The 136,995-nt window shown below is 37.3% G+C and overlaps 4 protein-coding genes across 6 annotated transcripts in view; 1 reads left to right on the top strand and 3 right to left on the bottom strand.

The window, feature by feature from the left end:
- Positions 1-16,298: 16,298 nt before the first annotated feature.
- Positions 16,299-53,613, top strand: SMAD9 (SMAD family member 9). The gene is made up of 7 exons (XM_026708879.2): positions 16,299-16,528; positions 38,928-39,503; positions 41,550-41,804; positions 42,858-42,968; positions 46,233-46,454; positions 47,349-47,605; positions 51,111-53,613. The coding sequence occupies exons 2-7, from the start codon at positions 39,092-39,094 to the stop codon at positions 51,252-51,254; spliced, it is 1,401 nt and encodes a 466-aa protein (XP_026564664.1). The 5' UTR covers positions 16,299-16,528; positions 38,928-39,091; the 3' UTR covers positions 51,255-53,613.
- On the bottom strand, positions 35,311-62,717 carry RFXAP (regulatory factor X associated protein). Of its 3 annotated transcripts, none has more exons than XM_087937253.1 (3): positions 61,976-62,715; positions 59,214-59,321; positions 35,311-36,196 (listed from the first exon to the last, which is right to left on the bottom strand). In XM_087937253.1, exons 1-3 carry the CDS (start codon positions 62,528-62,530, stop codon positions 36,143-36,145), a joined length of 717 nt encoding a protein of 238 aa, XP_087793379.1. In that variant the 5' UTR covers positions 62,531-62,715; the 3' UTR covers positions 35,311-36,142. The 3 variants fall into 3 exon arrangements, with proteins under 3 accessions (XP_087793379.1, XP_087793380.1, XP_026564686.1); XM_087937254.1 differs by lacking the exon at positions 35,311-36,196 and adding an exon at positions 54,564-55,434; XM_026708901.2 differs by lacking the exon at positions 35,311-36,196 and adding an exon at positions 56,975-58,223 and having other exon boundaries at positions 61,976-62,717.
- Positions 62,718-71,448: 8,731 nt separating this feature from the next.
- On the bottom strand, positions 71,449-71,970 carry SERTM1 (serine rich and transmembrane domain containing 1). Its single transcript, XM_026708931.2, has one exon. The coding sequence runs from the start codon at positions 71,865-71,867 to the stop codon at positions 71,544-71,546; it is 324 nt and encodes a 107-aa protein (XP_026564716.1). The 5' UTR covers positions 71,868-71,970; the 3' UTR covers positions 71,449-71,543.
- A 55,295-nt stretch (positions 71,971-127,265) lies between these two features.
- CCNA1 (cyclin A1) overlaps positions 127,266-136,995 on the bottom strand; it is a 13,955-nt gene continuing 4,225 nt past the window's right edge. Inside the window, exons 3-9 of the mRNA XM_087937893.1 lie at positions 135,375-135,606; positions 135,142-135,257; positions 132,330-132,553; positions 130,587-130,791; positions 129,470-129,583; positions 128,423-128,556; positions 127,266-127,510 (exon numbers count right to left, since the gene is read on the bottom strand). Coding sequence (XP_087794019.1) covers positions 127,459-127,510; positions 128,423-128,556; positions 129,470-129,583; positions 130,587-130,791; positions 132,330-132,553; positions 135,142-135,257; positions 135,375-135,606 — 1,077 coding nt within the window. The 3' untranslated portion in view covers positions 127,266-127,458. The remainder of the gene's footprint in view (positions 127,511-128,422; positions 128,557-129,469; positions 129,584-130,586; positions 130,792-132,329; positions 132,554-135,141; positions 135,258-135,374; positions 135,607-136,995) is intronic.

Raw genomic sequence — 136,995 nt, 5'->3', positions numbered from 1 at the left:
AATATGCAAAATGCCTAACTTGCCAATTGTCTGGAATACTACTATTGATTGTATCAAGATATACAGCAGAAATGTACTTTTTATTTTGATTCGTCTCACAACCAGACAGATGTTTAGATTGGATTGAGAATTCTCATCCACTCATTGAATCCTTCCCAAGGATCTGGAAAATGTTGATGTTTTATGGTGTTAAAGCTATCATTGCAGGATGTAAGCTGCAACGTAAAGCTGATTTTTGCAATTGATGATGGTGATTTTGTCACTTTTATCCCACCATTATTACTGGAGAATGTACCTAATATTCCTTCCTCCTCCTATTTTCCCCACAACAATGGGAGTGACTGATCCAAAATCACCTAACTGGCTTTCATGCTTATGGTGGGATTAGAACACACACTCCTGGTTTCTAGACCAGCACCTTAGCCACTGCTTCTTTAGACCAAGTTAAAGATTTGCCTAACATTTGCCAAACATTTGCCTAACATTTGTGCTTAGTAGCAAGGATATTCATTTGGGGACTTTGTTCTAACTCAGCATAACTTTTATGAAATAAAAAAATATTTTAAGAGGAATCATAGTATCACTTCAATGGAGCATATTATATATATTCAACATATACATTTGTAGCAGTATGCTTGCTATGATGATATCATGAATAACTAGTAAAAGAAATCAGTGTGATCTTGCTTGCTAAGTAATTGGTAAGAGGATTGGTTAAATCTTACCAAACCACATGCATAATATTATAGATCAAACACTAGGTGGTGCTAATGGATTTGAATAATTATTTCCAGTACTATTTGATGTCAATTTGGAGAGATCTGCTAGAGTCAAGCTGGGAGAAGAAATACCCTAAGTATGATAGTCAGCAGAACTACATGGATCAGAAAATAAGCATTATTTAGAAACTTTAACTTTTCTTCCTAATTGAAACACTTATAGAAATATAAACATGCATTTCACATTACTTAAATTTTAAGCATCATCATTGTGATTTAATAAGTGTAACTCTTTAGGTCAACAGTGCAATCTTGCATAATTCTCCATTAAGTGCCATTGAGCAAAGCTTCCTAGGATATATAATTGCAGCCTCTGAATAACAAACAGGCATTAAGATAATGAACAGTTTGCATCAAATTATAATATTTGCATAGGTTCATAGATAAAGCTTCAAAATTAAAAAATTTTTAATGTTGGTTCATCTACATTAATGTACTGAATATTTAGCTATTTAAACTGTTACCTCTATTATCATAGAAGCAATATTCCAGTTTGCTGCAAGTTTACAAATATAATTTTGTCATTTTATCATTCATTGCAACTAATATCAGTATAATCCAATAATATTGTTTTAAATCTATTTATCTTAGCAATTCTCCAAAGTAGAGAGAGGGACAGGAGCATTTATAATCAAATGTTTATGCAAAATCTTCAGCCAATGGGTAAATTTGATTAGAAGAGCTCACTTACACAAAATGAAATTGAACTGAATTAAATATTACAACATTAGTTATTTTCTATGTACCTAAATTTATATGCATAACCAAAAAAGGCAAGATGTACTGTTTCTTAAACAGATTTAAGATCCTCTAGCATCCTCTAAATAATACTCTGTACAACTTTACTGAATGGTTAGAGAATTAGTGACTACAACAGACCTCTTTCAATGCCTGCAGTCTATATATATAAGGAATTTTCATGAACAGCAGTGATTATGAACTGGGGTGCTTCTTTGGGCATATAGATCAATGATATATGATCAATGTCTGGAATACTCTACCCGACTCTGTAGTTTCTTCCCCAAACCCCAAAAACTTTAACCTTAGACTGTCTACTATTGACCTCACCCCTTTCCTAAGAGGTCTCTAGGGGGCGTGCATAAGCGCACCAACGTGCCTACCATCCCTGTCCTATTGTTTCTTTTATTTTTCTTTTATTTTTCTTATATGTACCCATTTCATGTATTCATAACTATGTATACACTTATACTTATTATCTTGTAAACAATTGACAAATAAAATAAAAATAAATAAATATAGTATCTTAGATTAGCATTGGGGTTACTAATTCTGGTTTGCAATAAGTCACAGATAGGTTTTTCAGTACTTAACAATAAAAACATGAAATTAAACACAATACTGAAACCAGAAACATAATTTGGATAACGCCATGGCTGAACTTTTAGAAGATAATACTGGATTCAAATAATTCATTACCCATTAACTTCATTGAGTGGCTTTAGATCATTCCTATATATAGGATTTCTGTAATAAATTATCCCACCTATGAAGAAAAATGAGACAGAAATGAGTGAATTGAATCATTCTCCCCAACTCTAATCTAAATGCCTATATTAAGAATATATAGCACAGTTCTGTAATGACTGAATAAATATGGAATGTGGTAATCTCCCATTCCTAGGTACTGTATATAAGCAAACAATATTTTTATTATAAAATGAATTAGTTCACCTTTTCCCCCAAATTCTTTCTTTTCCAATTTAGTGTAAACCAGAAGCTTTAGACAATTCCTATTAGTGCCATCTCGGTTTCTGTGTTTCTCATTTGATCAACATAGTTTATCTTTTAGCTGGAGCTGCTGAGTATTGTGACCTTTTATGATAAATAATCTAATAGTCCCTGACTAGAATCTCATATTTCCTGTTTAAAAGTTCATTAAAAAGAGTTTTCTTTTTAAAGCACAAGAACAGTAATGAAAGGGATGAATCTATTATCTTCAGATGTTATAATTCATTGCCTTTCTACAGTTAGTTCCCAAAGTTTAAAGTTTAAAGACAGGACAAGGAATAAGAGGATAGTTTTATGCTAAAGGTCTGCAAATTCAGTTCTGGTCTAAATCCATGTTATATTAAAAGCTAATATTTTATTGTTACCTCCAGATTTTAGGATATATCAAAATAAATGCTGTAAGTTTAAAATACCTCTGTTTTAAATTATAACTATAACCATCTATTGAAGCATTGTAGTGCACATTTGGTGACTGCCTTGGACACTGCCTTGGACAGCCACCATTCAGTTACAACAGTGATGAAAAAGTAACCGCGACCAATGCCTGCATTTACAAACTTCGTAGCATCTGCCTCAGTCACATGTTTGCATTACAGTCAGTTTGTACATGTCCTATGCCTGACCTATTCCAACCTCCATTGAGAAGAGAGATTGTCTAAACCAGCAACATTCTCCTGATCTGCTTTTCTCCAGCGTGTTGATTGGAGAATCTACAGATGGGTTGACACATGCCTTTCTGCCCCGAGACTGAGTCCTTAATCTTTTGCCACACCCCTTGTCAACTGTCACTTACCCCAGTACACAACTCAGGCTTGCCCTAAGAGGTTGTGGCAAAAGATTGGTTCACATTCTTTGGTCAGAATCACTGTAAAGTCAAATTTGAGAGTTTTTCCACTATCAGGTTTGATTCGCAGCGCTGTTAAAGCACTACAAAGGCTATTTTTTTCTTGGCTTCTCTTCATTGTTTTCTGTAGCCATGGTTAGCCGCCAGTCTCACTGCTTTGAAGGGTGTAATTTCCCACGTGAGGGCAGCCCGCCGTTCACCTGAGGTGCCGCTAGCCCAGGTGCTGCTGTTTGAAGCGCCGCAGCCACTTCTCAGCTGTTTTTCTGGCTTTTTATCTCCAATCTTGCGGCTTAGAGGTTCTTCACGATCTGCTAATTTTACTGTCCCAAGCTGACTGCCAGCCATCTCAGGCACCCTCAGCTGTCAGAATTGCAAGATAACTCCAGACAGCTTAGAGAGAAGCGTGGCTATAGGGATTGTGTGCTGGCTTGCCACCACTGAGCCCACTGCAACTTAGCCCCAATTTAAAAAGGGAGCAACTGCCATTCAAGCAGGCAGTAGCCTTTTTTCCCCTTTGAAGGCAAAACAGCTCCTGGGCTAAATAAGCTGTCAAAATGGCTGCACAGTTTCTGTCGGCTGACAGCATGGTAGGACAAGAAGCCTCTTCATCTGCTCCCAACAGGAAGACCAATTCCAAAAGAGGCAGATCAGCCAGCCAGGATGCAGCTGACAAGATTATAGCCAAGGCTATCTACTCTAGAAAACCTTCTAGAGCTGAGGAAAGGATGCTGATAGAAGAATGAAGGCTCTGGAGAAACAAATTTCCAGAGTGCAAAAGAAGGCTCAGCAGGAAAGTATTTCATCTCCTGTCTTAACAGATACTGTTGCTCCACTATCACCCCCAGCCAGCTTTGCAGGCTGGTGTTGCAGTTCCTTTGAACTGGTCTCCAGAGGGCGATAGGGAGTTGTTTTCTGTTTTTCCAACTGAAAATTTACAGGAGACAGAGCGGTTCCCCTTTGACTGCCTGGCAACAGGGACAGAACCTCCTGGCAAGGATAGGGCTTTTACTCCTAAGGCAACCTTCACACCCACAGTGGCGGGGATCTGCCCTGTAGATAGGCAGGGGCCTGGTTTATCTGGGGAACTCAAATTTCTCATTTCACAAGCTATCTCTCAGGGTGTAGCCAATACACTACATCTTGGGAGCCGTGCTACTTCTGTTACCTCTGAGCCCCCTCCTCAACTGTCTTATCACTGTATGTATCATAGAGAGGCTGGGTGGGCACATGGGGCTACATCTCCCGCCCATTCCTTCAGAAGCAGGGCGTCTGTATTAGAGGAACCTGACCAGATAGAAAAAGGCTTCTTGGACGATAACCTTGATCTTGTACCTGATCCTCCCCTTTTCACTGGACTCTTTCTTCCAGCACTTTTTAAGTCCCTCCTCCATAAGGCCAGGGCCACGGCCCCTTCCTCGTTTCTCCCTCAGCTGTCTCTGGGGACATTGCTAAGGTTACGAAGGCCAAGGACAGGAAGGCGGAATTAAATTTCTGCCAGATACACTTAGCTAACACCTGGGCAGTTAAGGCAGCCACTGCCGTGACCTTTTTTGTTAGAACCTCCTTACTTTGTCTCAAGGAGTTGCAGATGAGGGTTCTCCCAGAGGAGACACGCATTCACCAAGATATTAATAAGCTGATGGCAGCAGCCGATTTTTCAGCCAACTTCTCTTTTCATGCTACCCATTTTGCCTCTAACATCACCTCCTGCTAACTTTTATGGCTTCGCCAATGGCAGGCAATTGCCAAGACTAAATGGAGATTGGCTTCTGCCCCCTACAAGGTCATCTATCTTTGGTGAGGCCTTGAATCCATTCCTAATGGAGAACAAGGATAAGCATAAGGTCTTGTCTTCCGTCACTAGGAGGGCTTCACCCTATGGACATCAGTTTCTCTTTCATCCACTGGACATGGGTATCGAGCATCCCCAATTCCAACGTCCCTTCCCTCCCAGATCCGCCCGTCAGAACAGGTCTTCCTTTAGGGATAGATACAGACAACAACAACCTCAGGCCAAGAATCCCTTTCGTGGAGTGGGGGGGATGTCCCTTTCACCGCTTCAAGTGACTGCCAGAGCTCATCCCTCATTGGCAGGTGCCTAAATCTATTTGCCCACCAGTGGGAGAAAATAACAACAGATTTGTGGGTTCTGAATACTCTAAGATTTGACTTAACTCTGGAATTTCTCTCCATTCCTCCGAGGCATTTCATCCATTGCTCCACCTCCAAGAACTCCATCAAGAGGGATCTCATGGACAAGGCAATTCAACACCTCTTGGAGATCCAGGCCATCGAGCCAGTCCCAGAAGATCAATGGGGGCACGGATTTTACTTGATTGTTTTCCTCGATCCGAAGTCCTTGGGAGCGTGGAGACCAATTCTGGACCTCAAAAGGTTAAAGGTCCATTTGATGTACAGGAGGCTCAAAATGCACTCTCTGCAGTCAATCTTGGATGGTATCAGGATGGGCGACCTCCTGTCTTCCATCAACTTGATGGAAGCATACCTCCACATCTGCAACCATCCCCGGCACCGACGGTACCTCAGGTTTTGTTACTCGAGTCATCATTTCCAGTACAGAGCCCTGCCATTTGGCCTGGCCTCAGCCCCCAGGTCCTTCACAAAGATCCTGGCAGCACTGGCCACGCACAGAACCATCCCGGTGCAACCTGGACAATATCTTCATCCAATAGTCCTCGCCCCAGCTTCATTTTAAAGCCATGATAGAGGGACAACACTTACTAATCTTGACAGACAATGTGGCCACAAAAGCGCATATCAACCGCCGGGGGTCACCAATTTGAGGTCTCTCATGCGTGAGGTGGACCAACTATTTCTCTGAGCAGAGGCTCACCTGAGTTCCATCAAGGCGGAGCATATCGGGGGTGGCAAATGTGCAGGCAGACTTTCTCTGCTGGAGCACAGTGGACCACTCTGAGTGGCGGCTGCACCTGGACATTTTCCAGGAACTGTGCAAGAGGTTCAGCCCCCCCAGTCCTGGACTTATTCGCCACCCCAACAAACTTGAAACTGCCCAGATACTTCACGAGGTTTCCTACTGCAGGAGCAGAGGGAGTCAACACCCTTCCGCTGCCCATGGCCCAAGGGCCTGTTGTATGCATTCCCTCCTCTCCCCATCATACCGTGAGTGGTCAGAAAACTTCTCATGGGACAGGCTCAACGCACCCCATTGGCCCAGATGGCTATGGTATGCAGATCTCATCAGTCTCTCTGTATCCCGGTCTTGGAGAATCCTTCGAGACAGGACCTCTCCAAGCCAGGGGATCTTGATCCACCCAGAGTCTCAACTGACCACTTAGCACTTGAGAGGCAGCTCCTGGCGAAGGACAACTTTTCAAGAAGGGTAATAAATGATACAGGCTACCAGGAGGCCATTCACCAACAGAATTTACAATTTGACTTGGAATTTGACTTTACAATTCTGCAGTTGGTGTGCTAAGTCAGGTCTAGACCCCACATCCATTTCCATCCCTCAGATCCTTGACTTTTTGCAAGAGGGTCTAGACAAGGTGTTAGCCCCTAACACTATCCGAAGACAGGTAGCGGCCTTGTCTTTAGTATTGACTTATGGGGACTTGGACATCTGGTTGTGCACTCCCTTTTTAAAGGGAGCGGGGCTTAATTTGAAGCCACCTGTTGTTCACAGGTATCCAACCTGGGACTTATCTAAGGTTTACACACCCTTACCTTATCACCTTTTGAGCCTCTCAGATCTACGAGTCTGCGTCTTTTGTCTTTCAAGGTCACCTTTTTAGTCGCCATCATATTGGCCAAGCGAATCTCAGAATTGGCTGCTCTCTCCGTAAGAGAGGAACTCTGTACCTTCCATGCAGACAGGGTGGTTCTATGTCTGGACCCCTCCATCTCCAAGATCAACTCCTGGTTCCACCGGTCGAGGAGATAGTGTTGCCAAACTTCTATCCAGGTCCTTCCCATCTGCTGGAACAGAGATGGCACACATTAGACATAAGGTGTAACATTAGACATGGGTGACACAGGCCTCAATTGAAGAGATCTGCAGGGCGGCAACATGGTCTTCACCATCTCCCTTTGTGCACCACTATAAATTGGACACTTTTGCCTCATTGGAGGCTGCCTTTGGGAGGTGGATGTTTCAGTGAGTGCATGTAGCTAGGAGGACTCAGGACCACAATCCCTGCCCATAGGGACACCAGGCTTTGGTATGTCCCATCCGTGGATTCTCCAATCGACATGCTGGAGAAAGAGTGTTGTCTTACCTGAACACTTCTTCTCAGCACGGTGATGGAGAATCCACTCCCTCCCTGGGAGGCAGTCAGGTCCTTCATCCAGCACAGGAACAGCAGAAGAGTCAACACCACCAAAGAGTCCTTCAGCTGACCACACCTTCATCATGAACTGGGAAAGTGACAGTTGACAAGGCACATGGCAAAAGATTAAGGACTCAGTCTCCAGGCAGAAAGGCATGTGTCAACCCATCTGGGATTCTCCATCGCCATGCTGAGAGAAGCCTTTAGGTAAGACAACACTCTTTCTCCACTACACATCCCTAAAACATCCAAACCACAAATAAATCAGTTTTATGACCTTAATTAGTTGATTAGAATGGCACATAGTTACTGTCTGAGATTGACAAGATCCTTAGCAGTTTCACACTAAAGCCTCCCAGGAGATAATGCAAACACTTGGTGTTAACACCTTCCTTTCTATGTGTCTTTCCCCCACGTGTGACTGTCTTTTGATCCCTCTTAATTAAGGTAAACACAAACATTAATTCCTTTCTAGTTATTCCACAAAAATGCACATACATGCTGAGTTAATTAAGGCTATCAGATTGACTACTGATGAAGATAGAGTAGGGTTTTTTTTTGCTGCCATCTAGTTGTTAGCTAGATTTATTGTTTTCCCTATATTATGATAAACCATTACTTTAAGTGTGATTCACCACATGACACATAATTTTCTGAATATATTTTGTACTAAGCTTTAATTCATGGCTTGTAAGCCACAACTGGGCTTAAAATAACTAGGACTAACAGATCTGGCTTGCAAAACTCCTTACAATCATTAGATGGCACTACAGAGATAGTCTTCTATATCTCATTGCTACCATCTAGTCCACGTACATTTGCAGCCTCTATATAGTGCCCTTATGTTAACTATATTACAGTTTCGTACAATGTATTCATGCACTCCCCTCAATTCTTCTGTCAATATCAGCTCCTGTCAAGTTGTAGAGAATTCAAACATTTAGAAAACCTCATTTTTAAGAACTAGTGAAAATCGTTCAAGCAAGAAGTTCAGAGGCTGAGAAAAATAGTTTAACAGGCTTCGAGTCTTTTGGCACTTTGTGAGGCTGATCTCATTTGGTTTCCAAAGGAGTCTCTAGGAAACTCAGAAAATAGAGCAGAACGTTTATTCTTTTGGACTAAATGAACAGCCTAAATCAGAAAGTGCTACAGTGATGCATTGAAGAGAATCGCTTGAGAGGACTCACTGACTGTAATTGAAAATAAAGCAAACATAATTTTCTTTTTAAAGCTGTTCTGATTAGCTCATTTACATTGATTATCTTGTTTTGTAAAGGCGCCTAGATTTCAAGCATTACAAATTGCAATGATTTGAAAGTGGTGACCCAAGTGCCTATGTGAATAATTAAACTATCCATCATATGTATTTTCCTTCTGTTTTTAAGCTACTGTATATCCAATAGGCCATTGACCTATGAGGTTTCAACTGAAACTATGTATTTATTACGCTTTTAGCACACTCTACAAGAAGGAGCAGCCTCACAATAAGACTGATTATTAGGCTGAGGCATTTAAGAAAACTTTATGGCTGAATGATTCAGCATCTCCATAGTTATAATTTGGTAAGTTGAATCAAAATAGTCTATCATAGGATAATCAACTTCTATTTATATATGAATCTCATCCCACTTTTTCTTGTCATTGGTAATAGTTAGGCCTAATTGAAACAGATTGCACTGGCTAAGAATTATTAGCCCTGATAAAGGACTCAGATAAACACTAAGAAATATTTAACAGAAATTAAAAAATAGTGACAGTTCTATAGTATATAAGTGGACGTTTTGATAAATTACCAACAAGCCATGTGTCAGGAAAATTGAAGTGAATGCTGGATAAATTCAACAAAGAAATTTATATATATATATTTGGAGAAGAACTAGACATAGTTGATCACCTTGGCCAATGGATCTCAATGGAAAGTGATACAATAAAGGAAATTGAATGGTCTGTTAAATGTGATTGGCAGACAATTGGCAAGCTAAGTGTAACTTTCAAGAACAATCTCTCCCTGTGTCTGAAGAGAAGAGTTTTCGATCAGTGTGTGCTACCTGCTCTAAATATGCCAATGAAACATGGACACTAACTTCACAATCGATACAAAAGCTACGAGTGACGCAAAAAGTCATGGAAAGATACATGCTTGGCATTACAAGACAAGATAGAAAGATCTGCATATGGATTAGAGAACAAAGGAAAGTATACAATATCATCAAGAAAGTAAAAGAATTGAAATGGACACGGGCAGGTCACATAGCAAGAAGAACTGATGGCAGGTGAACCAAAGCAGTCATAGAATGGATCACACTTGATAAAAAGCATCCACAAAAGCAAGATGGATCAATGACATCAGCAAGTATTGTAGGCCCAATTGGCAAAAGGAAGCTCAGGACCATACTGGTTGGAAACATGCAGAAGAGGCCTTCATCCTGCAGTAGATAGACAATGGCAATGATGATGATGATGATTGGATTCCTTTACTGAAGTAGATTTCCAGAACTGGATTGGTTCTGGGACCAATATTCCTGTGTATATTGATGCCAAAACTAGATCTCCAAGAATCACTTTCTTTATAGAACCCAGAAATATAGACTAAAAACTTCAGAGGAGCTCTGATTAGAAAACAAGCATTAACTTACAACTTTTATTAAGCTATAGCAGGGGTGTTAAACTCATGTCATCAGTGGCATTATGTGATGTATCAGGACTTTTTTCCCCTTCACTAAACCAAGTGTGGGCATGGCCAGCATGTGATGCATCCAGCCCATGAGCCAGGATTTGTAACATGCTGACAAACCACACTCAATCTGTAGTGGTTAACTTGGGTACCCCAAGTTTCATTTTAGGCCCAGTACTCTTCAACATCTTCATAAATGATTTAGATGAGGGAATAGAAGGGGAATTCAACAAATTTGCAGACAACACTAAACTGGCAGGAATACCAATATCCCAGAAGATACCCTCAAGATCCAGATTGATCTCCACAGACTTGAACATAGGGCACTATCTAACAAAATATAGAAAATATAATTCAATGTAGAAAAAATAAGATTTTACAAGTGTAAATAGGTAGAGATTAGGTGAAATCTGGTTCAATAGCAGCAACTGTGGGAGAGATCTTGGGAGTCCTAGTGGACAATCACTTAAATATGAGCTAGCAGTGTGCTGCAGCAGTCAAAAAAGCCAATGCAATTCAATATTGCATTAACAGAGGGATAGAATTAAGACCACCTGAAGTATTAGTACCACTTTGTAAAGCCTCCGTAGGATACACTTAGAACACTGCATCCAGTTTTGATCACCATATTATAAAAATATATTGAGACTCTGGAAAGAGCACAAAATAGAGCAACAAAGGTGATTAGGGGACTGGAGGCTATCATGGTTGCAGGAATTGGGTATGTCTAGTCTGCTGAAAAGAAGAACTATGGGTGACATGGGAGCAGTGTTCCAATATTTGAGGGGCTGCCACAAAAAAGAGGGGGGGTGTCAAACTATTTTCCATAGTAACAGAAGGCAAGACATGAAACAATGGGTAGAAACTAATCAAGGAGAGAAGCACCTTAGAACTAAGGAGAAATTTCCCATTGGTGAGAACAATTAATCAGTGGAACAGCTTGCCTTCCAAAGTTGTGGGTGCTTCATCACTGGATGCTCTTAAGAAGCCACTTGTCTGGAATGGTATAGGGTCTCCTTCTTGAGCAGGGCATTAGACTAGAAGACCTCCAAGGTCCCTTCCAACTCTTATTCTGTTAAGATAAGCAAGAAAAGCCTGCAAGAGCTAACTTTGTGACATTCTCCCCACCACCACACACACACACACACACACTATGGTGACATTTACCAGATCTCTCTAGAAGAACATTTATTTCCATTAAGATACACAAGATACATTTTGAAAGACGTCAAAAATGACTCACAGCTTTAGAATTTACAAACACAGCAGCACAAATGATTTAAATCTACTATTGTTAAACTTTAAAAGAATGTATGAGACATATGGTATCACTATTTTGAGAAGCAACTATTCATCAATGCAGTCTGAATGAAAATCTGGTTCACTAAACACAATCTACCTAAAAATTACCCAGGTCACATTAAAATGAGCAAGAGTTAACAAAGATGCTGCTGTAGTTTTGTATAACTGTATTATTTGCATATTAATAATATCAATTTGCTTAATTTTCCATCTTCCCGATTTGTACCATACTATGAACTACTAATCAAACAGATCTGGTCTGTATAACTGGTATGAAAACAAACCAAGTTTAATACCAGTGAGGCAGGCTATGTGAATACAGATTTGTAATCGATCCAACTTAAGCATATTGCTATAAAACTAGCCCATATAACCCATCCGCAAACATCCCATGTCTGAATTCTCCGTTCCCACAATGCCCCCCTCCAAGTGTTCAGACCATGATTTCATCTTGATTTGCCAAAGATCAAACGTGTGACTGTTCATATACTAAGTGTGTGCTGGCCTTTCAATAATGCTTCTACTATCAGTATGGTTTATATGTTCCTGTTTCAGGATGATGAAAAGACAGGATTCTGTGGTTGTGACCTGAAATGCTTGTGACATGTTGTGTTTCTGTCCAAAACAATTTGGCATACTGTGTATTTGCAGCAAATGTAAATTGTGGTTATCCTTGAAGAAAAACAATATCAAAGGAGAGAAGCAAAGCGTGGCCACAGTTCAGCTGATGAGAGAGGGTAGGATTTATCAGATCAAAGAAAGAATGCTCCATAACAGAAATCAACAAAGAAAACAATTCTCCATAAGGAAGTGAATCAGACAATAAAGCATACTATGATAGATGAGAGTAATAGCCAGAAGCAAGAAACCTAGAATGTTATATCATAAACTACCCAGAGTCTCTCTTTGAAGCTGGGTGGTTCAGAAATATGAAAAATAAATAAAAATTTTCAAGCACTTGAACCTAAGACTTTTCAAAAAGGAAAATGTAAAGGTTTCTTCTATCCAGTTGTGTCCAATTCTAGGGAGTGGTGCTCATGTCAGTTTCTTAGCTAAGGAACTTTCCCAGTGAAGTGGTACCTATTTATTTACTTGCATTTATATGCTTTCAAACTGCTTGGTGGGCAGGAGCTGGGGTAAGTAACAAGTCACCCTGATGCACAGCCTTGAGTCTTGATTCAATCTCTTTAACCACTGACCATCGTGCCTGCTTAAGAGTTATCAAATCCACTATTATTTCTTGTTATCTATACATAAAAGGCATTATATGCATCATGATATCAATATAGATATGATATGAATTATATATTACAGTATATCTCAATTACATCATAGTGCAACTAAAACAAATTACACAATTTGCATTATTTGTATTTGCATCAAGGTACACCAAATATTTTTTTAAATAGTTTTTATTGAAGAGTTCAACAGATTTAAAAATAGTACAAATGTTGAATTAAAGAATGTAAGAAAGTAATAAGTGAAAAGGAAATACATAAAAATATAAAAAGGAATAAAAAGATTCTAAAGCAGCTTCCAATCTTTTTGACAATGGTTATAGATTTATTTTATCCTTTCTCTAAGATTACATCATATCTTTCTTCCATAAGCTCTTTTTAATTTTCAAACCCATAAATCATATGTTCACTTTTTAGCAAAAAGTCCATAATACCGTAGGATTCCAGTCACAAATAAATGTAGTTATTGATTCTTCTCTAACCAAACAAGTTAATTTTGCTATCTCTGCTGATTCTGTCATTTTCACCAACCTGTACCAAATGTCTATAGATTTGGATAAATAACACTGCAAAAACAGATACAATTGTATTGCTAAGGCCCTCTGTATTTATTATATTTCTTCTCTTATCCTTCCTTTCATGGAAAAGGATCAGAAAAGGCAAACGCATTACAAATAAACAATTAGCTTTCAAAATGGTATTAACAGGAGATACTTGTTTTGTAGGACCATGGCCTCAGTTAATTAGGTGATGTACTATTGTCATAGCATTGTATCTTACAAGTACTAGTAAAAATGTGTTTGGCCAAAGCATGATGAGTTGTCAGGAGGACACTAAACTTCAACTTGTGGTACTTGATAGTCAAATTCTTGAAATTATTATCTTGCTATTATTATTAACTTGCTATTATAGAATATATAAAAATATTGGAATAAAAATCAGACAGAATTAATGGCTCATAGATTTCACAAGCTCAGAATATAGTAAGAACTTAAGTTCATAATTCAGGAAGTAATTCAGTAAATATGATTTATTAGTATAATAAATAGACCTGCTAATAATGGAGGTCCTGGTAGAATAATTCCCATGATTGGAATATAGCAATCAAATTTTCAGTTTGAGCTATTCAGCTGCATTTTGTTAAGAATCTATCTTCATATCCTACTAACTTTAACACAAAAATGCTCCACTAACTGTTTTTGGTAGCTTTGTCCATTTAGGACTCCAGTTTTAAACTAGCATACAAAAGTCTTGCCATATGAATCATTTCTCAACTTGTTAATACTGGTGACAATGTGAACACATGTTGCCCAGTGTTTGGAGCTTTGGTCATTCTCACTCTTTTTGATATCATTAACTATTATAGGTTCACTTGTTCTCAACAATAAGTTATAGACGTAGTTCTTGTTTAGCTACTACAAGTGGAATCAGCAGCTCAGTTATTAAGCAAAGTGGCTGCTAAGTGAAACTGTGACAAGCAGTTATAATCTTTCTTCAACTTTCCTTTGCTTCATTAAGCAGTGAAGATCATAAATGTGAGGAACATTTCTTTTTTATCAAAGTCTGGATTTGGCAACATTATGTTTAGAAAAATAACGAGAGCTGGATGACATAAAAATTAAGTATAAATAAGGACTGGTTTGACAATCACACTGAAGAAATGCTCATCAATGATATTGCATGAAACCAGAATGAAATATCAAAAGGGGTGCTAACAAAATCCAATCCAGACTCTTACTTACATTTTGTATTAATGATTTAGGGGAAGAGGTACAGGACATTCTTATCAAATGTGCAAATGTTGCAAAATTGGATAAGATACCTAATATTCTAACAGAGTAAAGTGAAACACTAAATGATCTTGATAGATCAGAATAATTAATGAAAAACAGCAGCATGAAATTTAGAGATCAGTGCAAATTTACAGATATAAGATGGATTTTACTGGAAGGTCATTTCAGTCATCTGGTTGATTGCACTTGGATGAGTCAGCAGTGAGATGCAAAAAAAGTGGGGGGGGGGTGCCACACAAATAACTGCAAATGACAAAGCAAATGGCTTGACTGCATCATTTTGCTTTGTTTGTGTCCCACTTCAGGCATTGTCTCTATTTTTTTAACACAAATAGGGTTAGGAAAAGTAGTAAGTCAGGCAATTAGAAATTAAGCTCAGGAAGAGTGTCTATGGAGAGGGACACATTTAAATTTGGCAACATTAAAGGAGTTGAATTTTACAGTGATGGGATTCAACTTTTTTTTACTACCAGTTCTGTGGGCATGGCTTGGTGGGCGTGCAGGGGAAGGATACTGTAAAATCTCCAGAGGTGGTATTTGCTGGTTCTCCAAACTACTCAAAATTTCCGCTACTGGTCCTCCAGAACTGGTCAGAACCTGCTGAATACCACCTCTGATTTGAAATCAGTTTCCAGATACCTATAGAAGAAAAGTGAGGACCTGTTCCTTTTATTCCAGAGCACAGGAGTTGCAATAATGGATTTAAATTAGGCAGATTCTGAGTACTATTGTAATTCGTCATAGTAACACCAATTTGACAGCAAAATCAATTATAGTACTTGGGGAGGAGGATTCCTCACACTGCACATGTTCAAGCAAAAGTTAAACAGGTGTTTGTGGAAATGCTTCCATTGGATTCCTATATACACCAGGAGGCTGCATTCGATGCACAAATTTGAGAAAGCATCCTAACCTACCCACTGCTCCAGCTGGGCGACTGAAAGGATGTTTAGGCTGATTAACAGTGTCCAAGGATGAGTCTCAATACACCAAATTTCCAATACACGCGCACAAAACAAAGCAAAACAAACCAACCCCAAACCGCTTTAAGCGTTTCTGAATCCCATTTCGAAACGAGGCGCTCGAAATGGGATTCAACCTAGTCTTTAAAGGCCAAGAGTCAGAAGGGAAAAGAATGACGTGAGGACTGGTATTTCCTTGAAATTCTTGAGCTGAGCAGGAAAAACGATACTCGTTTGCCCGCCCGAACCACTATCTCACGCCTGCGTCCCCTTAGAGGGTTTTCCAGGTAGAATTCGACAAGTGCTCCTTGCCCAACCCCGTCCAAGCCTACGGGGTCTTACTTGCCGGCTGCCTATCCACCCATTCATGGCCCTCGTTTAGCTTGCAGTACAAACAACCCTCACAAAATAAAGTCGTTCTCCTCTCTAGTCTTTGGGGTCAGGCAAAGAAACTCCCGCCGTCCTCACTCCCCCTTCCTTTGCTGCCGCCTCCGCCTCCTAGGACAGAGGGGTCTTCAGAGGTGCACGCCCGCGCGCTCCCGAGGCAGCCAGACTCCGTCAGTCATTCAGACCGCCAAGCCACTCAGAAGGGATTCCTGGCTGAGTTCCAGGTCGGCGCACTAATACAAGCTGCTAGGCTCCCGCCTGACTGACGCCTCGCTCGCTCGCTCGCTCCCTGGCTGGCTGGCTGGCTGGCTGCTGCTCTCGCTCTGGCCTCTGCCGCCGCCGAGTTCCTGCAGCCGCGTCCCTTCGCACGTTAGAAGGAGGGGGAAGTGTGAGCCACTCGCTCGAAAGAAGTTGGCGCAGTCCCGGAAAGGCGACGGCTGGGCATCCGGCGGGAAGGGCAGGCGGCTGAAGCGTTCCAACCTACGGGCAGGTACCAAGCTTTTGTTTGAACTCATTTATATATATATATATATATGCTGATTTATTTTCCTCGGGCAAGAAATGTCAGTTCCTGCTCCGAGACTTTTGCCTTGTCTCTGGCCGGGCTGCCCAGTTTGGGTTTTCTGTACCTCAGGGTAGCAAACTTCAGCCCGCTTCTCTCGCTCCGCTCTATGTTTACGTTGCCTGCACTGCAGGCGTCAATTTCCTCGACCAGCAGCTACGCGGTGCCCAGCCCTGCCCTTCGGAGGACAAGGCTCTCTTAAGCCTGAACCAAGCTCTCGAGGGCACTTTGGCAGCCGACAGTTTCCTTTTGGCTGCTCTCATGTCCGGCTGTTTTCATTCCCCCTCCCCCCCACCCCCCAACAAGATCTTCGGCTATGATAGGTGTCTGTGAGCCCGCGCGCGCACACACAAGTTTATTTTAGGAAATACTCTTAACGCTGCTAGCCTGTGACACTGTATGAAGTCTGCATGTTTTATCTGAGAAGGAAACCTTTTCACAGAAGGGGCTTTACTTTAGAGTAACCTGTGTGAAACTCCTGCTGCTAGACGAGGCTGGCGGAATCCTCAAAAAAAAAAACACACGAAAGAAAAGGGGAGCTCCAAGCAATTGAGGTTCATAAAAGTAGAATAATAGAATTGACCGTGTTTAACTTGCTCTTATTCTTAATGGTCGATATTTTTTTTCGAAATGTTTCCCTCATAAGAGAGAGCTTGCCCTTCTTTCGGTGTTCTTAGAAACGCGCCACATCCATGCAGAAAGGAAGGAATGGGGAGGGGGGGGGAAGGATTGATATAGGAGACAAACTGACGCCAGTATTGTGATCGGAAGGAGGGGCTCATCGCGAAACGTTTTTTATGGCTAGTTAAACCGCTGTCAAGCGCTCTTCAGCCTCTATTTTGATTTCTTTCTCTGCTTTCTAAATTAAGACAGAAAGCTGGAAAATAATTCCGTAGGCTGCTCTTCAACTTCTAGAGGTTACCTGTCTATAAAATCGGGTCATGAGGGAGAAAAATTATATTTAAAAACAAACGTCAGGAATCGTGAGTCACCATAAAATAAATGCTGATTTCTTTTATAATAATATTAATAGGGCTAGAAGACCTTTTTCAGTTTGCTGTTAAAGACTTTGGGTAGGGTACTAAGGTCCAGAATTTGTCAGTGTCTGTTATAAATGACATCATCTGAACCAAAGTTTAACATCTTAGTTGTAATAATTGTTTCTAAGCCAAAATCTGGGAATGGACAGAAGGGAGATAAGGATTTGTCTGAAAAACAGAAAAATATATTTTTAATTCTTAATAAAAACCACCAGAGCATCTCCATTTCATCTAAATTTAAAATGCTAAAAATTAAGAAACGTGGAGGAAACTCAGGCATGATTCTGGTTTAAAGGGGCCACGGGCTTTGCATTGACAGTGAAAACAGTAGTAGACTGAGAAACGCTCCTACAATTGGCTCCTCAAAATTCTGGTTAAAAGGCAAACTATATTCTACAAAATTGAAATTATGGGAGTTTGTCATTGACACCCATGACTGGATGAAACCACAGAATTTCTTTGATTTTTGGAAGACTTAGTAACAAGTAAATTCTTAAGCTCTACAGAGTTTCAGGGTTTTTTCCGCAAAACATTTGGGCATTTCCGCATTTTATGATATCTGAAATGTTAGTCTTTATTTTAAAAAATTACTTGAACTGTTAAAGAAGTTCTATGACTAAAAAACATTTATGAGTACAGAAACAATATATGAGTCTATATCGAGTTGACATTTACATTCTGAATTAGACAAACTACATTCTCAGATGAGAGAACAAATTAGAAACTTGTAATTCTCTCTCACTGAGTGAATTATCTTATGGCCCAGAGACATAGGAAATTATATACAGGTTCTTGAAATGTAGCCAAGTTTGCAGTTGTCCAGGAAGGCCCCTGCAGATAAGGAAAATATTTGCTATTTTGTAAGTAAGAATTATGAAAATAAGTGATTCAAAAGAGAGTTTTAAAGTTTAAAGGATATAGTGGAGCAATAATTTAGACATTAAACTTTTTAGAGAAGTGGAAAACAATGATTACAGTTCAAATGAATTGTAATTTAATCCATCCAGATTCATAAATTGCTGTGGGAACTCTTAAATACTATAATGTCATTTATATTTGACTTTTAAAATGGAATTGGTTTAAGTCAAATGACTGAATAAATCAACAATAGTAGTACCTGTATATAAATATTGCATAAACCATTGAGAGAATATATCTAAAAGCAATTTCAGATACCAACTAATCTCATTCCTATTTAATCTGTGACTTTGTGTACAACCCATGTCTTAATCATTTGGCATGATGATATTCTGTATTACCACTGCAACATAGTCTATTTCACCATCATTAAAAACATTTCAAAGCAGCAGCAATACATCCATTCTTTGTTGGGTTAAATATATTGCATGATCATAAAACTGATACTAGTTTGAGTAATAGGACATTGCAGTTTGCAAGGTTTCTCACAAACTAAAGCATTACAAAGGATTCTTATCTTTATAGTTGAAATCTATCAAATCTAGTGTAAAGAAAACTTCATTTTCCAATTGGGAGCAGGAGACCTTAATTCTAAAATGAATATATGCCAATAGGAATTTAAACTACTCAGTGGCTGGTTCACAAATAGAGTGAGGTGACTTATGTGATTTATTTGGCTTTATATGTTGTATGAACCAGCCACTGTGGTTTATGCTTGCTCATGATATGAACCAACTTGTTCAATATTATTATTTTGTTCAATAAAACCATTACAACGGTACTGGCTCTCAGCTATGTGTGATCATATTGTGCTTTTAGCCTAACCACTTTCTACTGGAAAACCAGAGTTCTGTAAATAAAACATAATGACATGGAAATATTGTGAAAAATTACTATCTTGCTGCAGTGTGGTAAATTTTTAAAACTTTTACTGCACTGTAGGCATTGGGTGTAGAGTGCTATAACAAATGTGAAATAGTATTAATAAATAAATAATAATTGGATGCAAAACCAAGAAAATGGATGACTATTCATTATCCATTACATCCCCATAATGTTGATAGATTATACACTGCTCAAAAAAAATAAAGGGAACACAAAAATAAGACATCCTAGATCTGAATGAATGAAATATTCTTATGAAATACTTTGTTCATTACATAGTTGAATGTGCTGACAACAAAATCACGCAAAAATTATCAATGGAAATCAAATTTAGCAACCTATGGAGGTCTGGATTTGGAGTTACACTCAAAATTAAAGTGGAAAAAAACACTACAGGCTGATCCAACTTTGATGTAATGCCTTAAAACAAGTCAAAATGAGGCTCAGTAGTGTGTGTGGCCTCCACATGCCTGTATGACCTCCCTACAATGCCTGGGCATGCTCCTGATGAGGTGGCGGATAGTCTCCTGAGGGATCTCCTTCCACACCTGGACTAAAGCATCCCCCAACTCTTGGATGGTCTGATGGATGGAGCGAGACATGATGTCCCAGATGTGCTCAATTGGATTCAGGTCTGGGGAACGGGTGGGCCAGTCCATAGCATCAATGCCTTCGTCTTGCAGGAACTGCTGACACACTCCAGCCATATGAGGTCTAGCATTGTCTTGCATTAGGAGGAACCCAGGGCCAACCACACCAGCAAATGGTCTCACAAGGGATCTGGGGATCTCATCTCGGTACCTAATGGCAGTCCGGCTACCTCTGGTGAGCACATGGAGGGCTGTACAGCCCCCTAAAGAAATGCCACCCCACACCATTACTGACCCACTGCCAAACTGGTCATGCTGGAGGATGTTGCAGGCAGCAGAATGTTCTCCATGGCATCTCCAGACCCTGTCACGTCTGTCACATGTGCTCAGTGTGAACCTGCTTTCATCTGTGAAGAGCACAGGGCGCCAGTGGCGAATTTGCCAATCTTGGTGTTCTCTGGCAAATGCTAAATGTCCTGCATGGTGTTGGGCTGTAAGCACAACCCCCACCTGTGGATGTCGGGGCCTCATACCACCCTCATGGAGTCTGTTTCTGACCATTTGAGCAGCCACATTCACATTTGTGGCCCCGCATTTTGCAGGGCTCTGGCAGTGTTCCTCCTGTCCCTCTTTGCACAAAGGCAGAGGTAGCGGTTCTGATGGTGGGTTGTTGCCCTCCTACGGCCTCTTCCACTTCTCCTGATGTACTGGCCTGTCTCCTGGTAGCACCTCCATGCTCTGGACACTACGCTGACAGACACAGCAAACCTTCTTGCCACAGCTTGCATTGATGTGCCATCCTTGATGAGCTGCACTACCTGAGCCACTTGTGTGGGTTGTAGACTCCATCTCATGCTACCACTAGAGTGAAAGCACCACCATCATTCAAAAGTGACCAAACCATCAGCCAGAAAGCATAGGATATTGAGAAGTAGTCTGTGGTCACCACCTGCAGAACCACTCCTTTATTGGGGAAGTCTTGCTAACTGCCTCTGCTTTCCACCTGTTATCTATTCCATTAGAATTGCATGTGAAATTGATAGTCAATCAGTGTTGCTACCTAAATGGACAGTTTGATTTCATAGAAGTGTGACTCACTTGGAATTACATTGTGTTATTTAAGTGTTCTCTTTATTTTTTTTGAGCAGTGTACTTTCCCTTCAGAAATGGAAGCAGAAGTTTAATTCAGGACAAATAATCTGTTGAAGAGAAATATGCATGGGTTTTGGTTGAGTATATAAAAGACAGCCAAGAACAAGCATTGATGCAATTAAAAGTTGGAACTTCTCGAATGTACAAGAAGCAAAATGTAAATATCAAAATAATATAATGAAAACACAAACAGAATACTGGCAAGGAAAACATTTCATGGTCATTTTTTTTCAAAAAAAGATTGCGGGGAAAGTGGGTAAAGATGAAACCTTGAAGTGATTTAGAACTGGAACATTAAAGCATTAAAAAAGAAACTGAAGGCTGGGCACAAGGGCAAGTTATTCAAATGAATACAATTAAAGCCGGAATTGAAAAATTATCAAATGGTTCACAATATGACAAAATTAGTGACCAGAGAAATGCTGTGGATATAATTTAATTGGATTTAAGTAAGGCATTTGATAAAGTAAACCACAACCTACTACTTGATAAGATAGAAAAATGTGGGTTAGACAGCATCATCACCAGATGGATTTGTAGTCTTTAATGCAATTACATCTACATGGAGGGAAATAGGCAGTGGGGTACCCCAAGGCTCTGTCTTAGGCCAGTACTCTTCAATATCTTCATCAATGATTTAGACAAGGGGATAGAAGGGAAACATCAAATTTGCAGATGACTGCAAGCTGTCAGGAATAGCCAACACTAGGTTCAAGATAAAGAAGGATTTCTACAGACTTGAACAATTGGACTTATCTAACAAAATAAAACTCAGTGTTGAGAAAAGTAAGGTCCTACATTTAGGCAAGAAAAACCAAATGCAACCAAATATAGAAAAGGTGGTATCGGGCTGAATAGTAGTAACTGCTAGAGGGATCTTGGAGTCCTAGTGAACAATCACTTAAATATGAGCCAGCAGTGTGCTGCGGCTATCAAAAAAGCCAACACAATCCTAGGCTGCATTGACAGAGGGATAGAATTAAGATCACATAAAGTTTTAGTATCACTTTATAATGGCTTGGTAAGATCACTTGCAATATTGTATCCAGTTTTGGTCACCAATAAAAAAGACATTCAGCTTCTAGAAAGAATGCAGAGAAGAGCAATAAAAATGATCAGGGGACTGGAAGCTAAACCATATTGAAGAATGGTTACAGAAATTGGGTATGTCTAGTTTAATAAAAAGAATGGCTGGGGGTGACATGATAGCAGTCTAAGGGGCTGCTATCTAAGGGGCTGTCACAAAGAAGAGGGATCAACTTATTCTCCAATGCACCTGAAGGGTGGACATGAAGCAGTGGATTGAAACTAATCAAGGAGAGAACCAACTTAGAACTGGGGAGAAATTTCCTGAAAGTTAGAAAAATTAATCAGTGGAACGACTTGCCTCAAGAAGTTGTGGGTGCTCCAGCATTGGAGGTTTTTAAGAAGAGATTGGACAATAATTTGTCTGAAATGGTATAGGGTTTCCTGTCTAAGTAGGGGGTTGGACTAGAAGACCTCCAAGGTCACTTCCAACTTCTTGGTATTCTATTGTTACTCTATTGTTATCATTATTCTGATTCAGAGTGCAGATTGTGCAAAGAAATAGAAGAAACAATAGATCATATACTCAGATCATGCAAGAAGATCGTAAAAACAGATTGTAAACAATGACATAACACAATTGCTAAATTGTTTCACTGGAAGATCTGTCAAAACATGCCAGTAATGAAAAATTGGTGAGGACATATAGTTGAAAAAGTTGTAAAATGAATAGGTTAAAATATTGTAGGAATTTTGAATACAAACTAATAAAGACTTGGCTCATAACACAACAGGTTTAATTATGGTTGAAAAGTACAAACCGGATTTATGTGGCAATACCAGGAGATAGTGAACTAGAAGACAACACTTGGAGAAGATTACAGAGTGTCAAGATCTGAAAATCAAAGTTGAAAGATTATGGCATAAAACAGATGCAATGGTTCCAAGGTTTATTAGCATAATGGGTATCATACCAAATTTTTTTGGGATAGCCCTTACAAAATCTGTGCATTGATAAAATATTCTTCTGTCAATTGCAAAGGGCCACACTGAATCCACACTTATACTACATCAATATATTACAGAATCCTAATTACTTGGAAATACTTGATGCATATAAATGCCAACACCAAGCCTAAGCATATTATCTGTTGTGAACAGGTGGTGGTGGTGATCATGACAATAATAATATCCCTCAGTGAAGAGTATTGACATAGTTTTGGGGCTTGTGTGCTCTGGGAAAGATGAGAGGTATACCAGTCATATAGGACAGGTTTCATCTGACAACCCAGACAGTATATCTCTCATAAACAATATGGTGAGATGTAATTTACAGAAACCCATAAAGGATCAGCCATCACCTAGGTAAACAAGGAGCATGCTAGGTATTGGAGTTCCTGGGCATTTGGTGACAAATAGACTACAGAGCTCCAGACTGTTGGCTGAGCCACCAGAGCCACCAGCAGCAAGACTTCTGAAAAAAACGTTGATCTTTTATAAATAAGCCAAGATTGAAAAAGAATGATGATTCAATATACAAATCAAGTCCAACAAAAAGAGGATATCTGAAAAAAAATGTTCTAGTTCTGGAAAGAAGAACATCCAGAATCAGAAATAATAGAACAGTAGTTAGTAAATCAACATGAATTTATAATATAAAATAAAATATTCACAGAAGCAGAATTGAAGAATTGCAAAATCTACCCAAGACAAAGAAACCTGAGCCTTGTCAGAAGTAATTCAGATGTAAAAGCAAACTAGGAGGAATCAACAAAAGAGAAAGGCAAGCATAGTTATTGAGTCGATTTTGTTCTTAACCTGGCACCATCTCCTCTGCCTTCTCCTCAGAATGAAGAAAAATCTCTAACTAAAACAGAATAATTGAAATAAACTATTTAGAATAGCACAAAAACAAAGAATATGGTTGCCTGCATTCTTATAAAGAATCAGCTAGCACCAGTATTAAAATATGCCAATACTGATTATGGCTGCTGATCTACATATTGAACTGAGAAACTTTAATATCAGTCTTTCAAAGATACTCACTCTCCCCACTACTCTTTGTCATTACACTAATTCATTTGCCACCAATACTGAACAAGTCAGGCAATGGCTATCAAATATCAAAAACAAATGCCAGGCTATCCGACCTTCTTTACATGGACTATCTGAACCTGTATGGAAAAACACCATCTGAAATAGAATTGCTGATCAATAATGTCAAAAACGCCACCCTTACCATCAATCAGGAAAAAGTAAGAACTGAAGATGCCCTATGGAAATAACATTAAGAGTCTGGATGGAGAGGATTGCTACAAACACCTGGGGCATCCTTCAAGCTGACAACATCAGGTACACTGATATGAAAAATAAAGTTAGAAATGAGTATGTCATGAGAGTGAAGAAGATCTTAAAAGTCCAAATTCAGTGGAGGAAATATAATCTAGGCAATTAACACCTGTGCAATTCCAGTCATTAAATACATAGCTGGAATATTGGATTGGACCTAAGAAGAACTAAAAGCCTTGGATGACCAGAAAAATAATGAAAATGAACCATATCCTTCATCAATGAAGCAATGTTGCCAGACTCTACTTACGAAAGCTTTGGAAGAATTATTGGAAAGACAGTGAAGAAGATGCACTGAAATATACCAGGAAGACTTACTGAGTACTAGAGAGACCAGACTGGCCTACAGGAAAGACCAAATGAAATACATTACGTGGCCAGTACATTAAAAAAAAATAGGCAAAGCAGACAATAACAAGACTAAGATGTAAGAGCAATGATTCAATGTCTAAAAGCAAGAAAGTTAAAGTAAGAGACAGAGGGGCTATTTCTAGCTATACAGGATAAAAACAAATGCATACAAAGGCAAAGTTGAGAAGAAAGCAGCAGAAAAAAATGGTGTCTCTTCAAGGAAGCTGAACCAGCAAACCACCTAGTTAGCTGCTGCAAGATCACACATACTGACAACAAATAAAGGTGTGACATTGTAGCAACTATGGTACATTGGATTATCTGCAGGAAATAATATTTGTCTACAAGCATGAACTGATGGAATCACAAGCTAAACAAAGTAATAGAAAATGAAGAACCTAAAGTTATCTGGGACTTTAGAATTCAAATATACAAGCACCTGCCACATAATACCCCAAACTCTATTATTGAGTTTGACAAAATGTCTGGATAATGGATGTTGCAATGGATGTTACAATGCAAAGACCTGCAAATAGAAGTAGAATGGCTGTGGCAAAAATAGCAAAGATGGTACCAATAGTAATAGGTTCCTTGGATGCAATTCCAAAACATGGAGAAAACCAGTTGAACACTATCGGCATTGACATTTCACTATGTTAGTTGCAAAAGGCAGTTTTACTTTGAACATCTTAGACTCTGTGACAGAACCTTTAATATTATTAAACAACAATAGATGCCTATCCCAGGTCCTTGGGAAGGACTTAATAGGTAGACAAAAATGCTAAATCCAGTCTAAACATTGGCTGACTTCAATACAACCAACCATAATAATGGGTTGGGCTTCTTAAGACTGAAATAAATGAGTCACAGCTTTGCTTTAAGGAAGATAATTCTTACGTCTGAATATAGATTTCCTCGTACAATTTCCTCCAGATATATTGGTCTTGAGGTCCCAGGATTACCATCAGATATGGTGGCCGAGAATGCTGGAAAATCATGCACTGTTTTAAGAATGTCAACATGGAAACATGGTCATTCGTTGAAATAAAAATGAAACTGAAGACTGGTAGTTTGTTTTGTAGCAGGCCAATTCTTCATTTCATGTTATTTTAATCAAAATAATATATTAATATCTTAAAATATATAATAATTTTAAAAGTCAAGTAAGAACCAGTCTATCGGACAGAGAATATTTGTCCAGCTAGTCTAATACATCTATACTGGTTAGCAGGTTGTTTTGTGATTGCTTGGAAGTGCTGATTATTAAACATAAAAATTCCTACATGCCAACTACATGTTTTGTCTTTGTAGCCTACTTTCTACTCTGTTACCCATATCATTCTCAAAGTATAAAGTAGCCAGTTGAAAAGATCGAGCTGAAAAGTTTCTGATCTTAAGGCACAAAGAAACCAAGCTATTGACATTTTATCTTTCTTTTTCAGTTAATGTTTTTTCTAAAAGAAAAAGCAGAGCAATCAAAATACAAAATATGGCTTATATTATATATATATATATATATATATATATATATATATATATATATATATATATATATATATATATATATATATATATATATATGTACAATTGTGAGTTTCTCCAATGAGTCTGATTCAAATAGTAATATTTAGTTTTGGATAGAAATAGTTGTGTAATTCATTTATTTGGTCTAGGTGGAGATAAAGGATTATAATGCAAGAAAACATTGCGTTCATAGCAAGCTTAAATTATTTCTAGTTTAAATTATTTCTAGTATTATTTTGTGATTTAATCTCTTTTTTAAGTGGCAGGATTGTATTGTATTAAAATATTCAAAGCCACTCTCCTTAAAATATAGCATTTTTCATAGGGCAATGACCCCACTCCTTGTTTACATTGGTGTGTATGTTTACATTGGTGTATCTATGTACCTTTTTCTCATAATGCCATTGAGCATAGAACAGTGGGTGGGGATGCAGCCTGTTTGATGCAATGCAGTACTGAGGAAAAAAGTCTATTATAAATTCTGCAGAGAGAAGACAGTATTTTTCAGGAGTTCCATTTGTGCCAAAACATTTCTTCAGTATATGATAACAGTATATGATAACAGAAATTCCACCATTGCAAATAAGCCAGAATTTGTGAATTACATTTTTCATGCACATTTTTAAAAGCACCCTACAATTTTATTCCTACTTTTCACTGAAATCAATGAAGTCTATACATGTAAAACATTTCAGATCTACACTAAAAGCCTTAATCAAGAGGACCAAGAATCAACACCATGCAGCTTTTTAGTTTACAGCATTTTCAAATGGAGAAGGTAACCCACTATGTTTCTTGGCAGGATAACGATGCTCAGGGGAGCTTTGAAAGCAGTTTGTAATACAATATTGGAAGACCATTGTTGAACTTTTTAAAAGCTCCCTGGGAAACCAGAATTCACATGAGCTTCCTTCTAAAAAGCTTTTTGGGTACATTGCCTAAATATATTTGATTCTCCTAGATGATTGCTAGTAAATAAGTATTCAGATGGTCGACAGCAGGGGTATCAAGCTGGTGGCCCACAAGCCAGATGTGTCATGCTTAGGCCATGCCCACCCCAGCTTACGAAGGGGAAAAACATCATGATAGTCACATGTTGGCAACGTGACACTGCACGTTTGACACCAGTGGTCTACAGCATTCAGGCATATACTTTTTCTAGGTTAAATTTAATATTTGTCTACTAATATTTTTTAATACTTCTATTTACAATAAAAACAGAAAGGATGTATGTTATCCACAAGAAGCAGGTAAGAGAGGACATTGAATATGAGGATTTTGTTCACTCACTCACCATAAGAAATCTCCAACACATGGAAGTTTTTTCTGCTCTGACATATAGTTATACTAAAGTTGCTTATGTTTCATCCTTGCCAATTATTACACTGACAACTAGGAATGCCAGTTTTTTAACAACTCTACAGTAACTGAAACAGAAGAGGCAATTGGGGGCTCTAGGACATCATTTACCAATATGGATAACTTCTCTAATTGTAGATTTCAAACTCCAGAATTTTCCACCAGCATGATGACCATTACTGAAAATTCTGGAGATGAAATCCATACATCTGGAAATTGCCTAAGTTGCAAATCATTGCTTAGAGCCGCACTTAATTCTTACATTCAGGTGACTCCAGGACCCTATTCCAAAATTTTTACTATTTTGATATGGTATGTAATGAAAATTCTAATGTAAATCTTTACATAATTTAACTAAAAAAATAAACTCCATCAAATCCCCATTAATGTCCCATTAGTATCCAGAAAAAAATACTTATATGTATTGACATAGTACTATCATGACATAGTACTATCAACTTGGTATCAATGACTTGCTCAAAGCAGTGGCCTCCAACCTTTTGGGCACCAGGGACTGGTTCCATGGAAAAAGTTTTTTCCACAGACCAGAGGGGACCAGTTGCTGGCATGTCGCGAACCAGTGCCGATCCATGGACTTGGGATTTGGGTCCTCTGCTTTAAAGGCAGGCCATTATCAACAAAACAAATGTTGGTGTGGCACACTTGAGAACAAGCGAATTTATTTCCTAGATGAGTGTTCTAAAAGGAATAAGGCCTTTACAGTTATTTATAATTTGTAACTATTTATTGTTAGGATTAAATCTAATAAATACAAGTGAGCTAATACAATTATAATAGGAACTAATTGTGTAAGTAAGTCTAATATTTAATAATTAAAATTTTCTCAGGTACCTATTTTCCTTAATTATCTGGAGGAATGTGAGTATATGCTTTCTTTGAAACATTCGTTCATTTTATAACACCGGCTCTTTGAAAAAAGCTAATCCTTATTTTTGTTTTGTTTTAGTCTGGTTTTGTTAGCTTTTAGATATAAATAATTCTTATGCAAACCAGAACTGAAGTCAAAGAAGCCAGTATTATGAAATGAAGGAATGGGAATAGTTCCACGGAGGTAGGCATCATCCTGTAAAGTTCAATTCCTTAAATTTGGTTTTCCTGGGGACCAATCAGTTGAGGCAGTTTTATTTTTAGTATTTCTCTGTTATCACAACTGGAATATAGTGTTTAAATTCAGTATTAATTTTAAATGTTCAACAAAACACACAAAAAAGATGTAATTGCTAATTAATTGTGTTCCTAGGTCTCAAAACATTAAAAAGACTACACTTCAGAATTAATTGAAGTTTCCCTGCAGGGCTTCTAAGAAGCACATAAAAAGATAACAGACTGAAAGTGACCAGAATGCAAATCTCATTGCAGAATACTATTACAGAGAATATTCTCTCTTAGACTTTGCTGGTAGAACTCAGCACACATGTTTATTTGTTTTGTTTTACTGGAAGTATGATGTCTGGGGCTCTCTCTACTCTTCTACTGGTATGATTGCATTTAGTCTAGAAATCCTTCCTGAGGAGCATGCATTGCAACTCTTTTGTTTACTAGCTGGATTTCCTATCCCCTTATTTTTTGCTACAGGACTTGTGCTTTTGAATGGACTGTCATAAAGCCTATTATATTAAAATGTTGAGTTAAATGCAACTGTTTGTAATAATGAACACACACACACACACACACTATTTTGTTACATTCATGAAACAGCTTTAGCAGTTCATTGGCTCAAGAAAGGAGAATACCTTTCACCATTTTACCATTCTATGCGTAGAAAGGAAGTGACCTAAGCATTTCAGAGACAAAATGCATTGTCAATAACTTTCAACATAAAACCACATGTCCATTATCTTTTTAAAAACAAGAAGGGAATATTAAGATGTATACCAAATTCAGTTGGATCACCAACTTTAGTGGAGAGATAAGCAAATAGTGACACTCCAGATGTTGCTAATTATAACTTCCAGAATATTTCATTGTTGGACACGATGAGGGGAACTGATAATTTATATATATATAAGTGAAATTTATATATATATATAAGTGAAATAAGTGAAACTTATGCATCATCACGAAATCTCCAGAGCCATAAAGCCTGCAAACTTGAAATTTGGTACGTATGTTCCTCTTGGCTTCTAGGTGCTCACTAAGAAAGGATTTCTCTAAATGACCATCAGAACATTAATATTTCATATATTATTATTAACATTTTATAGCTCTGATGCTAAGGTGTTCTACTCCCCCTCGTCACCTGAAAAGAAGTCTGTTCCAAATGCAAAACACAAGCAGAGGAGAGGAGTTTCAGTTTCACTTTTAATTTCACAGCACCAAGCAGCTTTAGTACAGAACATGAGCTAAGCCATGCCCAGGGCAGCTCCTTGCTATCTCCTTCTTGCTCATACAGCAAATACTGTTTCACTTTCCAAACAGCCCTTAACTCTCTCACACACTGACAGGACATTAGCTAGATACTGATGGATGCTGGTAGGCAGAGGCACAATTCCCCTCCACCCATTTTCCTCCCCCCAAATTAAGCGAAGCAGTTTCTTAGCGAAGCAGGGGTATCAAGCTAGTAATTATATATCTGAACACCATCTTGAACACCAGTGTATCTCGCTATTGAGCACAATGTAAAATAGCTCTAGGAATGTTTTTCCAATTCTGTCTGCATGGAAGCTTTCTGAAATATTTAGGCACAGATTTAGAAAGATGAGTAACATGGTTAAAAAGCATTTGTTATATTGGGGTGGCTTTGTCTCAGAATTAGAAAGCAGGCAATACAGATCTAATTTAGTTATGTTTTGAATTTCTTTGTGGTGCGGTGCGGTGCTTGTAATAGAATTACAGAAAGATTGCCAGTGTGACCACAGGCATTATTCTTTTTCAGTTTTTGAAATAATGTAAACTGTCATCCTTTAGAATAAATATATAATAGAACTGCCACTGAGGAAGACTTTTTTTTATCTTCTAAGTACATAAGGGTTCAGTGTGACTTCTGTCTAGACAATTCTCTCTTGAGTCTTTAGATTGATTTTGGCACTTTCAGTAACACTAAAACCGATGACATAATCCAGAAGCCTTTTTAAATATTGGTATCAAGACCCTATATTGCACAGTTGCAAATCAAATGAAAAAAATGAACAAAAGAGTATACAATAAAGCAAAAAAAAAAAAACCTTCTCTGGGCCTTAACAAAGGACTGAAGATTTTTAAAAATTATATTATGTTGCAAGCAGCATCTAGACTGTATCTGTTATTAAATCCAGTTGTGTGCACTCTTTGGCAACACATTAATCATCAAAGCCATTGATGGTTGCTGCTACACTTACTCTTATCTTTCCTGCTTGGTTTCATCACATATTTTTGTGTGTGTCATTATTATCTTTATAGTTCGATAGCTATAGGCAAACAGAAATTAAATGCAGGTATGTACACTGATATCCACATAGGGAAAACAGCAGATTGGCAGAGAAGAGATGAATGTTGATAGAGTATTGAGGAAAAAGTTTCAAAATTATTCAACTGCTTTATCTCTCTTCCTTTGTGACTGGGTTTTTTTATACCAGTTGGCAAAAGACAGGTTTTTCATTTCCATATTGGCATAAAAATTTGCATTTTTTGTTGCTAGAGTAGCTACCTCAATGGCCATTGTAAAAAATCAAGGTTCACTAAAGATAACCAATCAGTAATGCCTCTTCAAAAACCTACCAAAATATATGCATGTTTCAGAATAAAATATTTGTGCTTATAAATATTTATTTGGTATTGGTTCCAATATTTTTCTAATTGACATATTTCTCATAGTCCTGAGATTTTGCTCCTAAGAATGATACCTGAAGATTTGACAATCCAGAGCATGCAGAAGTTCCCTTTTAAGCCAAAAAGAACAAAGATTTTTTTCTATTAATGCCTCTTTTAGTTTTATCTCTCGTGCTTCTTTCTTGCCTTATGCAACCCAAAATAACATTTATTTACAAATATTAAGTGGCAATTTAAAATCATGAGATTTATTATGGAATAAGATAAATAAATGAAAGCCCATTTTATGAGGTTACAGAAGCATTGTGATCTATTGATAATGTTTGTAGGTGACTTTGCATACGCATATTTAAGGTAGAAATGAATATGCCCTCAGTATATAGACCTGTTATCTATGGATGATTTACATATAGTATGTTATATTTTTCCTAATATTCCTTCCGGAAAAAGTCATTCTTTAAATATGTCATTGTGAATGAGATATCAGCAGTATAGAATATATTTTTATATACATAAAGAATGAAAATACATGGGAAGAAGGTGGAGCCTCCTCACTGATGGACCATAGATCGTGACTCTCTGCGGCTATGGTCCATGCTCTTTCATTGGAGAGCCCCAATCATTACGATTAGGGGCTGAAGCTGCCTTGGAGGGGTGGCGGAGTAAGGGGAAGCCCCAAGCCAGGTTGAGGAGAACCGCATCTCCCCCCCTGGGCTTGGTCTTTTCCCCCCCGAAGATGACTGCAGAGGTGGTTTAAAATGGCCACCTCGAAGAGGAGGACTCAGCTGGATTAAGCTTTGTGCAGGAGGGAAGAAAGAGGTGGATAACATCTGAACCGGGACAACTGGGCAATACAACTAAGCAAAAGTACCCTGGGATTAGGGTAACATGGAACTTTTAAGAAAAGAAAAGTGAGCGGCAAAATTACAAAGGGACAGGAAAAAAAAATATATTTTTGACAGCTAAGCGGGGCTTCGAACTGGGAAAGGAAGAAGCTGGAACTGAAGATTTAACTAAATTGGACTAAAATATTTTGGCAATAAACAGGCATAAAATAAAGCTGGGCTTAAGATTGTCAAAAAATAATAATAATAAAGTTTACAAATTGGAGACTGGACTGTGCTGGAATATTGAGGTTCGAAAAACCCTAAATAAAAAAATTGGGGAAAAAGGTGACGACTTTGTATAATGAAGAGTGCCACTTTTTGACAAAAGCTTAAGCTCAAACAAAAGGGAAAGCATCCTGTTTCTGAATGAACTTGTGTGGATACAACATTAAAGAAATATTGAAACAAAGTAAGAATCTTAGAAAGTGAAAGCAGAACCAGAATAAAGGAAAAAAGCAAGGAAAGACTGCTTGTGGGATTGATTGATGTTTTTGGTATAGACCCTGGGCTGGAATAACTGAGAACTTTAGCAAAGAAGGAAAGTAAAAGTGGTGGGGTGTTTTTTTGTGTGTGGACTTTAACGATTATAAAATATAAGAGCGTGTAATGATGATATCTCTTTGGGAATTAAAAATGGAACTTAAAAATATGAGAGAATTACTACAGGAAAGAGGCGAATCACTTTGTTCTGTGTTAGAAAAAATGGAAATGGCGATTGAAGAACAAGAAGAAAGAACTTCAGAGGAGGAGGAGTCGATTCAAGGAGAAGACATTTTAAATAGACAATTAACGCAAAGAACACTACAAAGAAGTGGGGAAAGAAGGAAGGTTAAAAAGTTGAGATTTAAGAAGGCAATCAAAAAGGGGAATACCTATGAAGTCGGGAAAGGCAGAAAGACCCAGCAGAAAAGGGGAAAGGAAGATATTAAGAAAGAGAGGGATATAAACTGGAATGAGAAAAGATATGGGGAAAAGAGGGGGAGGAGAAGCAGTAAGAAACAGGTGCATGAAATAAAGAAATACGGAAATAGTAAAATGTTGAAAATAATTTTTTTTTCAGAGATAATGGTTGATGAATTAAAAAGGGGATTCTGCAGGGTGACAAGGGGTAATAAGAATACTTCTGCAATTAAAAATATTTAGAAAATAAGGTAATATAGATACTGATAACTTTCATTAAAAATCAAGGGGGGGAAATATGCTGCAGAATCCAAATGAAAAGACATAATGATTATTATTGTAACTTCTTAAAAATAATGGTTTATTGGGAATCAAGATGAGGGAATAAAAGTATATTCTAATCATTGAGATGTCACACTCAAAACAGTAAAAGGGGGGAAACCTGTACTTGTTTTTGTTTTGTTTTTAGTGTTAAAATTTGTACTAATCTAGAATTTATAAAAAAAATGTCCAAACATGCAAAGGTAGAGTTTCAAAAATGCAGATGTAGAAGGGCCAAACAAAACAAACAAACAAACTTTCCAAAGATAGCAACCACAAACTATAAAAATGTAAATCTAATTTTATGGATTACCCAGAGCCCCGCTCTGAGGGAGGGAGATGGTTAAGAAATACAAAAAATAAACAAACAAACATCTTGAATAGTTGATGATCTGTTGAGTAAAATCTTAGGTTTCAAAGTGTGTGCAGATTTCCCCCCAGAGATAATGGCTTGAGAGATTAGAACATTTTAGCTTCCTAATAAGACCTAGTTATGACCCAGCATAATTTCATATAATTATGCGAATTTGAGACCAATAAAAGCCAGCTTCATAATAGTAGAGGCTAATTGTTGTCTTGTTTAGTGGTGTGATACCTTCATTCCTGATGTAATTTACCTGTCCAACAAATCAGAAAATAACCTAGCAATTGAATCCACTTAATGAATGTGAGGGAGGATGAAATGATTATGTATGTTATTAGAATAATGGTATTATATAAATAATATCATTGTGTTGACCATCATAATGAAATTACAGTTCAGTGTCTAGGTTAACATAATCTCCTAAGAAGTGCAGAAGCTCTTCAAGAGCTTTGGAAAGCAGCAAAGGTAGCAAGCACAAGAAAAACAATTACCGTGTGGGCTATAAGATATTGAACATCATAACCATTCCAGAAATGATGGTTGTAAAGAAAAGAAGAAGAAAAACAAGGACACATAGCAATAGGAGGGGTTTTGCACGAGGTAGACAATGTTCTGGTAAGTGTCTAGTTAAGTAAGTTGGATGAATGGGCTTGGAAGTTCTACTTCCCTGGTCTGCAATATTATCATTATTTATAATGGTTATCCCAGCCCTTGTTTTCACATGCAAGGGATTGAGTCTGGATGAGTACAGAAAAAATCAGTACAACAGAGAGTTTAATTCTGAGTGACTAGTAAGTGACGGTATAAAACTCCTGAAACTTGGCCTCCAAAGGCCAGACTCGCTCCTAAGGGTATAAAGGCTAGATCCTTTATACCTGTTTAGGAGTTCAGGTTGCCATAATGGTTTTTTTTTCCTGATTGACTGCTTCCTGCAAATATTCTCTGTAACAGAGTAACAAAGTTGGAAGGGACCTTGGAGTTTTTCTAATGATAATCCAACTCCCTGCTCAAGCAGGAAATCTTCTTACCCATATAGAATATGGTGGCTGCTACTTTTTATTTTTTTGACATTCCTCATAGTTTTGTAAGGTGATTCAGTTAAACTCAAATCTCTCTACTTCCCTTATTGGATAATTGGATCATTCCACATGGTGACTTCATATTTAATACTGTGTGTTACAACCTATGTTTCTTCATAAATCCTGAACCAGTATATACAGTACCAACTTTCAGGCATACAACCTGTACTTCAGTGCTTTATATGCTTATCAAAATGACTTATCAAAATAGCTCCTTAATCAGAATACTAGCATTCCTTAAGCATGGTTATAAATGCAAATTTAGCCTACATACCTAACAACTGTGTGTCTAATATAGATGATACATCAGACATATAAATCTGTAAGTCTCGGGGTACAGATAACTGACTGTGTGTTGTACGTATCAGTGAATCAGATTTCTTTTTATCCGTGTAATAAACAATATTCTGTATCATGGTGGTATTTGAATTCCAAAGCACGATGAAGCAAAATGATTTATTTTTCATTAGCAATAGTTTGTTAATTTTTCATTTCTGATTGCCAAAATTTAATTCCCACTGGTGCTCTTATGTAGATGGTACACTTTGTTTGCTCATTGTAATTGCACATTGCATCCTGGATGATAAAGATCATTTTTATAATAGAGTTAAGACCTCATTTCAATGCCAGTAGTTTCTCCAGAATTTAATGATCCAGAATTCAATGATCTCCAGAATTTTTGAAGCACTGAACCATTCTACATTACATTTAATAGATATTTCGCTATTTATATTACATAAGAAATGCAGGTTTGGTCATTTCAAAATAGAATAGCAAATCCACAGGGATATAAGATAGACTACCAAATTGTATTATGTTACTTAAAAAAATTAATACTACCCAAATCTTACTTTTTTTTCTGACCATACCACCACATGTTTTCCTTTTCATTTATTATTTGTTACCATGGGATGCCAACTTCCTTCCAAACAGCTCATAATAATTTTAAAGAAGCAGTTTTATTTTAACACGGTATCTTTTTCCAACCTTGTAGCTCCAGGATGTGTTGGAACTGAAACTCTTCAGCACTTACAGATTGTAGCAGTTGCCAACTTCTAGGTTGTAGAGAACTCTGCTGTAAAACTGAAAAAGAAAGGGACTCTATTTATCCTTTTCGGTATATTTCTGAACCAAACAGATTTATATCTGGGAATGTCAGATCAAAATCAGCAATGCATAGATTTTTACACTGTTAACATTTAGTATAAGAGATCTTTCTCCAGGAAATTGATTTTGACATTTCTGAGGTTTTTAATTGTGGTTATGGTTTAGATTAGAAAGGGGCAGCATAAAATCCACCCAGCCACCACTAAGGAGATGATGATTATGATGATGATGATGATCAAAACAATGCTTAATGTACTGAACAATAATAAAAAGGGGCTTTATAATAAAAGAAATAAAAGGATGGCTCCTAATGATTGTACTTGCAATCTAAAAACAACTGAAGCCCCATATTTATCCATTTAAAATATTATCCAACTTTTTAAAATTAAGAAATGCAATTATCTTCGATTCCAACAGTATATAGTATATTTATGATATGCTTAGTTATGTTTGCATTAATGCCTATATATTACATTTGTCATCTGTATCTCCTGTTTCAACAATACAGGCAGTTCTCAACTTACAATCATAACTGAGCCCAACATTTCTGTTCCTAAGTGAGACATTTGTTAAGTTAGTTTTGCCCCATTTTATGACTTTTCTTGCCCCAGTTGTTAAGCGAATCACTGCAGTTGTTAAGCTAGTAACACAGTTGTTAAGTGAACCTGGCTTCCCCATTGATTTTGCTTGTCAGAAGGTTGCAAAAAGTGATTGCATGATCCCGGTCAATGCAGCAGTCATAAATATGAGTCAGTTGCCCAGCTTTTGAATTTTGATCATATAACTACAGGGATGCTGCAGTGGTCATAAGTGTGAAAAATGGCCATAACTAACTTGTTTCAGCTTTGTTGTAACTTTGAACGGTCACAAAATGAACTGTTGTAAGTCAAGGACTTACCTGTATTACAAATTTTACAAATGTCATACCTGGATCTGCAGAGAGGTTATTGGAACTGAAGCCAAGAGATTTTTTTCAGTCTAGACTTTAACAATTCTTGAAAATGGGAAATGGAAAGATGAAGCTACAGGACAGTACTCGCAAACAGAAATGTGGAAGTTACTTTATTTTATTAGGAAGCTTAGAGTAAAATGTTAAGTCATTGTGTTGCTTCCTTTAAATAAGAAATCTAAGAACTAACCTCTGTCTTTTTTTTTTCACTGATAATATAATTTTTAGCTTATTTTATCAATACATGGCACATTCTGCAATCAATTTTCCCTTTGTTGTTTCTGCTAATTGTGCCTTTTATCCAAGAACTCATTTGTGCCTTTATTGTTATAGGTTACAGATTCTACATATCAGTAGATTATGTTTGTTTTCTCTTCAAATCTTCCTGTTGAACATATTTCCAAAGCTGGAAATACATACATTTTAGCATTCCCCATCCCCATCCCCTTTAATCTGGGACGAAGGATGGGAAGGTAGGGATTTGCAAATAAATTCATACTGTTCTCTGCATAGAACAACTGGCTCTGGATGGTTCATGAGCAATTAGAAACGAACATGTTTGGTTTGCATGTGAACAACAAGGCTGCTTTGGTCCAGAAGCACATCAATTGTTCTAGGCAGGAAAGGCTGTTTTACAAAAGAAGAACAAGAAAAATTAAGGAGGGATTTCTTCAGTAGTGGGCTGCAAATGGTTTAACAACCAGTTCGCGTCTAAGGCACTTGCATGCAGCACTGAAAATGGAACATTTAGAAGCTCAGCAACGGAAAGTAGAACAGTGAGTGGGGTGGGAATCAGCTGTGCTGCATGATTGAGATGAGGTAGAAAGCAGGAAATAAAGGACAGGATAGGGCAGAGGTGGGTGGGCGAAGCCAGCTGATTGTTGGAACTACTGGTTTGCTTGAACCGGTTCAAAGCACAAGCAGTCCACCACTGGAATTTTTCAGTGATGACAGCTGAGGGGGGAGCAAGGCAAGGCACCAAGCATTAGGAAGATTTGGAGATCTGCAGGTCCGTGGAACATTTTGTTCTGGGAGTTGCCGAGAGCATCCAGAAATAAGCATACATGCTATGTAAAGGAAGCAATAGCAATATTGGGTATCTTTTTTTCCGAGAACGGGAAGAAAGGGAGCAATTTGCACCAGCCTTGCAGGACCTAACCCATAATATCACTCTGGGATTCATGTGGGCTTTTATTTTGGCTGAACTATAGATGATCTCAGTTATTTCTTTCTTCCTGCTTTTTTCTTTGTGTTTTGATTTTTTATCTGAGATTTCATCATTCGACTTAATGTAGACATCCACTCCAATGGACTCCAATAGCCTATTTTTGTTTTACTGTTAGTCACATTGTGCTGGCATTCTGGAAAATGTTATGCATCCTCCACAAAGTCTCATATCTTAAGGAGTGAAAAATGGTGTCCTCTGCAAACATGTGAAAATAGTATTTACAGAAAATTTTGCTAAGTTTTCTTTATTTAGTATTTCCCAGGTAAGAAATACCTCAGGAAAAAGGAGTTGTTCAACTTTATTGACAAATGATTCCTAACTTTTTTTGGAAAAAAAAACATGTTTTGTAATAAGATGCACATTTATAATTTATTGTAATTTATATAATGGACACATATGCAATCTTATATAGCAACTTTGATAATACTATTAATTTTTGACAATCTGTGATATTGCTTAGAAATTGAAGTGACAAACTGTAAAAAAAAAAAAGCAAATAGAAATATGACAATAATTCCCTTCTGTTATAGAATTGTTCTCTACCTGAAGATACTGGGATTAAATATATCCAGCAAAACCCAGAGTATGTGGACAAAAGGCTGATTTTGAAGGAGAATCTCTTCAAGTAGTAAGATTCTTCATTAAAGAAAAAGAAATTGAATAATTGAATTTATACCAGTATTCTCGGATTCTTATGCACTCCAGCACCCCTATAAGTTCTCTGTTCTCCTTCACCAGCCCAGCTGTAAAGAGGCTATTGGGCTGGAAGCAAGGAGATGAAGAGGAAAAATGGGCAGAAAAAGCTGTTGACTCCTTGGTAAAGAAGCTGAAGAAAAAAAAAGGTGCCATGGAGGAACTGGAGAGGGCCCTTAGCTGTCCTGGGCAGCCCAGTAAGTGTGTGACAATCCCACGCTCTTTGGATGGAAGGCTGCAAGTATCTCATCGCAAAGGTTTGCCGCATGTCATTTATTGCAGAGTGTGGCGCTGGCCTGATCTACAGTCTCATCATGAGTTAAAACCTCTGGAATGCTGTGAATTCCCATTTGGCTCAAAGCAGAAAGAAGTCTGCATTAATCCTTACCATTATCGAAGAGTGGAAACCCCAGGTAAGTCAATCGTCTAAATGTTTAATGAAGGATAGCACTGCATTGATCGCATATTTCATAATTATTCTATCTGCAAAAAAAAGAAAGCTGCCTACAAGCTGTGATTGAAAAAAGTAGCTAGCTCAAAGTAGGTCAAAGAGATCAGATGCAAACATTTAGTTAAGTCATTGGAAGATCAAAATCCTGAGAAGAAAACATAAGGAGAATTCTGATGCTACGCTTATTAATCTATTGGATGGAATGACTGAAAATAGTGCAGCAATAATAGAAATATATTAATATATTAATAATAAAATTATATTAATAAAATTAGTGGCTCTTAGATGATGAATTCTTTACATTTAATCAGGTAGTTTTAAAAAGTATTTTAAATTTGTAGATTTTTAATGGTATAAACATAAGAATTTGTTCAACAAATGCACGTTAGCCTAGGTAAATTCTACCATCATGTTCAATCTGATTGTTTAGTTATGTAACTTGGTCTGTTAATAACTGCAGAAAAAACAATTACTACCAACCTGCCTTCAATTGAGAACCTGTATACTGCACGAGTCAAAAAGAGGGCTGTGAAATTATTCACAGACCCCTCACATCCCGGACATAAACTGTTTCAACTCCTACCCTCAAAATGACACTATAGAGCACTTCCCACACCAGAACAATTAGACACAAGGACAGTTTTTCCCCAAATGCCATCACTCTGCTAAACAAATAATTCCCTCAACACTGTCCAATTATTTACAAAGTCTGCACTACTATTTACTATTAATCTTCTCATCACTCCTTATCATCCATCCACTTCCACTTGTGACTGTATGGCTGTAACTTTGTCGCTTGTATCCTTATGATTTATATTGACTGTTTCCTAGTATGATTTGATTGTTTATTGTACTCTACAACTATTAAGTGATGTACCTTATGATTCTTAACTCTTGACGAATGTATCTTTTCTTTTATGTACACTGAGAGCACCAAGACAAATATGTGTCCAATCACACTTGGCCAGTAAAGAATTCTATATTCTACATATTCTAACTTCTGTATCAGTTATAAAGCAAAACAAAACTTTATGTGCTTTTTAAAAGCTATTATACTATACTTGACTATAGGTGAAAAAGCTTTTCATTTGCTTTTTTAAAAAAATATTTTAATTATGGATACCTGGCATGTAACTTTCCGTATATCTTGTTCTTGTCCAAGGTGCTGAAGTTGTAGAGTTCTTTTAGCTTCTTACTTTGAACTGCACTAAATGTTATTTATACAGGAAATATAAATAATATTGCTGCTGCATACATTTTCATTGGAAATTACTAAGAAAGAACTCTGTATTAGATAAGAGTAGTAGCTAAGCACTGTTTGGTACTTAGCTTTTGTGTGATTTCAAGTCATTTTTGGTTTCAGATGACAGATTAGACCCTGCAGATTCCCTTAAGTCTTTACCTTGTGAAGAACATCTTAAACATATAATATCACTGCAGGTCAAATGTGTATCTTATAAAATACAGAAGGAAAGGAAGGAACCTATAATATAGCTTTGCTGCAATCCTACAAGGGCAGGAGGAAGGATAACATATGACTCTCTGGTTGGTGACAGATTGTTTTGCTAGCTACCCAAAAACACCTTGAATTTTGCTCTGCAGTGGCATGGCACCATGAAGTATCTTCTGAACCATTGTATATTAACAGATTCTCTTTTAACTAACTTAGCAATAGAATTTTGTACTTGCTGCAGTTTTTAGCTTTAAAGCCTTAAAGCTGTGTCACAAATCTCTAGACTTGAAGTTCCAAATAATTAGTATTTCTGTTTACATGCTTGTGATCAAGCAGCTCAGAAATAATCTAAAGTAGATTATATTGTATAATGTGACAAATGTGCCAGATCTTGGAAAATACATAGTTCGTAACTTTAGAAAAGCTATAGTTTTGAGCTAAAGCATCATATGTAATGTCTGTTTGAAAATTCTATGGATGGGTAATGAGATACTTCTGCCTAAGACTCTAAATAACTTTTATTTTCAAAGCATCTGTTTTGTTCTTTTGCTGTAGTGTTACCTCCTGTATTGGTTCCAAGACATAGTGAATTCAACCCACATCTTAGCCTCCTTGCCAAATTCCGGAACACATCTCTTCACAGTGAACCACTGATGCCTCACAATGCAACTTACCCTGATTCTTTCCAGCAGCCTCCCTGCACCCCTTTCCCAGCATCCCCCAATATGTACTCTCAGTCACCAAGCAGTATGAGCTACCCAGACTCCCCAGGAAATTCTTCTGCACCGGGAAGTCCTTATGAGCTCACAGGTATTCAAAATACTATTCCTGAACACTAGATGAGTGGTGCTGAGTCTACAGTAATTTCTTTTTAGGAATCAGAGTTTTGAATCTTTTTTTTTTCTTTTTAAGACCCTGTTACCCCTTAATTCAGGGTAGAATTGAGGTGACTGAATGGAGCTGAGTGTTTCCTGGCTGGCTGGCCTTCCTGATGCCTATGTGGAGTTGGCAGCGGATAATTTTCTCTTTGCACACTGAGAGAGAAACAAAATATCTGCTATTACCTAGGACTGAACTCTCAACTTTCTGGCTGGGAGGCGAATGTCTTTCATGCACTAGGCCACCATGCCACTCTAGAGCTTTGCAAAATAAAATAAAATAAATTGGCTTTCAATGGTACCTCATTTTTACAAGTTCAAGCAATTTTGCTAATAACAGCTGTATTACTCTGAGAATTTGATTTGAAGAGTGGCTTATTTATTAATTGATTTATTGGTTTATTGATTTTACAGTTTTTATAATTCAACAAGCTCTAAAGACTGTGTAGAGGTTGCAACACATTATAAAAGCAACAATAGAAAAAAGATATGAAAACCAGCAGCAATAAGAAATAATTCTAGTTAAAATTACTAAAGTACTCAATAGGGAGTACTCAAGGTTTTAAACTAGGAACAAGGAAACCTAGTTATTTTAGCCACAGAAACTCCCTGATTGACTTCGAGCCACTTACTCAGCCCAATTTATTTCAAAAGATTTTGTGTTTGTGTGTGTGTGTGTTGTGTTATGCAAAAATAGTATGTATGCAATCCTAATTTATCCCAATTGTGATAAATTGAATAGATATATTCAGATAGTCAACAAAAACATTAATACAGAGTTCCAAGTATTCTTGGAAGTTGAAACAGAGAATCTGGACTCTTTGTGGTTTATGTGTGCATAAAATGAAATCATTTGAAAGCATCCGATCTAATCCAATATAATGTGTGTAATAAATATTTGTGCTTCAGTCTCTGAAGTCTTTTCTTTGTATTTATATAGGCAGGTTATGAAATACTAAGTCCAGCATTGTTTTCTTTTTCCTAGCTGATACACCTCCTCCACCTTATAATGGCAGAGAAATATCACGAAGCCACAATGGATGTCCTGTACATGCAGTTATAGAGAGTCCATTAGTGCTGTCACTGCCCAATGGAGGTAAATCTACTGATGGAGAACCTGAAAGTATGAAAATACTGTATTTTTTTCCATAGCAGGATTTGGCTCAGACCCGATTGGTAGCCCAGGAACTATTCAATCTTTGTCAGAAGTGGGGAGGGAAATACACAGTATGAACACTGTCCAGAGGCAGGGAGTGACCCAAAAGTTACATGCAGTGACCTGAGCTTGACCCCAATACAAACATTACTCCCCAAAATTAACAAGGGCGGGGGAAGGAAAAAAACAACTCTGCCACTTCCCCCAGCATGGGAAAAAGAAACCTTCATGGGCCAGAGTACAGATCCAAGGGCGGCAGGAGGAAGGGAGGAAGGAGGGTTCTCCACTGGGATCATATCACGCAACAGGGCAGCCATGAGAGAGCCCCCTCCTCTGTGAGTTCCAAGGGGAAAGAAATAGCAAGTTGGTTGGTGGAAACGTTCAGCAGCTGGGATGTCCCTGCAAGTGTGCATATACATCCCTTGGATGGAAAGGCCAAGCCAGGTAACTAAGGGTGGTATTGACATCTGCTCAGGTAGCTTTTGATCGCCACTTTTCCCAAAATCTTCTGCAGCAGCCCATCTTCATCCAAAGTGATCCTTAACCAAACACTTCTGGTAGACTCAAACCAGAATAGTCTTCTATTGATTTGATTTGAATATTTGTGATATTGTTGAAGATTTGAATGATTTTCCTCTGAGTTAGGAAGGATAAACAGTTGTCATGGCAAAGAGCAATTTAAAAAAGTAAAAGTAGTGATGCATAGGTTTATTTTAGTTTATTTATACAGGTTTTATCCCTCTTCAATCCACTTTTATTCTTAAGAGGTTGGAACAGGTTTACTCTTTAGTTCCTTACATAGTTAAAGACACTAATGATGGGATATAATTTGATTTGTATAGTTTCCCATTTCCCCCCAATTTATGATTGTTCTGCCCTATTTCTAGATTTTTAGTAATTGTTTAAAAACACTGCCCCCCCAGTTTGTATCCATTTGCATGCATTCTCCTAATACACAAATTTTATATGTAACTTTTCCTAACAAAAAAAAACCCTTTCACAAACATTTCCCCCATCTATTTTTCTTTTACACATATTGTTAATTGAGCTATATCACAATTCACAATGCTGCAAGTATTTTGTAGTATAACTATGTTTTGGCTTGTGTATAGATTTTGAAAATGCAAATTTAAAAAGTCTATATTATATTAAAACTGAAATTTTATTACTTTTGTCCAGTGTACCCTAGTAGACACTACAAGGTAACATTTTAAAGCAGTTTCCATGTGGTGCACAGTAATTAGGATACATACTTAAAATGGAGACAGAGAAAATAAGTTGCTAGATCAGTGTTTCTCCATGTAACTCAGTCTCAACTTGAATGGATGGCTTGTTGGAGAATTCTGGGAATTGAAGTCCACCCAACTTGCTCAGTTTGAGAAGGACAGTGTTAAAGGTCTCCTGAAAAAGAACTCTGTTGAATCAAGTCAAGAATCATCATCATCGGTTCTGCAGCCAGTATGCAGCTATCTTCTCCTTGAATTTGTTTAGTCACTTTTTAAAACTTAACTACTTTTTCTGCCCTTGAATGTTACCCAGATTTGTGCGTGTCAGAGTGCTCTTTCATTTGATAACAGTACATTCCATAGTTTAATTATGCCTGTACAAAGAAACACATCTGCCATTGTTCCTGAATATCCCAGCATTTTATTTCAAGATATGACCCAAATTTTCTAATACTGTGAATGGATGAAAAGCTATCCACATTTTGTACACTATCTGTGATCTTATATAACTTAATAATGTTTTGCCCTTGTTTGCCTTTTTTTGAACTTAAAACTTCAGCTTTAAGTTCAAGTTTTTGAACTTCTCATCTTTCCTTGAAGAATAACATGCAAGGCCAGACTAGTTTCATTCTTTCCTTCCCCTTTCCAAGTTCAGTAATGTCCAGTGTTGGTTAACCTTATGTCAAAAATTCATAAATGCCTAATTTGACTGCTGGCATGTGTCTCAGACACACACATATCAAAGAAAAGAAAAACAATTCTGTACATATTCATTTAATATTAAGTGCACTTTTCGTGCACAAATGCAAATGCCAATTTCACTCAATCACTGATAGTATGCTCATTTTGGAGACTATAATCACAGTTGTCTTCTGCACTTGTTTCTTCAATAATGAGCTTTACTTGCAAACAACTACCTGCGCAATGGTTGGAAGACAACTGAACTGTGCAGCTATGTTTCTATCATATTTTGCAAGTTGCTGTCTCTTTCATGTTACTCCCAGTTACAAATATGAAGATAACATAATATGCTGATATGGATTGTGAGAATATATTTTTAGGTTTGAATGGTGCAGCTTGAATTTATATTTGCTCAGTTTCTTTGGCAACTCAGACCGTGAGAATAACAGTTGTTAGGTGCTAGTCAATGCTGGTGTGTCACCCAAAACATCATGGTTTAGTAACACTTTTTAAATATGAATACCATTACATTAAAATGTATTTTAGTCCTTTTTCTAATATTTACTATGATGAAATTTACTTCCTTTCATCCTTTTTTTGAAAATACCACAGTGAGTTAACATTTTAATTGTGCTATTTGTCTTTATATCTCTTTCCTGCTCTATCGGTACCAGCTGTATCAATATACATGAAGAGTATATTTGCAGTTCAGATATGTAATCAGTTTCGTTCTTATTATTGTGCTTTGTTGAGGTAATTCCCCATTAGGAGAATGAGTGCATACAGGGAGACGTATTTGAGAGTAGTGTTTGAATAATACACACACAGTACACAGATACACTGTACAGTAAATGTAGGTTTTTACTTCCAGAAACATTAAGCAAAGTCCAAAATAAGGAATCCAAAGTCATTCACAGGTAAATCAGTTTTCAATCCAGGGATAATCCAGTAACAAAGTCCAGTGTCAAAAACAGTTCAGTATCAGACTTACATCAAATCCATGAATATCAGTCAATTAGGAAAAATGGAGGAACAGCAATATTCTCCAACAGAAGGAAACAGACTGACGCACACTCTCTTCTGAGACTAAGACAAACCAGGTTTCTCGGTCCATCTTACGGCCATTTGAGAAACCATACCGAATTACAGTTTTGCATTTTCTTAAAGATACAGTTTTAAAATGTTTATCCTGGTTTATATATTTCTAACCCAAATACCCGTTAGGTGACTTATATTCCTAACATGCTTCTTTCTACATTTCTGTTGTATCTTCTTCATCTGTGAAATCTTCTTCCAGACTTCCGCCCTGTTTGCTATGAGGAACCACAGCACTGGTGTTCAGTTGCATACTATGAACTTAATAACAGAGTTGGAGAGACTTTTCAGGCCTCTTCTCGAAGTATACTAATAGATGGCTTTACAGATCCTTCAAACAACAAGAACAGATTCTGCCTTGGATTGCTATCTAACGTTAACAGAAACTCTACTATAGAAAATACCAGAAGGCACATAGGAAAAGGTAAAAGCACATTTCTTCTGCAGCAATAAGAAACACTGCTTGGAAGCATTTGGGTTCAGAAAATGGTTGAGTTCAAAACTGCGTTTCTAAAATGTATGTACTGGTAGTCCTTGGCTTACAACCAGAATGGAGCCCAAACTTCCTGTTGCTATGCGAGACAGTTGTTAAGTGAGTTTTACCCCATTTTATGAGTTTTCTTGCCACAATTTTAAGTGAATCACTGGAGTTGTTAAGAGTTAGTAAGACAGTTGTTAAGTGAATCTGACTTCCCTACTGATTTTGCTCATCAGAAGGTCAGAAAAGGTGATCATATAACACTGGGACACTGCAACCATCATAAATATGAGCCAGTTGCCAAGCATCTGAATTTTGATCACGTGACCATGAGGATGTTACAATAGTTGTAAGCGTGAAACTGGTCATAAGTCATTTTTTTTCAATTCTGTTGCAACTTTGAACGATCACTAAACAAAGGTTGTAAATCAAGGACTACCTGTATTTGTCAGCTTTGGAAGCCATATTGAGATTTGATGTTCTCACGCTGCCACAATTGAGCTTGAGACAGTGGGAGGGAGGGAATTCTTTGAATATATCTAGTTAGACAAAATAAAATTCTTTTGCTGGCTCAAGGTCACGGAGTGTTGTGCATAATGAAATGGGAATCTTACTTTAGGATGGATGGTGATTGGACCATGTGATGTGATGATGGCTAAGGGGGGGGATGGACTTTTTTTGACTTTTGCAAGGAAGCCCGAAACTTTCAGATTCAGGATTCCACAGTTACTATCCAAATAAAGGAACCTTTTAACACATGGATTTTAAAAAAAGAGTTACAAGTCTGGCTTTAATTTGTTGAAAATTAGATTAGATTTGGCTACCTCTTTTTTCTTAAAGGTGTTCATCTGTATTATGTTGGAGGAGAGGTATATGCAGAATGTGTGAGCGACAGCAGCATTTTTGTACAGAGCCGCAACTGTAACTATCAGCATGGTTTCCACCCAGCCACTGTCTGCAAAATTCCCAGTGGATGCAGCTTGAAGATTTTCAACAACCAACTCTTCGCTCAGTTGCTTGCCCAGTCAGTTAACCATGGCTTTGAGGTGGTATATGAGCTAACCAAGATGTGCACCATCCGGATGAGCTTTGTTAAAGTAAGAACTTTCTTTGGTTTTGATTATGAAATTTAAAAGGTTTAATACACCTCTTTGTTGCAAGAACATTTTAAAAGACACAAAGCCTGGAATGAATTAATGGACGGGAGGTGTTAAATTTTGGATTTTCATGATGCTTCATCATACACAAGTAAGAAGTGAAAAATTATCAGAACTATTTGTAATTTGTGACACTGTTTTATCACTAGGTGTAGCCTCTTCAATTAGGATTCATTTCTCACAGGCAGTGAAAAAGGATCACTAATTTACCCATGCAAAAGTAAATTGGAAATATACTTGCATTGGGCTACTGTTCTGACCTGTTTTCAGATTTCATTTACAATTATCACCAGGTCCTTTGATTTAGATCAGGCAAATCTGACTTTTGTCTTTCCCAAGCCTTCTTCAAGAAGTTTCTTCTAGCTCCCTCATTTAAGACTATGCTTCTTTGATGACATAACCAGGGTTTGCATTTATAGGATCTTCTAACAGACCAATGAAATATTACAAAGTTCTTGGGGTATTTTACTAAACTACACTCCCTTGATACAAAGATAAGGACAATTTTCTTTTTGGCTTACATGAATGACTCATTATTTCTTCCAGATTGTGTGCAAAATTAGAAAAGTCCCAAAACTAAAATCCATATATGTGATCCTCAGAATTTTTGGGTCATGGGATTATCAGAATTGGAGCTGTGCTAATACTATACATTCTTTCTTGGAGGTGAAGCCTGCTAAATAGAGGGGTTTTTTTTCCAAATAATCAAGGTTAAAATACTGCTGATGATTTCATTGTTGTTATAAATGAAAAGCAAATGTATCCTTTCGTGTTACTTCAGCCGATAATATTTTTTGTGTATTTATTCAATTTCAGTATTTAATTCATGAAGAGGTGCTTCATTCTTTCTAACTTTAACAGAGACAATATTAATCACACATATTTTAATTTTTCTTTATATTTGATCTGACCCTTGCACTCACCAAAAATGTTACGTCTATCAAAGTTGTGCATTTTTGTGGTATCTGAAGCCCTTGGTGGTTGTTTTATTTTGTTTTTTTAGGATTGGCCTGCAAATTGCAATTAGGATATCTTTTAGCAGGGGCAAATTGATTTCTGCCTACTTAGTCTGAACCCTGCAAACTCTGGAAATACCATACATTTGCATCTCATGAATAAAACATTTTATATTTTGTAACCTGAAGCTACTTTTTTGTTAGTAAACAAAAAGGGAAAGGCAAGAGATCTCCCTAAGAATATATGCAATTAAACTTTGATTACATTTCTTCCAAAAGCTGGATTTGTACATAATAGGTATGTTAATGCTAGTTTCTTTGCATTTGCCGTCAGTTTCAGAAGCATAATTTTCTGATAAAGAGCTCTATATTTCTTCTAACTAACTTTATATCTGTACTGGACAAGAAAGAATGAATGCAAAATTCTTTCCTTTGACTAAAGCAAATACAAGTCACGATTTCAGCCTCTTGAGACAGTAGTGTTCCTAAGGCAGGGTTAAAAATCAGCAAGGTGGCAATGAAGCATGATTTTGATACATTGCTGATATCACAGATCTACAACTCTTAGTCCAGGATTTTATAAGGAGAAAATTGAGTTGAATCAGCTCACTTTTACTCTACCCTTTTCTTTCCATTTGATGGAAAGAGGGACTGGGGAAGAGTGCTTTCAAAATGTTTTTTAAAAGAAAAGCAACACTGAGTGAAAGATTCATAGGTGGGTTTGGGAATTCTGGCACATTTTTTAATATTAGGTGGCAAGAGGATGTGGGTAAGCTTTCTGCTTCAATTTTTTCTCCAGGGGTGTGTCCCCGACTGACTTCAATTTCATTTAAATCCAGAAAGGAGACATAATAAGAATCTTATTTCCCAAAACATTTTAGGTAAGGAAAAGTGCAAAGTAATGAACATTTGGATACATGTAGAACAGTCATATTTTTCACATTGACAATAAATTAAGCTCGAATGTTACCAAAATTCTAAAGAATCATAAGATTTTTTTAAAACTCCCATATCATTTTTGTAGGAGTAGAAAACTTTAGGAAACCACAGAAACAATTAGTTTTACTCAACAGCATGTGTAGGAACCTTTCATGGATGCAGTTCCTCACATTTGTATGTTTCCTCCCTCCCTTGCTGTTACAATAATTTCTATAAAATAGCCTCGCATTTGTAACTCAGAAAATCCATGCATACTACAATTTTGCACGTGCATCATATTTGGGGAAAACATGCTTGTTATTATTTTCCTGTGATGCTACTACTGAAGACAAATGGGAAAGCTTCTACTGGATTATAGTGAATTATTAGAATCAGAACAGAACAATTAGCAAGGCTATAAAACAATTTCAATTAGATTACATTACAGAGTTGTTTGGAATAGGATGCCATCAAATCAAGTTAATAATTTGACTTTTGATGCCAATTAATCATAATAATAGTTTTGATTAACAAAACAACCCAAACTAGTCATATTAGTTTTGCATGGTTCCCTCACTTTTTAACCTGGAATAATAAGTTTATACTGAACTTGATTTCTGGAAGAAGTTGGCATATCCAATTGAAGTGCCACAATGGCAATTTACATCGTCTCTCATCATTCACTCTCTTTAGAGTTAAGTTTCACTTTGAACACATTATCAAAGTTTCAAACATTTTGAGAGATTACATTATATACAGTAGGTTTTATTTACAGTAATAATATTACATAAAGTGCCATAAATAAACGGCAGTACTGGGTGGCTTTGTATAGAAAAGAGCTATTGCGACATCAACCTGAAATGATTTTCAAGCATCCACCAGAGGGAGATGGAAAACCATTTAATGAACTCAAAGTTTGATAGATGTAATTCCATATTAAAGTTCGATTCATAATTCATATTTGCTGAAGGATGCAGTATAAATTGTAGAAATAATACTATTTCTGAGATTTGTTCCAAGTCCATATATTTTTATTAGAAGTATCCTTTATTTTCCCATTTACAAATAGAAGATAAAAGTTAAAACATTCCATCATAAATAATATCTAGACAATGTAAAATAAGGTAGTAAAATAATCTGCCTTTAAAACAGCAATAACAATCATCTCAAGTATTCATGTACCTTTTACCACATAGCCAAGGATATGTGATATTCTCTCATATGGATTTGATTTATCCACATACTCTAGGAATAGTATTAAAACCCATAGTTTTTAGAAATTAGCTATCCACAATTGTATTATTTCTCATGACTTCCAAGCAACAAGGAAGCTTTGAGTAAAATCCTTTTAAGTAACCATTTATTTAATCATCGCACAAACAAATACAGTCTCTAAAAGATGTAAAAAAATTCAAACACATGAATATGCAGCCATTCTTTATATAGAAAATGATGAATGGTTAAAATGCAGCAGAAACTTTTCTGTGGATACAGCAGTCTTGTCTTGAATAAAATGAAGAATAAAACAACCATCTCTTTCATCCTTTGCTATTTATTTGTCTCTTTTGTAGGGCTGGGGAGCAGAATACCATCGCCAGGATGTTACAAGTACTCCATGTTGGATTGAGATCCATCTTCATGGACCTTTGCAATGGCTAGATAAAGTGCTGACACAAATGGGCTCCCCACATAATCCAATATCCTCTGTTTCATAAGAATCATCTCCACACACTCTAGGGGACAAATATTGCTTCTGGCCTTGGCTTATAGGATTCTCCCTTAAATTTCTGTATATAACTGTAAATATGATTGTGTGTGTGTGTGTATATATATATATATAAACACTATTACTGTTTTTCATTCTGTATTACATGTTTTATTAGTTAATAAGATTGCAGTAAAAAGTGCAGTACTTTGTCATTGTATTCTGTCTATTAATGAAGCCATAGAAATATGACTAGCTGCCTATTTTTTCATATGGAATGAGACCAGTATTGCTTGCACTTTGTAAAAAAAATTATATATCAAAGTTAAATTCTGAAAATAATAATACTGATTTAAAATGGAGCAAATGGTAGCTCTTTTTCAGAGTGGCAGTTTATTAATAACATCAAGCAGGTGCTTCTGGAGACTTAGAATATTGTGATTATGGTTCTTCATTTTGTTCCTGACATGTGGATTTCAACATTGTTTGTAATTACAAAGGTTACATTTTGTACAATTGAGTAACAATTATAAGCCTGCAAATGCAATTTTCTCTAAATACCATCTCTATCGGTTTGAAAAGAAAGCTGAAACTGAATGAGACCTCCGGCTCTGTGATGTAAAAAAAACAACATTATCTAATTCCAAGAATTACTAAAATATGTTGTTCAGTGATGATAAGGCAGGATGGGAAGAAGCAATATAAAGCTGCTATGGTTAATATTTTTTTAATTCTATTCTTTGTAATGCCTAGAATGATTTCTACCCAGCTAGCAGGGCACTATAGTCCTTCACACATGTTACAACTGCAATGGAAAGGAAGAAGCATGCAATATATTAACCCCAAGACATTAATAATTGCCTTGATAGTAAAAATGGACAGTTGACCAGTGGTAATTGCAATTTGCTTAATACAAAACATGGTTCTATCTTCAGATTCGTATGTTGCCAGGCTTCACTCACTCATCAAATGCATCATTTACAGAATAAATACTGTAGCATTTCAGTAAAAATACTACTTCCTCCCACGTTTTAATTATTGATAAGCATAATAAATGAGAGCAATTGTTATCAACAATGAACCTGAGTGGAAGGTAAATAATATATTGTTAATATGTGCTATCCTTTCCTTCAGTTTATATATTACTTATTTGATCAGTTAGTTTGTACATAATGTTGAATGATTAAAAAATACACTGGAGTAGCCCAAAAGTATTAGTCACTGCAAAAGGGATCAAGTTTAACAACAAAACTGAAAATGCATTTGCCAGAAGAGAAAATCATCTGATAGCACTTAAGTACTTAAGCCTAAGCACAACATCTTTTTTCAATTTTGCTAATCAGAATATTAGTTTGGTTAAGTTTCTTGCCCTTGAATGTACTATTACCAAGTTAATTTTTAAAAATTATTCTTGTTTTGGGGTACCCCCTGTCCAAATTCAATCCTTTGGCAGATTGTTAACATAGAAGCAAGTGATTTATGGGGGGAAATAGGTTCTTGATATCAGATTGTACAATCCAAACACCTTAAACAATAAGAATGGGGTTTAGGTTTCTTGTATGTATAGGTTTCTGCAAGGTTAGGGTTAGGTCTTTTGAAGAATTAAAGCTTTGACAGGAGATGAGTTTTAGAAAATTGATACTCTAGTTACATTACTATCAGAAATTTTATTATTCAATTGCATTGTTAAAATACATTAAATGTAATTGTATCAAAGGAATAGCTTCATAGCACTGCCAAAGAGGCATCCTATATTAACCTGATAGGTAAATAGAATTTGTGATACCTGAACTATAATCAGTTTTATTCGAAATATGAAATCTTTCTTTCTGCTTACAGATAAATACAGATTTAGGTGCAGCTGGAAGAAAAACCTAAATTAAGACAAATTAATAAAATTTAAAAGTAAGTTTTAAGCCCTAATAGAATCATGACAAGCTTTTTGAATTTGAATTTTTGAATTTTATTCTTAAATTTTACAGTGTATCTAAACAATATATGCACAATCGATATTACATTAAAAAAGGGATAACTGGTTTAGAAAAAAAGGGGAAATATATTTGTCATAAGCTGCCTTTGCATGACATACTGAACCACAAACTAGCCAGTCATATTTAGCCTAGTGAATAATGCAAACCTAGCCCACTTGTCCAATTTAGTTTAATAAATTATGTAAATACAAGAAATTTGGTTGGGTAAACTATGGGTAACTTTAGCTCAGTGTTTTGTGTGAACACAGTCATAAAGTAATCTGTGAGTAATATATGTTAAGATATGCATTTGCAGTAGTTCCTTTATATACTTGTGAACAACACATTTATAAACCTATCAAACAGTGGTGTTTCAAATAAAATCTCAGTGACATCTAATGCAGTGTGATATTTTCAACTAATGTGGGAAGATGTAATTTAAATCCTTATTAATATATGATTATTATTCCTATAAGCCGGCTTTGTTTTTCTGGAGTGGTAAAAAAAGGACTAATAAAACAGGAAAAAAATATCAGAATACAGTCTATGTAAAAAAAACTGTCCTGGGAATTTGTAAACCCAGAGCAATCTCAGCCATGAAACATGGGTAAATGCAACACATACTGTATATAAAAATATTGACTGCTAAATTGTACTTGGAAAAATAATCTTAAGATTACTTCTTTCAGAATTCAGCTAAGACTGCCTGCATAAAAATGATTTTTCTGTGTCCAAATGTTTTTGTACAACTATTAAAATTGGTAAATTTAAAGCTTTAAATGTGTTCATAAATAGGCCATGCTTTGAAATAATCTACTGGAAAATTTAAGTCATTTGGCAGAAAAACCATTTATCATCAACTAAGTTTAGGAAAAAAACATTTCTTAAATACTGTTATATGCGTTGAGAACGCATTCACAACCTTCTGGGGAACAATCTGGAAGTAGTGAAAAGATGTATGATATTCAAGGCTGCTTCATAGATAACCAAATGGCCTGTTATTTATTATATGCCGGCCAACTATTTCCTTATTAAGAAATCTATAGGGAAAAAAATTGACACCAGTTTTTACTGATTAAAAATTGAACCTTATTAATGATCCAGAGGCTTCTTTATAAACTGTTTATTCTCAGGCTTATTAGCTGTTGATGAAGGAAGTAAACCTATTATTCATGAATGATCCAGATGGTGATATCAAAGAATCTCTCAACATGAGGGAGCTTTTTGGTGCATTGTGTATGGGAAAACAATCCAATATTACAGTTAAAAGAAATCGAATCTTATAAAAAGTTTGTTATAAATAAGGTAGTCGATGCTGCAATATAGTACAGGAGTAATACTGTTAAAGATTGAGATTGTACTAGTTTTATTTAAAATCAGATGAATAGATATTTTCTTCCACTTGCCTTATTTATTGGTGTGATTTGTTTGGTTGCAGCAAAGCTACATAAATTCTCCCCCACCCCACACCCACCCAGGAACAATTGATCAGGTACATTAAAAAGCATATGGATCCTACAGATCTAAACCTTAACCCAATAACATAAGAAATTTAGCATTAAAGAAATCACAGTTTCTGCTGCAGCTATAAGTAAGGTACCAGATTGTAATTCTACTTGGATTTTTTTGAAAGTGGGCTTCAGAGCACTGAACGATCACTGCAATGCTATACAGGATTGTAACCTTAAAAAATCTGGGTAACAATTTTTCTCTGATTTATATAAGTCTAGATACTTGATAACTATCTACAAAACTATATGTAAGAGCTCTCTCTATCAATAAGTTGGCCCATTGAAAGAATGGCTGGGACTGTCTTTGTATGTCCAAAAAAATGTGTGTAGGGAAGACCAACTCTTAAAAGACATTAAAAATTTAAAACAAAGATTTCAACTTAGATTCATAAATTGAAATTTGACAAGTAGAATATGGGAAATTAATAGAGACTTATTTGTATCATCATTACCTTTGAATGGATTGAATATTACATGTCGTACTTTTCCCACAAAATTTTTAAGTACCAGCATGTGTAAGCTATCCAAGCATCTGATTATGGCAAGCAGTGGTTTGAATAATAGGTGGTTTTCCCCACACATATCCAAGGATTCATGTTATGCAAAATAACAGATATATTTTTGCCTTGAGGTTGTTGAAAAGTGGTCTGGTAGAGGATATCAATCAATTGCTTTGGAGCCACAGAAGTTTCCAATCCGATGGCATCATCTGTGTGGGAAGATGGGAGTCTATTCAATTGATGTGTCTGCAGCAACTGATGGGTCTAATGGGAATTGAGGAGCTTGGCATTTTTCATGGGGACCAGATAGATAGGTCAGAAAGGGAGGACTTGGATTGTATTGTCAATATGTGACTGCTTCCAGTGCAGCAATCCCAGGATGTGCTGTGGATTTCTGAGAAGATCAAAGGGATGAAGCACAAGCGAAGTTACCTGGATCCTGAGGCCCTGCACACAGTCACTCACCTAGTCATCTTTTGGTTGGATTACTGCAACACGCTCTACATGGGGCCCTTGAAGAGTATTTGGAAGCTGCAGCTGGTAGGAGCTTCTAGAGTTGCATACCTGCATTGGTTACCAGTCTGCTTCTGGGTCCAATTCAAGATGTTACCATTAAAGCCCTACATGGCATGGGTCCAGGATATCTGAGGAGCCATCTCTCCCGAATGGGATAAGAACATGGGTAAATATTTGGGATGCCTTCATGAAGTTAAGGGCAATGAAACATCAATATTCCTCTATCCTTATTGCCTCTGCTGACAGTTGCCCAGCAGCTGTCTTTAGGGCAGAGGTCTCCAAATTTAGCAACTTTTAAGACTTGTGGACTTCAACTTCCAGAATTCTCCAGCCAGCATAGCTGGCTGAGGAATTCTGGAAACTGAAGTCCACAAGTCTTAATGTTGTCATATTTGGAGACCCCTGCTTTAGGGTGTGAACTGGTCCCTTTTTGCATCTATCTCAAGTACAGTTTTTGAGTTAATGGGAGCATTTCACAAAAATGTGAGACCAACCAGCCCTTCTGCTTCCTCTGGTATATTGGCTTCCTGGAAGCTCCTTTTTTGCATGTACAGGTAATCCTCAATTTACAACTGGTCACTTAGCAATTTTTCAAAGATACAACATCTCTCAGAGTGCTTCTTACTAGATTCCAAAGTTTCTGCCCCCCTCCCATGGTCATGTGACTCCATGTCAGGCACTTGGCAACCAGCCCATTTACAGTATCCCGTGGTCACATGATCTCTTATACAATGGTTTTGCTGAAAACCAGCATTTACTCCTGGTTTTCAACAAAACTGAGTCGTAGAGAACCACTGGTATGCTCACTGACTGCAGTGGTCACTTTACAATCATGGTGTTCACTGAGAAAAGGTAGGTTGACCTGTTTTATGACTCTTTTAATGGCTGTGATGGACAGATTCCATTACGATCATACGTCAAGGCCTACCTATACTGGCTTGGGCTTGTTTCTTAAGTAATTTCAACTGCATTGTGACTAGGCATTCTCATATAAAGGTGGTAAGCTAGTAGTGTGAGAGCAGCTTGTCTCACTCTATAGGCTTTGTTACACCAAAATATACTCCATTACGGGTCATATCATATATAATATTTACAGAAATGGACAATGAAACAGAATGTTGAATATAAACAGCAACCGAATTGTAACAGTATTGAAAAAAATTAACCAATAGTTGGTTTTAAAACATTTGATGTAGAGAGGAAATTTTTAAAAAATCACACTTTAAACCTGTATTTCTTGAAACAGTTTATTTTTTTAATCCTCCATTTATTATTTATATAAGGCAGAGAATGTATCCAATACTCATTTCCTATTTTTCCCCACAACAGCAACCCTGAGGTGAGTTGGGCTGAGAGAAAGAGTGAGTGGTCCAAAGTCACCCACTAAGGTCTTTGCTGAGAAATACTAAGTAATGAGGATATGATAATGTAGAAGACAATACCAATTATACATGATGGCTTGGATTCAGACTTATAGTTACAACAGAACCATGTAATGACTGAGCCCTTAGATTGATTCATGTTATTCATTACACTGGAGTCAACCTAATTTATACAATTACAAAATCCTTAAAAAGTCGGATGTAAAAAATTAACTTAAATGACATTTTACAAAAAGTTTTTTTAAAAAAACTGCATGTTAAGAAAGAGTTCAAAAATTACAAATATACAAAATGATGCTTTAAAATAGTCTTATATAAACTATGAGTGTTCCTTAGTACAAATAAGTCATTAAAATGCAACAATAATATAAATAAATTTAAATAAATGCCTCTTAATGAATCCTGGCAGTAATATACTGAAATACACTAAATATTCAACCATGTGTACAAAATGTACATAACATTAATACAAACCTGGAACACATTATTTATAATGTAATATAAAATTATCAATTAGATTGCCTGGGAGACAAATCTAAAACAGTAATGGGACTGTGAACCAAATCTTGCTACAGTCCCCTAGTTAGTAAAATAAACTCAGATGTGGCTTCCTGAACAAGAAGTTACTGGAGTGGCTCAAAGTTCACTGTTTAAAACTTCCATAGAAAGTAACTATTGTTTTCTTCAATGAATGTCATAAAATAATAACTTTATGCAAGGTTAGTTTGCATAAAATAAAAAGCAGCTTATTGTTTATCAGTTTACCTTTCCCAAAATCATCAATATAACTTCCAAAATGAGTCAATGGAAGTTTCTAATTGAAGGGAGAAGCTGCACAAAGCTCATAAAAATAATTTAAAACGTCAATTTCAAATAAAACCAAAGAAAAAAGCAAAAGGGCAGTACAGAAAACGAAGCCAACTACAACAAATTTCAGAAATTCAGTAGACCTCATTATAATAGAGTTTACTTCTGCTATGAAACTGTTGCTGTTACATTGGTGTTCCTGAAAACTGCTGTCTTTGTTCCAATGCTTGCTGACTTAGCAGCTGCTGTTGTTTTTGCAGAAATTGTACAACTTCAGGACTTCTCAGAAGTGACTAGACAGAAACAAAAATGTAAGTCCCCCTACTCTAATCCTGGAATCGCATTGAATACTATACATGCAGAATAATCACATGGCCACATTAGACATTTTGTATTCAGTGGGACAGACCAATTAAATAAAAATATATTGCTTTCTCATTTTAAATTGTTTGCCTTTATATAGTAGAACCCGTATAGTTATAAACTTAAGGACTCCTGGGACACACTATAATCTGTATTAGCTTTATTCTACTTTACAGTTCAAGAGTTAACTATCCCTCATCTCTTCCAAGATAGAAACAGTAGTTTAAGACGCACAAAACTCTGGGACGTCTTTAGAAGCATAATCTCTATTGCCACTCTAATTTCCATCTTCCTCCATTTCCATGCTGGAGGAGGAGTTCGAGAATGGCAGAAACAGATTATGAATAAATTTCCCAAGCCAGATATTCACTGGTGCCAACGTGTTCACACCAGTGTCCTGGTGTTTGGGGTTGGGGGACGACAACGACCAACTGAGAGGATTATAAAAACAAAGGGCAACAATCACAAGTCATGCATTGCTACTGCAGAAAAATGATTAGAAAAGAGACGACTAAGTCATTCATGTTTTGTAAATGGTGAACAACCACCTCAGATGCTGTTACCTGCCCTGTTATTTCTTTGCTTTAGAAGTTTCACTTTTTCCAATTTGAACAGAACACTTCCAGAATATATTGGGTTATTGACTAGCAGGAGTTGAGTTCAGCAATATTTGGAAACCTGTAACTTTCAGCAGCAACAACCGGCCTAGCCAACTAGTAAGTAGAAAAGAAAGCTAAAAGTTACAGTGGAACAACTTCCTAAAACTCAGGGTTTCTCAAAGTTGGGCTAATAGCACATCAGAAATATGTGTCCTATTTTAAAAGTACTTATGAAATAAATGCAGCAGAATGGTTTTACCCTATTTTACTAGTATATTCATTTCATAAAACAGCTTTTTAGAAATTAATCATAGCACTTACCAGCCTTTTCTGATTTAGCACCTGTTCCAAAAGTGTAGGTTTTGCAGGCCGATCTCCAATATTACCTGTTCTTTGCTTTGATACAGAAACGGAAGTTTCAGTGCAATCCTTAGTATATACATAAACACACAAAAAAAGGAAAAGTAAATTGTACTTGTTACATTAGAAAAACGACTACATTACTTTAGAGGTAGCCTATAAGTTAACCACTTATTATTTGACAATTTTGTTTCTCTCTATAGTAAAACATATTTTGAAAATAGAGTAATGATAAATAAGTTTTCTCTATCAAGCAAATAATGTACTTAACACAGAATAGTAGGTACATGATGTAACTTTAGCTATAGCCTAATTTCAGACTTTTAAAATAAATATTAGAAACTAATGGTTAAATCACTAGTAAAGATAAGTATGTAAGGGTTCTTCCACGGAATATATTTTTTATACTTTAATCATGTGAAATCTGCCGTATTTTAGTTTTATAGTCAGAAATATTTCTGAGAAATTAGAAATATTTTAAATGTAAGAATCCTACAGAATTATTTTTGTAAATAGCTTCTGCTCTAGCAGTGAGGTTGTAACTGCACTGACCTAGACATACTCCATTAAGAAACTTGATAGAAATTTGTTTTTAAAAATTCTTATCCTGATATTCCTGGCCTATCCATTCACAAGTGGATGAAAGTTTTCCTAAGAGTTCAAAAATCAGCCAACAGCTTCATTTAAAAATTAACCTTAGAGCAATTGGAAAGTGTAAGTTTCAGCCAGAGCTGTTTCCTTGTTCATCCAGATGAGGCCACAAAATAATAGTTGTAAGCTGCCCAGAGTAGCCCCACTGCAAAATGGGCAGCAATAAATTTAACAAATAAATACCGTAATAATATATTAGTAAAATGGTTATAAATCAAATGAATGCGAGAAAAAGTTATTTGAGTTTTGGATATAATAATTAAAGTAGCTATGTTAGAATTAGAATTCTTTTATTGGCCAAGTGTGATTGGACACACAAGGAATTTGTCTTGGTGCAAATGCTCTCAGTGTACATAAAAGAAAAGATATATTCATCAAGAGTCAAGAATCATAAGATACAACACTTAATAATAGTTATAGGGTACAATAAGCAATCAAATCATACTAGGAAACAGTCAATATAAATCGTAAGGTACAAGCAACAAAGTTACAGTCATATAGTCACAAGTGGGAGGGGATGGGTGAAAAGAACTGGTGAGAAGATTAACAGTAATAGTAGTGCAGATGTAAATAATTGGACAGTGTTGAGGGAATTGTTTAGCAGAGTGATGGCTTTCGGGAAAAAACTGTTCTTCTGTCTGGCTGTTCTGGTGTGCAGTGCTCTATAGCAGGGGTCACCAACCTTTTGGGCCTCAGGGACCACCAAACTCATAATTTTAAATCCCAAGGACCAGAGACGCTGGGAAATCCCAAAAAAAGTCTGCAGGAAAATGCAGACTTGGGGGGGGGATGACGACGACACGACACACGACTTTTGGCTTTATGCAAGGAAAGCAGAAGAAGCAGCAGAAGTCTTTCTCTCCCCCAAACTCCGCCAGAAATGAGTCTTAGTGACACTTGTTGCGCTGGCACAGCCTCTTGGAGCAGAAGGCCTTGCAGGGTCCCAAAGACGTATTTCTGGTGGAGTTTGGGGGAGAGAAAGAAAGCCTTTTGCTGCTTTCCTTGCATGTAGTCAAAACCAGAAGAAAGAAGTGCAAAGAAGCAGGCCAGTGGCCAGGCCAGGCACGTGGGGCGAGTGGGACAAGTTCCCCGCTTCTGCCTTTTCCCCCTCCTCTCACTACCTCGTTCTCAATGCAAGCGATGCAAGCACCGCTGTGTTTCCGCAGGCCATGTGGGCGGCGCAGCCTTGTGTTCCCGCGCAGCCTGATTAGTTAATTTCCTTTACTGTCCTTGCACCTCATACAACAAAATCAAACACCATCTTCAGTGCACATCATGACCATGAAAATAAACACAAACACACATCTTTCACATTCCACATTAATTGCCTTTGTGGGGAGTGCTTTGTTGGTGACATTTCTCTGCAGACTACCCACATTTTCTTGCGGACCACTGGTGGTCCCCAGCCCACTGGTTGGCGACCACTGCTTCTATAGCATCGTTTTTGAGGGAAGGAGCTGAAAAAGTTTCCATCCGGGATGTGAGGGGTCTGTTGTTGAAAGCTAACCCAGGCTATTGCATCAGTGGAACCAAAGCAGAATTGCATTCTGTACCTAAATAGCAGCACCAACCACACAATCCACAAACCTAGTGGACTAGTTTTTGGGCTGGGATGGTAAAGAAGTACATGATATTGTAACAACAGCCTACCGACCGCCAATTAGAAAAAGATATGCACATAATGTAATGTTTTGTGTCAAGTAATTTAAAGTATAGAGGATTCCTTCCAGGAACTTCTCTAGCCTAGACCAGGGGTCTCCAACCTTGGCAACTTTAAGACTTTGCTGCCTGAGGAATTCTGGGAGTTGAAGTCCACAAGTCTTAAAGTTGCCACCGTTGGAGACCCCTGGTCTTTCCAGTGTTAAGTGGAAAAAGACAGGAAGTGATATCTTAACAGAAGTTTTCCTCGCTGTAAACTGCGTTCACAAATCATGCCTACAAATCTTAGCCAGACTAGCTAATAAATGGGCCTCACACGGTAGGTAGCTGCTTCACGCCCTTTATCCGTTGAAACTCAACAACTGGAAGAAGAAACCCAGCCCGTCGCTGGGACCGCTCCTTTCAAACCTTACCTCGATTCGCCCACTGCTCCCCGAAAGGGCAGCTCCGGCCGCCGCCACCACCGCCGCCGCCGCCACCACCGCGGTAGCCGAGCAGGGGGCGTTTCCTCCCCCGCCGCCTGCGCCGCCGCCGCCGCCGCCACCTCCGAGGGCCTGGTCGCTCTTCTTGCGCTTGTACTTATCCTTGTACATCTTGTTGCGGTGCCTCTTGCACATCCACGGCTTGCGCTGCTTGGCCACTTGGGTGGTGGTCTCGTTGCAACCCTCGTACGTGCAGCTTTTGCACCCGCCGCCGCCGCTCCCGCCTCCCCCGGACTGGGCGCCACTCTCATCCTCGTCGTCCAGGTCTTCCAGGCCGCCGGTAGGACTACACGCGCCGTCCGCGCCCGTGGCCCCGTGGCCGGCTTCGCTGTCCCCTCCTTCGGCCTCTCCCGCGGGCCCCAGCTCGTAGAAGAGCATGAGGCTGCCTTGGGCGGACGGCGCCTTGGAGACAGCCTGCGCGGGCTGCACCACCTGAGGCTGCAGCATGGCGCCCACCGCCTCTCCGTCCCCGCCGCAGGGCTGCATCACCAGCAAGGTGAGCGACTGCGGCGGGGATGGAGAAGGGGAGGAGGAGGAGAAAGCGGCCGAGCTGCCGCTGGTGTTCCCCGGTGCCTCCGTCCTGCCCGAACGTTTCGCAGCCAGGCCACAAAGGCCACGGCTGCCACAGCAACGGCAAACTAAACACGCGAGCGCCGTGACAGCTCGCCAGCTAGTGCGCAGGCGCAAGAGCGGGCGCGCGTGCGTGCGTCACCTCCGCTTCTCTGTACCGGAAACTGGAAGGGGGGCGGCGCAAACTCAAAAGTTCGCGGTGGACGAGTTCTCCTCTGGTTTGTCGCCTTGGTGACTTGGTCGATTGCGTGAGGCGCGCCAGATGCCTCATGTGTGTAGGGGGAGCTCCAAGTGAAAGGGTGGCAGCGGACCACCTTCATATTTTACTTTACGAATTTATTTGATTCTTTTTGTTAGTTTTTGTTTTTTATTATTATTATTTTTGTTTTAAATATGGTTTTACATTGTGTAAGCCGCCTCGAGTCGCCATGGGCGAATAGGCGGCAATAGGATTTAAATAAATAAATAATAAAATAAATAAATATTGTTGCCAAGATTCTTTTCTTACATTTTTATCGATAAAGTGTAAGTTTGGCGAAAAATCGCTGCTTAAGAGTTTGGAGAGAGTAATGTATATCCCAGGTATGGCAGTAGGTAGGTATTACACCTCAATGTCCAAATGTTCTTTTTTTAAAAAAATCCAGGTTTTCAAGAGCTTTTAAATGTCATAAGTGAAGTCCGTGATCTATTTGGGAGGCATCAAACTGAGGCAGTTGTATTGTCTGAAACTGGAATAGCGGAATATCCAATTAAAACTTTTGATAACACAGTTTTGGTGCAAATATCTAAAATTTATGAATTGCTGTGCATATCGGAGTAGCTTTTGGATTATGCTAAATCTAATCTTTTTATGAACAATGAAAAGAATGTTGGTAAAGATATTTGCAATGACACTATAATGAAAAGTAGGATATTCTATAGCTAACAGTAATAAGAAATAAGTAACTTGCTTAAGATTCTAAGATGAGAGTACTAAATACAATGTTGTCTATGTTTATTGGAGATCTCAGAGAATATAAATTAGATTAATAAATAAAAATATTTTAAAGGGCTGGCTAAAAACTTGATAGTGTTATAAGTAGAAATTGTGTGAGGGGACATTTATTGATATGTTTTTCCCTACTTCAAGATCTAGACATTTGTCAAAATTTAATGTAGAAATGTTACTACTTATTTAACAATGTAGGCATCAAATTAGGTGTCATATAAATTTAATAAATTATTATTATTATTATTATTATTATTATTATTATTTATGCTTATTATGCAATATTCAACACAAATGACTCCCAGTAATTTACAAGATACCAAAGAGAAATAGAATAAAAACATAAAAGACAAATAAGAGCATAAACAGCCAGAAAGCAGTAAGTATACTGGTTGCTGTTCATTTCCCAAATACCTCCCTGGAATTAAAAGTTTTTTGGAAGACAAATGAGAGTGCCACTCTAATCTCAGGTGGGATGGTATTCTCAAAATAAAGGCTGCAACAGAAAAACTTAACCATTGCAAGCATTCATTCAGTGATAGTTCAAAGTTAAGAAGGTACTAAACAAGAGGAACTTAAATTGTGACCCACTGAGTATCTCCACAATCATATAATGAATTAGGGACTTGGCTATTGCTTGTAATTACGATGGCTGCAGCATTCACATAATTGTCATTTGTGACTTTCCCTGCCAGTCTCTAACAACCAACCAACAGAGAAGGCAGGATATTGCAAGTCAGTCCATTGCAGTTTTGCCCATACACCTACCAGCATTCCATAGTATCTGCCTGCGGCACCTGTGCATCCTCCATAGAAACTGCCCTCAATGCCCACCAATTCATAGCTCTCAGCTGTTTGTCTGGAATTCCTGCCTCATGCTATGGTCACTTGAGGTCCTCAGTTAATAAGTTGCACAGTCTTAAGGTTACATCAGTAACAGACTGCAAGAATTGCATCACTTAAGTGACCCAGTTACAGGATATTGCCTTGAACTCACTGTGTTGCAGTGTCTTGTACCCACTGAAGTAAAATTGCCATTGTCATGCCCTACACCCATTGAAGACAAGTTGCCTTTGTCATGCCTTGAATCAGCTAGTGTTGTGGTGCCTTTGTTGTGCCTTGAAGCCATCAAAGCCAAATTGTCTTCCCATTGCCTGGAGTATGGAGAGTTGTGGTTGCTTTTGTTGGGCTTGCAATCAGCAGTTGCTGATTGGTTGGAGTTCACTAATTCACCTTGCTGTCATCCTGACAGAAGTCCCTTGACTCCCCTTGCCGTAGCCCTACCTGGACTTCTTAATTCACCTTACTGCCATTGCCCTCAGGCCTTAGTCACGGAAGAGAGTGTGGCTTGTGTTGCACCCATTGCTTTTGTTAGTATTTTCTGAAGAGATCATCAAAACTGAGTCTAAAGATGGCACATGCAGAGTTGGGACTTGGGGAATGACTTGGAGGTGGCTGTGTGAAATAAACATACTTAACCCTGCTCATACTCTCTGTGTGTGTGTGTGTGTGCGTATGTGTGTGAACTGGGACAGGATATCAACATTTATTGCTTGCTAGTCACAATGAGCAGAGGAAAACATTTAGATACTTAGATTATAATCAAAATATTCAAAGGATGAACAGTTACTGTGAACAGAAAAGAACCCAAATAACCTAAGGTAGCAAAAAAAAGGTTAGAAAACAAAAAATTATTAGAAATGAAAACATCTAACACAATGGCAGGGCATTTTACTAGAAGTAGCAGCCAAATATGAAGCAGGCTCACAGATTTGAATCAATCGACCCTGCAACAGGGTATTGGGCAAATATAACTTAGTCCATATATGAGCTACACAACTCCATGCCACCCTACATGGTACCAAAGAATTAGCATTTTCTATATCTCTTTACTGCACTCTTCTAGTCCACATATACCCTAATATGATTTCAGAAAAAAAGACAAAAGTTGATTTTTATTAATTTACAAAGGTTTCTCAGGGTCCCATAGCTTTCCTAGGACTCTGAAAGATGCACAATCACAAATTATCTTTTTATAGTTCTATGTACATTGTGATTTTTTTTAATGAAATTCAAAAAGTTGTTAATAAATACTACTCAATCCAGCCATATGTATCACCAAATAAACATGAACAGCTTTGATAATGAAATTCAAGGAACACAGTAAAAATGATTTAGATTACAGGGGTTTTTTTTTACAAAAAAATTCCAATAACAAAGGACAACCAAGCAACCTTAAAATTGACAATGAAGATCTTGATGTGATAGATTCTGTTTTTTATGATTGACTATCCACAGTAAAGGAACTGACAACCAAGAATACACCAGAGATTAGCACTTGATAGAATAGCAATGAAAGTCATGGAAAATATATTGAGATGCCATGATGTGTCTATGCTTCAAAGATCAGAATCAATCAGAAAATGGTTTTTCCTGTGGTGCGCTATGAAAGCAAAATTTGGTTTTTGAAAGAAGATAGTACAGTATCGATGCTTTTAAACTATAGTGTTGTAGATAACTGCTGAGAATATGGATAGCCAAGACAACAAAAAATGAATTGCATCATTCCAGAATTCTTAGTCAAAATTCTCTCAAATGGCCAGACTCAAATTATTTTATTTTGGATACATTATTTTAAGATCCTATTCCCTTCTGAAGACCATAATCTGTAAAAGAGAAGAACCAGACCAGCAGGATGGTAAGTGTACTTAATCAGAACAGTGATGGGTCCATTATTGGCTGACCTCAAAGGTCTAATTAGAGAAAGATCCTCCCAAAAAAGTCTGTCTAAGGAGTTGCTAAAAGCCTAGTCTGGCTTTATAGTCCATAAGCAGTCAAACATAAAGAGAAGATTAGCCAGCACACCTGTGGCTAGAAATTCCAGTTATGATTATGTTCTGCTCAGGGATGTTTATTCTCACAATTATGTTTTGTGATTATGTCTTTATATGAAAGGAGTTCTGGAATGCAGCTGCCACCAGAAGAGGATGTTCTTATGAATATTTCAATGATTGCTGATCTATGGTGGTAGATCGTAACCATTCACTCTTAGCTTTTCTTTTAAGTACCTCAGTATGATATGATATGATTCTGCTGAGATTATTTGTAATATCATGGAAAATTAAATATTCATCTCACTCACAGATGATAGCCTCTGGTTTCATAGGCAAGGAAATGCTTCTAAGCCAGTGAAATACTTATCCCTCAGAGGACATGTTTTCTTCCAAAATCCTTTACTGGATAAAACATTTCATTATCAAAAGCAGTCTGTTTCACTGCCATTGAACATCCCAAGATTCTGAACTAATGTCACAGTTGAATCAAGTCAAATTAGTTTCAGATTGAACACAGGTTGATAAATAGACACTTAAAGGGTTAGCTAAGGTTTTGTTTTTGTTTTTATTCTAGCAATTCAGAGATAAATGGATATACTAAAGGTGGCATGTAGCAAGTTACCATCTAAATACGGGGAGAAAAGTAGAAATATTTGTTCCCAATTGAGTTTAGCTTCAGAGCTACATGGGAAAAGATACATATATATCTCTTCAATAAGTCTATACCAGAAGTTCCTATTTTAAATCATGAAAAACTGGGTACATGTGAATATTTTTTTTAAATGATTGCACCATATTCTCTGTTTAAACCATCTTTTATTTCTGCTTTACTTTGTTTTTAACTCAGGACTGCATTACATGCAGTTAAATAAAGTTCAGTGTTATCAGTTGAGCATGGGGAGGAATTGAGGTAAAGGCATTTTATAGCTCTGAAATAGTAGAAAATGTTCGTAGCTCAGACTGTGGATTTTGGCAGTGGTTTGGAGAACAAACTGCTGCCAACATTTTATAGGTATCAAATAATGTTTATTAAATTAAACAAAACAAGATTAATTTTAGATCTCTGTATGTGTATATGCATGCATGAACTCTTAGAATTGGCTAAGGAATAAACCTAATATTTTTTTTAAAAAAAGCTGTTGTTAATAGCTGAATTCTATGGCATTTCCTGATGCTTATGATGGAAGGAACTGGAGGACACTAGTGTCAGCATGATGTCGGACTGGGTTGTTGTTGAAGAGATAGAAGCATTCTTGGCCTTCTCAAGTTGAAGTAGAAATGTTGTGCTTATTGTCCCATGGTCTGTGTTAAATAAGATTCAACTGCCAACCTAGTCAGCATCTTTATATGAACTGAAGAAGAAGCACACTTTTATTATTTAGGCAACAAAATGTTTACACTATTCTAGGATTCCTTTCATGTATATCTAAAGCTCTCTTTTCTGTGTTGTTGGTGATAGTTTGATAGTATATTGATATTGTGGCAGTAAAATGAAGGGCAATACCTAGGAAAGCTATCTTGAGCTCTGGGAGGAAAATGAGATATAACTCAAGCAAATACATTAAGATGTCTTTTTAACGTTCCTATGTTAAATAATGAACTTCCATAGGGGTCCTTTATTGCCTCTTTTATAGTGTACATCTATTATTGGGATATAATGTTAGCAATAGCCTGACATAAGGCTGTCTTGAATAAGAATGTAATTAAATGCAAATAATATAAAAGGAAAAAGAAGTGGTTGACCAGCAGCAAAGTGGGCTCATTACAGTGGTGCTGGACGACCTCAAAGATCTGATCAGGGACAGATTGTCATGGAGAGAATCTGCAGGATCTAGAGGTCAGAATAATTGTTTTGATAGTGCTAGTGACATTTTTTTTTTAGATTTTCAAGAGAGCAACTGTTATTTCAGCTTCACTAAATATAAATGAGAAGCAATGCATGAGGGAAATCATGACATTTGTAAATAGAGACAAAAACATTTGTATCTACTGCACAGTAGATAGAATTTCTATGATAGAATTTCATTTACCATATGTTGCTTGCTCTGACAGGATTTGGGGGAGCTAACTAACCATGCAGCAGTTGGGGGAAAAATTACATGATTATAGAGTTTTGCAGAGAAGAAGCAGAGCATTCCCCTAGAGCAGCAGGAATATGAAAAGACTCCTTTTCATACTCCTGGTTCATACTTTCCAAAGAACTGCTGAGAGCTAGTTTGATATAGACACCAGGCTAGAAACCAAGAAATTGTGAATTCCAGTCCTGTCTTAAGTAAAACACTAGCTAGATCACTATCTTACACTTAGTGTTGTATCTTATGATTTATGATGATTGTGTTTTATTTTTATCATGATTTATCACATATGTACGCTGAGAGCTTATGCACTGGAGACAAATTCCTTGTGTGTCTAATCGCTCTTGGCCAATAAAGAATTCTATTCTATTAGTTCACTTTGGCCCTTTCAGTCTTATAGCTCTTAAAGGCAGTGGTAAACCACTTCTGAAAATTTTGCTAAGAAAGTTGTAGAGGCTAATCTAAGCATTCGTCAAGAGTCAACTCTGACTCAAAGGCACTGACACACAAAAAAACCCTTGCTATTATAGGAGTAGCTCCCAAAACACAGAAATAACAGTTTGTAATATAATGGTACCACTTACTCAGGGTAAGACACTTGTGAAGGGTATAAACTCAGGATTTATTTATGTATTTATTTGATTGTTATCATATACTAGAAAGGGCTTCAAAATATATAAGCCAGAGCAACAAAATTCTTTGGGCTGGCTCAGGCCAAACTGGCAGGCTAGGCCTTAGTACCGGCACTACCTTCTTCAAAGTGGAGGCATAGTTTCCAGTTCACTAGATCTGCTGCTTTACTTGTCATTATTGCCCGTTTGCCTGGTTTTTTTTCTTCTAATCTACGCAAAGAGTGTTTAAGAATAACAAGAAAGATGAGGTTTGTTGGACTTTGAGAAAGAAATTCCATTTCAAGGAATTCAAAGAAAAATCAGAGAGTTAGAAATTCAAACCAGTTAGAAATTCAAAGCAGTGCAAGAGAAAGGGCACATTGGGGACAGTGAAAGGGTATAAGCATAATTTCAAACTGTTCAATGAAAAGTGAAAATGACAGTTAAACAAGTGCAGCTGCACCGACAGTTCTCTAAGGAGTTAGTTAAGCGTAAAGGAACATTTTTTTAAGCAAAAGACAGAGAACCACATAACCAAGGTCAAGGCACAGAAAGTTAAATAAAGGGAAAGAAAAGAGTACAAAAACAATAACAATTAATATGTTTAATCTTGCCCAAATGACAGGATAGAACCACCAGACAGAGTATATACTAAAATTTAGGAATACCTGCCAACTAAGCAATAAAACTTTTCAGAACCAGAAAAAGGGTTTTTTTAAAACATTTGTTTTGAAAGCTATCAAATAGCATTTGATTCAGCATGCTGCCTTATACAGAGAATGGCAATAGTTGGCAGTAGTTGGCCTTCAAGGTATTGTATAATTTTAAATTAAAATTGGTTAAACCAGGTTAACCTATTTGCTTTGTCCCTCAGAAGTAGATATAGGCAATGTAAGTGGAAGGACAATTAACCTCAACTCAAAATTTGTTGGAAGTTGCATTTTTAAATTATACATCAAATATATTTATTTATCGGGGCCAGGCACCTACATGGGAGAAGGGGGGATTTTAAAAATGCAAGAGAATAGCCACAATCGTGTTATGAAAGCCCTGCCCCCTTTTAATGTACATTATGTATTTGGCACAGTCTACAGGTAGTTGACTTATGACCATTCATTTAGCAACTGTTTGAAGTTGCAGCAGCGTTGGAAAAAAAAAAAGACTTATGACCAATCTTCACACTTACAATTATTGTAGCATAGTGATCAGAATTTAGAAACTTGGCAATTAGCAAACATTTGACAGTTGCAGCATCCCAGGTTCGCTATTTGCACCCTTCCCAGCCAGCTTCCAAAAAGCAGAGTCAACTAGATACACTTAATGATTCATTTAAAACTGCAGTAATTCAACTAACAATTGTCAAAAAGGTCATAAAATCAAGTGTGACTCACTTAACAACTGCCTTGCATAGCAACAAATTCTGATCCCAATTGTGGTCATAAGTCAGGGACTACCTAACCTGACACAGTTATAGCCATCATGTTGACTTTTTTTAACGTCTCTTCCTGCAGAGACCACTGTAGGAAATACCAGTTTTACATTAGGTTAGCTTCCTTTCCCGTCTTTTTTCTTTCTTTCTTTAATGAAAATAAAATTAAATAGATCAGTGAGTGGTGATCATCATAGAACATATTCAAAAGGATATTATATTGGGAATGCATAATCTAGAAAGTATGTAATTCTACAAATCCAACAAATGCAGTAAGTCTGAAGTGATTAGTACATACATTAATTATAGTTGTTCCACTAAAATATAAATATCAGGCAGTGTAGGGAAAAATTACAGGAACATGATATTAACTAGATTATATATTAGCTTTCTTTCTTTGTTTCACATTTACAGGAAAAGTGTCCTGCTTGTATAGCAGAATGGTCTTGCCATGGAATACAATTAAACATCCTTGAGCTTTGAGATCGGTAAACAGAAGCAGGAAGCCAGATATTCCCACATACAGTTTAAATAGCTGTATCTCCTTTATAGCAGGTGGTAGCACCTTTAAAACTTGGATAATCTTGAAATCCTAAGTAGCATTTAACCTGGTTAGTACTTTGATGGGAGATCACCAAAGATCTCAGAATCATAAGCTGGGAAGTTGAAAAAAAATCTTGGAACAAGTCAAAGGCAAACAGTTTTTCTAATATTATTGAGAGAATAACATAGATATTTCCTTATAATCACTTAAGGAACATATTGACTTGAGAAAGAATGTACTTTTCATTAGCTTCAGAAGGGGCTGGGGAAAACACTACAAAATTCTCAAACTCTAAGAGGCAGAGCTCAGTGGGTGACATTAAGCAGAAAAGTTCAGAAACCATCTCTTCTCTAATAATTTAAATCTTGCATGCCTTAGTCTTCCAACCATGTTCAAGACCTGGACTGAGATGCTATTCCATGCACAATAGATTTCCTTAATTGGCTTCTCATGTTGAAAGGTTTGAAAAAGCTGATCTCTGGGAAGAAATGCTACAGACTTCTAAATTTGTAAAGGAGCTCCCAGCATCACTAGTGTATTCTGGATAGGAAGAGCTAGAGGAGATGATGTTTTTCAATCTCTGAAGTGCAATAATTAACAGCAAAAGAAGAAATGCCAAGAGGCTAAGGAAGATTGAAACATAAACATAGACGTTTGACATGCGATTGGAAGGTGAATCCATGGATGTTGAGAGAGACGTGGGGTACAGCTCCAAAAAAGTTCCATTTTCAATATTTGCTATTAATCCAGATGTGGAGTTGAGTTCTGACATTTTAAAAAAAATATTATTAATATGTGTGTTTAGTAACACAATGAAAAGACTTAGTAGTCAAAAATAATTTTCTGTAAAACCTGTGGCATCTTGAGCCATTTCAGTAATGATTGAATCCTTATAGCCGATTTTAACAGGATGTTATGTCCTGGTGCTGTAAAGAGATAAAAATTGAAGGAAACAATGAAGCAATAGCATTTAAATATTAATTTCTGTTGACATTTTCATTCAGTATTATTTTGAAATGATATATTGTTATTATTTAAAAAACAATTTCTATTTCATGTAGATTAAAATTAAAAAAGGCATGGATATTTTGAATACATATTTTACATTTACAACCATGGAAATAATTTAGTCGATAATAAAGATTGAGAATCTGATCTGTGTATACTGCTGTATATCTTGCAATTAAACACATGGAAAATTAATTTCTATAATGTTATTATTTAGCACTGATCTGGTAATTTTTTTGTTAAATATAAATATAGAACTACAAATCAATTAGCACATTTCTTTGAATTCTCTGACATATTTGAGGATTGCCTTTTTGATCAATCAAATGGTAATTCAATATGTAGGTTTGTGATTTGAAAGCTACATTATTTATTCTTGTTCCAAGAATAAATGAAAGCAAAGGTTTTGCTCTTCAAATCTTTGTCTACAACTCTCATCATCATATTAGAATGATAGAAATATCATCTCCTGGTTAAGAGAGATACTTAAAAGAAAAACAAATGCACATAGAAATGGACAGACCCACTGATCACAAAGACTAACAGGACCGTATCAAATTAATATCACTTAGAAAACACAAAAAATAGCTTTGAATGTGTTTTGCTTTGGTATTACCCCAAGCAAGAACTCATTTTTTTTCTTTCCAGAGTTGTTTTCATACAGATAATCTGCATGGAAATAGATGGCTGATCTATAAGCACTAAATGCAGTATAGAACTTTTTGCTTTTATGTAGAGGGTGTCTTAATCCTCTTAAGTGTAAACATTTTAATTTAAGCAAAGGTTTCATATGTAACTGGTCTCTTGATGTTGAAGATGGTGAAATGTTGGCTTTCTTTGTGGTCTTTTATAGTTAGGTTTGGGTTGGAGTTTTCATAATGCTTTTCACTGTGTTTTTAATTACACTTCTCTTTGGTTGTGTTTTTAATTACACTTCTTTTAAGTACTCTGTACTGGTTTTTAAAAAGCGTGTAATGCTTAGCAAGAAGTGACAATAATATGCCAAATTTTCATTGGGCTAATTTTCATTGAAACTATGCATTCAGAGAGACAATAAAACATTCACTTAAAACCCCTAATTGTTTTGTATGTTTTGGGACTTGAGGAAAGTATAGATTGTAATCTGCTGCTCTTATAGGATAATTTACAATTGGTCCTCTCTTAGCAATTGTTTGAACTTATGATGGTGAGTGGTACTTATGACCAGTCCTCATGCTTAATATCGGTTGCAGTGTCCCATTGTCATGTGATCATCATTTGTGACCCTCTTTGTCAGCTTCCTACAAGCAAAATCAGTAGGGAAGCTGGAAGAAAATATGGTAACTACATCATTGCTTAATGGCAGTATGGCATTTACTTAACAATGGCAAATAGGACTAAAATTTCTGTGACAAAGTGATGGAATCACATGGCATCATGCTTCATGAACCTGTAACTTAGTAACAGAAATTCCAGTCCTAATTGTGTCATTAATGAAGGACCACCTGTACTGCTCAGGGAAAAGAGAAAAGATACTGCAAAACAGAATAGAATAGTAGGATACAAAGTAGAGAAGCAGGGGTGGGATTCTACCAGTTAACACCTATTCGCTAGAACCTGTTAACATTCTAAGCAGTTCGGAGAACTGGTTGTTAGAAGAAATTACTGGCCTAATCCTGTAAGGAAGGCAGGAAGGAAACATTCTGGTGTTGCTTACAGAAACTGCTTCTCTGTTAACCCTTATTATGTTCTTGGCAGGACTAGACTGGACGTCTCTGGAGTTTTTTTCCCCTCCTTTGCTGGTACCTTGCTTGTGTGGAGTGACCATTCAAAGTTACAATGGCACTGAAAAAAGTGATTTATGACCCTTTTTCACACTTACGACTGTTGCAGCATCCCCACAGTCATGAAAGGCCAGGCGAGGACATGCGTGCCTCGATGTGAGTAATATTGAGTTGGCCACACCTAACCAGTAATATGACCACCAAGCCATGTCCACCCAGTCACATGACCACCAAGCCACACACACCACCTAAGCCACACCCACAGAACCAGTTGTTAAAAAATTTGAATCCCACCCCTGTAGAGAAGTGTTACTGGAGGCAATGCAAAAGACCATTTAGCATTGTATGGATATAGTTGGGGAGTAAATCTGACATTCCACTCCATCATTACTCTGCCACTCTAAAATGTTGTTGCTAGTGAGGTGCTAGGTAATATTATTTATATTCACCCTGGCCTGTTACTATATTTATATGTTTATTTTAAGTATGCACATTTGCCTAGGAACATTTTAATTTCTCTGGCTGCTGCTTTTATTATTTATTCGATAGCATTATTTTAATTACTGTTAATTATTCAAACAAAGCAATATTTGATTTTAATGTACTGTAAGTTGAAAGATCTGGGCCTATTTCACAGTGAAGAAACAAAACTGAAAGAAGACTATGATCTCTTTTCAAATACCGGAAGAATGTAAACACAAAAGAAAATTAAGACTTCAGAGTATAATATAGGGAATGATTTATTTGACAGATTGCAGCTGAATGTTAGAAAAAACTTCCTAATAGCAAACAGTAGTTTGAGCTAAAGGCAGTTGACTATCTAAGACAGCAGGCATGGGAAACACTGCATTTGGAAAGTAATATATCAATGATTTACCATATGGAATTCTGGATCGGCTGGAGCATGCCCCATCATCTCTGTATCTCTTATTATCTGTTTATCCAAAATAGTTTTCCTTGTGTTGTACTAGTTGATACTACTTCACATCTACTTGGTAATGTTTTATTTTATTTTATTTTTACACTGATAAATCTTATTCACAAAATATGAAATGAGTTGGCAATGCAATAAAAATAAAACCTTATTTTGTTTTTAAGTGGCAGCTTTCTCTTTGCAATAACCCAGGAAGCTAACTCAATCATTTACATTCAACCATTCTTTGAATTACATATATTTGAATACCTATATATTAAGGCATAATTGAGCAAACATATTCAAAGAATGCAGGTGAAACTGAACTTTTCATTTAATATTTCTTAAGATGATAAATACCATAGCATTTAAGAGTAAGATATGACCCAGAGAGTCATATCCAAAGGCCAGACAAAGAATAATGGATGGAAACTGAATGACAGATTTAACTTGGAAATAAGGAGAAACTTTCTGACAGTGAAAACAATCAACCAATGGAAGAGCTTGCCCTCAGAAATTGTGGGAGCGCCATCACTTGAGGTTTTGAAGAAGAGATTAGACTGTCATTTGTCAGAAATGGTGTAGGGTCTCCTGCTTGGGCAGGGTGTTGGACTAGATGACCTACAAGGTCCCTTCCAACAGATTATCTGTTATCTGTTAAACAGATGAGAATCTGAAATAAGGGTCTGATTGTATCATGTCGTCTTCTACTACTGCAATAAATTGGATCTTCATTCAGATAACTTTGTCTGCACAGTGACATAAATTCTCTTACATTTTCAGTCTCTATCATTCCTATCTGCATAATTTGATTCTCTCTATTGATAACAGATAACAGATAATCAGAACTGGAAAGGACCTTGTAGGTCATCTAGTCCAACCCCCCGCCCAAGCGGGAGACCCTGCACCATTTCTGACAGATGGCAGTCCAATCTCTTCTTGAAAGGCTCAAGTGATGATGCTCCCACAACTTCCAAGGGCAAGCTTTCCATTGGTTGATTGTTCTCACTGTCAGAAATTTTCTTTTTATTTCCAGGTTAAATCTCTCCTTGTTCAGTTTCCATCCATTGTTCCTTGTCTGGCCTACAGGCACTTTAGAAAATAGCTTGACCCCTTCCTCCCTGTGGCAGCCCCTCAAATATTGGAAGACTGCTATCATGTCTCCCCTGGTCCTTCTCTTCACTAGATTACCGATGCTCAGTTCCTGTAACCGTTCTTCATATGTTTTAGTCTCCAGTCCCCTAATCACCCTGGTTGCTCTTCTCTGTACTTTTTCTAGAGTCTCAATGTCTTTTTTATAATGTGGTGAACAAAACTGGATGCGATACTCTAGGTGTGGTCTTACTAAGGCTTTATAGAGTGGGATTAGTATCTCCCTTGATCTTGATTGTATCCCTCTGTAAATGCAAGGATTGCATTAGCTTTTTTGGCTGCTGCTGCACACTGCTGGCTCATATTTAGCTGGTTGTTCACTCAGACTCCAAGATCCCTCTCACAGTTACTGCTATTGAGCCTGGTTTCACCACCTGTTTCTGTGAAAACACAACTTACAATTTACTGATTTGCAAAGCCTGACCACAAATTGTGTACTGAAATACAATACAGTTTAGGACTTTGCCTGGAAAAGAAGTTCTCAATGCAAGTAATTTGCTATACTATCAAGTCTTGCTCTATCACCTTCCAATTAGGATCAAACTAAAATCTGATGAATCTAGTGGAAAACTCTATCAGTATTTCTCACATCTACAAAATATTCCAACACTTTTCATTCTTTTTTCTAACTATTAAAATTCCTTAATTGCATTTTGGAGCAAATCTACATTAATACCAAGTAACTTTAGTCCCCCAGAATAAGGTTTTTTAAAACAAACAAACAAATAAACAAATTAAGTAGTGAATCTAGGAACACTCCAAGCAATTAGATCATGTACTGCACAAGACAGGTCCAGTAATCCCAGTGGTGGCATTTCCTCTAAGCAGAGTAGCATGTGTCAATTCAAGGTCTGTAGAGATTCTCATTTTATTCAGATCATGGTTGTCCCAAAGGTGCTTTTTCAGGAGGCAACTGGACTTTCTTGTTTTGTCTTGTTTTTGTCTTCAAAAGAAAAAAGAAAGTCTACTACTTGTCTCCTGAAAAAGCACCTTTGGGTTGGCTTTTGTTGGCTAATGTTTAGTAGATCCAAATTACATAGGCTGTTACATCTTTAAATAGTTAATAACAGAACAGATTTTCCAATGAGGTGGTAGGATCTATTTCATTGGTTATATTTAAAAAAAATCTAGCCAGCCATCTGTTCTGGCATACAACCAAGAACTGAACATTAGTTTAAATGACTCCTTGCAGTCGCTGGTTTGAAAATTACATGAAATAAAATTCCTTGGTTTCTTTCTAACTTATTAAATTCAGAAAGGAACAGTGACTATTTCAGTTTTAACTTCTCTGTATAAGAGAATTTTTTAACTTCTCTATATAAGAAGTGCCAGTGGCCTGATTGACATTTGTAGAATTTGCACAACAGCTAGTATAAATTTATCATTAAGTTTGGAAATTTAGCAAGACAGATAAAGAGAGTCTCTGCATGAGTTTTGAACAATGTATATATATCATTTTAGCAATTTTCAAGTATACAGTAAACAAAAGGTATAAAGAGGGCAACTCTCATTACTCCCAGGCAGACTGATCAGTAAACAAGCTTTCTGAGAATGGTATGCTGATGTTCAATATGAGTAAGGCAACAAGTTTATAGTACTGGAAATTCTGGAATAAGCGTTAGAGGTACAAGGGACATTGACTAGTATTTTTCAACTTGGCAACTTTCAAGTATGCTGGCTGGAGAATCCTGGGAACTGAATTCCTCACATCTTAAATTTGCCACGGTATAGGCATATCTTATATGAAATGACTATATTTAAGTGTAGGGAAAATCAATTCATAAATCATAGATTTTTAGATTTTTCTCCCAAATTTTCTGGTAGAATCCCTGTAAGCTGCAATGTTTTATGCTGTAAATATAAAAATATCAGATAACAATTCTCTGGGGCTGGATTTGAATCCCTCGTTATATCACTTTAGTCCCTTTTGTCTTAGACTCACTTAACCCTAAAATTGGCCCAAATGTAATAAAGAAAAATATCTAGTGTAACAAGAGATACTGCATAATATCTCATTCGTATCAAACTCTCTGGATAATTGCATTTATTAGTGCAGAGTACCATTCCAAAAAATTAAAGATAATGGAACTCAGCTACACCCTCTATTTTAGAACTGATGATACTTTCAAGTTTAAATATGGAAGCTTCACTTCATATAATAGAAAGCTACAATTCACCATGCACGCAATATACACGCAACTCATTTCCCAACCCACTTCCAGTTTTCATTATTTCTATTTTCAACTAATGAAATTCACTAGGAATGAATGTGCATCATTGTCACTATATGAAACTAATATAAATTCTTCCCTTTTGCTTCCATTCTTCTTCGTGCCCTATAAGTCTCTTTAACAAATTCTTTTCATATGCTACACTGCATTTGAATATTTATTTCTAACACTGCAAGCAGTGTGGCAGTTTTCAATCACAGCTGAGACAACAATTGACTGAATGATTACATGAGCTGGTCCTGGAATACAAAATGAAAAATAAAACAAAAACCATGCAGCAACATACTTTGGGATAAAAATCTTTTCATTCGCTCTAGTTCAAATGAAATGTATAGAACTGTTTCAGCAGAAGACTATGAAAAGCAGTTGGATAATGTTGGAGAAGCAAACCAAATCAAAGCTACTGAGAATACCTACAATTCATCAAAGGTTGGATAAGATACCTTATATTCATATTCATAACTTGTGGCATATTCATATATTATGCAGAAAGATGGGCCTTTTGTCAAACCGTAGAATGTTCAGTTTCTGTTATAACACAGGAAATTGTTTTCTAAGAGCCTTGGAATTTAGAAGAGCTGAGTTTACCTATTCTACTGAATAGAATAGTTTGCCTATTCTGCTGTATCTACAATATGTATAGCTCCAGCAGCAAATAACCCAGTGGCATACATCCTGATGAATCCTGAATCCACAAACTTTCAGGGAAGGTTTATCACACATCCTAAAGCAATGTGTATTAATCTAGCTTCTGATTAAAGGATTAGCAACACACTTTTTAACCATACTTATTTTATTGTTTGATTCTTTTAGCCACCATTCTCTTGCATCTTTAATCCTTCTGTAAAAATGCAAGTTCCATCTTCTCATACTGCCATATTGCTCTTCCCAAGGTCAGAATATAGACTGTTTCTCCAAGCAGCTTCATTATATACAGTTCCTTCATTTTCCAAAAACTACACTTACCTGCTTAGCTGTGGAGTCCTTTGTGTTCTCTGAACTTGATTATTTGCTTGTAGACATTTCATTATCTGACTAGGTAACATGAAAGCACCAATGACAGTACAGTTCTTCCCTGAAGTACATATATTCTGTTTTATTGAAATCTGCCTGTTAAGCAGGGGTTCTGCTGGTGGCAACAGACATGGGGCTTATTTAGACTGTTCTCTACGTTTTTAGAAAAAATATAAATGGTTTACTGCTTCAAAACCAGAAACCATTTTATAGTTGTGTTAATTTTTAATATCATTTGGAGACATGTTAATATTAGGTTGAGTTCAGATTTAGAATTTAGAATCTTAACCCCTTAAATTAGAAAGTTACGATACAGTCTCTTTGTACAGATTCCTGGTGATTTCATTAACATGTCTATATAGTTTTCTTAGTAACAATAGAATGACTTGACATTTTATTTTTGATTTTTTTTCATACAGAAGGTAATCTTCGCCTTGAGATTTTCTAGTTGCCTCTTATCTAAGCATCAACTCAGTCTGGCCCTTACTGGCTTGCTGAGAAAGGCCAAGGATGTCACTTAGCTCAGTTTGATTCCTTGTGATTTGTATGGATGGCTTAAACTGCACTGGACTAACCCTTCACTGATTTAAGTGGGTCTCTTTGAAATAATTAAATCGAAATCTAGTATATTAAATTAATAATTATATATTAAATATTACTGAGTGTCCTAAGTAGGTACAAAATGGTTTTAAGTTTAAAAATGCCCACATTAGTCTTCATAAAATCTTTTGTGTTTATAATTTATAACAATCCAATATGGTATTAACTTCCCATACCTAATGTAGCAATAAGCAAATTTTTTGAAACTCAAGATAAGCACATGATAAAAATAAAACATTGGGTAATATTGAGATTAGAAAGGATTTGATACTTGATATTTTGAAGTTTCCACAATATTTCAGCATGTTAAGAATTTTGAAATCATCAATCAAAATAGATTATGATTAAAAGTTGTGTTGCTCCTTGTAATACAGCTATTCTCTGCAGTACTGTGACAGGTATATCCACTAGCAACATAGTGCTATGCTGAAAACATGCCCTAACAAATATCATGTTTAATATCCATGATTAGTCATTAATTACCATTCATTTAGTGCCTATTTAAAATTATGACAGTACTGAAAAAAGTAACTTTCAACCGCTTTCTTAGTCCTTACATAACACTTACATTACTTCGTCCTAATGTAACACTTATGACTGTTGCAACTTCTCTGTGTTTGTGTGACTGTGATTTAGGGGCTTGGCAATCATGCATTTATGATGGTCACAGCATCCTGTGGTCACATGATCGCCATTTGCAACATTCCCAGTCAGCTTCTGTCAAGTCTATAGGGAAGCTGGCAGGAAAGGTTGCAAGTCACCGTCATGTGATGTCTCCTGAATGGCCATAGTGATTCTATTATCAAACATGGCAAAAAAGGTCATGAAATCGGATGCTGACTTAGCAACTGGAAACATTTAACAACTTAAGCTACACCTACACGTCAAGGACTATCTGTAGTAAAGAAGAAAAGTCGATCCCTTTTGGACCAGCAACACAAGAATGCATTTTATTTGGGAGTTAGTACATGTGAAAGGAGCTGGCCTTCATGGTCCTTTCCAAATCAATGATTCTGTCTTATTGCAAGCATTGAAACTCTGTTATTCTGAAAGTTCAGACTGGCATGGAGTGGTTGTATATAATTCGACACATAATGAAGCATTCAGATATCATATTCACCTGTGGCACAAAATGCTTCATAAATAATTCTCGCACCTTCCTAACAGGGACCATAAATTTTTCTCCTGCAGTATAAAATATAGATATTTTGGATTTATCCAGAAGATTTCTGTGCCAATATATGACATTTAAGGCATTATAAAAATATTAAGGACAGCTAATGCAACTAAAATTCAGTAATGTAACATTTGAAAAGACATATACAAAGGAAAAATATTTAACAGGCACAAAATGCACATTTAATTATGTTGAATATTTAAATAAAAGTACATGTATTTTAAGAAGGCAGCAAAGAAGATAAAATGCCAGGGAAGCTCTTTTATTGAGTTAAACCGTTTTTCCATCTAGTCCAGTTCCGATGACACTGAATGCCAGCAGCTCTGCATGATTTCAGAGATGCATTTATCCAGGCTGCCTGGAGACATCAGAAGTTGAACCATGGCCTCTGCTGTGCAGCCCAAAGACACAAATCACACAGTAAAACTAGCTGAAAGCTGAAACAATTCAACAAGCTGAGAAAATGAACTGATCTTCATTTGATGCCAAGAGGCAGGCATTTAAAGAGGACATTCGATAGCTGTGACACTACTACGACGATGACAACAGCAACAACAACAATAACTAGCTTCTTTCCTGCAATAGTGTCGTATTCATTTGGTAAAAATATCCAGAAAAAGCTTCTAAATCATGTAATGATTGGGGCCTGCAGAGAAATATATTAATCTTATAGTTGTACTTAGAATGTAACCAAAATGTCAAAGAATAGCATATGACTAACTTAAATGAGCATCAGAAAATCTCAGCCTAAGCTGAGATTCTTGGTTCTACAGTGTGGAGACCACCTTTATCTTCAATGATACAGATAGATCAATCTTCAAATCAACTCCATTGTTGGCCAAAGTCCCATAATGGGTTCCTTCTCTTATAAAAAGGTTTCTAAATCACCAGACAACAAAAGCAGGAGATCATAAATATCATGTTAGCCACCATACTATCTAAATATCTGGAATGCTGAATGTATTATAACTGTAAAGTCCCAAGGGAAAATTGAAATAAGGGGTCTTGGCAGCTTAACAGACTGGGCCTATCTATCTCTATTACCTTTCAAGTCTGCTAGTCCTCCCTACTACCACCAAATTACTCCTGCTTGTAGCCACCAAGATTGATTCAGATTTTGTCTTCCGTTTGTCGGGGCTTTATAAGATGCTAAGGCATTATTTCATTAATTATGTTTCCCTGAAGGAAAACACAATAGCTGGCTTTTCATAACATGTTAATTCCACACCATACAAACATTATGAGTTACATGAAGTGTTCATTCAACCATTAAGTGTCCCTGCTCCAGTTCCAATATTCTGATTCCACCTCTAGAAATGTTCATGGGCCAGCCAGCTATCAACAACTCAGGGCTGACATTGCTTCCTATGATTTCTATGCAATTAAGTATTACCCTCTAGCCATTATACAAACAGCAGCATGGTGGCTCAGTGGTTAAGACAATGGGGTTGTTGGCCTGAAAGCCGGCAGCCCAGGTTTAAAACCCAAGCACCATGCAATGAGGTGAGCTCCTGTCAACTAACTCCAGCTCCTGCCAACCTAGCAGTTCAAAAGCATACAAACATGAACAGATAAATAGGTACACATCGCTGGATGGCAACAGTGCTCTGTGATGTCATGCTCGCCATATGACCACAAAAATGTCTTTGGAGAGTGTTGGCTCAATGGCTTTGAAACGGAAATGAACACAGTGCCCTATAGTCAGCAATGACTAGAGGACTAAAATCCGCAGGGACTCCTTTATCTTTATACAAAGTCCCTTAACCATCTTGCTGTTAGCCATTTTTGGAAAACTTTATGAAAATATTTGACAGCTATTTAAGAGAAATGTGTGGCATTTTTGTCATGTTTTTGTTTTTTTACATAGTAACTATGACTGAAAATGTTTACATTTATTATTTGCAAGTTAGCTTAAAATCAGAACAATTGTATACTGATGAAAGAATTGGCTTGTATGGAAGCAGTTTTCCTACTAATACCCATTTATCCTATACCACTTTGTACAATAACAGCCAACAACTGTAAACTGTGTTTATTGCCTGCTATTATCTTTTGACCTTTTAAATCTGGAGAAATTATGGCAGACAAATGCTTTATAGAAAAAGGATGGATGCTTAATTAGACTAATTAGAGCTCTTTATCAAGATCTTATTATGAGGACAATCCCAAATGAGGTTTCAATAGACAAAATCAGCTGTGCCAGAATTTCTGGGAAGCTTTGCTTAGCCACTGTGCAATTCTGCTGAGTATACATAATATACTAAAAGCAGTCTGAGAAGTTATTCTAGAAAACTGAAATAAAAATATTTTCTTTATACAGAATGAAAATGTCATGATCCTTCCTGTCACAATGCAGAGACTATGGTGATACATGTTCCATAAATTATCTTATTGTTCTTAGAAAACAAGAATCCAGTAATGCTTCTGGCATTATGCAATGAAAACATCTTAAATTATATTCCTTTTTTTAAAAAAAGCAGGTAATTTACTTTTCTCTCCCTTTCTACCAATTTTCTTCCAAAGTAAGTTGGAAATGCCAGCTGGATTAAATCAAGAAATTCAGAAGCTATATAAATATATTACAGAAGAAATATATTACAGAAGAAAAAGTGAGCAAGTAGCCAAAACAATAACTTTTGATTATTGCTAGATACTACTATATTAATGCATTGGGAAGTATTTTTAAATATTACTTAGTTGGTTCCCTTTTCAACATGTACATTTTTAATGTAGAAACAGAATCATTTGTGATGTGAAGGCCAGAATCTTCTAATTTATGATGGGTTTAAATTGACAAGATTTTAATTTAACAAGTTTAAGAAATGTATTAAAAGTATTTTTCAGTGCTGCAGTAGGCTAATCACAAATGTTTCCCAAAGTATTTTTGATCTTGCAATCTGTTATGCATTATAATTATAACAAGGTATCCACAGTCACTATCAATTTCAATCTAATTCATATTTGAGCTTAAAGAACAAATTTTGTTTAGGATAAAGCAAAGAGAACTTTGAATATATCTTTTTATTGGGGTTGTAAATATTACCTGATACTTTAATTTTGGGGAAGATTTTTTTATCTAGTTTCATTGTCAAAAATGCTGATAGAGAATTAGATAACTTAGAGAGAATGACAAAATCTGGCCTAAAAGTATAAATATCCAAATGCTTTTTGCACTTTAAGCAATATCACTTACATTATGACCTGCAGTCAAAACAACAACCTGATTTATATAATGTAATATAATTTATACAACTCTCTAACATGTGATTAGATCAATGTAAAAATACTGAATAAAACAATTGTTCCATTCCACTGCAACTGTTTTCAGAGTTCACACTCTCCACTCTATGTAAGTACATGAAGCATGTTGAAGAAACTTAAATGAGGTCCGAGATATCAAAAATATTATTTCAAAATTCATCATATTTTTCTTTCCGAGTTCTTTTTAACTGCCCTAGTGTACCCGTAATTACATAACTGAAAATAAAATGAACACTTTATATTTTAATATTGATCTTTATGCTTTTAACTCTTACAGTTAAGGCTCCCTGTAAGAGAAGTTCACACATCTATATTCAACACTGTATAACTGCAGGATCATGCTGTGACACTATTAATGCTCATGTGTGAAACAACCTTCACAAGTCAAGGATGACCTAATTTATTTTTGAATCACCTAACAAAATCTCCAGCAGTTAAATATAAGGCAGTTCATGCTACTACCAAATGAAGTTTTTCTAATCTAATTTTATATACCTCTGCTTCAAAATAGGTGCAGCTAAGTGTAAGGATGCCAAATCTTAGGTATAAGATTGCAGGATTTCAGTGTAAGGACTGTACATTCCAATACATTTTTAAAAGAAGAAGTAGACTTTTCCACCTAGATGAACATAGGATGCAACTGCAAATGATGTATATCTCTTTCAAGACATGAAAGTAAACAAGACTCCAAAAACTAAACACTTCACTCATCTTTTTTTTTTAAAGGCATACTAATGAATGTGTGGCTTCTGAGAAACCAAGACAGACCAGCTCTAAACTGCATACTGAGTTTTGAAGTGAAATGGCTATAATATTAACAGATATACTGCCCAATCTGTTTAGCTACTGCAAGCAATTCATTTGGTGATAAATTGGTCATGCTGTGGAAAACAATTCTGATGCTTTGGAATTGCTGGTACATGTGTGTGAGAGAGACAGATGGCAATGGAGAATCGTCTTTATTTCCACACCACCACATGTTGTGCATGTTGCAGTTGGTACAAAAATCCCTGGCAGAACTCTTTGCCCTCTAGACATCAACCAGAGGGCAAATTGTATGGCTGCCGTCTCTGGAGCTTGGCTTTTTTGGACGCAGATGCTGCCCTGAACTAGACTGACAGGTAACATCAAAATGACAACCTGGATCAATATGCTAGAGGGCTTTTGCAGGTGTGTGAAAAGATGGGCAATAGCGGGATTTCAAATCCTATTAAATATGGCAAAGCCAATACTCTATATTGCTTTTATTTGGGGGGAGGGGGGAAACCCAGGGGATGGAGACAAAACGAAATAATTCCTTTCCCATCGTCTTCACACCGAATTAGGAATCAATTCCCTCACTGAACATTCCAGAGGATTATTGTTATTTTTTTGCGAAGTAAGTATAAAATAGCATCCAAGGGCTTCACGGATGTATTTCCTATCCCGGTTGCACTTGAGAATAAGTTCCAAGGAAGAAACCAGTGAATTCTATCAGAGTCCCGCGCTGGGTGGAGAAATGCTGTGGAATGGCTATCCGGTTTTCTCGGCCACCCCGGGAAGCGACGGCGATTGAGAAAAAAAAAGATGCTGTCGTGGGGTCGTTGGTTCCCAAGACCTTTTTTCCCCAAGCCCGCCCCGCAACGCCTGTTCAGGGAAAGGGATGGGAAGGGAGAAAAGGAAGGGGCCACTCCCCACTGACCTGGCGGCAGGGACCCTCTCGCGCTTCCTTCAGGACGGAGCTCGGCTTCCCGGAGAGGCACCTACAAGCTCGGGGAGCAGAAGCTGCCAAAGCCGGAGGGGCGGGGCGGGGCGGGGCGGGTGGAGCGATACCGCCGCTGTCCATCCAATCAGCCGCCTGCGCCAGCCTCGACCAGCTCGGGAATGGCGAGCCCAACTCAGAGCTGCGGGGCGCCGATTGCTTCCCTTCCCACGTTTCCTTTAGGCTCCGCATAGGAAGGTGACCTGGAGCCTTGGAAGTAGTGGTCAGCTTTGCGCTGCTTGGGGTTTTGAACCCGGGCTTCTTCATACATACTGCCCCCGACCGCCAACTTGTAGAAAATCCTCCGAGCGAATGTTGATGAATTCAGAATATTCCTGGAGAAAACTGGAAACTCACTTTCTTCATCCTAGACCTAGAAGTTAACGGGGGTGGGGGGAAAGCCAGCAAGAAAATTTAAGATTTCAAACCTAAGAGTATTAATAATAATAATTTAAATAATTTAATGAAGACCAACACCAGCTGAACTGACAGCTGTGGTTTCACTTAGTTGGGTATATTATAATGTATATGTAACTCATTTTATTTAAGGAGAGGACTCCAGAAATGTTGCACACAACTTTTGTTTTGTATATAATAAGTCATGACAAAGTGTGTGAATATTATATATGATGTAAAATAATATTAGGAACAGATTCATTGTCACTCTCACCCTTGGATTCCAGATGTGAAAGAGGAGATAATAGTATGCCAGTGGTAATGCATTCTGATACTGTCAATCAAATCCAGAATTTTTAAAAAGGTAGTGTAAAATTTTTAAAAACATGCAGAAAAGATCCACCAAAATAATGGGGTGAGGAAATATTACACTCAACAGCCCAGGGATTTGTACACCAGAACAGAAGAATATAAATGCAAAGGTCAAGGGGCTAGTCTTGAATTTTGAATGAAAAGAAAAATGGGGGAAAGTGAATGGGGACAGCTCAGTGGTATCCACCAAATGTAGAATATATTAGTTTGAGGAGAGCCATATTAAATATTGTATACTGAGGTAAAGTGTGACACCCTAGTGAATCTTAATGGCAATGTGTTCCAAACAGACTCCTACCCCACTTTCCAACTTCTTTATGCAATGTGTCATTAGTTTATAGATTTCCTGCCACAAGATATGTTAGAATGATCACTAGTTTATAGTTTTAAAGGCAGATTAGAAATAAATCAAAGAAGGGTTGTTGTTTTTCTAATACAGGAGAATATTTGTGACTTGGGGTAGAAATAAGGGCTCCTTGATGCTCTCTGAGGTTGGATGTTTTCTTGCAGACATTTCATTACCCAAACTAGGTAACATCATCAGTGCTAGTGCTAGTACAGTGCTAGTACAGATTATGTTTATTTGTTTTATATACCACCACATTAGAAGTACCAGAACTGAACCACGTGGCGCTCCATTTGATAATTCTGTTCAAACTGAAGATACAGTGATGGAGATTTTTTCAGTAGAGTTTCTGAACCAGTCATGTATCCACTGAATTATCATTCCATTCACCTCACATCTTGTTGCTTGTTAATCTGACTGAATCTGCAACTGCTATGCAGAAACAAGATAAATTGGGTCCACAGCAGCCCCACATTCTATTAAGGGAGGTATTTACTTTAAAAAAAAATATTCTTTGACATAATTTGTTTTAGAAATGTTCATAATGAGTTGAATGAATTAAATTGCATTTTAAAAATGCTTTTAAATTAAATTGTATCAGCATGAGACTGACTTGTCTTCCCTCTCCTCACCTTTTGAAAACAGGGATATTTCTTAGCCTCCCATCTATGGGTTTTTCACCAGTTGTCCAAGGTTTTTCAAAGGTAATGTGTAAAAATATCAGCTAAACCATCTGGTTGTTTCTTCAGAAGGAGTTAGCAGAGTTTTAGTGTACAGTACAGCACTCATCCCTTTCTGTTAGTATTATTATTTTTGAGCAAATTGTATCCTTCTATAGCTATATTTCAATGATGGGAGATATCGACCAGATTTCCATTATCTCTATTTAGATTACTGTTTCCCAGTTACAGAGGAGGAAAGGAAAAGGCTTCAGATAATAATTATTTGGGAACATTTTGTCAGTAAGTGCTTGTACATCTCCATGTAGACACACACACAAACACACACACGAACAATACCATATGAAGAGTCAAATGATACCTCTTTTGTGTTCTTTTAAAGTACACCTCTTCTTTTCTAATAAGTACTTGGTCTTGTGAAAAGAAAAGAGAACCAAAGAGCCTGCTCTCACTGTAGATGGAATAGTACAGTCTCATATACTATGATGATATAATTATTGTGGTTAAAAAATAGAACAGAAATATATAATCACATTAAGATCTCTACAGAATGCCCTAGGAAAAGGCTAGAGTGGGATTATGTAGGCTCTTACATGAGATTTAATGCCTTCTCTCAAACCCACCCAATAATGCAATTTGTGCTACCAGCTGAGAGTGAAAAAATAATAAAGTTTGTATCTATTCTTGAGATTACATGGTATATTGCACTCTCCCCTGATTTAAGAGGACTCTCAATTTCTATTCAGATTCAAAAATCTTTAAAAGCCAAATTTAGTGATAGCAGAGAGATAAAAAGTTATGACTTTTTTTTGTGCTGTGGAAAATAATTCCCCAAAAGAACTATAAAAGTTATCTTCATATATCACAAATAACTTTGGCAAGCTGCCAAAGAATTGTTAATTGTTTGGATTACGTTTTCCTGGTATTTCAGTTAGATTTCTATAATGCTTTAGTTAAGCATTATTTAATACTTTATTCTAATTCTAAATAAGTAGCTCCTGCTTTATGCTTTCCAATTTCATTAACATCCAACCTGTATTAATTGATTATTTATTAACTGTAGAATGCTTTAGATTCAGTATACAGGTTGTCATCGCTTACTGAAATCTTGTGCAGCAAACTATTCAAAGTTATGATTTTGGCACTTTGCAATTGATGCACGTGTATAAAGTTCACAGTGCCACAGTTACATGATCATCATTTAAGACTTCCCCAGCTGCCAAAGCAAAGTCAATGGAGAAGCTAGCAAAAAGTTATAAGTGGTGGTCATATATTATCATGCTTTAGTTGTCAGCTCATCAGTGATATGCTTAATGACTGGTGTAAGTATGATCTTTTTGATCATATATATTTGATATTTCATTTAGACTATGTCACTCAGCAACAGAATTGCCTGTCCCAGTGATGGTCAGTGAGAACTTTATGTACATAGCAATTTGTATTTAAAATTTTGCGCACTAAGCAAAGAAGAATTTTAAAGATTACCTAGATATATTTGTCCAGTATGACTTCTGAAGGAAGGTATAGCAGATTAAAACAATGATTGTGAATAGATGAGCTTTTCAAAACTTCTCCAGACAGGGAGCAGATGGGTGATCACATGCATGCATTCTGAACAGTTTCTCCTTGTGATATGTTCACAAGGCAGTGGTCGCTGGTGGGTTTTGAGCACCAGGAAACAATGAGGGTAACCATCTTGCTTAGCATCACAGTCAACACCTTTTTAAGGACACTAAGTTCTCAAACTTCTTTTCAAATCACATTCAGAAATGGCTTGTTAACTATTTTTAAGCTATTAGAGACCTTTGGATTATTCAATCTGAAAAAGGTCAGTTTGCCTTCAATTCTAGACATCAGTCAAAATGTAATCATAAGATTTTTTTAATGATCAGAAAAAAACCTCAATAAGACTGATCTTAGAAAGTTGCAAACATATTAAGGATCCAGATACATTTAGAATAAGATTTTAGAATTAATTATAAAGACTTTTTCCTATGGAAAATAGATTTGTTTGGATTTTCCTCAGGATGCAATAAAGGTAAGTAATTTTAAAAATTGAACACTAGAGGGAACTAAAGATTTTAGTTAGAGGAAAAAAGTCTGATTTTTTTCCTTTAACTAAACACGTACCATTAATAGTTAATAGTTAATTAACTGGTACTAATAAAAGATGCAAAACATTATGGTATTAAAATACAATTTTAAAAACTGAATCAAAAGTTAATATCAATAGTGTCAATAGTGATGTTTGCTTCCATGAATAAATTGTGTTCAAAAATATTATAGAACAAAGGACTTATTTGGTAAAATAGAGATAGCATTGAAAATGGTTTACAAATGACTGGTTACAAGAATGACATGGAAAAGAATGACTCACTGGACATACAGAAGACATTGGTTGATGTTTCAAAAACCAAATGAAAATATAAATAACAAATCAAGAGTTACCCAGAAAATTTAAATTCAATTTACAAAAGAGACCTGTTAGAGTTCCAAATAATCTTGTGTGAAGGGACAAATAAGAAATGAAAACTCAAAGTCTGCATTATTTGAATAGACTAAACTAAAGACTAAGACTGTTAGAAATACAGGGTAGGAATATAAAGTTGATTTATCTGATCAAGATTAAAATAAGAGATGTTATTTCTGGTATTCCTTAATACCATACTAGGACTAAAAAGATGGATATGTTTATGAATAAGAGATGGAATATGGGATGAAGATACCATTTTTTGTAAACAAGGAAAGAATAGTTACAAAAATTGTTTATACTTGTGATGAAACGTGGAAGTCATTTTGATATAATTTTTTTCTTTACTACATTCTTTCTTTTTTCTACTCTTTTCTTTGCATTTTTCACTTTTTCTTTCTATTCTTTTTTTCTTTCACTTTGTATTAAATTTTGATTAATATTATTTAATTAAATTTTAACTATATTAATTAAAATCCTTAACAAAATTATATTAAGAAATAAATATATTTGTCTAGTACAACTAATCCTCAGGTTGAGTGTGCTGTCCAGCCAGTGTATGGGAATTGGATAGTTAGTTAGCAATTGTGAGTTGTTCCCTTAAGGGAATGCATCATGGTTGCTAACTAACTATCCAATTCCCATACACTGGCTGGACAGCATATTAAGTTAGATGTTGCTTTTATCATGGTACACCTAAAATAAGGTCTATGTATACATTATGAATCCCACCCTTTTTCCACAGCTATCCTTTGTTCTTTCAAGACTCCTCCTTATACATACACACACACACAGTAAATGAAGAGTCTATTGTTTTAAGTAATAAATGTCAGCATCTCCCAACTTGTTCAGAGGGTATAGAATGCCAACTCCACGAATTTCACATAAGCATAATGACTATACTGGCTGGGAACTTGGGGGGATATAGTTCAGCACATAACAAGGGTGCCAGCCAGATTAAGGAAGGCTGATAATTACATTTTAATTTTTTCTATTGCCCATAGCATTTTTGAAAAGATTTCTCCATGGCCTTTATTCCCTTTATACATTATAGGTGGATTTTAAGGATCATGAACTGTCTGCTTTCATCTTTTTTATTAGAGAAGGAGAAGAATATTTTCACCAGGAACTCACAGTTAGAGCCTGGTATTTAAGAAAAACATGCTTAGAATTTATAGTATTACAAATCACTCTCAGTGCCATCTATGAATTCAGGTCAACTATCTGCTGTCCACTCCTATTCTATGCTATTTAAAACCTTCATCCTCTTCATTTTCATAAAGTGGGATAGGGATTTTTTTTTTATTTCCTTCCTCACTCTGTCAGTCCCTGCTTTCTCAATTGTGTACCACTTAGTTCTGTAGCTCTCCAGATTTTCTAGCGATTATCTTTATAGATTTTAAATTCTCTGATGCCACTATTGGTCCAGATTATATATGTATTTTCTTATCAGCAGATAAAACATTCATCAAGGTATACCACTATTATTTAGATTGAAAACATGACAAACACATCATTGAACTTAATGATAATAAATGCATAAACTGCAACAGCTTAAATGCTCCATCACAAACAGTGTCATCCCCTTGAGGGACAAGGCTGGAACAGACTGAGAACCTCAATGAACAATCAGCATCTCTGTCTGGCTTGGGTTCATGTTCATTTTATTTGGGTTCAGATGCTGTGATAAGACTTCAGCAGCATGACTGCTCCAGGCCACTGCAACTAGATATCATCAAAGTATTGATACTACATTCCAGCTTAATGTCAATGTTGAAATGAATCCCAATTGCCCTTTTTGAATAGCTGATTTAAAGAAATTATTTGGAGCACTAGGATGATAAACCTTGGAAGCATCTTTGTAAACCCTTTGGAGTTACAGAAGGAATGGCAGCATGGTTTGCATATAATAGTATGAAAATTCAATGCTGAGCTTAAAATATGTGGAGGATATTCTAGCTTCTTAAAAACCTTAGCAACATCATTTATATATACAGATAGGAAGAATCAATATGTCTTATGCAAATGAAATTCTATTTCATTTTAAGAATCTCTATCCCTTAAGGTTACAAGTTAATGAGGGTAGAACATGGTTTTGTTTTTGATGATTGTTTTGGTGCAATAATGTTAAGATTATTTTAGAATGTAGAGTATCATTTTCATGTATATCGCACTACTGATTTTTAGTAAGTTGGCCAATTATTTATTTGTTCATTCAAAAGACTTATAAAACCACCCATCTTGCAAAACACAACTCTGGGCAGTTCTCAAGGTCCTCTGAATCCTTTTTGTGCCTCACAACAAAATTCATATGTTTGGCTTGTTTTGAAGGATCGTGACATTTTGTTATACTTAAATTCATTTACAATTTGAAAAGGTAAATATTTCTTAGGACATGGTTTCATGACCTTCAACTGCAAAATTAATTAAGTCCTTGTCAATTTTTCAGAGTTCACCAAGCCATAGGAGTGTGTGTGGGTGTGGTTGCAATGGTGTGTGTGTGCATTGTACTTCGGGACCATTGGCAGCTTGTTCTTACAAAAAGTATCAAAACATTTGACAGCCTTTATTTCTTTCACTGGATTTTAAAAGACCAGATGGTGTAAAAACATTTTGTTATGGGGCTGCCATTGAATACAAAGCTTTGTTCATTTCTGGCCATATTCTTTTAAAATAATGATGACTTTGAATGGTTAGTGTCTACTGTATTATTTAATAGAAAAGGTTTTGCAGGCTTGAGGTATAGATTTGGAAAGAGTTTGGAAACAGAAATGGTATTAGAAAGAGATTAAAGTTTTATATAGTATCTTATCAAAACCTTTATTAATGTCATAGACCAGCACAAGAAAAATAAAATACGAACTATTGGTAATTTTAAAAACTAAAAATATATAAACTACACAAGGTTCAAAACATTTTAAAAGTATACACATATTTACACACACACACACACACACATACACACACACACACACACAAGAGTTAATATATGACTGGCTAATCTATAAAATACAAACAGTGTAACTAGCAAACTAAATACTCATTAAGGCTGGTTTGAGGCAAAGGTCATCATTTAATGGTTTTTAATCATTACTACACATAACTAGGCAACACTGTGTATTTAATAGGGTTATTGCCTGCAAGTGGCAAGAAAGTATAAAATTGTGCTGTGCACCCTTGGTACACAGTATACAGTATTTGGTACACTTGGTATACAGTATTGGTGAGACAAAGACAATGCAAATATCTCTGTAGCACAGATACTGGAGGAGCACACGCTTTGTTGTTTCTCCATATACAGAATCAGAGGGGCATTGGCTCTCCAGGTGTTTCTTGCACTGGTCTTCAAGGACAGGTGAAGGGAGGGCATGACATTGTGCCAAAGTAAGGGGCTGTGGTGGCTCACATGGTAAGATGCTGGGCCTTCATACCATTGAGGTCAACAACTCAGCGGTTCAATTCCCGGAAGCAAATAAAGCACCCAGAGACAAAAAAAGGAGCCTCCCCCAAATGCCTACCAGTATTGAGGTGTCCCACGGGTAAAGATAACACCACCCGAAAAAGATCCTTTTACAAAGGCAGCCAGCCACCTCAGTGATCCCTGACTAACACATGCCATATGCTAAATAAATAAATGTGCCAGAGTGAATGTCAGAGGTGTCTAACTCAGGTTGTCATGGTGGTGTCATGTGACGTATTGGGATTTTTTTCCCCTTCACTAAACTGAGCATGGGTGTGGCCAGCATGTGACCCACCCAACCCATGGGCCGGGGGTTTGTCAGCTCTTCTCTAGGTGGCCAGGTGGTTAAGGTTTAAGGTTAATTAAATATGTCATGGGAAAAGCAGAGTACCTATTGGATTCACTGGCAATGAAGGTTGGGGACCTGGGTAGGTCCAGTTGGCAGTCTTTTTCTGCTACAAGCTTTACATAGCAAGCTAATCTTTATAAACTTTGTATTCCCCCTTCCTACTTACCTTTCCACACAATTTCCAGTTTTCCAGCTTGCTGAACACAATCCTTGTTTTGAATACCATTATTGAAATGTATTTGAACATAAGTACCATTATGTCTGATCTCCGTACAATTGATATATATATTAAAATAGAGTTACTAGTGATTATTCTATTTTCCACCCTTTGCTGGTTTTCATAGCTATTGTTACATTTCTTCATCATATTGAAAGGCCCCATTCTGAAAATGGAATTCTTACATTAATTTCCTGTTTCGATATGATCAATGCCAGAACTTTCTGTGCTGAAATACACTGACACCAATACCAACACCTGATCATGCAAGAGAAACTTCTATCAAGCTCATTCATTGTGCCATTCAATGTTCTGCTTGAGTATATTGCCTGTGAGCATCAGCATCTTGCTGGAAGTTTCTCTAAAGGATAATGTAGTTCCACAGTCTACATTAGACTTTTAGAACACAAAGATAAGCATTGAAGTTACATCACCATGGAGAAAGGTTATAGGAAACCTTGCCAAAAATTAAGTCTTTTCTAAGAATAGCTGTTGCAGAAATAATAGACTCCAACACCCATCACTCACAGTCTGGCTGTAGGAGTTATATTTCAACTAATTCCACAAAGAAGCATTCTTTTTTGTCAGTCCTCATTCAACTTAGCAGAATAACAGAGTTAGAAAGGACCTTGGAGGTCTTCTAGTCTACGTCCCCTACTCAGGCAGGAAATCCTACACCCATGTTGGTGAACCTATGCCACACATGCCTGAAGTGGCACACAGAGCCATTTCCCCCGGCACGCAAGAGGTCACCCGGAAGAGCCCCACTGCACATGTGCATGTGTACTGCTGCCTGACAGCTGATCTGGTATGCATGTGCATGTGACAGACGGGTGTGTGCGGGAGACATGTGTGCATGCACAGGGATGCACTATGCGTGAGGGGATCATGCGTGCATGTGCAGACATGCTGCGTGAGAGGAGGTACTCATGTGTGTATGCGCAGATGCGTGGCATGCAAGGGGGAATCACGCACATGCGCAGATGCACGGTGTGTGAGGGGGGTTGTGCATGCATGTTCAGGGGGTATGGAGGGGGCCAGCACACATTGCCTTCTGGGTGCTGGTACACAAATACACGCAAGCGCATGCCCAATTATTGGCACAGGAGCCAAAAAAGGTTAGCCACCACTGCCCTATACCATTTCAGACAAATGTCCAATCTCTTCTTAAAAACCTCCAGTGCTGGAGCACCCAACTTCTGGAGGCAAGTCAATCCACTGATTTAACTTTACTTAATTAAAATAATTTGTTTTCAAAATTTATACCATAAAAAATAAGACTAAAGGTTTCCATTTTCATTGGTTCTCCCCCTCTTCCTTTCTTTTCTTTCTGTCTTTCTCCCTTCCTGATTTATCTTGTTTCAATTGTATTTTTGCTTTATATTATTGATATGTTATAAGAATAATCAACCAATAAACTACCTGCTATATTTTGCTTCAACTGAATCCCAAAGGAAGACTTAACAGACAAGCTCCTTTATGCTCCCTTCTCTGGATAGCAAAGACATTTTTCATTCAGAGCAATGAAAAGACGTGTAACCAAAAAACAGCAGCAGCAAAAACAGCACTTTTGCTGCCAAGAGAAATCCAAAATGTTCAAAGTTAGAGAGCATAAATTAGAAAAAGATAAGCCACTTTCCCAGGGAAAAAATGGCTCTGAGAAACTACAAGGAAGGTTTCAGCACAGTGTTAAGGGCAACACATCTAGAGAGCACCTGAGAAAGCTCATCTATGTGATAAATGACTTGTCAAAAAAGTACATTGACTCCCAGTGTTATTGAGTCCAACATAATGGACTTAGGTAGTTGCTTCAGGTGCAGAAGCAGCTGCCTTGTGCAATTCATCATTTACTTTCCTAGTATTTAAGAATAAAGTGTCTCTTAGGATGGTGGTTGGTAACTAGTATTGGCAGAATCATATTCCCTAAAGTTATCTATGCTTTTTAAAGCAAAACCATCCCCAGGAGATTTGAAATAACAATTCTCATAAACCTCAGTCAGGCTAGACGATGGAGGCATCAGTCATCTAGAATTTCTGGATGAAAACAACTGCTGTAGGTTAAGAATGAACTATTCCCCAAGTTTCTGATCAAAATGTTCTTACTCATGAACAAATGGAGTAAAGTTTTATGGGAGAAAAGATTTGTAGAAAAATGATCCATAAAGCAAGAAAGCTCCTCACCTTCTATCCAGAAAGGCTGAAGGGGAAAAATAATTATCTGATGCAGTAAGGGAAGAATGGAAGGGAGTGTTTGGATGGATGGCCAAAAACTGAATAGCAAAAGATGAACCGCATCCTAATACTACAAGGCAAGTCTTGCAATATTAAAAAGAATATAAGATAAAATGCACTACTGTAGTTTTTTAGGGTCGGACTCTGATGGGCAGTGTTGAAACTTCAAGTTTTAGTGACTGTGAATTAGACAGCAGAATTCCTCGTGTTTCACTTGCAGTCGTGGCTGATATTTTCAGAGGCAGTGTTAAGATGTCAGGCACAGTTATTGGTGAAACATCAGGAAATCTTGTCTAGAGTCTAGACCACAGTCATGAAACCCTGAAGCCCAACACGGTCTAATATAAGATATTATTTGATCAAATGAATATATGCTTAATATTTGTCACTCTTGATTATGATTTTGCTAAAAAAGCAATATGACATAGAGGACCAGGATAGAAAATATTTATGTTCAAATCCTGCCTTAACCTTGAAGGTCACTAGATTACTTTTTGACACTTGATTTCCCTCCGCCCAACCCACTTCAAAGGGCTTGTGTGAGCAGATCTCTATATGAGTTGCCTTAAACTAATGGAAGAAAGATAGGATAATCTAAAAATCTATAATCTAGCAAAGAAAGAAAAATCCTTCATCCATTTCAAAAGCATTGTTTGTAAGTCTTTTAAAAGATCATCCTCTATTGTTTCAAATTTTCTTCATTTCCAGACCCAAACACAGTTCATTGTATACTAATACACAAACTTGGAATGTACAATTTGATTAAATACTTTTGAATAAATTCTTAATATTTCTTCCTCATTAAGTGCTTGTGACAGATTTTCAATTTGCCAGCTGGATTATTTGCATAAGTTTCTCTTGGCTGGCCACAGGCACTTTGCAAAATGCATGGTTTGTGTAGCATATTTGCTGGAGACATTTGCTTTTGTTCAGGCAACTTGCTTTATTTAAAAAAATCATGACTGAACACCCTATTAAAATATTGAATATACAGTCAAAAGAAGATGAGCTACACAGCCAAATCATCAGCTAGAGGCTCCTGAAAACTATACCCTGCCTTCTTGTCTATTACAACAGAAATCTTTGCATTTTGCCTCTATTATTGTTTTGCTTTGTGGAATACTAGTTCAGCAAAATTCAGTTTGAAATGATAAACCAAACTCATTTTTCCTTCCTGCATTGTTGATCCAAAGAAAACTGCCCATCAGGACTTATTTTTTTGCAACAGGGAGATTGTCACATCAATAGCAACTTTTATTCTGACTACCATACAGTAAAGGAAACGGAGTAGCAACCTTCGGCAACAGTAGTGGATTTTTAATTCTTAACATCACCCACCACTGTCAGTATTTCCTAGGAAAAATGGGAAATAATATTTCAATTCCTGTGCACCATAGTTGGTGGCTGAAAAATAACAAAATGAATATTTAAGGTGATTATTTTTGCCTTCTGCATTTCCAACAGCCCGAAGTATTTATCTATACAAATATCCCAACATTAGCTATGCTTGTAATGCAACCTGATTGTGCCTGGATAATTTAACTCATTTTATCTCAGGCCAATTTTCTAGATTTCTAGATTTACATACCATAAATTAACAACATGAGCAGGGTACACATAACAGATAGGGTAAAATGTGAGTTGGCTAGTTTGTGGTTGTCCATTAGAAAAGTACTTTATCCCTCTGGAATTGGGTGACTAATTAATATAAATAAACAAACAAATAAATACATTTTAGTGTCTTCTACTTAGTTAACCTCTGTAGGCTATGATACTCTGTCAAGAGTCTTCTGTTTCTGTTTAAGGAAGATGTTTCCCATTTCTCTTTCAATTTGCATCCTGAGATAATATATTTTGTTCAGTTCCTTTTCTTGTTTATATCTTGACTATTCCTTTTATCTTGATAATGTAATATTAATCAGCAACCTAAGATAATTGTCCTTCTCTCCTACTTGCATCTCACAAATTAAGCAGGTCTCATCTTTTTACCTTGGGGGAAACCCCTAACTAAGAAGCATTTAGTTTATTTTTTAACAACTTGCTTTAGGCTATTAATTTTTTTTGTATCTTACACTTAAGACCTTTTGGTTATTGTCTTTATATATCATTATTCAGGATATCTTCATATCCAGATGTTATCCAACATCCTTGCTAAGAAGAATTCAGATGGGAGTGTATTTCAATACTGGCACAATGGTTTCAACATAATCTCCATGCTTGGGGCAAATCCTTGGCAACTAACTGTGACATTTACTTTCTCTTTAAAAAGGTAAATGAAAAAGATATTTTGAAAAATCATTGGCAAATGTGAGGAAAATAATATTTCTTCCAGAAATCTCTAGAGCACAGGTGTCAAATTTGCTGCATCATGTGACATTTCACATTTTTCCCATGCATGGAGCTGGGGTGAGCGTGGCCTGCACATGACGCATCCAGCCTGCGGGCCGCCAGTTTGACACCCCTGTAAAGAGTCCTCAAAGATTCCTTTGGGTTATGGCCCAGGACTCAGACTTTGAAAGAGCTGCTCCAACAGAACTTCGGGAATGTCAGCCTCAAAAGACACCAGCCATGAATCACCTGGATCTGATCAAACACAGGCACCATTAGAACAGCTGGAGCAGTCAGATGTTGAAGAACAGTCTCCAAGCTCTCAGACTTGGCGGGTGGTATGGAAAGTAGATCAAGGATGCTCAGTGAGGCTCCTTGCCAACTAAAGGAGTAACTATCTTAATTAGAGACAGCTGATTGTGGCTTGATTTAAGAGGCAGCTCTTAAATATGGCATGACAGGTCACTAAGGATTTTATTGATTTAATTGAGATTATCTCTTGAAGAAGGAAGTTTTAATTTACCAGACTTTTTAAAATATCATTGAACAGCCCAAAGTCACCTATATGTGAGTTGGGCAGCCATATTAATTTAATAAATAACTTATCATCTATGTTTATATGGCATGTGAATTTAATTGAATATCAGCCTTTATGTTTTTACTGGCAAATTATTACTTATATCTGTGAAGATCCAGGCAATGATTTGGATTGTTATATAGCAAGAAAAGCCAATTGAAATTTTGAATTTATATCAAAAATTGGAAAATACCTTTAAACTTTAAACTATTAATGACACGAAATAAACAGCAATGGATCAAAGTCCTTAAAATAATAAATTTGCTTCTTTGGATCTAAAGTTGAAATTAATCCAAAATTGTTAATCTATTAAGACTTAAAAGCTACATTAGAATGGACTGGGGTTTTTTTTTGTTGGTGATGTAAAAAATTTGAGGGTATACTAACTTATATGATGTGGTTATACTGAGTTTTGAGGGTGGTAAAGAAATGTTGTAAGTAGATGTCTAAATAAATGTTTTCAAATTAAATGTGTCAACATTATTTTGAATTACATTGCATGATTGTGGAATTTGTTTTTTGAGGAGTATTGGTTACATCAGATGTGAGGAGTAGACAAAATAATTTTATTGAAGGATGTGAAAATTATTATACTACATATAAAAGACTTGATTCAATAAATCTGTTACTTATCCATTTTTAAAGTTGATATTTTTCCTACTAATAACAAAGAGTGCAATGTGTTTTCTTTTGGCATAAATTTCATGATATTTTACAAGAACAAACAAATTTGTTTGCACAATTTGGTGTTAATTTTAGGAAAGCTATTTATTTATTTTGCTGATTACTTTGACTTGGAGGGGTGCCTTTGAGTCAGTTTTGACTCCTGGTAACTTCCTGGACAATCCATGCATTTTTCTTGACAAAGTTTTTGGGAAGTGATTTGCCACTGACTCCCCTTTAGGGGTGACAGAAAGTACTGGCCAATAGGCTTCATGGCTAAAGTGGGACTAGAACTCACAGTGTTTTTAGTATGGTACCTTAACCATTACACTGAACTGGCTCTCTCATTTTATTATTATAGTTTCTCAATTTGTTGGATCTTACTATTCTTTTAAATTCTTTGTATGTTTTTTTCTGTATGTCTCTTAAAAATTGCAATAACAATTATTTTAAGAAATATCTTATACAGTTCTTACGTAAGTTAATTTTGAGCTGACACTGCAAACGATTAACCTTGCAAGGCATAGTTTGAGTTTACAATATTTATTTTTTCCATTCAAACTCAAAAACATTTTGGAGCTACAGAAAATTAATAATTCGTTCATTTACCTTGGGCAGATTGTGGAACAGACCAAATTTAGCCATTCCAGACAGTTTTTACAGTTTGTTGCTCCAGTTCTTTTACTGTTCCTAAGACCAGTGTCCCTTTAAATATTTTGCATCCTTTATTACAGAGTTGCAATGTGAGGGCATGGTAAACAGGTAACAGATTATCAGCGTTGGAAGGGACCTTGGTCATCTAGTCCAACCCCCCCACCCAAGCGGGAGACCCTACACCATTTCTGACAGATGGCAGTCCAATCTCTTCTTGAAAGTCTCAAGTGATGGCACTCCCACAACTTCCGAGGGCAAGGTGTTCCATTGGTTGATTCTTCTCACTGTCAGAAAGTTTCTCTTTATTTCCAGGTTAAATCTCTCCTTGTTCAGTTTCCATCCATTGTTCCTTGTTTGGCCTACAGTTGCTTTGGAAAGTAGCTTGACCCCTTCCTCTCTGTGGCAGCCCCTCAAATATTGAAAGACTGCTATCATGTCTCCCCTGGTCCTTCTCTTCACTAGACTAGCCAAGCCCAGTTCCTGCTCTTTTGCCAAAATGACATTCTCAACCTTTTTCATATTTTCCATGTAATTTATTTTAATATGAATATGCAAATTGATCTGCTTGTCTTTCTTGTTTCTAACATTCCACCCCAGCATGTCCAGCAGCATTTTGAACAGGATTACATTCTACAATTTGTATTATTCAGTAGCTGAGATAAATCTGCTCTGTCACTTTGATCTCAGCTAACTCTTATCCAAGCGAAATACTTACTTTTATTAGGGACATTTGTTTCACAGCAATTCATTAACAAAGAGTAGGGGTGTCAAACTGGCGACCCTCAGGCTGGATGTGTCACATGCAGGCCATGCCCATCCCAGGTCTGCAACAGGGGGAGGAAACATCACAAAACGTCACATGATTCTGCGAGTTTGACACCTGTGACATAGAGGGTCACTGTGTCATCAACTATGAGACATTCTACTCTACTTGCTTAGATTCTCAGGACTGTTATCACTCTTGGTATTATCAAAATGATTTTGTTATAATCAAAATGTAGAGATTGCTACGTTAACTTTTCTATATGTATTGCTGAGAGTGGCCAATTAATTAAGGTTAAAATGGGTTCAGATCCAGAGAAATGGATTTTCCAACATTAAATATATGTTGCTTTATGTTCTACCCTTCAGTGAGAGGTGGCTAAAGGAGTAACAAAAGGCTCCAAAAGTAGAATGGATAGACACCTCCAAATGAACTTGCCTGGCTCTCATTATTTCTAAAAGCCTTTAAAGTGGTAAATGGAACTGCTTAATGGAGGCCTCTTTCTCACTCACTTTTTCAGAATACAGTAACACTGTGTCATTAAAAGAGCCAAGTAAATAGTTGCCGTAGATGTTGATGAAAGATAATTGCATATGCTGAATTATAATAATTCCAAACAGCCTTAATGTTTTCATGTCATTTAAATATATTATTTTGTTTTTGATGATAACTCCAAGAGGTAAGATTTTGTTTTCTTTTCGCTATGTCTCTGATGTTCATTTTATCTGAAGCCAAGATGTATTTCTTGGTTTCTCTTCTTGCATTTATTGGGAATCTGTGGTTGGATTTCTGTTATATATTTTTTGCTTTCCCATTTATCACAGTGAAAAAAATTAGCAGCCATAATATGTGCTATTGATTAGCTCATTACTAATAATGTCAGAAGTGTCAGAAGAAAATTCTTAGGAATGTCAGCAGAAAGAAAATTTTTAGTTTAGGGGCGGTCCAGTGTTGTTTTATAGGCAGTGGTTGTTTTATAGGTAGTGGTCTAACAATCATTTGGCAATCATTACTTAATAATATATTTATTATAACTGTTGAGCTAACTGCTGGGAGAAGCAGGTGAAGGGAATCAGTTGGATTTTTTTTCTTATGTCAAAATGACATTTATGTCTTGAATCTCATGCAGACTGTTCCTATTACATCTCAACGTAGACAATAAATGTTGCCTTTTCTACTTGTTCCATGGAGGCAATTTCTTACTGCAGCAGGGTAACTGGCTTTAAACAGGCAGGAAGACCAATAGCATCACAGGTGGGGAATAAGTAATCTTTTCTAATGAGGCCATGATAGGAAACATCATTAATATTAATTAATGAAGTGGTTCAGCATTGCCATTGCTAGAAAAGGATGCTTGTTGCCTTTAGGGAATAAACTATTATGAAGGATACACCTTAGAGCTTCTAACTGCAGAATGTCCAAGAAAAGAATAAGGCTACAAACTGAATTTCTTAAGTAGTTGTGTCAAAATAATGTACAATGTATTATTTTTTAATGCATAAGCGCACAAACGTGCCTACCATCCCTGTCCTATTGTTTCTTTTTTTTCTTATTTGTATCCATTTCATGTATTCATAACCATGTTTATACTTATACCTGTTATCTAATAATCACTGCCTTTCTAAAGATCATTCTGAGCTTCCTTGCAACTTTATATTTACAGAGCAAGAAGCCAATTACCAAGTAGCTGTTTTTGCTTGGGACCTTAAAAAGAAGTTTCTGCAAACATTTGTCACAGCCTTCAGATTTCTATCCAGATGTGATAGTTGAAGCCAACACTTCCCACTTTGTGTCTAGGAGAGCTTTCATTCAGCCTAATATTGATATTTGGGGCAGGGGTGGGATTCAAATTTCTTAACAACTGGTTCTGTGGGTGTGGCCTAATTTGTGGGTGTGGCTTGGTGGTCATGTGACTGGGTGGGTGTGGCTTGCTGACTGGGCATGGCTTGGTGGTCATGTGACTGGGTGGGTATGGCTTGTATATAAATATTATAAATATATATGTAAATATTGATTTTTTTAATAAAAAAGAGCAACTTTTATCCAAAAGCGGGCAAAGCAGGCAGGCAGATTGAGTTGCTCACAGAATCACAGATTCACTTAGAGATGTATCTATCTCCAATCAGCTACCTGAGTCTGACTGCACTGAAAAGTAGAAGCTTCAGTCCTAAGGAAGGTTCGGCTCTGCTTTTAGATTAGCTAGAAAACAAGAAATCCAATGATTTCCTGCTTTCTAGCTAATATAAATCTCCCTGCAGAGCAGAACAGCTAATGGTCAGGGAAAAAAAGGAATAATTGCAACTTACCAAACTAGGCAAGTTGGATGGCTCGCATGACAGGTAAGGAGTGAGTGGCCGGGGAGGAGAGGGGCCAGCCAGTGGAGCGATTTGCTGGTTCTCTGAACTGTTTGCAAGAAATCAGCTGTGCCGCCTGGACAACTGACAAGTGCTGCACGCGGATGCGCAGTGTTTGAAAATCCTCTTGTTTCCTGCTTTTTCAACCTCAGCTGTGCTGCACAAAGCAGCTGAGGAGGGAAAAGCAGGGAGTAAAGGACAGCCTAGAGCCCAGGCAGGCAAGTGGGCCAAACACCGAACTGGTTCGGTGTCAGCTGCTCTTCGCAGCTATAGGTTCCATAGAACTGGGCCGCACCAGTACCATCCCACCCCTGCTTTGGAGGAATTGTATGCCACTGCTTTTATCCCATCTGTCATACTTATTTACAATTGCCATGTCTTTTCTCGTGCCCAGGAAAACTGCTGCAAAACTGGTTGACTGAATTAATTATTAATTAATTAATTAATTAATTATGCTAATCTGAAGTAAAACCTTGAACTGAATAATAAAAACTGCTCTCCTTCATGTGTCCTTGTGAGCATAACTGTTCACTATCAGAGGTTCTTTATAAAGTCTACAAGATACCATCATATTTCATTAACTTATTTGCATCAGAGCATTCATTGGGGTAATGAGACAGTGGGAAAAGAGATAACTAAGAGAATATATATATATGTATGTATGTATATGTAAAACAAATTTTATTCAATTTTTCACATAAAACAAAAAGCTCTTTTTAGTGGACAACATATTTCTGGGTCATCACTTTTACATACAAATATGACAGTAGTTATACATTCATATATGCATACTTAATTCTACTATTACTTTTTCCATTTCAAACTTTCCGAAAGGAGAGAAACATGCAAATTAATCCTAGTCTCTTATATTAATCTCGATCAAAACATCTTTTCATTCCATTTCAATTATTTCAAATATAATCCTTTAATATTTATTTTAAAAATAAAAGTAACAATATATGTTTGCCTAATTAAAAAATGTTACCAATGTCTCTCCTTCCTTTTAATGGTCTGTATTAGCTTATTAATTTAAGTAGTTTTCTAATCTGTCATATTTGCTTTCCATCACACATTCTTTCTATAGATTCTAGGTTAATACAAGTTTTAACACACACACACACAAAAGAAACAAGTATAAGTTTCCCCCCTTTTACTGCTTTGAATGCGACACCTCAGTGGTTAAAATATACCTTTACTCCCTCATCTTAATTCCCAATAAACCATTATTTTTAAGTAGTTACAATAATAATCATTACATCTTTTCATTTGGATTCCGCAACATATTTCCCCCCCTTAATTTTATTTCTAATTTCAAAGGAAGTAAAAGGGAAAAATTGACTATTCAATTTCTGGTCACTGATATTAACCTCATTTTTAAACATCTTCACATCCATTTCAATTATTACAATTTCTTCAATAAACCTTAACTTTTCCTTTGAAAATAAAGATAAATCATCTAATAAATAATTCTAATAATAATTCATCTAATAAAAGTTATCAGTAATTATGCCTCCTTTAATAATCTATATTACCCTACTTTCTAAGTATTTTTTTAATTGCAAATATATTCTTGTTACCCCTTGTCATCCTGCAGAATTCCCTTTTTAATTCATCAACCATTATCTCTGAAAAAACAATTTCTTTTCATCATTTTACTATTTCCATAGTTCTTTATTTCATGCACTTGTTTCTTACTGCCTCTCCTCCCCCTCTTTTTCCCATATCTTTTCTCATTCCAGTTTATATCCCTCTCTTTCTTGATATCTTCCTTTCCCCTTTTCTGCTGGATCTTTCTACCTCTCCTAATTTCACAGATATTCCCTTTTTTGATTACCTTCTTAAATCTCAACTTTTTAACCTTCCTTGTTTTCCCTCGTCTTTGTACTGTTCTTTGTGTTAATTGTCTATTTAAGATGGCTTTTCCTTGAATCGACTCCTCCTCCTCTAAAGTTCTTTCTTCTTGTTCTTCAATCACCATTTCCATTTCTTCTAACACAGAGCAAAGTGATTCGCCTCTTTCCTGTAGTAGTTCTCTCATATTTTTAAGTTCCATTTTTAATTTGTGAAGAAATATCATCATTATACACTCTTATATTTTATAATTGTTGAAGTCCACAAAAAACACTTTTACCTTCCTTCTTCCAGTTTTCTAAAGTTCTCAGTTGTTCCAGCCCAGGGTCTATATCAAAAACGTCAATCAATCCCACAATCAGTCTTTCCTTGCTTCTTTCTTTATTCTGGTTCAGCTTTCACTTTCTAAGATTCTTACTTTGTTTCAATATTTCTTTAACATTATATCAACACAAGTTCATACAGAAACAGGATGCTTTCCATTTTGTTTGAATTCAAGTTTTTATCAGAAGATGGCACTTTCCATTATACAAAGTCTTCACTTTTTTTCCCTATTTTTTTATTTAGGGTTTTTCGAATCTCAATATTCCAGCACAATCCAGTCTCTAATTTGTAAATTTTATTATTATTATTTTTTGACAATCTTAAGTCCAGCTTTATTTTATGCCTGTTTATTGCCGAAATATTTAAGTCCAATTTAATTAAGACTTTAGTTCCGGCTTCTTCCTTTCCTCGTTCGAAGCCCCGCTTAGCTGTCAAAATTATTTTCTTATTTTTTTCCTGTCCCTTTGTATTTCTGCCACTCACTTTTCTTTTCTTAAAAGTTCAATGTTACCTTACTCCCAGGGTACTTTTTGTTTAGTTGTTTCATCCAATTGTCCCAGTTCAGATGTTATCCACCTCTTTCTTCCGTCCTGCACAAATCTTAGTCCAGCCGAGTCCTCCTCTTCGGGGTGGCCATTTTAGACCACTGCTTCAGTCGTCTTCGGGGGGGGGAAAGACCAAGTCCAGGAGGGGAGATGCAGCTCCCCTCAACCTGGCTTGCGGCTTCCCCTTACTCCACTGTCCCTCCAAGGCAGCTTCAACCCCTAATTGCAATGATCAGGGCTCTCCGATGAAAGAGCACAGACAATAGCTGCGGACAGTTGCGATCTACGGTCCATCAGCGAGGAGGGCTCAACCCAGAAGCCCAACTAAGAGAATATATTTGAAAGGATTCAGAAAGGATATGTTCCAAGATAAATTCCAAAGTGCAGCATGGAAATGTAAAACAAGCCGTAGCAGAAAAAAAAAACCTGCAATATTTTCAGTTCTGTAATCAAGTGCTAATGCATCCTAATGGGTTGCCTTCAGGTTTTAGAAGAATGATGTTCCCAGCTTAGCAATATATTTCTATCAAATTTGCAAATTGTGCTATGATGTGGAAAGGATGTAGAAAACATTTGAGTGTCTTTTAAATATTTATTTCTGGATCAATGGAGTTTACAGTCAGAACTAGGCTTAGTCTATATTAATAATTTTTATATGCAACTCATTTCTCAAGCTGCCTCAGAGAAGCAGAACAATTTTCCCTTTACAGGGAATAAAGTAAGATTCCTAAAGGAAAATTAGCTAGAGGGAACATTCTTCATATGGTTTTATTTTGTTTGCAAAGTTGAAATCAATCTTTTCTTTAGATCTAAAGTTGAAGTATGAATAAGTATTGCACTGTAAATAAGTGACGCATCACATTTGATGTATATTTTAAGAAATAAAATTTTAACTATTACAATAATGTTAGAAGTAGCCAAAAGTTTCTAACCCTCTTTAAGCTTTATATAAACAATTGCTTTATTCCACATTTTAATACATTTATAATGCAATGCAGTCTTAAGCAGATTTCCTGGCTTTATTTTATGATTATCTGCATTTATACTTTGCAGAAATAAGAAATATAAATGAAATATAAAAGTTCTCTTCGGAAATAAATTTAAACCTTCTGCAGCATAGTGATTTGTATTCATATTTGTGTCCAAAGTACCAAGGGACTTCCAGGCTGAAAGAATTAATAGGTGACATCACCATCGCCCAGGGGATGTCCAGTTGGTGGTGTCCTTTCATGTCCTCATCAATGGGCCACCAAAGTGGTACCTATTTATCTGCTTATGTTTGCACACATTTGAATTGCCAGCAAGGCAGGAGCTGGAATGAATGATGAGAGCTCACCCCAGAACACAGCAGCACGGGCTTGCAGATTGTCAATCCAGCATTCTAACCACATGAGTTACTGCCCTGCCCTAGTATAGTGGTTGATCAAATGCAATATAGCAGTTCAATATAGTATTTCCAAATCATGGACATATGTACATTTAAATTCTGAAACATCTAAATATAAGGGTTGTTAAATATTTCAATTTTTTCACTTTTACTTTTCAAAATATCACCTTTACAGACATTTTTATTTATTATTTTGCAGGATTCCCTGTAATGACTTCAAGAAGAATATTTGTTGAAAGTGGAATGTGGCAAACCTGAAGATAATTTAACAGATTAGCATTAAAATGGATAGAAATCCACTGCAGACATACTAACCTGTCACTCGATAAAATCTGCAAAATGCCAGAATTGAAATACTGTAAAAGATATGGATGAATATGTAGGCTTCTCATCAGCTCCAATTTATTTGATTTGGCATAGGATTTCATTACATTTTATGCTATCCTTCACACAAAATTTTCTAAATGGCTTATACAAAAATTATACAATTTGAGGTTATTTCATGAAAACTGCTGTGATGTGATAGATTAATTATAGCATTATATATCCCTATATCTCTTTTGGTAGAAGCTTTCCAAAGATGACTGGGGGTGGGGAAATAATGTTTGAGGAAACAAAGAGAATGTTATCAATATTTGAAGAATAACCGCATTAACTGTGTTTGATTAAAATTTAATTCTCAACTAATTATATTTAGGTGCAGATGATGTTTTGAACTGATTTCATTAATTTTTCTGCAGCATAGTAACTCTTGCCAGCACTGAGAAACCATATATGCCCCTTGGCACCAATGTTCTATTTTCATAAGCAGAATCTATTTCTCCAATTTTCAGTTTTCTGAAAAAACTGGCTAAGGACATATAATATGGGTAAGGACTTATGTTAATAAGGACTTATGTTAAGTCCAGGAATAAAAGTAATAGATATAACATTTTGCTTCTATCAATTTATACTAAGTCATCACACACTGATTTAAAAAGTCTTAAAGGATTGTTGCATTTCTCTTTAGTTTACAAAGCATCTGTTTTGCTTCTTGATTGTCAGGGTTGAGCCAGACATAGCAAATGGATGCCAAATAGAAAAGTCCAGTCCTTTCAGTACTGTGTGAAATGTCCTGTATGTAGGCTTGATCTTTGATAGGTTAATTCCACTGGTAATGTGAATTTTCTGTTCCCCTTTCAGCATCTTTTTTATTATTTCCTAGATTGCTATCAAAAAAGTATCTGCCACAAAACCTTTAAAATAACTAGGGCTGCAGTGTCGGCATCAGCACTGGAAGAGACATAGAGCATTTCTCTGAAGGCCTCACCTAAACCTTCAGTGGATTCTTTATGATTTTGCCTTATAAGCTCTTTCTTTGGTGGGAAGTTGTGTCACCAATTGCCTTTGCTATTTTTGTCCTGATTGTGTCACCTTGGCTGCTCACATGTGGCTCTCAGTGGAAGCACAGAAAGATAATAGCACCATCTTGCAGTTTCACATTTCAGATAAATTGGAATAAAAACACTGAGAAGACAACAATCAATTGCAATTAAAAAAGTATGTTGAACTTTCTACATTTGCAGTTCACAACTTCCATGCAAATGTTTAGCATGCTTGGTTCACTTCCTACCTCTTCCCTTAACAGGAGATGGGATGTGTAGAATGACTCCCCCATGTGACCACCTGTCTCTAAAAAGTGGTGTCCTCTGAAAAACTGTCCAACTATTTACAAAGTCTGCACTACTATTTCTATTAATCTTCTCATCACTGCTTATCACCCATCCCCTCCCACTTGTGACTGTATGACTGTAACTTTGTCGCTTTTAATCCTTAAGATTTATATTGACTGTTTCCTAGTATGATTTGATTGCTTATTGTTATGTCTTTGGGACTGGTTGGAGTCCCCAACCAGGTCCGCTGTTTGAGCGGGAGCACCAGCCGCTCCCATTGGCTGGCACCGTTTGACAGCCGGCTATAAAAGGCGGCTGTCGAGCAGTGCCAGCTCCGTTGCCGCCAGCTAGCCTGCCTAGCGAGAAGGCAGACGCGGCAACCCTTTATTCATTGCAATAAAGCCTTTTACGTTTCACTCTGGTTCAGCCTCGTTCCTCCGCCACTCTACAACACTGGCGACGAGGATGGGATGCGATCAGAGGCTACCAGTAGTGCGATTCCGAAGAGCTGAAGCCACATAGAGCGAGCCACGGGCGCTGAAGCCGCCGATGCTCACAAAGAGCGCCAAATTCAAAAAGCCTCCGGGTTTGAGCTGTAGTCACTAGAGCAAAGTCACAGGCGCTGAAGCGCAGCCGCAAGCGCTCTTCTAAGAGCGCGAATTTTGAATCAAGACTGAAGGGACGAGCCCTGCCGTTTCCAAAATGAATGCCAATCCGACATTCCCGCCATTCAAGCCAGCCGAGGAAACGTGGGACTCATACAAAAACCGTTTCAGCTACTTCCTCGATGCCATCGGTTTAGCAGATGCTGCTGAGCACAGGAAAAAATCCTATTTCCTCAGCTACTGTGGGGCTGAGGTTTTTGACACCGCTACAGCACTAGTTGCTCCTCGCGCTATCAGGAGCATTCCGTGGGATGAACTCCAAGAGATCCTCTCCAACCACTACTCACCTAAACCATCCCAGATAGCCAGGCGATATGCTTTCCGAACCAGAAAACAGGCTGAGGGAGAGTCAATTAATGAGTATGTGGCAGCTCTGAGGACAGCTGCCTTACAGTGTGGTTTCAGAGACTACCTAGAAGACATGTTATTAGACCAGATTGTCTGTGGGGTTAGAGACCTTAGGCTTCAAAGACGTTTGCTAGCAAAAAAGGACTTAAACCTAGCTTTAGCCATGGAGGAAGCCCAAGCTGCTGAGCTCTCTGCCCAATCAGCAGCTGAAATTCAAGGAACTCCTGTAAAACCCAGCAGTTCCACCATCCATTCAGAGGAAGTTTTCCTTGAAGAAGACCCCATAGACTCAACAGACATTAACCGCCTTAAGCAACAAAAGCCTTCACAGGTAGGAGCAGGACAGAGAAACAACTTCGCCCCCAAGCAACCTCCCATTTGCCTAGCTTGCGGGGGCTCCCACTCTAGGGCATCCTGCAGGTTTAAGAATGCCATCTGCCTGAATTGTCAAAAGAAAGGCCACCTCGCTAGAATCTGCCAAGCAGGGCGAACCTTTCCTCAAAGACCTCCACCACCTAATACTTTCCAAAAGCAAGTGGAGGACTGCTATACCTGCTACCACGCTAACCAAACTTCCCAGACTCCTAATAAAATCAGTATTTCTGTTTCTTTAGAAGGTAAGCCCTGCAGGATGGAAGTAGACACGGGATCTGCACTTTCAATCATCTCCTGGGAAACCCTAAAGAAGATTCATCCCAGATTTGCGAAGAAGAAGCTGCAGAGATGCCACCTGACACTGCGGGACTACCAGGGCAAGAACATTCCTGTCCTCGGGAAAGGCAAGTTTTTAGTTCAATTCCAAGCCTTTAAAGGCCGTTTGCCTTTGGTGGTTGTTAATGGTGCCCTCCCCAGTCTGTTGGGGCTAGATTGGTTCCCCTCCCTCGGCCTTAGTGTAACTGGGATCCATGCTGTCTCAACTTCTGACGTAGATGCCCTATTCTCAGATTACTCTGATGTTTTTAGCAGCGAGCTGGGTTGTTATTCTGGCACCCCCATCTCCTTCTCTGTGGACCCCCAGGCAATTCCTCTTCGCCTTAAGCCACGCAGAGTGCCTTTCGCCATCCGTCCCAAGTTAGATTTAGAATTAGATAAGTTACTAAAGCAAGGGGTGTTAGAACCAACTGACTTTGCCAAATGGGAGACCCCCATAGTCACCCCACTCAAGAAAGATGGCAGTTTAAGAATCTGCGCAGACTATAAGACCACCCTCAATCGTTATCTACAGGTCAGCGCCTAGCCTGTCCCTGTTATTCAACACCTGTTACACACCTTCGAACCCGGCACCATCTTTGCCAAATTAGATATGTCCCAGGCATACCAACAGTTCCCTGTGGATGATCAGACAGCTGAGTTACAAACCATAGTCACACATAGAGGGGCATTCAAGTGCAAACGCCTCCAATTCGGCGTAAGTGTAGCCCCGGGTATATTCCAATCCCTCATGGAAAGGATTCTCCAAGGTCTCCCAGGGGTTGTCCCTTACTTCGATGACATTTTAGTCTCAGCAATTGACAGACCTCAGCTCATTCAGAGGGTCAGAGCAGTCCTAGAGAAGTTTAGGCAGCATGGCCTCAAACTTAAAAGGGAGAAGTGCGCCATCGCCACTAGGCAAGTGGACTTTCTGGGGTATAGGATAGATGCCTCTGGCATTCACCCAGTCGAATCCAAAGTAAAGGCTATCCATGAGGCGCCTACACCAACTAACAAGACGGAGCTCCAAGCCTTTCTGGGGCTACTAAACTTTTACGCCTCATTTCTCCCGCACAAAGCATCTATTGCTGAACCCTTACACAGACTGTTAGACAAAGAATCCCCCTGGCATTGGGGACCCAAAGAAGCCCATGCCTTCAAGTCAGTCAAATCCTTACTCACATCTGATGCAGTCTTAATCCAATTTGATCAACGACTTCCCCTGGTCCTAGCTGCTGATGCATCCCCCTTTGGGATTGGGGCTGTTCTGAGCCACAGGCTTCCCAACGGTTCCGAGGCACCAATCGCTTTCTTCTCTAGGACCTTCTCTACTGCAGAAAGGAACTACAGCCAAATTGATAAGGAGGCCTTGGCTGCAGTAGCTGCAGTAAAAAAGTTTCATGAATTTTTGTCTGGGCACCATTTTGAACTTATAACCGACCATAAACCACTCCTGGGGCTGTTATCAGGGGATAAGCAAACCCCACAGGTACTATCACCTAGAATGACCAGGTGGACTTTGTTCCTGGCCGCTTATTCATTCAAGTTGGTGCATCGCCCTGGAAAAAACTTGAGTCACGCCGATGCCCTTAGTCGATGCCCCCTACCAGTCCCAGTCAAAGACCCAGCACCTGTTCATGCCATTTTTGAAGTTAACGAACTTAAATTGCCGGTTACAGCCGAGGACATTGCTGCGCACTCAAAAAAAGACAGAATAATTTCCCAAGTTATGGACTGGGTGGGAAGGGGGTGGCCGGAAACACAATACACCGCTGACTTTGCTCCTTTCAAAACCCGTAAGCAGGAATTGTCGAAACTACAAGGATGTCTGCTGTGGGGGACAAGGGTAGTCATCCCAGCCACTCTTCGTGTACCCATCCTGAAGGTACTTCACGAGGGCCACCCGGGCATCGTAAGGATGAAGGCTCTGGCCCGCAGCTACGTTTGGTGGCCCGGCATGGATGCCCAAATCTCCAACTGGGTAAGCTCATGCCAACCTTGCCAAGAAACCAGGGCTGCCCCACCAGCAGCCACGCCTACCAAGTGGGAGAGTGCTAGTGGTCCTTGGTCTCGCCTGCACATCAACCTGGCTGGACCAGTACATGGCAGGACCTTCTTGGTTGTAGTAGACTCTTATTCCAAATGGATAGACTTGGCCCTACTACCCTCGACAACCACTCAAGCAATTGTTAAGGCCCTGACCCGCTTCTTCGTTACCCATGGGCTCCCTGACACACTGGTGTCTGACAATGGCCCCCAGTTCACGTCATGTGAGTTTAGCATGTACGTTGCCAACTTAGGCATCAGACACATCCTTACAGCTCCCTTTCACCCCGCTAGTAACAGGATGGCTGAGAGGGCAGTCAAGTCAGCAAAAGAGGCACTTGCCAGGTTTGGCCAGGAAAACTGGCATTCCAAACTGTCACGTTACCTCCTGAGCCAACATACGACGCCATGCACTGCTACAAATAAATCCCCTGCCGAGCTCTTGATGGGGAGACGCCTTAGGACCACCCTGGACAGGTTGCACCCCCACTACTGCCCGGACACCCCTTTAGGATCTGACAGTTTGGTCAGGGACTTTGCCTTGCATGACCTGGTGTACGCCAGGAATTATGCAGGGGATCCTCTGTGGGTACCAGGTCAAGTTGTGTCAGTCACAGGTCCTAGATCCTACAGGGTCCTCCTGGAAGATGGACGCCTGTGGCGTAGGCACGTGGACCAGCTCAGAAGGCGATGGAGAAGCACAACTGATACCAACCCAGCCCAACCTCCTAGCACCGAGGACTCCCTGCCGGTACCAGCCTACCCAGTCGGGAGCTCCCTGCAGGATCTGATCTACCCCATCGACCAGGAGAGTTTGCTGGAGGGCCTGAGCTGTCAACAAGGGACACCGAACCAACAGCCAAGCGAACCTGTCTGCCGGCCGGACCAAGCGACTCGCCAAGGTCAGCCCGAACATGGGGACTTACCTAATTCACAGAGCACCACACCTGACCGAACCCACTTCCCAACAACCTCCGAGACGATTCCCGGGGGCAAGGACTTGACGCCAGCCAGCAGCTTGCCTGGGTTGCGACGTTCTGGCCGCCAGCGCAGACAACCAACTTACCTGAAGGACTACGCATGCTCCCAGCTGGGGGAAAGGAGTGTTATGTCTTTGGGACTGGTTGGAGTCCCCAACCAGGTCCGCTGTTTGAGTGGGAGCACCAGCCGCTCCCATTGGCTGGCACCGTTTGACAGCCGGCTATAAAAGGCGGCTGTCGAGCAGTGCCAGCTCCGTTGCCGCCAGCTAGCCTGCCTAGCGAGAAGGCAGACGCGGCAACCCTTTATTCATTGCAATAAAGCCTTTTACGTTTCACTCTGGTTCAGCCTCGTTCCTCCGCCGCTCTACAACACTTATTGTACCCTATGACTATTATTAAGTGTTGTACCTTATGATTCTTGACTCTTGATGAATGTATTTTTTTTCTTTTATGTACACTAAAAGCATTTACACCAAGACAAATTTCTTGTGTGTCCAATCACACTTGGCCAATAAAGACTTCTATTCTATTCTATTCTATTCTATTCTATTCTATTCTATTCTATTCCACAAAAAATATTTATGACTGGGTATAAGATTACAGTATTATCCCGTTCCTGCTTAACCTAATATTGTAAACAAATTAAAATCATACTCTGACCATTACACACTTCTATGCTGTATTTGATACTAATTGTCATATAACAAACAAGGTTTTAAAATGTATTTATCATATTTAGGGACCATCTCCCCACAGAGTGACTATAAATGATTTTTTAAGTTAACAGATACATTTGTAAAGAAAAATGCATAAACTATATGTTGTATTGTTATGCAAAAAGAATTGATCATATTATAGGAATATATACATTCCAGTTTAGAAATAATTATCATTTAAATAAATGTCCAATATATGTCCTTGTAGTTGAAAGCACTGACCAAATGAACAGCCTGTTCTTTAGGTGTAAAATGCGGACATTTTCAAAGCTTCTGCTATCCACTTACAGTTTTTCAACAGATTTTCCAGACAGATGGTACAAAAAGTAATGGTCGTCTAACATCCCTTAAAACAGCTTTGTGCAAATCAAAAACATTTTGCACCCTCTCTCCAGTTTGCCTGCAACCCACAATTTGAGAACACATTCTTCTTAATAACCATACTCTGAGCACTTTACTGTTGAGTTTTCCCTTTTAAACCTTTTTAAGAAAAGGTTTTTAGTTGTATATTGCAGTTTGAGATTTAAAGGTGAAAATTTCTCCTAGTATACCATATTACCTTGTAGGTCTTGAATCTAGTTCAGATATGACTACCAGACATCACTAACTTCTCAAAAACATCAATAGCTAAATATTCATCTATCTTTCTTCCGCACTTCCAAGACTCTAAACAGGTAGAACAGATGATAACTCTTTGTTCTGCCAGTATAGCATATTTCATCTTTTATATTTTAGTTGTAGTTGACCTATGAAGCAGTGGAAAGGTCAGCTTTGGAAAACGTGATATATTAAAACCTGGCAAATGAGACAAGACAAGATGGTGATTCTTGTGACATGAATGCAGAAATTGTTTTCAGAAAGGAAAACATAATATTTCTTATATTTTTTGCAGACATATTTTTCAAGTTGAGAAGGCTTGTGATTTTTAAAATCCAATTATTAGATGCCAACTGATTTACACTAATATAACTGGCATTTACTTGAATTTAGAAACATGCCAAACCCTTGAACACCCAGCTAATTTTAATGATCCACAATGATAGTTATCCAGCACAGCAAGAGAAAATAGAGCAGGAGGTGAGGAGAGGTAGTTAAGGGTCTCTCAAATCCTTTCCTTCCCAGGCTCTATAAAAATTAATTTTAATGGTATTCATATTAATTCCTCTGTCACTATGAAAAGTTAATGTCTACTCAGCACATTCACTGTTGCTTTTTAACTACTGTACATAGTAAAACAGAAGCTTGGAAGGCTGGCATAAGTTTTGCTTGATTTTATTTTTAAGGAAATCTAAGTTTAGGAGAATTTTGTTGATGTTTAATGGTTAGCATAGCTTCACAATCTTAATAAGCCATGAAAAAGGAGAGATGGGTGCATAACTTGTTCTCCAGAGGTATTGGAAGCACAGCTTAAGCCACAGTGCTTCTCAACCTTGCCAACTCTCAAGATGTATGGACTTCAACTGCCAACATTCCCCAGATTGCATGCTGTTGAACTTACAGTTGCCAAATACTGGCTTATATCATACCTAACATTTACACGGCTTTACAACAACAACAACATTATGCCATACATTTGTATAGATGAAAGGAGATATATCATAGGCATTTTTCCCTTTTTGGCTAGCCAGCAAAATTTCCCTATCTACTGGTATTTTTCATGATGCAGAAACCACCCCATATTTAATCTGATGAGTGATGTGTGTTCCTTCTTCACTTTGCATTTTCTCCCAAGAAAATAAACCCATTTTCCTCCTTTGAAACCTACATGACTGCACTGCCGTAGGTCTGAAAAAATGAACTGCTATACTATGGAGATGCTCTGCTTTCCATGGAAGAAATTTCTTACCTTGTTGTCTACATCTTAGCGTTTATGCTTACTTTCAGCTGTCAAGTAGATAGAATGTCCAGTAACCTGGTGTTTATTTCTACCCACAATCCTACTGTCTAGATGCACTTGTGCGATAGAAGTTAAGAGTAACAGTAATAAATTTACATCTACTTTGGTATGCAAGTCTGTTTCTACTCTGTCATAATTGCAGCCACTTATCAGTATTCAGGTTTATTGCTACATCTCATGATGCTTCCATAACTATATGTCTACATTTTTATAATCACTCCTAATATAGAATATGCCTGGTTTTGTTGCAAACCCACTAGACTCATTTAGGCAAAGTCTGTAAAATCCTTAATTGTGTGAAAAGTTGATTTCAAATTACTTTTTCTTTCAGCAAAAGAGTTCTGATTATATAGCGCTGGAAACTCCCTATTTAGAAGAACCCATTTATTTTGCTCGATATATGCAGTTAGAGGGATCCTAGTTATTCTACTCAGAAGGTACATAGCAAAGCTACTCTATAATTCCTTCTTTTATGTATTTTCTCTGTTGAAAAGATGAGAAACATTTTGTGATGGTTCCAAAGGGAATAAGACTATGTCCAGTTCCTTATCCTCAGACACTAAATATTCAAGGAACAAGGCTGGGTGATTCACAACAAAATCCTTGCCTGAAGTCATACTAATCACAAAACAGAATTTATATCTCTTCTTGTGATCTAGTTGTCAATCTTGTTGTCATTGCTCATTTCTCTCTTCTTTGAGGAGAATTCTGAATATAGCTCTTTGATTATGACTGTATGCATACTACTCAGTCACACTATGCAATTAGCAATTAAGACTCATTAAAATTCTTATTCTGTTGAGACTAATGCAAGTTGGGACACCCATCCATCTTAACAATCAATCAGTGTAATGACTCACGATACCTTGTGCCTGTTGCTATCTTTACTCAGTCCACTGACTCCACTGTGAAGTCATACTGCAGCTGTTGTAGAGGCCATTTAATATGAATGTCGCAGCTTATTTGGAAACTGCAGGATACGGACTGTCATTAATTAAGCAGTGTTAATTAAATAACACACAATAGCAGGGCTCTTTTCTGAACAGAAATAGTTATGCATGGATATCTGTAGCAGCAGAAATTCACAACTATCATTTGTTTATTAATTTGTAAATACATTTTTACTGTAACATCTAGTCTTCATTTAAGCACCATGGAGAGGGCTTTGCCGACTGCAGTTTATTGTCTCAAAGAAAGATGAATTCTGTGAACTACATAAATCATTTTGGTTTTTCATAATTCTCTGCAGAACATATGCTAGTGAACATTTCATTCACCTCAGTGTCTGCTTGATATTCATCTCACATGAAGCAACCTCTTTAAATATCAACATAGCTCTTAAGACTAAACATTTCCAATTATAATATAGGTTTCTGTTCATTAAAAAAACCTATAAAAACCTTGAAAGTATGAGAATATTTGGCAATAATCCTTACATTTGCTTATCACCAACTATTAGTGACATCCATCGTATAAGTCAAAATTAACATAAGAGGAATATGTTGAGGTGGTTCATCAAATCTCTTGGTAAAGATGTCCTCAAAATCTTCTTGAAAAGGACATGTTCATGTAGTGGTTTTTAGGCAGCAATATAAAAATAACTCACCACTTTCTTCTTCTGTGATGATGTTTTGGTTTTCCAATCTAGGTTACATTCCTATAGATTCCTGTCATCTCCCTTCCAAATATTAACCAAATACAAATCTACTTATTTGCTGTGGGAAGGAAAATCAATCAATGCCTGCTATTTTCTGTTAGTTCAGATATTGCATCTCAAAGTTAATTTAAAGTCTACACTTTTCCAGGTGAGCTGATGCAAGAGGCTTTATCTTCTTTTCTTTGTATAGCATATAGTCAGCATTCTATAGAGTAGCAATATTCCTCTCTTCATGTTGTTTCTCTATTCAATTGTCTTATTGTAAGCTTTCCCAGCCAAAGTTAGTACCTTACAACTAGAAAAATACAATACTTTTATGCAATTACTAGTATGTAATAGAATTTATAGCAGAAGTACCTAAAGTTTCATATTATACTAGTGCAATATCCTATTCAAAATTATCTCATAATCACATGTATCCATTATACAAAAAACAGCATACTTTACGTAATTATCTAGATTTTTTTTACAAATGTCCTTGAAGAGGGACTGTCATTTTGAAACAAATGACTTCTTGTACTTTAAATTGTTATCTCTTTGGTGCTCTGTAATACTTTTTTATTCATTGCCCATTACACATTTTAGAATATATGAAATAAAACTTTCCATGTCCTGATTTAAAAAAGTTCTGTTGCAAATTCTGAAAACTGGATAATACTGAGCCATTCACACGTATTCACTCTACCATGACATACCTCTGTATGGCTGTCACATCTGATACATAGAAGGCAAAATAAAAATGACCTGGAAGTGTGACTTGAATAACAGCTACAGAGATAAAGAGAGCATCTCCTTTGAACACTGACATTGTGTTCCTATCTATTCCCAAACCTAATTCTCTGAAGATAGTTACTGAAAATGTTATTGATACCAACTGCTGTTTCTCTAGATTGTTCTTGTTCATAGACTTGACCACATCAATACATTCCCTTTAAAATACATATATATATGACTCAGCTCTCTTATGTTGTCAAAACTTCCAAATTTCCTCACTGTTTCTTATAAATAGAAATGAATTCATTTTTCCAGCAAGTCTAAGGTACAACAAATTGCAAATTCATAGTTACAGATGTTATTCAGTCATCAGTTCCTTAATGGAGGGTTTCTTCAGCACTGGGATGATAGTGGAGCATTTGAAGCAAGAAGGAACATAGCACACCTCTAATGATTTATTAAAAATGTAGGTGAAGATGGGGGCCAGTTGGTCAGCACAAGCTTGTTCAAATATGGATTCTGCCTGTAACAGATCTGTTTTTTTTCCCCTTCAAACAATAAAAATAATTTAAAACAAATACTTCAAAAAGGTTTAAAGTGAAAAGCAGAAGTAGAAATAAAAGTAGAAAAGATGACATCTCATCAGAATCATTTATTTATTTAATTTATTTAAAACACTTATATAGTCACCCATCTTATATCAAACTCCGGCAGCTCCTAATAAACAAACAAAACAATATCAATAATAAAAGTGACCAACAACAACAATAATAATGCAAAATAGAAGAGAAAAAAACAAAGAACAAATACAGTAGAAATAGAACAAGTCTGGCAAAGAAAGTAAAGGTAGTATTAATAGTAATAGGTGTCTTGCAATTCCAAAACAATTGGAGATCCTCTTGAACAATATCTTTAATATTATCAACATCTGGCTATCCCAGGTTGTTGGGAAGGTCTTGATAGGTGGAAAAACATGGCAAATCCAATATGAACATCTGGCAGACTTTGCAACAAATCAAAACAACATAATACATAAACATAATACAGCCATACATATTAAAAACAAGGCACCAAAATTAAAGTTCTGACATGCAGTCTCTCATAAAATCTTGGAGGGAAAGCCAAAATTTTTCAAGATAGGAGGCTAGTGATCTGGTAACTATAGGGTGTTGCCTAGGGCAGAGACTTCTATAGAAAAGGCATGTTTCTTAGATTCCATAAGATGGCAATGTAAATTAAACATTGCCCATCCCTAGCTATCCCTAGCTAAGTAGGGGAACCACTGTAGCCCAGTGCCTCCCATTCCTAATCACCAAAGCTGGTCCAGAAGGATATAGTGGTCAATGGTATTGACAGCTGCTGAGAAGTCCTGGAGAACCAAAATGGATACACCATCCCATCCCGAGTCTTCCACAGGTTGCCAACAAGTGTGATCAATGCCATTGAACCCATTTAATGTAAACCCAGACTAAAAGACCCCAATAATCTGCTTCATCTGGGACCCTTTGCAGCTGTGCACCAACCACCTGCTCAATAATTTTCTTAAAAGTGGAACATTGAGACTGTGAACGTTATCTAATACTGTTGAGTCCAAGAATGGTCTCTTGTACCACTGCCTCCTCTACCACTTGGACCCAACCACATGCCACCTCCCTGGAAGCCTTAACCAACCAGAAAGGGTATGGGTCAAGAATGCAGGTCATTGAGCTCCAAGCCCCAAGGACCCTGTCCAATTTCTTCAACAGACTTGGTTCAAACTCCTAGATAACAAGGCATAGATGTGTCTCCATTACCTCCAAATATCTTCCCAGTCAGAATCCAACTTCTAGTGGTGTCATTGGTGTAATTAGATTAATCAAGGAACCATCAAGAAGAAAACAACACTCTCATGAAAATTGGCAAGACAATTGTATATAAATAGCCCCTACTCATTCTTACTGATGATGTTATCTAATTGTGTACTGAAACATCTGCAAGCAAACAATTAAGCCCAGATTGCGCCAAGTATGGTTTAGTGCTCATATAAAACTTAAGGTTACATTTTGTTCCAAATTCACTTTTCTCTGAGAATACAGAAAAAGATGTTTCTTTGCCTTTTGATAGGATTAACATATATTTTTCCAAGCTCAAAACAGGGAAGAGATTCAGTACTTATTAGGCTAAATTCTTCAATTCAGTGCAAACATTAAAGCAAAAACAATCCAGCCCAGCATTTTTCAAGTGGAATAGATCATGCAGATTGCTCACAGAACAAGCTGTTGAAAGGTATTTGAAATTCCTATTTTACAGGAGCTTTATTGTTCTAATATCATTGATTTCCCCTATTTCTCATTTAGACAATTCTATTATATTTGGGGACATGTGTAGTTCTTAAACAGTCAGGAAAATAGGAGTTTCAGTGAGAACTGAAAGATAGACAGTGAAACACAGACATACTAAAAAAATCAAGTGTTGATTAGAGGTGCTACATCTTGGATAGAAGCTAGAACTGCAATGTGATCTGAAAGAATCTAAATGAGACTTTCCCTTCTTTTAAATCAAGGCCCCAACCTTTCTGGCACCAGGGACCAGTTTCAGAAGAAAAATTGCTTTTACACTGACTGGTAGGGGAAGAGGATGGTTTCACACACAAGCTAGATTCTGTGCATGCACAAATGAAGCTTTGCTCACTCGCTTGCCCACCATTTGTGTGGCCCAGTTCCTAACAGGCAATGACCAGTACCAATCTGCAATCTATGCTCTAGATCAGGGGTGTCAAACTCATGGTGTCATGGCATCATCACATGATGTATTGGGACTTTTTTTCCCTTCGCTAAACAGGGCAGGGGCAGGGCCAGCATGTGATGCATCTGGCCTGAAGGCTGTGAGTTTGTGTTGTGGTTAGCCGGCAGCAGGTGCTGATGGCTGAGGAGGGTGAGGACTCAGATTAGGGACCAGCACCATTAGGGAGTGGACTGCTGCCTTCAGAGATTGCTGGCAGCAGTGATGAGGAGGTTTCCAAGGAGCCTGTGCCAAGTGTGCATATGCGCAGGATTGCTCGGAGGAAAGAGCAGCTACAACAGCATGGGCAACTCGGGAGTAAGGCTGCAAGGTAATGGCCCCTCCTTCAAGAAGATAAAAGCCAGTTGTGAATGAACGTACTTTGCAGAAGGCAAAGACGTTTTGAAACTCCAGCCTCATGGACATTCCAGTATCCTGAGTTTGTATTTGAAGATTCTTGTATTGCAAATTATTTCTTGTCTGTTATCTTTTGGCAAGTCTTGCACAGTTTGGCAAGGCTTGTGCTTATCCCAGGTAATTATTTTGCAAAAGCATTACAAGGTTTCTGTTTTATTTGGATTGTGTTTGATTTGTTGGAAAAGGGTCAGAACAGTTTGACATCCCTGCTCTAGATGAAGCCAAGCATTCTATGAGCACAACCTCTCAGCTAATGTATTTGTTCAGAGGCCAATGAGGCATGGCATAGTCTGCCATGTGAGTTGAGCTCAAAAGGTTTCAGAACCTTCTTACCAATCCTCAGTTTGGGGCAAGTGACCTGCTCTTTCCTTTCTGAGCCCAAGTTCTGTTTGTTATTTGAATTGGTGGACATAATTATCCATTTCCCATTAACCTGCCAATAATCTTTTTGTTCAAAAATAAATAACAATAAAATTCTCTCAGAAATTCCAATAATCCCATCAGCCTTTAGACGAAAGCATCATTAGTGAGCACTGAGATCAGACAGCAACAACAAAGGCAAATACAATTATTTCTCTAATCTAGCTAGATTAGGAAAAAAGTGTCTTCATGAAGAACATTTGTAGGGGACAAAGGCATAAGAAATGTGATGCTTTGGGTGGACATTTCATTTAAATATGCCATAAATTATTACAATGAAAGTAAGACAGAGACCAATTGTAACTTCAGATGACAAGACAGAGCTTTGATAGCTAAAAACTATGCTTTGTCATATGACAAAAAGTTGGTGTCTCTTCAAGAGAAGCATGTAAATTTTATTAGCCATGGCATTGTGGTCATCAATGGTTATACATTAGAATAATTGTCATTATGAAAAGCATGCAGTAATCAAAATGACAATCTTCCTCCATTTTGTCAGCTTTATTATGCTGGATTCTTTCCACTTTTTCTTAAACTGATTTCACTGCTTAACATTTTATTTTATCTATTAATTTATTAAAATTGTCTCTTCACTAATGTGAAATTTTCAGGACAGATGAGGATCATGAATAACATCCAAATGCAAATAGCCAACCAAAGATAAGAGAACTGCATTACCAAAATCTAAGATGTATTTAAGGACAACAGAAGAGATGTATGTTATTCCTTTGTAGTCAAATGGGCTAGGAGAGAAAATGATACACGTCTCTGGGAAAACTCAACTCACAAAGTAAGGATAATGGATTAAAAGACTTTGCTGCCTATCACCATGATTGATCTTCATACCTGCTTTTATTATCTCATTTTAAAAAAAAATTGTGGAGCCAAATTATAAGAGATTATGGTCACCATCCTAAAAATGCTCAGCACAGTATAAATTGAGCTAATGATCTGATCTGGCATCAGTGATCAGGCCTGTTTTATGTTAAGCTGCTTCTTCATGTTGTACACATTGAGTCAATTATGGTTTTACAGATGCAAATCATGGCTTAGTACACCAAGTGATTGGAATATACTCTGTGTGTGCACCTATGTGGGCAAAAAAACATAAAGGTGAACTGTTGATTAAGCTTGACCTAGATTTTATTAATGCCAAAAGAAGCACCTCTTTTTTATGCAGTTGTTTTATCTTCACTGCCAACATCAGCCTGTTATTTTCAGCCAGATTCATTATGTAAACTCAGCTTCTTATTGCGTTGTTGACTGCTAAGGAATTGTGTGTCCTGAATTTACATGAATGCATCCAAACACTTGTATACAGGAAAAAAAAGTTTTAAAATTGAATAATGCCCTGGGTTGTTATGAAACAAACACAAACTAGAAAACAAGGAGTTTCAGTTTAGACTGCAGCCACTATGGAAGCATACATAATGCAGTTGCTGGTCTTATATAGCTGGGAAAATGTACTAAAGAAGTCAAATATAACACCCAAAAGATGTAAGTTTTAGGTGACATGATTTGCTTTCTTAGATGTTATCTAAGTTTTCATGGGACTTAGACACTATAATGAAAATGAGGCCTAGTCCATGAAAGCCTCTAAATGCTCACTTTTAAGTGAAAAGAACAGCTTAGGTGTTGGGGCATTAAATGGATCCCCAATGTTAACAGTTGTCCATTCTTGACTATTCATCCATAAGGCTAATGGACAATAAAAACAAATTTTCATTATATGTTATCTCCCCCCACCCCCTTCATATAGGCCCCAAACCTTACCCTTAAGACCTGGCTCTTCCCACAGCAATTAGGGGATGGTTGAGTTTGTTTTTAGATGGTTTTATTTTTGATTTATTTATTGTGTGTTTATGTTGTATGCTGTCCAGTCACACTACCTGAGTTGGCCAGCCTTATAATTCTTGAAACAACCAAACAACTTAAAACATGCAAAGAAACATTCTAAAGTACAGGATGTTCCAATTGTAATTCAATATATTGGAACTGTATATACAAATATTGAAGAATGCTGAGCTGAAACACTTCAAGTGTTTCGCTTACTGCATAATAGGCTTAAGGAATTGAATTTTGTCACCCCCTATACCCCTGTGTAACTGATTGAAGTTGTAACTGATAGAACCAAAATGTCATCCAGACTATAATACAGCGGACAAATGAATATTACAGAACAATGGAAGAGCCTTAATTGGTGTCTCAATGATCCTGAAGGCCTTTGTGAAAGTCAGAATCATCTTATGGTGGAGTCCTTCAAGGCTTCAGATTTATAAACTGTGAACAAGGAGAATCTTAGAAGTAGCTTTGATCTTAAAATCCAAGGCTGCAAGGCAGTAACAGCTGCTTACATCACAGCTACTCATGTCAATTGCAATAAAAGTCGAGATCCTGTAACTTAGTTAACATTAGAATGTTTTGTTCTTTTCAAAATGTCCTAGGTCTTCTTGTCTTGTGATTTTGAGATTATCTCAGATAAAGAATGGGTATGTTCTGTACATTTGATCCCAGTCTGCACTTTGGAATGCCATCAAGATCACTGTTAGATGCAATTAGCACCAGCTAAGTAGTGTTCTGGGTATAGAAGATCATGAAATTATCCCATCAAAGTCTGTGTTGGGCTAGTTTCAACTAAACTCTGAATCTGACTGTGAGGAGAGCTAGCAAATTTAAAAATGTCTCCTCTCGAAGCAAAGGCTGAAATAAAAATCCTTTATCAATTTCATGCAGTTGAGTGTGATTTATTATTTCTTTGTAAGTGGAATATTGCCCATCTAGTAAACAGTATCAACCTTTTAAAGACAGTAGTGGAAATTCTACTTCTTCATTCCCAGCCCTTATGTATGATGTGACATTAGTACTATTGCTTCTTAGCCTATGGGATTCATTTACATTCATATGAAAGGAAATAATTGCAAACATTCAGTTCTAAGAAAGGTTGTTGTACCTGTTGCAATTTATATTTAATTCTAGTCCATTTTTTTCACTGTGTTATTTGACTTTTATTACTGGAGCTTGCAGATCTGTTGCATTTTTAACTGTCAAAGTAGTGTCATCAATATAGTTATCCATGTTTCTTTTTCCTATTTTAAAATTACATATCTTCTTCCCATCCATCTCCCCTTAATATACATTCAGCATACAGTTTGAATTAATAAGAGTATATAGTCTTGTCTCACTTGTCCACACTATGGCTTCCTGACCCGTATATACATTTTGCCTAAGGGCAATGAGATATGAGCCCTAGTGGCGCAGTGGTTAGAGTGCAGGCTACTTCTGCTGACTACCAGCAGAATAATTTGGCGGTTCAACTCTCACCAGGTCAAGGTTGACTCAGCCCTCCATCCTTTTGAGGTTGGTAAAATGAAGACCCAGGGTGTTAGAGGCAATATGCTGACTCTGTAAACTGCTTAGAGAGGGTTGTAAAGCACAGTGAAGCGGTATATAAGTCTAAGTGCTATTGCTATTGCTATTCTGGAACAATTACTGGAATTGCCCAGGTGTGAACTGCCTTGATGGTATTCCCCCCAGTTTTGTATTCCTTTCTATCCTTCTTCACTTCAGTGTGCTTGATGTTGTCAGCTTGAAGGATATCAGGTAGCTGTAGTGGTCATTTTAATTTAGACTCTGTTATTTCCATAGGGCATTTTGATCCTTTAATTTTCATTAGTATTACCAATATTATTATTGTAATGCCAAACCACTTCCTGTATTTTATCAAGTGAACTAAATGAAAAAGTCCATGTAATCACAAAGGGTGGGCTTGATTCAAGGGAATTTTTACCTTTCCAAATGAACATGGTTATCAGCTTCAAAATACTTTTTTTTAGCAACTTTGAAAAAAGGTGTCACTACTTTAGCCAAAAGGAAATGATAACATCATCCCTAACGTATACCTATAAAATGTCTGTTTACAGTATTCCCTAGATAGGAATTTCTAGCTCTCTTCCAGCATGAAATAAGTACTAATAATTCTCCCATTACCAGCATCTTACTTGTTGAATGCTTCTGATGTTATTTCTAGCTTTGATTTCTAGAAGGTGACTATCCTGGATAACAGTCTGTTGGAGAACTGTCACCTAACACAGACAGATTAATTATAGTAATGGTTAAATTGCTTTATCTTGAGATGAGAAAAGGAAAGGAGAATTTGAACTTGAGTTATCCACTTAGGTCAAACCAAACTATTAAATAAAGTCTTTCTCCACCATTTCTCCCTAAGACATAGTACCAGTTTTCATTTTATTGGCAAATTTCATTACCACACCTATTTAAAACTGTTCAAAAGCAAAGAAGATATACAAAGCTAATAACCAAGGTTTTTTTTTTCCTTTTGAAGATGAAGATATTTATTAAAAGTATCTTTAGTTTATGATAAAAACTACAATACTGAGTCCTTGTAATACAATATACAGTAGTTATGGATCAGAAGATCATCTAAAAATAGTTTTAGCAGCAGATTAGACACGTGACCTGCAGTGCCCTATAAAAATAACAAATTGGCCAGATCAACTCTATTGATCAGGAGGCAAGTGCTTCAGCTTCTGTGTTTTTCTGGGCATGCTGCAAATCAGTGTAGAGGTAGAACAGTTGGTGGCTCCAGAAGGGATACTTGCATGTATCTGTAAAGAAGGAAGCCGCTTATTATTGATCCCAGGTTGAACATGACAGTCTCTAAGTTCCAGTGCTCTAGACCAGTGGTTTGATCGCTGAAACCAGGGTTGTACAAGACATCACTTTCCTTCTCTGGAATGTGCATCAGACCATCCATAAACAGAACACAGCACTTGTATGAATTGCTTTAAAGCAGCTGCATCTTTTCCAGGCACAAACACAATCCCAGGAAAACACATGGTTTAATTGCAGAATTCCACACAGGAATAAATGTTGGAAGATCTATGTTTCTGATCTGCAGGTATTCTGCCATTCCCAAATTATATTCTGTCTGCAAGAGTTAGGCATCTTTGGAACTGATGCTTATTATATTGCTTTATGATATTTATCTAATACTTAAAATGATGCTGTATTTTGAATACATATATCTCACAGGAGAATACTCAAGGAAGAAATGAGAGTCATTTTTCAGATTCCTATAATTAATTTCAAAGTATATGAACATCAGTAGCTAATGCATCTCAAAGGTGTATTCAATAAGTATATAGTGGGGGAACTTTATTACCTTGAATAACTAGAGGTTCCCTATCAACAGAAAGACAATGAGTTTAGCAAAATAAAAATTCATACATGTGAATCTGTCACCCATATGCTGTGTGGAATGGATACATGCTGTCTGCTCAGTGTTATCAGTCTGAATAAATGCAAGCAACCTAAGAATTCCAATTTATGTTACGTTGGATAGGTATAGCCAAGGATGAAGGGAACTTTGGTCCAACATGGTGCACTGTTGCAAAGGCCATCTCCTGTGCCCCCACCCCCACTCTCCAGTTTTTGAGTTCTATTAGATTGCTTCCATCTTTCCAAATTTGGCACTGTGATTAGAAGGACAAGATGCAGCTGCTGACCCAAGAACTTACTTAGTCAGCTTGTATTTTTCCCTTATTGCTTGCTGCTGTCGATGAGGCGCATCGAGGCATGCTTTGTGCAGGTCACTTAGGCAAGGCACAATCTCACTCAGTGAGTATCCAGTGAAAGCAGCAAGAGTTTCTGGCTGCTCATGAGAAGACAGAGTTACAGCTTCAGTACTACAAATAAATTCAGAGAGACAAGAAAGGACCTGGAAAGAAACTTATGCTGAATCAGCTATTAAGTTAGAACAGACTGTGTACAACTCAGCAGCCTTGCCTTAAAAACGTTATATAGGGATCCTGAAATAAATCAATCCAAGCTGCTCGTATAGGCAAAAAGCTTTGCTCAGTTTTGAAGAGCTCACACTATTTACCCCATTTATAATTATGAAACTTCGGTCATATTATCCTATCATATTGTCAGGTTTGGCAGGGCTTTTGTAGTAAGCAAAAATTTAACTTCTAATCTTGATTGGATTAATTAAATAAAATTCATATAATTCCTCCTCAATAATTAATAATTTTCTCCAACACATTAAACATTATACTTTAATTTTTAAAGTATATATCTGGAAGGAAATTTCTGAAGTTTTTTAGGGTCTTTGCCCTACATAATGGGAACATTCTCATGATATAAAACTGAAGAAACCCAACACAGAATTGTATCACTAGGACCGTATTTGGAGCAAACTGCTACTCCCAGGCTTTACTTCACCTCACTCCAGCAATGACAAATTCACATCTGCACGGTTTGAGATAAAACACTGAACAAGATGCCAGAACAAAACCTGTGGTGCTGAAATAAACAGCTGCTGAGCCCAAGCTAAAATCTGTAAACATTCTTTTTAGAGGCATAGCCTAAATAACAAACATTGGAAATTGTTTTGTCATAGTACTGATCTTTTCATTGAAGTAGCCATTTCTGAAGCTGGTTACTAAAATAAAATAAAAAAATGCTGTTAAAGGAAACGTAAGAAACCTTCTTATCCTTCATAGTTCATTCTTGAAAAATGCCCAGACATATTCAACCCCCTTTAACTTAAAATAAACGTTTACCCAGAAATGCCGGTTCACAGTGTAGTTGGCTAGACAATAAGCTGCTGCTGCCATTTGCGAGGGCAGATACTTCAGGAATGGGTCTGCTTCAAGGAGACTCAATTCTGCTATGTACTAAAAGAACAGAATTTTTTTTTAAAGGAAGGAACATTAGGAAAGATGAAAGAGATCAACATTACTAATGGTTCAGCATATTTACACTGATTTTTCCAGCTCAGCTGAAAATGTTAACAAGCCTTTTCCATCCTTTTGTTGCACTTTGCTTATGATCATTAGCAAAATAACACTGATATATTTGCTTTCTAAACAATGGGAAGGAAGTACTTCTTTTAACTTTGCCCAATTCGGTATTTTCACCGTTGTATTGTCCTTGACTGCTGATACTTTTATTAAATGATATCATTTTATTTCATATTGCTCTTCAATGACTCATGCAAGGAATTTATGTTTTTTTCGCAAATGGTATTCTTGTCCCTCCCCTACTTATCCCTGGGGTGGGAAGAGAGTTGAGGGCAATTCTCACTATTTTGGTTCTGCCCCACTTCTTTCAAATTATCCCAAGGCACAAATATGAAATACGTTGTACCAGTACAGTATATTGTACTAAGACCAATGGCATCTTAATAATAATATGCAATAAATTGACAGGGTTAAAACTATAGTTAGATTTGTTTGAATTCAAATCCTATTTGATTTCAGCTTAAGTCAGATTAGTTCAATACAGCAATATGTTCATTGTGACAATTCCATCTTCTGTAACATGATGAGTTCATAATTCAATAGCAATTTTGGGAACAGTTTTCACAGCCAAGGCTTTGAGACTGGATAGTAAAGTGTAGCTCTGTATATCTCCTTTGCAAATCTCTCCTTTCAGTAATACAGACTTCACTTGTTTTAGAAGTACCAAGATGAACTCTGTTAATCAGATACAACACACCTAGATAGAAATTCCACTGAAGTATTCATTTGTATTTTAAAAATGTAATTTCAACATAACAGGTCATATATATCTTGAAAAGAGATATCACAGTGCAAATAGGGGGCTATTTGTTTTGTGGTCTAGATGTCCTTTAAATGCTTACAAAACAAAGAATAACCTATAAAGCAAAGAACTTACCCTTGCAAAGTTCTCCGTCTTAAGACTTACACTGTGTCTTTGTAAATATTGAAGGAGGAACTGATTGATGGTTGGCACAGTTAAATCAAAAGCAAGTACTTTAAGAAGCAGGTGTTCCATTCGCAACAGTTGCTTTTTGGAATAAGTGTCATCTGTTATATACACAAATTCTTCTACTTCTGGGGGATAGATTTCTTCATATTTCCTGGGAAAAGGAAGGGTGTAGAAAAATTCATTGTATATCAAGTGTGTTTTCATCCAGTTAATCCATGACGACCACTCGGTGTAAGCATTATAATCTTTAAAATGTAAAATAAAAATGTACCTGAGCTACATTTTCATTATAGAGCAGATCTTACTTTTATTCATTTAATTTAATTCCTGTCTTTCAAATAGGAGCTCAATGTGATTAGTTCTGCCAACATATTTTTTCCTACCAACAACCCACAAGATAGGTTGGGCTTTGTTTGTAAACTTTCCTAGTTCGCTACTTTAGCCACTTATAGCTACTGTCATCCAATCATTTGTACCAGTTAAAATCTCTCACTCAACTCAGCTTGTTCACCTCATTATCTCCTACCCCTCAAAAACAATATTTTTAATTCATGACTCATTTTTCATTTTCTTATAAACATTAATGCATGAGTCTGTAATATATTAATATCTAAGTAGTCTATATAACAAATACATTAATGTGTCAGTTAACATTATAGAATATAAGGGATTATATAAATTTAGAAAAACTAGGGAATTTGATATTAAATTCTTACAGACTTGTCTGCCATGTCTTGTAGGCATTTGCAGAAATGCAAGATACAGTAAAGTAGGAACTATGCCTGCTAAGCAATCTTCATTCAAAACAGCTTTTCTTTTAATCCTGTCCTGGGGACTTGTCAAAATCGTCAACATGCTTATGTAATGTGAAGTTCAAATTAGGGTGCAGATCCAAAATGAGGATCCAACATCAGATTTTATCTCTAGCATAGGATAGGATGGGCAGGATGTGTTGTGAATGTAACTTCTCTGCTTGCCAGACAGGCTGAGATGTTCAAAATGCTTTCATAAGAGGGGTATACTATATGTTCTGACACATGATCACAAAGACAAGTATCCCTTGCAAACCCCTTTAAACAGGGGTGGGATTCAAAAATCCCAGCAACTGGTTCGCTGCCCGGTTGCTAGGTGGGCGTGGCCATGATGGGTGTAGCCTATAGGAACTTCCGGGAGGGCCATTTTTTGCCTTCCCAAACTTCCCCTGGGCCTCTGGGAGGGCAGAAGTGGCCTCCCCTGGGCTCTGGAGGCCCACCAGAAGCCAGAAACAGGCCTGTTTCCAAACTTCCGTAAGGCCAGTTTTTCCCCCTCCCAGAGCCTCCGCACAGACCCTGCACTTACCTGCATCGAAAATAGGCCGTGTGGAGACTCCTGGGAGGGGCGAGGCAGGGTGGGTGGGGCCAGCCAGTCGGTTGAAATACCGGTTTGGCGAACCAGATGAAAACCTAACATCCAGTTCACCCGAACCGGTCGGAACCGTACAATCCCACCCCTGCCTCCAAAAGTCTGATTGTTTTAAACCCTGATGCAGAATAGTAGAAGCTGGAAACAGAGGTTGGGAAAAATATGGAACCAAACTAGAAGCATACCAATGCTTTGTTGCATTTTTGCAGCCATTTCTATCACCTTGATAAGCTATCCAAGAACAGTCAGTCATCTGCCACAAGTTGTCTTTTATATAAACATACTTACGCAGCTAGGAGAATTGCTGCTGTTCCTACCAGTTGCAATTTTCCTCTGAGAACCGACATGCAAGAAAGAAATCTGTCCAAGTAGTTCACAGCAAGGTACAATGTCTCTGTCTGAAGCTTGTATTCTTCACCAACTTCTGCTAGCCAGTCCACTAAGATGGCACGCATCCCTGAGGTTATATCAGGCTGCTTTCTCATGTAGCATGGTCTGGGCCTATATCTTACCTATATACAAAGCATTTAGCTTTAGAATAAGCAAAGGGAATATATCTTCTACACGCATTGTACTAAGCTATAATATGTTTGACTTGGCTTTAGTTTAATGTGCTACGATATCAATTAATTGTGACACTCAGTATATAGTTGTGACCTAATATAATGTGTGAATGCTGATTACATTCTATCAGGAAAGTTGTCTATGAATGTTCCAATTTGTTCCAAGAATGCTGGCTGACGGAGCCATTAGATAAGAAATAAAAGTTTACTCTTCCATCTCCCCTTACCAGTTTGGGGCAGATGTTAAGGACTCTTGGACTGAATGAAAAAACAAAAGTGCTGATTTAGGGAGAGGTATAATTGTGGCTCTCTGAATCACTATATCTAAAATAGTTTATTATAACTACCAATCATACAACACAAAGGTTGGAGAGAACCTTAGAATCTATGCAGTTTTAGTCCTTTGCCCAATGCAGAAATTTATCACAATAGCAACCCCAACAGACGACCATCCAAGCCTCTGTCTAAATACCTCCACTAATAGTGTCTGTCACTACCCAAGTCAATCTATTCCACTGCTGAACACTCCTTACCATTATGGCATTTTCCCCCTGATATCTACTTCTTTGTAATTTAAGTCCCCTATTTCTTGCTGTGTCTTCTGGAACCACTCTGAATAATTCTATCTCATCTTGTCCATGATAAATTTAACATTCTTGGAAGCTATTCCAAGTGATCCTTTTTTCCCCCCTTCCAGGCCTTTCATCATTTTAGATGCTCTCATGAAGACACCTTCAGATTGCCAATGTCCTTTCTAGAATGTGTTGATGGCCTGCTGTTTTAGTTGTGATCTGACCAAAATAGGAAAGAGAGGAATGACTTCTCTTGATCCTGACAGGATGCTCTGTATGTATATTTGGAAATAGGATTGCATTTGCTTTTTTTAAAAGCTCCCTCACATAATTGGTTCATATTTAGCTTGTGATGAAGGTAGCCAATTACTTTTTTATATGCTCTAGAATAAAGTAGGTATACCCAATACTCCCTCATCCTACAGTTTTTTTTCTACCTAAGTGCAGGACTTTGCATTTGTCCATGTTGAAATTGTTCTTGGTTCCTTCATTGTTACAATTTGTCAAATTCCACTTGATCCTAAGGAGTTTGCTGTCCCCTATATCTGTGATGGAGAACCTATGGCACACGTGCCAGAAGTGGCACGCAGAACCACTTCTGCCGGCATGCGAGAGGTCACCCGAAAGAGCCCCACTGTGCATGCATGCACACCTCCCGCCCAACAGCTGATTGTCAGGTACATGACGCACATGCACGGGGGTGAGGGTGTATGCAGGAGACACGTATGCATGCGCAGAGATGCATGGTGTGCGGAAAGGGTCACGTGCATTATAAACAGGGGTCATGGGGGCAGGCACATTGCCTTCTGGGTGCTGGCATGCAAGCGCGCATGCACAAACGTGCTCACAATTTTCGGTACAGGAGCCCAAAAAGGTTAGCCACCACTGCCCTATATCTTTGTATTGTTGGTGCAAAGTCACAAAGATAGGTGCCACATATTGCATAAGGTGTAAATTGTCTTAGCAGCAATGTATGAATCCAGTGAGCTAAGATTTAAAAAGCATTTTGGAGTGCTAGAGTGCTTCTCTGGAAACCTCTAAATGGATAATAGATTTGCTGTTTATGTGGATGGCTCAAAGAATTGCCACTAACTTTGAAATGGCAGATTCCCCTAAATATTGAAAAGTTTTATAAGTTGAATGATAAAATGAGGCAGAAACTACACCAAGTGAAAAGTCTGGAAGTAGTACACCTATATTCTTGGAGAGCTGCAAATATATAAGTGTTTAAGATAACAGAGCCAATCATGATTAGAGAACATTAGGGTACACAATGGTTTGGCAAAGATGGCTTCTGGGAAGCCTAACAGTCTTCCCTACTTTGTTTTAAGAATGGTAGGTTTTCTCACTGTTTCATGTCCAATATAAGTCCAGAAAACATTTTGGTTCTTTTCAAATTAAGCCAAAACTATCCAAACCAACATGAAATCATCTGTAGCATAGCCACAGAAGCATTTTGATGTCTTGAAAATAAGAGAGTACTGTTTTCAGTTAATTAGAATCTGTTTTGTCACATATATGTTATCTAAACTGGAAGAGATATGTTACCTTAGTACAGAGAAAGAAAAAGAAAATAAAAAGTCCATAGTGGTAAAATGAAGAACTGTCTCTCAAAACTACTACCCCCAGAGTCATTCACAAGTAGGTGGCCATAGAAATTAAAATATGCAGAGAGGCAGCAGTGCGCATATAGAGCTATGCAAACAATACAGCTGAAATATCCTCTTTTACTAGACATTCTTAGCAAGTTATAGAATGAAAAACCAATAGCATCAATCTTAAAGCTTTTTCAGATAGAATGGGAAGCCATTTCTAGGAATATTACACAATAAGGAAACATTCTCCAAGATTAGGTTTAAGAGACAGAGTCAAAAAGGAAGATTGGAATTCATGTAGTATACATGTTACATATCCACTATCCACAGGACAATATTAGACAGGAGTATAGCAAATCTGTTTACTTACTTCTGCATCTCTTAAATAATTATGAATATCTTCAGCATATTCATCCATAGTCATGCCCAGTTCGTTACCCTCACAATCTTCATTTTGCAGGGACTTATCCACCAACATTGGAGACACTAGACCAGCAAAATATTCAAAAAGTGCTTCTTAACATTCAAATGTTGCTTTCATAAGAGGCAACATATAACACAAGAAGTTAAAATCTTTTCCCTATTAAATTAATGATTTGTTACCTGTACTTAAGTTCAACAGTAGATGAAGGTTAGGTTTTATTGCACTGGTCTCTGTTTCACACATACTATATTCCACTTCTGCAGCTATAAAATTATTTTTGCTTCTCTCGTCCACTTCATCTATGGAAACAGTAATGCTTTTCTTGGATGACACAGAGGTTGGCATTAGATATTTGCCAGTCATAGGAAAAACATTTTCAGATCCAGACACTGGTCTCATCATGGAAGGTCCCTACAAAAGAATACACTGAAGAAACTACTTGGATAAGCAGCAAAACATTTTAAAGCAAACAGAAAAGAAGTCCAGTTGCCATGACTCAACTTCCAGATAATGACTATAGTACTGTATAAAAAAAATTAAAGCAGTATTATTCAGATCAGCCTTGGCCTTTAAATATTGATGGACCACAATTCTTATCATCATTGGCTATAGATCATGCTGCATGGCTATGATAGACCCATAATTCAAATTCCATCAGCCCAAGATCAGAAGCAGCCAGTTTAGATCATAGACCTGGGTCACTGTGATATAGGAAATTAACACATTCTTTCAGTTCTGAAGCTAACTCACTGGAAAATGCTGAATATTTTTTCTGGACGAAGCAGAGATGGATATTAAAGATTCCTCAAATTATAACTTCATAAGAATAATAGAAAGAAATCACTAGGCCAAACAATGTTCAGTTTTGTTTTATTTACTTACTACAGTTTAGTAAAAGAGAGTCTATGCTGAGAGTTTGAGTGGCTTACAATAGCCAATTTCCAATCATAGGGCTTCTATTCCAACACCCTGCCCAAGGCAAGAATCCTTATACTATCCCAGACAAATGAATGGCCAATGTTTTCTTGAAAACCTCCAGCAATGGGGCGCCCACAATTCTAGAGTGGAGGGACAAGCTTAACTGCTCTGCCAGGAAATTTCTCTTTAATTGCAGGTAGGATTTCTCTGTAACAAGCTTCCACCCATTGCTTCTGGTTCTTCTTCAGCTACTTTAGAGAATATGTCAACCTCTTCATCTCTATGATTGCTCAAGTACTGGACGAGAGCTGTCATGTTACCTGTGATCCTTCTCTTCATTAGGTCACACATACCTAGTTCCCTTAACTGTTCATTATATTTATTTTTTTATTTATACAGTAAGTAAAATAGCACAAAATAATATCCAACAAGATACATCTCAGAAATAATATAATTTTCCATCTTGTCCTTGAACACTGTCTGACAGAATGATGTTCTCGTGGTTTTCTTAGAAAGTTTAATAAAGATGGGACAGTTTTGAATATCTGGATTCAGTCTGAAGTAAGAAGTCTTAGAAATATTCAGGTTCTTAGCTATACAGAAGTGAAACTTCAAAGAGAAAACTGATTCCCTGAATTTTATCCAAAATCTAATCATCAACCATGACAGCCCCTATTGCTATAGAATTTTGGAATATGTACCATATGTGGCACCTCTTAAGCTTCTGAATGGGATAGCAACAGGTACAGTGAATTTCATGGGCGTGAGTAACTATGAGCAAAGCACCCCATTCCAGTAATGGCAACAGTTGGTACAGAAGCTGTAACTGCACAAAAGGTTTCTGGACAGTGGTCTCCCCTTACTGATCTAGCAAGAGTCACA

This window comes from Pseudonaja textilis, chromosome 7, assembly GCF_049901715.1.
Source record: "Pseudonaja textilis isolate UNSWEBS1 chromosome 7, rPseTex1.2, whole genome shotgun sequence".
Lineage (NCBI taxonomy): Eukaryota > Metazoa > Chordata > Lepidosauria > Squamata > Elapidae > Pseudonaja > Pseudonaja textilis.
Note: the sequence above shows the minus strand (reverse complement) of the source record. Positions and strands in the feature narration are given on the sequence as shown.

Bases quoted from the DNA above. Each gene is read 5' to 3' on its own strand.
- SMAD9 (XM_026708879.2), top strand. From the start codon at position 39,092: ATGCACTCCAGCACCCCTATAAGTTCTCTGTTCTCCTTCACCAGCCCA. The intron at 39,504-41,549 runs GTAAGTCAATCG...CTTTTGCTGTAG, and splicing joins TCGAAGAGTGGAAACCCCAG to TGTTACCTCCTGTATTGGTT. The intron at 47,606-51,110 runs GTAAGAACTTTC...TCTCTTTTGTAG, and splicing joins TCCGGATGAGCTTTGTTAAA to GGCTGGGGAGCAGAATACCA.
- RFXAP (XM_026708901.2), bottom strand. From the start codon at position 62,530: ATGCAGCCCTGCGGCGGGGACGGAGAGGCGGTGGGCGCCATGCTGCAG. The intron at 59,322-61,975 runs GTAAGGTTTGAA...GTATATACTAAG, and splicing joins GGAGCAGTGGGCGAATCGAG to GATTGCACTGAAACTTCCGT. The intron at 58,224-59,213 runs GTAAGTGCTATG...GTTTCTGTCTAG, and splicing joins TGCTAAATCAGAAAAGGCTG to TCACTTCTGAGAAGTCCTGA.
- SERTM1 (XM_026708931.2), bottom strand. From the start codon at position 71,867: ATGTCAGAACTCAACTCCACATCTGGATTAATAGCAAATATTGAAAAT.